Genomic DNA, 131,578 nt, shown 5'->3' with positions numbered 1-131,578 from the left:
CATTCTGGATCCAGGCACAGCCTGGCAGGACTTACCACAAGACAAGTTATCAGAGGTGCGTGTCATTCTTTCTGCAGCAGTAAAAGCAGCAGATATTTTTAGGCCAATGCCTGTTAGCATTTATGTTGGGCTCTTACTTAAATTCCACATCAGTTCACTTGGGTAGCTCATTTCCTCCAGGACTGCCTGAAGAAGTAGAACTTACCATTTTATTTAGGAGGGGACTGACCTCCATTATGCTAAAGCCCAAAGACAAATAATTAAAGAGTATCTAGCAAAAATATGGAAACGTTTATTTTTTGGGAGACCAAACTGAGATAGCCTAAAGAGCCCCAAAATTCAAGGGAATATGGGCAGCATGTTTTCAGGGACACATTCCCTGGCAGCAATCCTAAGTGTATTCCTACAGCCTGCAAACATCTTTTTGAATAGACGTCCTGGTGTACAGCCACCTGAACAAGAAGCAACAGTGCAACCTTGCAATAAAGCAAACCAACAGCACCCTGGGCAGTACAAGGTGCAGCACAGTGGATCAAGGCAGGGGACCCTTCCCCTTTGCACAGTGCTTTTGAGACTGTATCCCCAGTTTGGGGCTGCCCAGTGTAAGAGGGGCACTGAAAGTGCAGCAAGTCCAGCAGAAATCCACCAGGATGTTCAGGGGGCTGGAGCACACAATGTGGGGGAAGAGAGCAGGAGAGTTTGTCTGCTCAGCCAGGAGGGACACCTAATTGCACTCTCCCACTATCCAAAAAGTTCCAGAGCAGGTGGAGACAGGCTGTTCTTGAAGGTACGCAGCAGATGGGCAGAGGCAACAGGCACAAGGAGCAGCAAGGAAAATTACACGTGGCTGGAGACAAAAAAGATCTTCAGAGTGGCTCAGCCCAGGCACAGGTGCCCAGAGAGTCTGGAGCATCTCCACTATTAGAGATATTCATGTGTACAAGGATATAAGCAGCATCACCTAACTCAGAAATCAACCTGCTTTGAGCTGGAGTGAGACTCAAAGACCCAAGAAATTACCCTCTCCTTCTCAAGTTACCACAGCTTGCTCATGAGAAGAAAAGTTACTCTGCAGTGAATGGTCATGAAGCTTACGTTGGGAATTAACAGGAAAACTTACCAATCCATAGTTCTTTACTTATCCAAAGTAACCCTACAATCACCTGGGCTCAGGAATTTCCCCAGAACAAGACTTTCTCTTTGGTCTGCAGTCTCTTTGAACTGGGATGTTAACAGTTCACACAGCAGCTGGTTCCTAGGAGCTATGGGAGATGAGAACATAAAAGTGCTCATGAAAAAGACAGTTCATCTTCTTCATCAGTGTTTCCTATAGTTCTGTGGGTCTGAAAGCTGGGTACTGCACTCTGCCTGTTCATATTTAAGGGCTTTCACTCCCTCATGAGATCCCAGCATTTAACAAACTCTAATAGGAAATTCATCCATGTAAATGAGAGCAAAATCCGCCTCAGAGGGCAAAAACAGGTGCAGTTTTCCTTTAAGAGCTGTTTTCCATAACCACTACATAAATAAAAGCTGATTGCACCAGAAGCAGAGAGCAAAGATTTCCTTCATTGCAGAAAGGAGCTGTGAGGTGATAAATGCGGTAGCTGCGGGCTCATCTGCCAGCACGAGCGCTGTTAATCGCCTCCTCTCTGGGGAAGCGGCAGGTATATCCCCCTCCAGGTATGGTGATTCATTGTCTGGAACTGATATCTCTGCTTAAATGCTGGATTAACATGATTTAAGAAATATTCATTGCAAAGTTGATTAGAAAGCCCCATCACCAACCTGGCAGGAGATTTCAGTTATTGCAGTGTGAGCCTATTTTGAGATTGTCAGCTTTTCTGCAGAAGGCTGTATTGATGTGTCCATTTTCGCAGTGGCTCCAAGGAAACCCAGAAGGCTGAGGGATTTATGTGCAGTAATGAGCCTTGGGATTATTTGCTATCCTAAGTGTCTGTGGAAACCTCCAAGAAAAAATAAAAAAGAAAAAAAGGAGAAAAAAACCCAGAAGAATTTGAGTAAAAAGCACAGGGCTGTGCTTTGGGAGAGCAGGGGTGTTTTCTTCCAGTGGTACCCTATGAGATTGTGGGAAGTGTCAACAATTCCCCTGACTTAAAGTTTACTTTTCAGAGTAGGGATATGAATCCATCTCTAAGGCTAGATGTGAAGTCCTCATGAACAAAAGATGCTGAAGGATCACTGAAAAATCAAAACTGCTTCTGTGCTGTAAGTCACCACCTCAGGGCTGGTAAAGCCCAAATAAAGGAGGGCCCCTTTACTTAGGACCAACAGCTTCCCCTTTCACTGGGGGCTGGCACCAGAGGGCAAATACCAACAAGTGATGTTGAACCCAGGTTTTCTGTGAAGCCAACATGACTTGTGAGGCCTCACTCAGCTGGCACCACAGATTTTTGGAATTCAGTGAATCGTTATTCCTCTCTAACCTGGGATAAAAATACACAAAAAAATTGCACAACACAGGGGCTCTTTTAAAATAGATTTTAAACTAAACACATATATCTCCTCTTTGCCTGGCTTTCCTGGGGGTAGACTGTTGTTCTGGATGGATGTCATGGTCTAACTGCAGCTGCCAGTTCACTCACTCTCCCACCACCAGATCAGGAAGAGAAATGGAAGAGTAAAAATGAAAACACTCATGGGCTGCAGACAAGACACCTCAAAAGATGGAGCAAAAGCTGTGTACACAAGGAAAGCAAAACAAGGAATTAATTCCCTGCTTCCCATGGGCAGGCACGTAGGTGTTCAGCCATCTCCCAGAAAGGCTCCATCACACATAGCAGTTACTGGGGAAATCAGTAACTCCAAATGTACTCCCTTTCTCCTTGTTCCCCCAGCTTTATGAGCTGAACACGATGCCCTGTGGTGTGGAATGTCCCTTTGGTCAGTGGGGGTTCAGCTGTCCTGGCTCTGTCCCCTCCCAGCTCCTGGTGCACCCCCAGCCTGTTCACTGCTGGGTGGGGTGAGGAGCAGAAAAGGCCTTGGCTGTGTGCAAGCACTGATAAACAAAACCAAAAACATCTCTCTCTTATCAACACTGGTTTCAGCACAAATCCAAAATACCAGCCACTGTAAAGAAAATTAACTCTAAGGCAGTTAAAACCAGTGCAGTAGCAAGCAGCATGTCTGAAGCAGAGCGTTTTGCATCATCTTCCAAGGCTGCCTGGGGAGGAACTGCATAACTTTGCCCAAGTACTAGTGGAAGCCTTGGCCTTAAGAAAGGGAACTCTCCTCACTCCACCCACAGAGCTTCTGCACTGAAGTATTAAGACTGTTATTTTTTGCAACATTTCAGACATATGCCTTAATTTCTTACTGCTGCTGCTCTTACCCCTGTGAAGATCACACTCTTTTTAGCAGAAAGTCTCCTAATTTACACCATGGTAAATAAAAGAAACATGCTGGGAAATTTTCCAGGGTAGTGAACAAAAATAGGTTTCGTGTAAAAGAGGAATCATACTTCAATCATTGTCACATTTGCTGCAGTGATTGGGCATCCCACTGTTTTTGCATTATGGGACTAATGTAAGAATACTATCAATCCATTTCATTTCCTCATTCATAATTTTGTATATAGGTCAAGTGTTACCATTTATTTGCTTCTCTTACACAAGATGCAGGGAGCTATGATTAATATTAGTCATAAACAAGCTCCTTTGCTCTGTGTTTATGCACTCCTATTTCTGGCAGGACTTGCCCTTCTAAAACATAAACTTTTATGACTGTAAAAACTATCAGGCAAGTAACAAAGTCCTACTTCAGCATCTGTTTTTACCCAATCCTCACCCACGAGCTGCTCCTCAGTGCAAATTCACCACGAGCTGCAGCACTTTTGCCATATTCACATATGAATCATTTTGATCATAAATGAAGTACAACTGTTGCCGAAGTGAAATGTGGCAGCTGCTTAACAGTACATAATGAATCCACAGAGCTACATCCTACTGCCACTTGGGGGAGGGGGGATTTGGTTTGAAAAATATCTCTCTCCAGAGCCCTATTTTCAGAAGAAATATCCACCGACTTCAGAACCACAGTGGGAATTCTCCGAGAATAAAAATAAAAATAAAAAAAATAGGCAGCCTGCTCCTGACACCCATATTAGCACTAGAATTTCCCAGTGGAATATTTTTCCTTCAGAAAAATGCAATTCTGTCAAACATGAAAGACACTCACAATGAATTTTCACCATGAGAAAGACACAAACATTTCAATAATGCCATTGGGCTCCATTCTGATTTTGCAATAGTTGCAATTTTTGCTTATGAAAACCCCATCACTTCAGGCTTGTCTCTGCATTATCCAGAAGCTTTAACATTGCAATGTAAAAAAGATTTCAAGCGTTATTGCAATAGCTCTCCGCATCCAGTCTGACATTATTTTTAAGAATGTGATTTCCCAGGAAATTTTGGACTCTGTTTTTCATTTGAATGAGGAACAGAATATGACAGCAGTTTGAATACTGAATCTCTACAAAACTTCTACAAAAGTCTGGCCCCTTAGCAGCCAGCAGTGAAACTCTCCTAGAGAATAAGCCCATCCTATCATCAGGAGTAACATCAAAACATTTTTTAAACAGAGCCATCATGACATTGTCCTTGCAAGTGACATAGTCTCCCATCTGGTCATAGCACTGCTGTTGTGCTTTACCAAAACTTGCCAGCAACTGTTTGGAAAGGTAATGAAGGAGTACTTTTATTCCTCTCTCCTCGGTGTCCCTCATCTACCTCTTCATAAGCAGCTTTTGGGTCGCAGAGACAACCCTTTGTGGAAGGCACATCAAAATGAACCTCTTGTTTTCATCAGCATATTAGCCCTTATTTGGCATTTCTGCCTCCAGCCTCATTCAAGCCCTGTGGGTACGAGAAAATTTATTTCACGCTTTTTTGTTTTGTTTGTGTCTTGGTGTGAACAGATTGCGGCAGTTCTCACATTTGTTTGTTTTCCAGAAACATTCCCGCCATCCTCTGAAGGAGAATCCTTGGCCTGCAGATCTTTCTGACAGCTGACTGAAAACATCTGAGATTCCCAGTCCTTGCCTCAGTCTTTGCTGACTACTGACATTGCACAGCACAGCTTCCTCTTCCTTCACATCTCCCCATTTAGGTGCCCACAAGGGTGTCCTGCTGGCATTCCACCTTTCCTCCTTGCTGTCCACCTCTCCTCCTTGCTCCCACAAGACATCCAACACCCGGAGAAATTAAGGGCTGCAACTTCAAACAAGCCAGGTAGTTCCTCTGGGATTTCATGTCCTTCAGCACACACCCAAAACCTGAAAATGGGGTTAATTTCCAAATCAGTGCAGAGGGATCTGAAGCTAAATTATGGCAAACCCTAATACTGTCACAGGGGAAATAAGACCATGAGTTGGCTGGAAGTCACAGACATGACACCCTGGCCTTGTCCTCCAAGAAGTGCTGGTGGAGCTTCTCCCCCACTGTGCTGTATGCTGACAGCATTGGCCACTGCTTGAACATACTGATTCCACCAAACACAAATAATGGCACAGAAGGAGAAATTGAATTAATCTCTCAGAATAACAACTCCATTGCCAAATCCCTGCAAATTTAAAAGATTAGAAAAATACAGAAATCATGTGTTTTTGATGACTCTGGCTTAATCTTCCCTTGATCCAACAGAGGTGACCTCTCCTGGAGCAGTAGTACCCAAGCATACACACCTGCAAGGTACCTAGCAGTTCAAAAAAAGTCTTGAAAGAGGATGGTGAGATACCTACTGACCTGATGGTAATGTCAAAAAAATATTGTGTTCACCACAGTTACCATGTTAGGTAAGAGTGGTACAAATCTTTTCTGCCTTCTGGCCAGGACAGCAGGCAGCTCTCCTTGCAGCCCCAAGGGAGCATGGTACAAGGCTGCCAGGATCATGCTGTGTTTACATGGAATACACAGGGTACCTAAACCAGGTGCTTTTCCTCTGAAAAAAGAAATCCACATTTTGTAACCCACTCCCCAGAGACCCATTTGGTCTCTAAGAATTATTTTGGCCAAGAGAAGAGTCATATCACAGCTTTTATAATAGCATCAGCACTTGACAACATCACAGGGTTGGAGAGTAAAAATCCTCAAAGAACCGAAAACATCACCAGCCTGAGTTTTCTCATCCTGATGATTTTGTAGCCAGATGCATCTGAGCTTGCTCATCTGACTGACACAAGTAAAAAGCAGAGCCCTGCCCATGAAGAAGGCTTGTTCAGCTTAGTCTGGAGACTATATTTATTCAGCCCAAAACCAAAATATGACCTCTGATTAAAAAAGGCATAGGAAAGTTGGCAAATCCATGGAGAAAAGCTCCAGACAGGAGTGGTCTCCTCCAGTAATTGAGACAGTTGTACTGCTGAGGCCTGCTGTCAAGAGAGGAAGGAAAAAAAAAGTAACAAGAAGGTCTGGTATAGAAAGAGTTTAGGCGTTTACCAGGATGAACATTTAATAACTGTAGAGACTTGGAAGGAGAGAGTATTCATTCCTTTGCAGAATGGCTCTGGTGGGTGCTCTAGGACACATGAAAGACTTAATCCCATCCAAGCTGAAAGAGAAGCAAAGATCAAGTGGTGAAGTTGTAGAGCACAAGGGGAAAACCTGAGGCACAGAGCCCAGTGGTGCCGTCCCGGGGACAGTCATCCTGAGCATCACAGCATCAGGACTCAGCCTAGCCTCAAACACAAATCTCTGATGGAGAAGGCTGCCCTCCCCAAATTCTGCTTCCCAAGAGCTGTGGGGGGCCAGCTGTGACCTGCATGGACTAACAGAGCAGCACACCACTGCAGCTGCCTTGAAAGGAGAGGGTTTGTGTGTTCTGCTTTCCTTTTCCACCTGGTTGCCACACGCCTGTGGAGCACAGGCATGGCAGCAGCCACAACCTTTCCCAGGCTGATCCTGCACTATGACTTCTGTTCCCATACTGTGCTGGCAGCAGGCTCCCTTTTCCTGCCTCAGAGCAGCTCCAGCTCTAAGCTCTTTTGTCAGGATGAAAGGCTCCTCTCAGAGCTGCACGGTGTGCTTTGATAACAGGGCTGCTCTCTTTGCTCTGCTCTATCAGTACATGGAAAAATGAGGATTGGTACTCTATCTGAGGTATTAATTACATACCTTAAATAGCTAGATAAGGCATTTAGCTAGGGCTCAGAGAGAGATGCCAGTGCAGGGAACAGCATATGGTCCCTAGCGAGTGTTTCTGTCACTTCTCATTGACGTTTCAACTAATGTTCTTCACTGATTATCTATATTCTACAATGTATTAAGGAGGCACATCAGCCACTGTCTTTAACCTGTCCAGCCAAACTGCACTACACTTCTAAATGCTTCCTTCTTCTTGGGGGAGGAGGAAGAGAAGAACTAAACTCTCTAATTCCATGGTCAAACACAGGAGGCTATGAGTAACAGTCACAGGATAGAAACAGGATAGAAATATACAAGCCTGTAAAAAGAAGGGCAGAGTCTCAGATAATTTACAGAGGATGACTTCTGTGGACATTATTCCATCCAGTAAAAAAGTGTAAAATGCAAGGTAATGCCTGAAAGAGAAGAGGGACATTAGGAGAGGACAAGGTTCAAGTCTCAGCAAGACCAACCAGCCCTAGGGTGAGACAGACTTGGAAATTATTGCTTCCCACTGAGGTGAGAAGAACTGGAACAAGACCATGCTGGGAAGTGCTCAGGAGAGTAAAGATAGACTGGAAAACATTTTTAATTTTAACCTTTTCTGAAACAGAACTTGTTAACTTTAAATTTGGTGAACTTATTAAAAAATCCTAGACCAAATCACTAATCTCACTATATCAACACTAATATAAGAGAGGATTTAAGATGCAGCAAGAGCTGAATGAGAAGCAGCCATATCCCCCACTCAGCCCACCTGAGGAGAAAAGTCTTGTCCCTCTCCCAGACATCTGATTTCTTCCAGCTACTCTGATGCTGGTGAGCTGCAGGGAGAGGCAGAAAGGGAGTGAGAGTAGAGCAGAGCTGAATGAAGAAGCTCTCCTGACTCACTAACAGAAAAGGGAACACAAATCCAGTAACTCCCAGGAACTAATCAGGGACCTCAACTCTGCCACAGTAAACCATCAAAATTTTCTTCTCCAGAGCAAAAAGATGAGACACTTTGAACCTAAAAACAATCAGTGCTGGGATCTCTCTGTACTGTAATATTTTTTTTTACTAATATGGGATAAGACTTCGGGGCAATACTGAATCAAGCCCCTTATTTACTGCATCCAGGAAAAAACTCTGTATAAGCAAGTGGGTGATGTGCTAAAATAAAGACTAAGCCTTTTCTCTCCTGCAGCCTGAATTTCAATTACTGTGCTTGTTGCAGCGTGCTGAGACCAGGCCTCAGTAGCCATTAGCTGGAGAATCAAACTCTAATGTGTTTGACCCAATATATGCCCCAGTGAGTGACAGAGAATGGTATTGAGCAGGAAACACCGCCGACTGTGATGGATCGGATTCCTGGAACAAAGAATTACCTTCCTTTTCTCCACTCCCTTTATATCCTCCTGCCAAAGCACTGGGGATGGTCCTATTAGCTATGGGCTACACAGAGCATTGCAGCATCTCTGGAGGAAATCACAAAGATGGGTTTTGCACTTAATGACTGGATTGTCAGAGAAAGAGAGAGGGGAAAGACATCACTGCATTGCTGGGAGACGAAAACTGAAAAATAGCCCATCCTGCAGTTTCTTTGGGGCCACAGATTTATTGTGTGAGTACAGTGCCTCAGACAGTAAGACTTTGATCCTTTGACTGGATCTTCAAAGACCTCTGGAATCCAAACAGTAAGAACAAACAATAATTCCGTGTCAGGATGAGAAATGATAAAAATCATTTTACTGTGTTTCTGTGTTTTAACTGTTGGGTATATAAAAACACAAGGAAGTTTCAGAATAGTTAATCTTTAATTTTTTTTGTTTAATAAATTTCTGGGCGTTTTGTTAATGAGTATGGTTATGAGCTGTGGAAAAGTCAAGTGATTATAGTAAAAGTTATGTATTATGAAGATTTTTATGCCTTAGTTCTACCTGTTTTACCTGGTCAGCAACACAGGCCACAGAGCTCCAGTGCAGACAGAGTCACTTCTATTAACTCCCCCTACTTTTAAGTACATACCTTCACCTTTTTTCCCCCCTAGCTCTGGTGGCAGTTTAGAGGCAGCTTAGACTCTGTCCTCTTAATCAACAGGGAGCAGGAAGAACAAAAATTTTTCTGGTGAAACATTCACAGAAAGACAATCTAAAGTGAAATCAGAAACCATTTAGTTGGAAAATAAATTCCTATTTATAATTCAAGAGTCCCTCTAAGAAACACACCTGAAAAATCTTGTTTCTCTAACCAGGGATTAGCTCAAGTTTGGGATTTCTGATTAAAATCATGACCAAGTGCCTCTGGCCCCAGGATCTAACCCAAAGGCCATTGACTTTGACAGAATAATCCAATAACTTCAGTGTAGCTGAAGCACATCTTGAGACAAGGCAGAGGCACCCTTGCCCTGCCTGGGGTCAATGCCACATCAGGAACAAGCCACAAACACTGAGGTTTCATCCCTGCTGCTAAATACCACAGGAGATGCCAATGGCCTGAGTCTGCCCCTGAGGCCAAGAGCCATGTGCCCATACCACAAACTTCTTTTCTTCCCTAAAGAAGGCATCTGAGCCAGGCTGGAGGGGATGGGCATCTGCAAACTGCCATCTGGTAAATTAATAATAGTGCTGCTTTTCCAGCCAGCAAAAGCAGCCTTTGGGGGTTACTTTCAGACCTGAAGGAAAGCCCACATGCCTGAACATTTCCCTGTTTCCTTTCACTTGCATCTATGTTGATAGTTTTAACACAAGATGCTACGTCACACCTGCATCTGTGCAAGGCCATTTATTGAAATTCGTGTCAAAAGTGCATGAAAAGTAAATATTTACAATGACCAGGTCCACTGACTCTACCTGCTGACTATTACCTGGGGTTGGGCTCCTCAGGGGCAGCAAGCTGGGTGTCACCAAAACACAGGAACACAATCTGTTGACTCCTGCTGCAGTCACTGTGTGAGGGAGGTGCTGGAGATTCGACACACACTCATCTGTTTATTCTTGCTTGAGTAAAGCACTCACAAACACTCTCAACCAGCCCTGTGGCCAAGCCAGCAGGGAGGGCAGAGCCACAGGCAGCTCTGCCCCAGAGTCACACAGCAGCACCTTTGGTTTCACAGGAAGTCACACCAGGTATGAACTTCACCCTTGACCATAATCGGGCATCTCCCAGTGATTTTTCTCTCTCTTCCCCCAGTGACCCAGAGAACCCATCCCCAGGAGGTGACTGGGTGGTGGCAGTCAGAGAGTGCCTTTCACAATGGCAGGGTAGCTCAGGAAGGCTGTGTACATCCTTGTCTGAGGTCACCAGGCTTCCTCATTGGAAGAGGCTTATAATATCTCTGTTGTTTTTCTGAGGAAATATCTTTTCTCTTTTTAAAAGGCTTGTTTTCTTTTTTTTTTTTCTTTTTTTTTTTTTCTTTTTTTTTTTCTTCCAGGCTCCTGCTAACTTCATGTTACTTTTGTACAAATGCATTCTAAATAATTTTACTGGAAATAATATATTCAAAAGTAGTATTCTAAGAAAATATTTCAGTCGCAAAAAAATAGTCATAGAAAGCAGATTTCACATTGTGTAGCATAAGTCACTGAAAATAGATGGTGTTTCTACCATTTGGGTGAAAATTCACAAAATTTTCGCATCAACAGACTAGTGCAATGCCCAGCCTGTAGCTAATGAAATGCAGAAAGCTTTGCTAGGAGCAGTCCTTATTAGAGAAGGCATTCATACCAAAACAAATCATCCCCTTTCACCTGTGTCTTTTTCTGGTATAATGGAAGAAATAATAAAACAGATGCTGATAGCTTTACTCAGGGTTTTTCTGCAAGATACTCAGATATGGCAAGGAAATGTACACATCAAAAAGCCATCCTGTCCAAAGAAGCTGGGGGAAAGTTCACTACTATCATTTGTCAATAAGCAGCCCACAGCTGTTTCTTCCCAGCTCTGCATAATATTCTGAAGGCACAGGCCAACTACTAAGGATTTTAATGGCTTATTATTTTTAGTAGTACAAAACATTTTAAGGTCACACTCATTTTAGTCACAAAATAGAAACACATAAGTACCTCAATGCATTCAGACCAGATAATCAACACCACCAGCACAGCCAGGATTTTGAATCTCAAATACCTCACTTTGAGGTGCTCACAGACTGAAAAATTCACAAATCAGAAATGACTAATGGCTGCATTCAGCAAATAATTTCAGACAGCGACTGCATTTGGAAAGCCCTCAATCTGTCCATACAAAGATCAGAAATGATAAGAGGAGGTGACTTTGGCTGTCCTTCTCTGGCAAATATGTTACTCATAGGAAGCCCCAGTTGTTTGTCCCCCAAGAAATCATCCCTGAGGAGTTGGGCAGGCCTGTGTCCAGCTCAGGGTATGCTCTTGGCAGTAATAGCAGTTGCCCTGCGGGAACCCTCAGGAAAAAGTCCGCAGAAGTTACCATATTTATTAAAAAATAAATACAAATCTCTGTCACTCCAACCCTGTGGTTGGCTCAACCCCTCAGGAAAAGAAACATCTGCTCCTGCAGTGGCTGGCTGCTGTCTCCACTGAAATGCATGTGTGGCTGTAACAAAGCATTGTGAGGATATAAAATAAAATCTGCTACGAGATGGAAACTGGGCAGACCTGCAGGGTGGTCCCAAACCCTCTGTCCCACTTCTTGACCCCACAGAAAGGCTCCCATTTGGGTGTTCCCCCCACTCTTTCCCTACGTCAGGCTGGGATGTGCTGCAGGCACTAGAGCAAAAAAGCCCCTTCCCTTTCCTGTCTCCTCTGCTCCCTCAAATCACTCAACAGGGAGAAACTCAAACCACAAATATCACCAGCTCTTTTCCCTGGCTCTCTAGAAGGGGCTGCCAGGGAGGAAGGAAGGCCAGGGCACCTCTGGCCACAGGGCAGCTCAACACCTTGGAATCCTCCTTTTGGCTTTCCCTCCATCCAGGGCTGTCCCACCCTTGTGACAAAAGCAGCTTTTTGTTTTCCCACCCACGTCTGCCTCATGCAGGAGAGACCACACCTGAGCTAGAACACAGGTGACCATGCACATTTAAATCCTACACACACACAGAGCAAAGATGCCCATCCATGCCTATCCCAGGAATCCCATCCCTTTGTGTGAGGGAGACCTGTGCAAGGACACGGGAGGGCCAAAATGTGCAAAGGAAACCACAGAACAGCCACCAATGCTGAATGAGAACACCTTATGCCACGTTGAAGCACATGGCAGGTCCACTCATTCTTCCCTCCTTGCAGAGATCTAATTAAAATGAGAAGGAGCTGCTGCTCATGGCTGGTTGTGCTGTCGATGCTGGGCAGGGACTTGGGTGTCAGATACTCTCTAATCAGCTGAGCCATTTTTCAAGGAAAAAACTCAATTTTTTTTTTTTCCTTTTTTGGGGTTGTTTTGTTCAGAGCTTTGCTCCACTGGTAGAATTCTGCCTGGCTCCTGGGCAAATCACTCACACCACAGTCAGGGCACGCCAAAGACAGAGGGTTTTCACTGGAGTTCAATGTAATTGCTAGCATTTATCACTTTAATAGCCTAATGAAGGTGAGATGTAATTAGAAAGGGTGTCAATTGGAATATGGAGTTTGTTTTACAATTACCTATACAGTGGGTAACCACTGGCACAGAACAGTGCAGTTTATAAAGCTGCTAATATGTGGCATAAATGTTCATCACTGGGTGACTTAAAGTGACCTAAAGCCAAGTTCTGTAATTGCTGCCTTTCTTCCTAAGAGCTTGAAACAAACACGAGAAGGTTGAACTCCTCCCAAGGCAGCTTTTCCAGCCAATGAAGATGGTTTATGTCCATGAAGCTGAGCCCATATAACTGTCACCTCATCATCATTCCCACTTGCAGAGTGATCAGCAGTGATTTTGCTTGAGTGAGTTTTGTCTGTGTAAGCAAGCTCAAATGAATGCAACAATCATAAGAATCCCAGCAGGGGCATTGCCATTATCAAAAAAAAAAAAAAAAAAAAAAAAAGCTCCAAAAAAGCTCCAGAAGCGCACACAAAAACCTTTCCCATCACACTAAGAATTAAAATTATAAAGAATTGAAAGCAATTCAAGAAGTTAAATTTCTCTCAGTTTTACTCGAAATAAGTGTTTGGGTAAAGCGAGTTGTATGCATTTGGCAGGATGACTGACCCTTGTTTAAGGCAGAAGAATGTCTTAAGGCAGAAGAACACTTCTCCTGGATAAGAATCTCCTGCTGCTAAATAGATGCCAGGGGTTGTTTGGCGATGGATTTTGTGCAGTAATGACGGTGCTGTGAGCAGACAGTTTAAGGCTGAATGGGAGACCTGAGAGTCACACAGCCAGGAGCCTCCCGAGCCCAACAGCCACACTACAAAGCACGGCTCTCCTTAAAGAGCTAATCTTGCTTCTGAATAAGAAAACGCAGTTTTAATTTGTATAATCTCTCGAGGGTTGGTCGGGTTACTGGCAGAGCGATTACTTCTGGGAAATGAGCCCTTCCCCCTCTGCAGAATGGAAATACAGACTTCGGTACTTGTCTAATATCATAAGTGTATCACCCCATCCCCGGCAGCTTTTTGCAGGTGTTACAGCTGTAGGATTAACAAATAACCTGCTGCACTGCCACCCCTCTGACATTATCTCAAATGGATTTTAATTTAGTGCAGAAGACTGACAAGAAGCAATGTTGAAAATTTTACCTTGCAAAGTCAGAAACGGCAAAGATATGGCCTGGAGGTGTAAAAATTGTTGCTGTGGCCAGCCCTGCTGTAAGATGAAAACAGAGGGTCCCATGCCTGCCTGTGAGATAGCTCCATCTGGTTCATCCTGGCAGGCTTCCCTGAGGACTTACAAAGGCACACCTGGCTCTGCCCCCCACTGCAGGACAGGGGTGGGTGGGGGTAGGTCCCTAAAGCACTCACAGGTGACACTCCTGTCATTAGTCCACCGTTTAATATTTTCACCAGGCGGTAGGAAGTGCTCAGATCTTGCAGAAACATCACCCTAATAGCTATGAACTGAATCCCCTTCTGCATGAGGTGACCAGCTGCAGGGCTTTTGGAGAGTGTGGTCACACCCCCATCAGTCTGCCTCCTGACACACAGTCCCAGCCCAGTCTTCATTTTCTAAACAACGTGCCTATCACCTCCAGGTGGCATTTATTGTCCTGATGGCATACAAATTGAGTTTAGGAAGCTCCTTAAAATTCAGGTTGAGACCTTATTCTGTATTTCCTGTACTTTGTGTAGCCATCTGAAGCTACAGAAACAGGACATAAAATAGAGACATTTCAGAGAGGCACTATTTTGCAGGTCACCTTGCAGGGTTTCAGGTGCCTTCACAAAGAAGAGGTATTAGCTCAGACACTCCCTTTCTGGTGCTCAGGTGAGCACAGCTTCTTGATATTACATGGACACCCCATACATCAGCACACGGTGCCCCAACAGGTGGGATCCTGCTATAATGTGGAGGCCATATGATGGCAGAGATGGCTCAGAGAAAGTGATGCTGCTAATTGCGGCAATTAAACAGTAATGACATAATTAATGCAAAAATTATGCATGGCTCGAATCCAAGCTATTGCAGTGCAAGAGGTATTCATCACACCTAGATGAAAATCATTCCTGTGGAGATAGTATCATATCTGCTTTTATGACTTGATCAGGGATAATGGTTATGGGGAATTCAGGGAACAGTGACAGCAGTACAAGCAGCTGATGGGAATGGCAATGAAACACAAAAGGACTTTAAATTTGAATGGACAAATTGAACACTGAAGGTGAAGAGAACTGAAAAAGTCTTGTTACAGCAAGACCCACCAGATCCATGCCCCAGGCCAAAATCTCACAAAAAGACTGGCTTCAGTTGCAGATAACATTCAAATGGACATTTGTTATTTCCTTTTCCAAGTGCAAGACAAGAACAAGGAACAGAAAAGTCAACTGGTTCATTTTTTTTACAAAGCAACTTTTGATGAGGAGCAGGTTTAAAGATCAGCATTTACTCTGCATAATCTGCATCCTGCATTTCTAGTCTAGTGTGTTCACAAATCCCTAATCTGAGACATTAAATAATTTCAAGTGACATTAAGAAATTTCTGTAATATTGCTTAAACATCAGAAATCAGGTATTCCCAGGTAACTGATAAAAATAGGTGAAAAAATTAGTCTGATGTATTTGCTCCATCCCAGATTCAGCTCTCAGTTCATTCCGCAGTTTAGCTTCTAAATTTAAAATCCACTTTGTCATATTTCAAGGTACCTCACAACAGGGCTATTGGGAGGACATGTTAAAAATATGGCTGATAAGGCCTCATAAATTGCAAAGAAAATATTCTTTTGGTGATGTTCAAAGCCAGTTGTGGCAGCCCACAGTCACAGACAGTCACATCACTCAGATGGCTGTGCCCAGGAACTCTTTCCCACATTAAGACCAGAAGATGGTTGCTGTGATTGTTGTTTGACTGTGCAGCAAGAGCTGAACTGCAAAATCTAAGAGTTCCTTGGCCATGCTACAGGTTGAGGGCATTGTATGTTTGTTGGTCCAGAAGTACTCTGGATTTGCAAAGTTAGACTGAAAACATGGCCAGCCCCAAGCCTTTCCCACAAATCTTGCTTGAAATATTACTACATTAAGTGGTAGTTTACTTGAACTGTATTATTTATGCTTCCATACTGGGTATCTTAATGTGGCGATAAATAAAACCAAAATGTTCACTGTGTATTACCAGACATTTTACTGATTGATCTTCTTATGGACAAAGGCATTGGGCTTCAGGAAAAGGGAAGGCCTGAGCAATCTCTGAGTTGAGAGTACACGGTGCATATTAGAAAGCAGAGTTGTTTGAGGCTTTTGTACCCTGGCCCATAAGCATCCACTTTTAACCAATCCTTCTGTGCTGAACCCAGAACTTTTTCTCTGGTTTCCTTCTTTCTTTACTGGAGTGAAGTCACCAGGGAGTTTTGGGAGTCAAAATTAGCATATGGTGTAGAGCTTTGTCCTCCAGTAGCTTCAAACACTTTGGTTTATTAGTCTGTAGCTAAACATCAAAAGCCCTGAGGTCCAGTAAAGCAGACTGTGTATTTGTGTTCAGGCAATACAATGTATTGGCCATTTGGCTTTATGAACATACCTTGTTTGGTGTCTAAGGACGAGTGATGGTTTTCCATTTAGACTGTGGAGTCTACTGCTTAATAATAAATACACTCCTGACATTGTTAAATGATAGGCTGCTTCTAATAAACCCCATGCTGATCCCTGTGTTGGTTAGAGTGGGTAATTCATCTTCCTGGGCTGTTAAAATTTTAGCTGAGATTATAGAGACAACATGAATCAGACACGATCAGCATGTCCCCTGCTGGTTTGCTCATTTTCTCCCCATAACAAAACGCTGGCTAGTTTTCTCTTCACATTGCAGATTTGTTATTAGTTGATTTCATTATTAATCGCTCCTAAGGGTTGGGAGGCCTTTTCCAGGCACATCCATAAGGGATCCACATGGTCTACAGCAGAATACACACCCCTGTACTTTCATGCTCACACTTCTCCCAGGCTACTTGATATCAAGTTGTAATCCCTTTGTGTTACTGAGTAGAGCCTGAAGCCACACTCTGAATATACAAGAATGAAACGAGAGCTCCAATTTTTCCCTTGATTTGCTACCAGAAAGAAAGAGGGGAGAAAAAAAGAAGGAAGAAAAAAAACCTTATTATCCTCAAATCTAATTACAGCCTCAATAGCTCCTGAGGATTTGGTTTCATGAAGTGGTTCATAAAACCTTCCTTGTCATTATGCCCACTAACACCCTTTGGTCTCATGCACTGATAAGGGCTTGTGTGAGTAATTTTAAATTAGCTGATAATATGCCAACAACTGCAGGATGCTCCAGGCACAGCCAGGTGTCCTAGAAAGTGAAGCCTCCAAGGAACAACCTGTGACTGCCTGAACACACCTGGCTTCTCACTCCGTGGGGTCCCAGTGGAGGTAACTCTGCTCCCCCTGGCTGTGCTGGGACTGGCATCAGGCCCCCAGGAGCAGGGATGTCCTACCAGGAAGGGAAGGGGCAGGATAACCAGGGGGGCACAGCACACCACATGGATCCCCCCACAGCCAGCACTGATGGAGCCTCCACAGCCTAGGGAGGGAGGGCTCCTGGGGGCCCAGCACAGCCCTGGAGCACACAGGACACCTGACAGAGCCAGCAGAGCTCTTAACTCTCCATTGCCTCACATTAAAGCAGCTCAGGGCTGACCTTTTCAGTCACAGACTGGAGAGCACACAGTCCCTTCCTGCACATCCACCCACCCACGGCTGCTGCCATCATTATTTGCCACAAAAAGTTCAAGTCAGGTTAAGAACATGTTCTTTTTCTTTCCCCAGTCCAATAATTTCTTACAAAATCCAGTTGAGGCACCAAAGATTTTTCTTTTTGCTTCTGAATGCTCATGTTCTCAGGCACCTTTTGACAACTGCCATTAATTACTGTGATACATGAACATAGCACCTTTCATTTCCACAGCTACATGCAGCCAAACCATCAAGATTTCCTTTCTGCCACCAAAGGCAACAAGCCCAGCTGTGAATGTCACCCTGTTCCCTGCAAAACAACCAGTGCTTGCCCCAGGCCTGGTCACTGCAATCTTTACCCCTGTAGTGTCATGGACAACCTGAGTTGGCATCTCTTGCTAGGAATCCATCTGCTCCTGTTTGGAGAAACTTCTCGGTGTCCCCAAGCCAACCTGACACTTGTGTATCGCAGGATCCACAAAACGTAGTCTTAGAACTGCAGCCGACAACCTTGTTCTTAGGGAAGAGAAGGGATGGCTCCAGCCCAGAGCTGGACTGCAATTCCACCTGTATCTTCAACACCACTGTAATTTCCCAAGTTCTGATACCTCTTACCCTACACCAGGGATACCTATTACAAAAGACCAAGAGACTGGGAGACAGGAAGGGAGGAAAAGTGGTGCATTTGTTGTGTTTGTTTTTTTTTCCCCTCACTGCTTTTCCCTTTAAAGCATACTTGCTGGTTTGCTTTCTGTTGGCTACCACACTACCTAAACAAACAGGAACCAACTCAGGAACAGACTGGAAGGACTGGATCAGACAGAAGATACAAGATACCAAATCTATCCAGAAAGAAAAGAAAGTCACATAGGTGACCCTCCAGAGCCACTACCTACTGGGTAGCAGCACAGGTAGAACTTCACAGACCAGCTTCTAGATCAGTGGGAGCAATTTAGCATTTTATTTATGAGGCTAGTCCATCAAAATAGATAAAGCTGCCTCACTTGCCATGGTTATATGCTCAGTGTTAACACCACCAGGCCTCCCTAGTCTCTGTAATATGATTGGGAAATATGATACACCTGTCCTGAATTAGAGGAGATAGGTTTATCTCATTTCAGAGCCAAATCACAGATGGGTGGAGATGAGATCAGCTGTAAGAAATTCTTTTTATTGTGCAACTTGTTATTCCCAGCAGGGTGAAAACGTCTTCAAAGGTGATCTTATGCACTCTGAGGGATATCTTCTTATCTCTAATGTAGTTTATACAAACCAAATTGGTTTTTGCTTCAAACAGCTTTCCGTAGAAGAAAATCAATTTCAAGATGCAATGACTGCAATCCTTCACGCTGAGGATCCATTGCAAACATACCAATGCATGCTCTGGCAATGCACAACTGCAAAGGCAGCACAAGCAATGCCTGTTATCAACACATGGACCGTGTCCAAATCAAGGTTTCACATCCAGAGCACTCACTGCCACACTAACAACAGTTCCATTAACAGAAATGAAAGTATGTTGTGACCAGATAAGCAAATCCCTTTTAACCCCTACAGCATCCTGGGGCAGCCATTTCAAGCACTGGATCAGTTACCAGTCAAAAGAAATCCCCCCTGAATCTGAGATCTGAGTGCTGATCTGAGATCCACCCAGGCTCTCTGCACCCCTGGGTGCAGGTGTTTTCATGCTCAAATCATCTGAATTGTCCTTGGTGACTCCCCAGCCTCAGACCTCCACATCTTCTGAACATATCCTTGCCCTCCATCAGCTGGTGTCAGGCAGTGCTTCCCACAATGCCAAACCTCCAGGAAACCTCCTTTTCACCTTGCCTTTTGCACAGCCCCTCAGATCAGTTTCTCAAGGACTGGGAAGGAGGTGATAGCAGCCTCAGTGTGAGGATTAGAAGTGCCCTCTCCCAACACAACACATTCCTCTGCTTCTGGTGAGATGATCACTGCTGCACATCCTTGTTGTTGGTGGCCTTAGGGAGCTGGAGTCCAGTAAAATTTGTAAAAGCCATCTAAATTGTGTGGGATTAGGCCAAGGGGGTCAGAGCTAATTTTAGTAATACCCTTGGATCTGGTTGTGACTACACATAGGCTTTGGGTCTGACTCTGTATTTAGAGAAAACAATCATCTCTGCTACACATCTGTCCATGGGGATGATCCAGGAATTGTCAGCAAGATCAGAATTCATGAAAACTGCTCAAAGTGCTTGTAACACTGATTCTTCTGAAAACATTTCAAATGCCAGAACACCATTACAGCACCAGGATGCCACTCTCCATCAGAAGAGGCTCACACCACTGCTCCAAAGCTGTGAAAAGGAGGCAGGGTTTTTATCTGTCTGCTGCAGAGACACAGACACATGGATCATCAGGTGGCTCCACAGCCAGAGTTAATTAGGACTACATAGTGCATGTTTAACACCTGACACAAGCACAGCTTGGGCCACAGGAGCAGTGCAGAGGCTTGTGATCTTTCAGAAAACTGAGGACTGGGGGGGACTTTTTTCGGGTGCTGCATTATAAACTTGGTGCAACTCAAAGTCACTAGGGCTCTTAAAAATTACTCTAAATACATTTCTACTGACTTGCAGACTCCCAAACCTCTCACCCTGGGAACAGTCCTAATTTCGCAATATCCTTCTTTTATTACATCTATCAGGTTACATATAAGCTTTCAGTGCTCCTCCTCCTTTTTTTCCTCTTTGGTTGGTTGGATGGCTGGTTGGTTTTACAACTGAATTTAACCCTGTGCAGTAGCAATACCCTGTCTGGACACTTTTTCATGTAAATCACAGGAAAATGAGAGACATCATTCGTTGTGATGGACAGTTTATAGATAATTATTACACAAGTGCTTATGCAAAACCCACCCTTGAAACCCAGTCATGACTTCTTTTGTACAACACACAGAACCAGTTGGGTTTCTTTAGTGCCCAAGCAGTACCAGAGAAGACAAAACAGGCTCCAGCACCACAAAAGGAGCATTCTTATCTGTAAATTTATGTGTTGCTTTTTGTCAGCTTTGCACTAAAATACAGCTCCATTTGAAACTTAGACTCAGTTGGAGAGGCAGTAGCTTGCAACAAGTATTTATTCTTACAGGGTTCTGAAGGCACTTCCAGTGAGAAACAGAACAGTGGACATTGGAAAAACATCCATGAATCTGGAAAAATGCCACTGGATTTCAGCATGTAAGTCTCAACATAAGCTGGACACCCATACCAGGCTTCTTTTAACTCTCCAGCCATCTAAAGCAGCTGCACATTAAAACTGGTGCTGGTCCTTCAAAATTAATTTAGTCAAAACATTAATGAGCAGCAGAAGTTTCTTCTGTTGCTTGTGTGAAACCTGCTTGACTTTGCTCCCCTTACCCCTTCTACAAACAATGGTAGACCCCAGCTTTTCATTGGAGCTTTAAAAATCTGAAATGTGAGCAGTGCAGATTGTACTGCAGAGTTGTGATCAGAGCCTGAGCCAGAAGGAACACCAGCCTGTTACACCTGGTTTGCTTAGGGCACTGAGGTGGGCTGACCCTGTCTGGCAGCTCAGCCCCTACTCCCTCCCTCCCTCCCTCCCTGCCCAACAGGATGGGAAAAAGAATCTGAAAGCAAAAGGGAGAAAAACTTGTGAGTCAAGATAAAGACAGCCATGAAGGAAAACGAAATGAAACAACCCCAAAAGCAATCAAGTGATGCGATGGCAGTCAGCCACCACTTACAGCCTGGTGCCCAGCCAGGCAGTATACCTCCTATGGCAGAATTCCCTCCAGTTTTACCTCTGAATGTCACATTATATGGTATGAGATGTGTCTTTGGTCAGTTTGGGGGAGCTGTCCCAGCTGTCCCCTCTCCCAACCCTCTCCTCCAGCCCCAGCCTGCTCACAGGGTAGCAGAGCAAGAGATGGAGAAGGCCTTGACACTGTGCAGGCACAGCAATAACTAAACCATTGTTGTGTGTTATCAACAGTGTTCTGGTCACCTGTCTAAACCCCAGGACCTTATAGGCTGTTATGAAGAAAATTAACTCCATCTGAACCAGACCCTGTACAGACAGATAAAAAGGGTCCATGGAGACTGCCAGCCCAGTACTGATAGCATTGCATGCAACAAAAATTAATCCTTGGCTTTCTCTCTTCAAGACAGTCTTCACTAAAATTTTGGGAAAACTGTGGCAGGGAAATGAAGTAAGCTATCCCAAGCCACTCCTAGAAGCAGAAGAAGGGATTAGCACTCAGGGCTGTGTTTGTCTTGGACCACCACCAGTTCTCCAGTCTTCATCCACCAGCCCCATTCTGCTGTTGCATTGCTGGATAAACAAAGATGTCTGAATTCAGTTTCCACATCTTTACCACTAAATCCCTACCTCAACATGAGGTTGCCTGCACAGATGATTTGTGTTGTTACCTTATGGTACTGCACTGCCCACAGAGAGAAGATGAGCACAAGGCACCCAGAAATCACATAAGCAGCAACATAAGGACTGCAAGACTTCTCCAGCCCAACTAAAACAGACAGATTTTTTCTCACTGGAACATGGATCTCCTTTGAGAGGGAGCAAAAGTGTTTTGGTGTTTTGGTTTGGTTTTTCTTACTTGTTCTGGTGTGATTTGTGTTTTTTTTTTTTTTTTTATTTTTTTTTTTTTTTTTTTTTTTTTTTTTTTTGTTTTTGTTTTTGTTTTGTTTTTTTGTTTTTTGTTTTTGATAACCTCGGCTCTTTCAGTAGTAGTTCTAGCCTTGAGTTTCCTGCTCTGAATCTAATTTTACCAAGGCACAAGACATGACTTACCTGGAGATCATAAAGGCTGTCACAAAGCTCAACAGCCAGGATTAGAATCATATTTTCTACTTTATCTTATGTTCTTTCAAGTCAGTGCAAAATGTTGCCAAAAAGCATTACTAGGAAATGACACTGGGGCTTAAGAAGCATTGGCATGGGAGCCCATCTAGATCCCAATCAGTCACATTGTACCTGTTCACAGCATGATAATAATTTGTCTAGGCATTGAAAAAACACAAAGCAAGAAAAGCTCATGTTTTCAGTGTATTTTAATAAATGAAACAAACCTGAAGGTATGAGTTGGATTTCAGCAGCAAGTTAACCTTTTCCCTGACACGATGTGAGGTCTCTCTGCAGGGGTGTCAAGCAGATTTGCTAAATGCCATATTTGGGCTAAAGCTGGAGACTGCCAGACCATTGCCAGCTTTATATAAAGCTCCCCAGGAGTCAGGCTGATACTCTCAGGGTTCTCTGAAAACACTGCTGATCCATAGGGATAATCTCATTTCCTGGACCATGAAATAACCTAAGGGTTACAGCTGATGGCTGTGTGAAACACAATCACCAGTTTGACAAGTGCTGCTGTTCTCCAGGTCTGTGAGGTACGTGGTGGCTTTTGGGCCTGCAAGAGACTTAGCTGAACTTGGCTGCTGCTCTCTGGTAAGGGACTCCATGCCTGATGCCTCCCTCTCCACTGCCTGTCTTCCATTGTCCCCAGACATGTTCACAGGGATCACTTAGAGCATGTTTTGGAATAGGAGGGGTTTGCTATAGCATTATTTCCCAACAGGCAAGAGAGCTGCAAAGCTGGTCAAACAATTCCTATCTAGAACACATCCCTGCAGGTCCCATGGGTCCATGTGCCCAAGCACACACATGTATGTAGTGAGGTAGCTGTTTCTGCTAAGGCAAAGAGCAGTTGAGGGAGCTTTGGCTGTTGGAGAATGGACATCTTCAGCTTTGGTGGAAAACAGTAAAGCTAGATAGGTCTGAGGTCCTGCTCAGACTGTACCTGCCAAGTGCTGACCTTCAAAACCCATGCCAAGTTGTTCAGCAATTTGAATTTTCAGAATCCAATTGCCAGCCCTGGGCAGCCCCAGGCTGCAGGCACAATACAGGTGTGAACGTGTTAAGCTTCAAGCTCTTGGGAGCTGCTTTCTCTTGTAAACACTAGACAGGGAATTAATACCCCTTGCCTGTCATCACCATTGTAAAAAGTAGAAGTGATATGTCCCTGTTCAATTAAAAAAGAAGCCCAATGTCACTGCCCTCCTTTGTGAAATGGGTCCATTCCATTTGAAGTGCTCCCGTTTGTTTCCTGCACAGAGTGGTGGCACGGAAACAATGCCACCTCCCACCATGAAATGACAGCTTGCTCCAGCCCTTTCATAACAGAAGCCCTTGAGGCTGGCACCAAGGGAGCTTGATGAGGTTAGTAATCACTGCAGCACATGAAAAGCATTTTGCACTGCGACCTTTTGCACATAAAGAGCTGTACTGGTTCTGCATCTAAAGCCAGGAAGATTTATACACATGGCTTTCTCCCAGCACTGAGGGAGGAGAAACTGAGGCAGTAAAATCCTGAAAGCCAGCAATTTATTCAAGAAGGGATGCTGAGAGCACTTGAAGGCTTAAAGCTTATGGTATTTCACCTGCAGTTTGTAGCACAGGAAACAAAGGATAGGATTTTCACTAAATCCTAGCATTTTTAGACAGAAACGATGTATTTTTTTCAAGTCACATTGACAATCCTGTGAAAGTTCTCTTTGAAAGTCATTACTGCACAAGAGCTGTGTGCACAGCTCTTGGTGATGCACAGCCTGTTACCTGTGGCTGTAGTGACAGCTGCCCTGAAAGACGGGCTGGAAATGACCTTTCAGTCTTCTATTCCTACAACCCCTCTGTCTGTCCTACTCTCTTCAGGCACTCCCACATAGTGGCAGCACCTGACACGATCTCTGGTAAAAGACTTATCTCCAAAAGCTGAGGAAATCATTTCTGCCTGGTCTGGCTATGCTAAGTGACTTTGGGAGAGAGGTACACCGTGGCCCAGGCTGCCCTGCAGGTGTGAATGGGCAATCCCAAACCTTTCCTTCAAGTACTTTACATTGTGGGCTGCAAGGGAACTGGGAAGCAAACCCAGGTAATATCCCTTTTCCTTTCTTGGAGCAGTCTCTAATTTTAATTAAAAATTAAACCTTCACCGTTCCATCAGTAGCAGCATTTTATGGGAGTCCTTTCGTCTGTAGTTTGGAAAGTGGGAAACAGAAATATGACACAATTACCTTCAATTACCAAAAATATTACTTTTATGGAAATGAAAATTTGAATTAGTCCAGATCTGAAGCAGAGCAGTGAGAGACACATAGCAAAATTTTAGGGGAGTTTTCAGTGATCCATGGCCTTCAGAGAGGAGAAATAATCATGTTACTGCCTTTCCTCCCAGCTAGACAGAAATTTATATCCTTTAATCTCTCACAGTGAATCCTCTGTTTGCTTGGGCTTTGGAGATTCAACAAGCACCGTGTGCAGTTAGCACAGGGCAGGATTCCCCCATCACTCGCTGTTCTGATCCTGGCCACAGTCATCAAGGACTGCTCTGCCTCTGTATACACAACATGGACGTGGATCACGTACCAATTCAAATGTGCAACACAGCTCCATCCATGCTGCCTGCAGAGGACAGAAGCATCCACAGCAAAGTGCAAAAATAATTCAGTCTTCCACTTCATCCCCCACGATGTTTTTTTGCATCCCCTGGCACATCCCATCTTGTGCACCCACCTCAACCCTCAAGAGCTACTGAGATGCTTATTTTGCTCAGTCCAGGTCTCCTTTAGGCATTAAAGGCTCTTCCACCTGTGTTTCCAAGCAGATTACTCAATGCTGTGCATGCTGAAGTTCCATACAGCCCACTGCAGGAGCCCCGGTACCCTCTAAAACATTTCAAACTTGTTTTTCTGCCATCCCTCCTCCTTGACCATCACCAAGCCAATACCAGCTGCATGCCTGGCGGTCAATCTCCGCTGTTCCACCTGCAGTGCCATGTCCCATTTTTATGTGAATGATTCTCCTCCTGTCCCACAGCACACAGGGACCCCCAGTGGGTTGGATTTGAACCCCATCTGGTGCATCCCAGCTGCGCGTAGCCGCGTCTCGGTGCCCGTCCCGCCGTGCACGTCCTCCAGCAGGTCAAGACATCACCATGTCCCAGCGCTGGCTCAGGGCTGTGCTCTCACAGGGGTTGATGACGAGCTCTTTGATGCTCTCGTTGGTGTCCCCGATGGTCTCGGTGTCCAGGCAGAAGCGGGAAGCTATGTGCTCAACGTGTGACCCGACCTTGCCCCAGCGCTGAGGGGAGACACACAACACGACAAACAGGTGAACGAGCCTCCTCCCCCCAATGCTTTTACTGCACTGCTCCAGCATCAAGAGGACAGCTGTCATCAAGCCCTTGTGGCCTGATGCTGGCAAGTACAAGGTCCCCAAACCCACACCAAGCAGAGCACACACTGAGCATTCTTCCCATCAGAAGCACACACATTTTACTTAGCCTCTGCCTGGCTTCAGGAAGATAATATTACTAACAGCTTTTTCCCCAGGTCACTGGTTCAAATGCCAACTCAGTGATTAACTGCAGGGAAATGTTAGCATCTGCTGCCTGACTGGCAGCCCATGTGAACTAAATTGCCAGTTTGGGTTTGACTTCTGCATTGAAGTATCCAGATCACCACCCTCACTAATAGACATCCTTATCAACACACTCATTTAAGAGGCAAAGGGCTGAACAGGCCAGAGCCTGTACTCCCAAATTGACTGTGCTTCCCAGATGAAGTCAGAGCACAGGCCATTTAATGTGCAGTAATACTGTGATGAAAGAAAGGAAACATCAAAGAAAATGGGGGATCAGTGAAAAGGGCTCACCTGCTTGTTGTCACCTTCTTTACAAGGTGACAGCAGCACCTGGGAACCAGGGAAGAGTGTGTACACAGACAAACACAGCTGCTGCTGGCGGATGTGGTGGTTGTATGTGTACGTCCATTCCTGCACACAGGAAGAAAAAGAAAGGTGGTGAGAGAGCAGTGTTGATTCTTGCTATTCTTTTACCTGGAAAACAAACACTTTGGCTTGGATCCTGCCCCTTACGAATCAAGCACAAACCTCACTGACTTTAAGAGACATCAGGAGAAGTCACTGGCATGCTTCAAGCCTCCCCAAAATTGCAGTTGTCATTGAGGGATTGCAGGTACCAAAGAAAATGTCTACAAAAGCTGCTGTAAGAATATTTTTCATGAGACAAAAGATTCCATAGCCAGAACTGGGCTGTGGTTGGAGAACAAAAGGATGGGAAAAAAGCAGAAGAGAAGCAGAAACGCTACTAACCACACAATGTGAAATCCTATTTTTTCAGGGAAGAGCAGCAGAGATGCTTTGCAGTTGTCAGTGGGAGACAAGAGGTGATACATAGCAAATGTCTGCAACTCCTGGGGTTCTGTTCCCAAATATCAGAAAAATAAGAGGTAAAGCTCTGCTTTCTATGAAGGCAATAGGATCAAATTTCAAAGGTTTGCTGTACTGGTTTGCTATAACCATTGCTATTCCTGTTCCTGTTCAGGATGTCTTGGAAGTTTTTTTCTTTTCCTGCTTTTTCATGTTCACCAGCTTTTTATCAGCTTCTCAGCCTCAGAAATAAACTTTGGAGGAGCAGACGCTTTGTCCTGTGTGATGCTTACCAAACAACAGCAGATCTCTGAGATTACCGTCTTTTTCACCACTGGATGTTTCTGGCAGAAAAAGAGGAGCAGCTGATAGTTCGATGAGGATTTCCAAATGTGCTGGACAAAGCATCATGGATGTACAGACACACTGCTTAACCCAGGAGTGTTTCACAGGAGTTTACTCCAACGTTTATTCCAGCTGAACATTTTCTATCACTTACCTGTGCTCGTATTACCCAAGTGCATCTCCTGAGAGGATCCTAGCCAAGGGATGTCTGTCTCCCTGTTATTCATGTGTCTGCACAAGCAGACGAGAGCTGGTTTGCCTGATGGGAAACCAAAACCACAGATCATGCTTTTCCATAACCCTGGAGAGGGACTTCTGGAACAGGTGTTTTGCTTGTAACTTTGTGTGAGCATGAACTTTGAAATTAGAAATAGTGGGGCTGGAAGGGTTGTCTGAGGGCTCCCAGCCAGCGTGCAAAGCAGGATCAACTACTGCTGTGTAAATGGCTCTGAGCAGCAGCAGTGGGAGCAGATGGAAAGCAGGTTTCTGAGGCATGGCAGGGCAGGTGAGCAGGGCTGGAGGACCAACAGCAGGCTGCCTTAACCATCAGAGTGCAATAACCCTGCCAGCGACACCAAGGCCAGGGAGCAAAAGGGTTCCCACATTGAGACCCCAGGAGCCACGGCAGATGCTTTGACAGGGTACAAGCTATGAAAACTCTGAGCCTGCTGTGAAAGAAAAGGTGCAAAGAGGAGGCAGAACAGTTGGGAGTTCAGTTATGGAGGAGTCAGAGCTCCGTGAGAGGTGATGTGAGCAGCAGTGTTGGCAGTGGAGGGGAAGGCAGTGCTCAAACATATGGCTGTTAGGCTGGGGCTGGAAAAATGGGGCTCCTGGGAGACTTCAACCCTTTCTGCATGCTGGAGGGGAATATGAAGAATGGCTGCCCTACTCTCAGAGCTGGGATGCCTGCAGCTCCCCCGTCTTTGAATGGTGGAGGTTTTGGGTTGCATTAGCATGAGTTATTAGAGCAGGGAAACACTTCCAGTCCTTTGGTATTTGTCACCGTCAGCAGCTCTAACTTCTCTCCTCAACTTCAAAACAGACAGCTACAGGCATTTAACTCCTGGGAATATAAATCCCACTTTCATTCAGGTTCTTAGCCACCTGGAAGGGAAAACACTCTTTTGCATAGCAGACCCAGCTCCACAAGGACTTCACACTGTGATCCTCATACTCTCTGCTTCTTAGCCCAGTATTCCCCACCAGCTCATGGAAATCAAACCTGGCTTTCTGAACAGCATGCCCACAGGCTCCTCAGCAAGAGCTGCCCAGGATCTGAGTATATAACAAGCATTCATTTTCAAAGCTGTAATCCACACCCAAAGGGGCTTCTGGCAACTACTTTCCTTTGTCATATGGAGCAGGGTTTACCTGATCCTACAGTGAACACGTTCCAGACATCCCAACCATGCACGCTGTCAGCTGCTGTGTAAACCACCAGCCTGGGAAATCAGGTGCCAAATTAGTCCAGCATCTGTGAAGAACCAAACCCTATGGGGTAAGCTCCAACATCTGTTCTTGGCACCCACGCTGCTACAAGCTGCTTTCAAAACCTGCTTTACATTTTTAACCAATTGTTTGTCATTTTAGTTCAGGATAGGGCTAAGCTGCACCCGTGAGGCTTCTCAGCAGCAGCCAGTTAATCCTGTAACTTGTGTATGTCTGTTAATTCTCCAACTCAGGCCATGGGACTTTTTTGTTTGTTTTGACATCTTAACCTTCTTGGTTCACTGGGGTTATATCATGGAAGACTGCTCCTACTAAAGGTACTCCATGATTTTTTTTCCAGACCAGGCTATTATCAAACTTTCACAATACTTACATGCTCTCAGGGCAGGGCCATCCTCTCATCCAGCAGTGGCCCATGGGATAGGAAGGGTAGTGGTAACCATTTTCCCTAAGCTGTTGTTCATCATAAGAAGTGAGGGCTCCAGAGCTGGATGTGTGCATCACTTCCACAGCTGACACTGGATCCTACCCTCCTGCCCCCAGGCTGTCCTTCCACTGTCTTTATCTCAGCTGACAGATTTTCACACAGCTCATCTATCTTGGCAGAATGGCTTTTTATGGAAGCCAGTCCTGTTAAAAATGTTTTATCCAGCTCTAATCATGTCTTCTTCCCTTTCAGCCTTAGATGAAAGCCAAAGAAAATTATGCAGAAAATGAAGAAATTTAAAGGGGGAGGAGGAGGGGAGTCAGTTGAACACCACAGAATCCATGAAGGACTTTGAGTTAAAATACATGCCCATGGCCACACAATTTTTTATCATACCCCTTCTTTTCCCATATTTTTATGAGTTGGGATTATTTTTTTTTTTTCCATGAGGAACTATTTTATCTCCTAATCCCTGGCACACTGACGTGGCCAGCACAGCAGTAACGGCAGCAGAGCTTTGCACCACAGAGAATGTAGTAGATGGGGCAGCCCATGGTACTCCTAAGGAGCCCTGCAAGGAGCTGGTATGGCTGCAGGGCTGCAGCCTCGCCTGAGGAGATGCCATCAGGGTATAGAGCTGACCCAGAACAAAAGAAAAACAGATATATGAGGTAAAACTGACATCAAGATTTCTTGCCTTTTCAAAGGCAAAGATGGAGGGGGGTGGAGCCAGGAGAAAGAGGGTGGACTTGGTGAAGAGAGTGACTAGCTGCACAGCACAACTAGCAACCCCCTTCCTCCAAAGCCTCAGGTAACACCAACCCCTCATCTGAGGCTTGTGACTGCTTCTCAAGGCTTTAGCATCATCTGAGCCGGCACCTGTCACTGTTACTCAGTGCTATTGTGAACTGAGGAAATCATTTTCCAGAGTGACCTTTGGCTTGGCATAGCCTGCCTGGCAGATGGAGCAAGGAGCCCCTCAGCCTGGGAAGGAGCAGTCCCATGGGAGCTCAGCATTCCGTGACAGCGAGGCCTCTGCTGCCCAGCGAGAGGCCAGCCGTGCCCTAAAGCAGGGGTAGAAGCTAAAGAAATGTGTTTCTGAAAAAGGTGGAACAATCTAATTATCCAATTATCTTCTTAAAAACCCAGGGAAGGACTTCCCAAGGCAGGTGACAGCACGAGTCACCTAAGGATACCAAAGTGCTGCCCTCACCAAAGACCCTGGGATACAACTGGCACTTCCACACATCTCAGGAGAGGGAAAGCAAAGGACACGAGGTACCCAGGACACCCTGGGTGCAGAGATGACACTGCTGCCCCTCTGCTCTGCTTGCTCAGCCTGGCTCCCACAGCTCCAGCCAGCCTACAGCCAAGGCAGGTCATGCCTATGGAGAAGAATGAAGACTTTTGAGGGGAGGAAGGTCAGAAAAGAATGTTTATGGCTGAGATGTCTCAGGAGGGTCACTCAGTTTGGATAGATGCTAAATGCTCTCCAAAAAAAGTGCAGATCTAGTCAGAACACAGAGGACCTCAAGCCAACTGAGCATCAAAGCCACACCAGGCAGATCATCACACTGCTTTTTTTTCCCAAGAAGAGTCAAGGTCATGCCATTCAAATGCAATGGCAGCCACTCAGTTGCAAACCCCAGGTATTTTGGGGTGCAGGCCCAGGAAATGGATGCTGCAGCCTTTCCCCGGTTTCCTTGCTTGTCTAAAAGATGCCTAAGCTTTACATTCCTCCTGCAGCAACCGCTTACACATGTGTTATATCCAGGTCAAAGCATCTTCAGATTTTTTATCTGAAGTATGTCAAGTTTCCTGAAGCTGCTAATGACTTAAATAAATCCCAGTCAGATGTCTTTTCCAAACTCTCTGAACTAATACCAACTGACACTTCGTTTGAAAAAAACCCCCTCCAACTACTCACATCTTCATTAGATAGATAAGGACAAAATTATGATCAATTATTTTCCCTCAGATGCATTTCTCTCGTGAAAAACTAAATCAATCTGTTCATTTAGCAAATGAGATGCAACAAGGCATGGAGTGCCGAGGCTCCAGTGGGCAGGAGCACAGGCAGAGCCTGCTGTGCCCTGGGGATGGGCACTGCACAAACATCTCTGCCCATCACTACCTCAGGAGCCCCCTGACAGGCACCCTGGTGTCCTCAACCACCTCAAGATCCCTCTGAGAGCCACCTCAGGGGACAGAGGCCACCCTGACCGCTGCCAGGCCTTCTGGAGAGGATGAGAAGACACAGCTCCCCTACACAAAGATGAGAAGTCTTCTTGTGCCTCAGTGCCCCTTTCAGTAATTCAGGACCAACACTAGACACCATCAGGGAGGTTTTTTGAGACCTGCCAAGGGTGTAAGTCTGATTTCACCACTGAGTACTTGTCTCAATTTACCCAAAGTATGGATGTAGCCAGAGGTCTCACAACACCCTTCCCCTATACTACAGGTAGAAAAACCTAAAATAAAGATCAATTGATCTCCATCTGACAGCTCCTGTGCCTCTCTCCTCAAACCATGACAGCTCAGATCTTCTCACAGCCAGTCCCAAGACTTCATGCATGTAATGTTGGTAAAGGGCTGGGGCAGCCCAGCAGGGAGACAGCTACAGAAAGGCAATCAAAGCAAGCAAATTACTGCTACTATAATAGTGATAATAAAGAATTTGGACAGCCAGGATATTTCCACGGTACTTACTGAATGCCAAGAAAGCACAGCTTTGATTTAGCTAAGCCTATTTTTCACAAAATGAAGCTTAGGGTAAACAAGACGTGACTTCAGTATGTTAAAAGTGAAGATTATTGCTCTATTCTGGTATATCAAATGCAAAACCAAGTAGCATTCAGGACTGCTGCATAATCAATCCTACACAGCCTGGTGACTGTAACACCCATGTCATCCACAAGTTCAGGTGGTCTTGTGGCAACTGAGTCATTAAAATTTAAGCTTCTATTCACAATAAAAGTTTAAATATCCTGCTTTAATCTGAACTATTCTCCATGGGTACAAGTAACAAAGAACTACCCTAGAAATACAGAAAAAGATAAAAAGGAAAGGCTTTTCTCTACTCCTGCTGTGTACTGAGTGCAGCCATTCTGCAATCTGTTTGTAATGCATTTTTCTGTTCCTTTGCAGAGTTAGTCCTGGATGTGCACAAGAAATGGAGCTGCCATCCAGTGGGAAGTGTTGACCTATTGCAAACTGCTGCAGAATCAGAACAGGAAGATGAAAAGTTTGTGGCGTGAAAAATTCCAAAAATTTACTGCACAGAAATGTCAAAACAAAATGTGTTTGGTGGGAATGAAACAATCCAACTTGTTGGCATGACATTTCTCGTTTTAAAATACCACATCAAATTGGTATTTCAGAAAGACCAATACCATTTCATTTTCAAGCACTAACTTGCAGCAGCATTTTTCATTCCGATTTTCCCAGATTTTTTTTAAAAAGCAGCCGATTCATTGGAAGTTGCTATTGTCGTTAGAACACTTTTCCTTTCTTCTGCAGAGCTAGCCCTGAAAAACATGATGATCTTCTCTCATCACCTTGCTTTCTCTGCTGTTTGTGTGAAAAGTCCATGTAGCAGTGGAAGAAAGAAAAACAATTCTGGAACATGGAAATCAGTGAAACCTTAAGAAGTGTTACTGTGTGACACTTGCAATTATATTAACTACATTTCCTGAACTGACTAATATTCAAGTAGTCATTGTTGATTTTGCCATGCTGAGAAACAGATATTAATTTCCTGCCTACAGACAGGCATGCAACTGCCTTTGAAAGAGATGCACATAATGACATGCTTTGTTTGCACACACAAATCAGGGATATTTTAAGCAGTCTCCCCAAGCTGAGCCTTTTATATGCACAGCTACCTGGTTTGAATATATAACCAAGAGGGTTAAGGATGTACAGTCTAGTGGAAGCAAGCACACCACACCATTTCCTACTGAATTATTTCATGGCCACCATGGAGAAGCAAGGGATTATTATCCTCCCTGTTTTATAGATGGGAACACAGAACTTACTGACATGCCCAAAATCACAAAGGGAGCCTGAAGCAAAGGTGAGTTTTGAAGCTGTGTGTATCTTCAGGGTCTTGCTCCAGAAACTCTGCTGCAAGGCACATGTGCCTGCTCTTGGCTCTAACATCTCCTAGGCTGTGCTTTTGAGGACATCAATTCATACAGCTTTTTCTTGTCTCAGTGAGATCATCATCATTAAATTCTCTCTATTTTAATGGGCAATCCAATAGTGAGAGAATGCAGACTATGGAGTTACAAATGGCACTGCGACTCAGTCCATTTTGAGAGAAAACACACTGAGAGATGAGAGGAAGTCACAATACTCTTTGTCTTTGATCTGTGCAGATGAGCAGCACATGTGGTCCTGGGCAGCAGGAAGAGCTCAGCACAGACTCCCACAGAGATGAGGGGGACACGCTGTCCTGTGGCTCCTGCACCAGTCCCTGCTGCTGCTCAGGGCCTCCACCAAGCTCAGGCGGAGTTGGTAGGGTTTAAGGACATGGTGCCTAAGGAAAGGCACTGGCAGAATGGGTAAATCCTCCAACACAGCTTTAGCAACCTTCAGAAATCATCTTGAAGCTGCCCCCACGGCTCCTTCCCATCCACCATCACGGGGATACACAACAACACATCTTACCTGTGCCTTTGGTACTATGCCTTTGCTGCTGTTACAAGGATTTAAGCTCAGGATGGGGAGCTCTTGGTCTTCAGACTTGTGTGACTCCAGGCAGGTCTGTCTTTGCCTGATTATCCCAGTCTGATAGAGTGACTCCTCGGGAATCCTGTGGGAACAGCATGAAAACAAGATGGTACTGCCCCATGCACAGGCAGGCTCAGTGGGGTAAGATTGCAACATTTCACCTTGAGAAAACGAGGGGTGGCAAGTTCTACCACAATACTGGAGCACTGAGAGCAGCATGTGGACAGGGACACTGCAGAAGCAGCGCTCTGAGATGGATGGCTGACCTTTTTAAGAGGAAAAAATAAATAACTGCACAAGGCAAAGAGAGGAGCCAGGAGTAGGCTGTGAGCAGGCTGAAGGTCAGCCTTCAGCTTACAGAAGAGGGGAACTTTATAACAAACTGTCACAGAGCCCTGGTATTGGCCATGAATGCTGCTGTGCAATGCCACATGGCAAAAAAAAAAAAAAAAAAAAAAAAAGGCTATAAATCATCATTTTCACACAGTGATTCTGCGCTCAGCTATTGCACCAGCAGGTCCCTGAAGGTATCTCTAGAACTCTACCATCCTTTCTGAGGATGGCTCCTGATAGGGACCAGGAGAATGAATGCAATGGTTTCTGGAGTAAATTGGTAACTAAAGGTATCCCTGCAAAAGCAACAATATTTAGCAAAGCATTGGGCTAGAAGCAAGACAGAGCCGTGTCAATACAAGTCATAAAATCCTAGAGTGAATGGTTTCACAACAGAGAAGACCTAAGTGCCACAGAACAGTGTCAAAGGAATAGAAATTAGGTACTTGTTTAGTAAGCAGCAGTCATTAAGTACCAAAACACCCCAGCAGAGGCTATATGGTGGATTTTCTGCCTTGGGATACTTTTTTAAGGAAAACTCTTATTTCCCTACACAACCTGTTCCACAGCATGGGCAGGATGATACCTAATGAATTCCCAAGAGCAAATGGGAATAACTGGTACTTTGTCCCTCACCAGCCCTGCAGCAGAGCCTAGAGGAAGCAGATATCACAGAATATCCTGAGTTGGAAAGGAACCCCAAGGATCTCCAAAGACCTGCAGTATGTCACACTGTCTTTAAAGCCGGCACAAAATTCACTCTGCCCTTCTGTGAAGCCCAAATGAGGGCGTGCTTATGTTTCTGGGGCAGAAGAAAGCTCTGTGGGGCAGGAGAGAGGGATGGAGCATCCCACTGGCTTGCTGGATGCAGGTGGAGATTGCACATCCATACCGAAGTTCGGGATAAACATTTTCCAGGTACCACTTGAAGCTGTGGCATTTCAACTTCTTCCTCAGCTCCACTCTGCTCTGGATGCTGTGGGAAGAAAATATCACAGAGATACGTCAATGGAAATGATGAAGGTGAGACCCAACACATCAAAAAGGGAGGCTGAGAGAAACCCATCAGAAATGCACAGACAGCAAGCACCAGAGCATCAGCAGCTCTGGTTTCTCTCTGCATGAGCTTGAGCACTTGTTTTGATCTCTGTCTCTTTGGAGGTCTCACTTGGTAAAATGGCATGATGTCATATTGTCATTTTAACAAGGAGTCTGGAGCTGAAATGGTTCATGGAAGAGCACAGTCATTTAAAAATGATTAGTAAAAAATGTATGCTGTCTACTATGCAATAACCCTTACCTGAATATATTAACATATTAGGAAATTAAAGTATGCTACTTGCTATTCTAAGTTACTCTTGGTTTACAGGACTACAGGAAGCATTGATTTGCAAGAGCACCTAAACACGCTGGTAAACCAGCAGAAGTTAATCACACAGTAAAATACTTTTTATTAATCAGGACGAAATTTCTGCTGAGGGATTGTGCTGTACAGTGACATATTCAAAACTCCAGGTCAGCCCAGGGTCCCTGGGTCAGCCTCCACCTGTGGAGCTGTTATGAGCTGGCTTTTATGGAATAGTCAGAAGCCTCCAGTACCTCCTTTTCACACAGGTCAACTCCTCTGTATCCACTAAGCAGAGGACAGAGTTGCTACTTCATTCTGTAGCTGATGGATAGGAGGAGCATATTAATTCAGTGGAAACAGGGGAGTCACCAGGACTTCAACTTATTTATCCTAGAGATTGAAGAGCGGTCACAAGGAATTCAAGTTTGGACTCAGAACCCCCTGGAGTCTGAAGGAAACTTTCTAAGGCAAATAGGTGCATGTGAAAATGAGAAATACAACACAAATATTTACAGTCCTCCTGACATGGAGGCATTTCTGACTCCTGACAGAATGAATGGCAAACTCCCTGCACACAAACACCTGCTGCTTTCCAATAAAGCATCAGCAGGCCAAAAATCTGATCATTTTCCTGCCTGTCAGCTGCCACCAACACCTCTGGACTCTCTCTGTCAAACTCCTCTCTGGGATCAGAAGCAGCTCTATGTAATGCGAAGGACAGGACAGAGGCAGAGGGGGTTTTCTCCCACCTGGGTTTGGTTCACTCCCTGGAATAAACCAGCACAGCATTTAAACTGGCTGTTTATCCACTGTTTATCCGCTGTAGGATGTGCCTATCATTAGTGTTTCATTGTCACTACAGAAACAATGCAGGTGGGATTCCACAGCAGGGGAGGTCTCAGTGAGCCCCCACTGCAGCGGGCAGGGCACAGACAAGGGCAGGCAGGGGAGGAAGAATCCTTACTTCCCAAAAGGCCTCCCCTGGGCAGCGGGGCGGGCGGCGTAGTAGTACTGCTTGAAGTCGTCCATCCACACCTCCGCCGTGCGCTTGGTGTTCCTGAGGGGGCAATGGGACACACTGAAACCAAGGCAGCCTGCAAGGGGACATCTTCCAAAATTCATCAACTGACCCATCCTGCCCTCCTCCCACTCAGCCTGGTCTTCACCCAAGCCCCCCGTGAGCCAGCCCATCCCTCACTACTAGAGAAGGTACTCCTTCCTCCTTCCTCCAGGGACCAAACACATCAGGCCAAATAAATAAAGCCTGGATGAAGAATTCACTGTTTCAAACTCAGCTGGATGCTTTGCATCCACCAGACCCAGAACTAAACGTTGCCTTGGGCATCATCTCCAAGGCAGGAGTGCCTGGGGTTTTATTTCATGGCTGGGATGGAGCTTTGAAAAGTTTGCCAAAGATTTGCAAATATTTCCTTTGTTTCAATCCTGAATGGACACTCCTGCTCTGTACTCCTGGATTTCACTGAGGCAAACTTCAGCATTCAAAACTTAAAGAGAAACCACCCCACCACAGTGCTGCAGCACGAATGCCAGTCTCCCACATCAGCCAGGTGTCTGCAAAAGGTTTCTGAATCTCAACAAATCTTCTGTTGACTTCAGATGGCTCTAACTCCTCCTGCAAATGGATTTCTTGCTCCATGCCTATCTTCCTATCCCTGCCCATATCAGGAGAGTCCTCCAAACTCCTACTCCAAAGCAGGCCAGTGCCTCCAAGCTATTGCTGCCACACCACCAAGCTGCAGGTGCTGTGGGCAGACTCTGGATCCAGCCAAGTCCCAGGTGCCCAGAAAAGGATTATTCTGTAAATGAAGCCAGCACTACACTGGAACCTGAGCTGTCTCTCACATTGAAGTAAGGGCTCTGTGGAAAAACGATCAGTGTCTGGCAGAAAGGTGGAGATATTTTTTGCTAACACCTCTATTTAAATACAAGTGCTACAGAGCATCAGGTTGCCAGCAGCTGCTTCTCCTCTCAGTCTATACACTATAACATTAAGGCTGATAGATACCCTAAGGTTAATAACATCCCAGTTCCTGATGCCTACAGGTACATTTCCCCAGACTGATTTTCAGTTCCTTGCTGATTCATAGGCTTCCTCCTCTCTCTCTAAGGCAATAGCCTAAGTGCTCTTGCTCAAGAGATGACTAAATCAGTGTCTACATCTGTACCTAGCCCTCCCCACGAACCTTTGTTTGGTTTCCTGATCTCATTTGAGTTTACAAGAAGCATGGGGATAAATACCAAGGCTCACACCCAGGCATGACACAAACACCCCCGAAGTCCCCAGAGGCTGTGCCTGACAGGGAGTCAGAAGAGCTGCACCCATTCCAGCTCCCCTTGCTCCTCCTGCAGGTGATGTAATGCAGGTGCCACCTTTTCACTCATGTTTGCAGCAACTCTGAGAATGGAGATTTTGCCACATCCCAGGCCCCTCTGAAGTAGTCTTGTTTCACTACTGAAAGCAAGAGCCCTCCTAGTGACTCTCAAATCTGTGCTCTGCTCCTTGATGCCAGCAATGCCCTGTGCCTGTCACTGCCATCCCCTTCCTGCTCCACACACTGTGTGGCTGGAAATCACACATTAGGTGTTAGTGAGAGGTGTAATTTGCACTCCCCCTTGACTCAAGCAAAGGCTGAGGAAGCTGCAGAAAACCTGGGTCAGCAGTAACCCTGTGGCAGACACCTGGGTCTTCACAAATGCTACTGGCTCTTTCTAACAGTGGGAAGCCCACACTAAAAGGAAAGCCTGGTGTGTAAGCACTCACAGCTGCAGGTTAGCTCAGAAACAACCCTGCATTTACTGTAAGTTCCTCCAGTGCTTTTCTCTGTCATTCACTTCAGCAACAATGTTCAGCCTCACACTCTAAAAATGGAGGAAATCCTTCCTGACCTCACTAGCTGCTCTGGTCATTTTTCCCATGCCTATTCTCATTTCTGGATTTTCTCCTTCTTTGCCTGATGTTTCCAGGATCTTAGTGCATTTCAGGCAGGCCCTTCAGTACCTGATTCAGTCTGTGTTCCTGTGTGTGAGGAGAGGTGCCCTTCAGCTGGGATGCCCTTGGCAGTCCCTTCAGTGTCCATGCCAGGGCAGCCCACTGCTGCCTCTGCTCAGGAGAGAGCACCAGCCACCCACTCCAGCTGTTTGGCCCCCATCCTGGAGAGGCACTGGGAACCAAATTTTCTGGTTCAGCTCAGCCACACTGAGCCCTCAGCTAAGGTCATTGGCTACTGACAGATGTTGCTGGCAGCCTGATTTCAGGTCATTATAAATGTGTTCTGATGACCCCAAGGTCTAAGCCATCTGATGTCCCAGCAGTCAGTGCTCAGGGATGTGCTGGGGCCATCTCTCCATTTCTGTGCTGATGAAAGCTACCATATAAATGTCCTATTTCTGTCATATTCTCAACACTGGAGAAATCCTATGGGACAGCTGTATTGACTTACATTTTCTTCATTTTCTTCAGAAATTCTTGCCCAAGGATATTTCAAAGTTTTCCAAAGAAACTCCCCTGCCTGTCTTTTCTGCTCCCCACTCCCTACAAGGTTGTTTCACAAAAAATACCAAAGCAAGTACAAATCACTTACTTAATGTATGTATTGGCATTTCCCTCTGGAAAGACGTACGGATGTTTCTTCCGAAAGACGTGCCCAACACGGCTACAGGGGATGATTTCCAGGCTCCCTCCGCACATCCACACACGGAAAGAGATTTCTGTAAGAGAAGCAGCTTCAGCACTTTGTCTTTCTATCCTGGAGCAGTCTGAATCCTGGTGTTAGTTCTTACTTCATCCTCTGCAACATTTAACTAGGGTAAATCAATTACCAGACGGGCTTTCCTAGGCACAACGGCCTTAAAAGCACATTTCAAAGCTTCTTTGCAAGCTGTTTGAAGTCAGTGCACTTGAAACCTGCCTCTAGCACAGCAGGTGCTACCACAATGGCAAGCGTGAGACTGTAAGCAGGTCCCTTTTCATACGCTGCAGAATCTTCTTGCCAGTTTTGTGCCTCCCTTATTACTTCTGCACTGCCTGCTTTAGAGTCACTTCCCTCCAAAGGGCTCTCAAGTTCACCAGGAGAGGCTATGAATTCTCTCCATTAATGACTACAACTGTCATTATCTTTATGAATCCACCGACTGCAAAGTGAGCTGTGCATCCATTGCCCGTCCCAAAATGGACAGGAGATTACCCTGCCCAGGTACTCTGGACCTTGAGTGCCAATGCTGCAGTCAAGGGAGGCACACACCTTCACACAAGCAAAGGTCAGTGATGGGAGGGATTGCCCCAAAAATCTGGATAAGCTGTCAGTATGGGAAATGTCTCCCAGTCATTCCAAGCCACTCTATGGCTGGCCCACAGGGCCCTTCTCAAGGAAAATGAGCCTGTGGCACAACTGACAGAAGTTATAAAGTGCTTGGCAGGGAGCTGGATGAGGTAGGAAGGGTAAGCAGAATGGCTGATCTAATGGGTCCATCTGGTCCTGATGCTTATGAAGCTATGAATCTGTAGCTCTATTGTCAGACAGTCATGCTCAGACAGAACCGCCGCAGAAAAGAAATGAAATTAAAATGAAAAGCCTTCTGCAGTTCTTTGAATCCTATTTTATCATCTGTTGACAGTGCAGAGCTGTATGTAGCATGGATCTACTTCAAAACTAGTAATTCCTTTTCACACACACCCCCCACCCCATTTCACTACAGAATTAAGACAGGAGAACATCCATTGGTTTTGTTAGTTTGTGCTCCCAGCAGTCCCCTCATATCTGCCAGCACAAGGAAGACTTGTCTCCAGGTCGGATGCTGGCAAGACAAGGACCTGTAGCAGAAAGGCCAATTGGACAGTGTAGACAGGACTCCTCCTCCTCCAAGGGCAGGCACTGCTGGCTTACAGAGCTTCCAGCCCTCCAAAAACAGTTCACAGCTTCAGGGAGCAAAGACCCATTGGAGCCTGGAACTCCAAAGCCCTCTGAGCACATACAGCTCAGCCCTAGTGGCTGCAGAGGTGGGAGCCAGGTTCATGTTACTCCCTTCCTGCTCCCAGCACCCACCTGCTCCTGAGCTGATGAAAATAGGAGGCTGACACAGCTGCAAAGCCTTCTTGCCTTGATGCCTGGGTCCAAAATCCAAGGCTTTGATCCCATCCCCAACAGCTGGCCCTGGCAGCAGGGACAAGCAATGGCAGGGGTGGGAAAGCACAGCAGGGAGCAGTATTCCTTTCCAGAAATTCCCTCCCCTTTCCTTCACTGCTGTGTTTACATGCAAGAGCTGCCAACAGCAGCTGGAGCCTTACCACTTTCCCCAGTGCTGGGTATTAAGAGGCCAATAAAACATGCCCTTGTGCCATGTCCTGGTGCTATATTGGGAACAGCTCTAATCACAGCTGCAGGGAAATGAGATTATGGCAGGATGTGGCCACTCTAAGCTGCTGCTCTCAGTTCCCCTCGCACGTGGCTGTTGCTGTCACTTGTCTGCGTGTCACAGCACTGGCCACTGCTGGCACTGCTGTGTCAGACACAAGGGCACACAATACAAGGGGACAACCAGCTGAGCAGCTGTGGAGCACAGCGTGGCCACTGCAAGCTGCCCTCCCCTCCTCTGGTCCTTCTGCTCAGCCTGGGAGAAGAGCAGCTCCCTGATGTGCTAAAAGGGAAAGACTCACACCATTCAGTCCTTGCCTGATCTTTTAAAAACCTAATGAAGAGGTCAACTCTGTGTGTTGTGAACTGGAATGAGGACACAGTGCACAGGAGATGCTGAGGAGTCTGAGCTCTCTGCTTCTGGCTAGTTGCACCCTGCAGAGCCTGCTCCAGGTACAACAGAAAAAATAAAAGAACAAGTTTCCACAAGGAGGGATCACACATGGAGCCATCCATGGCAGGTAACAGACAAAATCTCCAGACAGACAGCCAAGAGCTAAGTGCCCCAAGGGAAGATAAACTGAAGCACCATCTAAAGCATGGTACAGGGTCAGCTCAAAGGAGCCAGGGGAGCAGCATGCTCCCCTTGACCCTCAAGAGACGTTGCCAGTGCACATGGCCCCTGGAAGTGACTGCCATGAGGGGTGTGAGCATACATTGGGGTGTGCTGGACTTGGCCTTTATTCAGCAAAATACCTCTAGCACTTTTTGCTGGCCTCCAAGTCCTTCCTGCCATTACACATCTACAGGAAACTCAGTAAATTTGAGACACAAAACACCTATGGTGTCCTTGTGTCACTTTTGTTCTGCCTGAAGCCTCCAGGCCCCTCCACCTGCCCATCAATAACCTTAAAGGCAGCAGTGCTGCCCCTCAGGACCAGAGTCCTGCACTCCCTCAGGATGAAGCTACCAGGAAGAGCATGGTTCACTGCAAGTGCCCCAAACAAGCAGGTCAGCTCCTGCTGTCCATTCCCTGCCCAGAGCTGATCAGGGCCAGCAGGGTGCAAAGGAGAGATGGGACATGTTGCCCTCAACTGCTGCGCCCGCAGGAGATGGAGTTATGAGCCAGGCATGCTTCTGCTCCCAGGACAATGGGCAAGATGGGATCTGCCCTTCTGCTGTGCAGACCTGCACTTCATTGTTGCAATGTTAATCTTGGTTTTGCTTTTCTTTGTCACACAAGGCCCTAATACACCCTGCAGCACTGCCAGTGCATGTTTGGTCAGGACCAGCCTCCTGGGGCATAGCATTCCCAGTAAGGGAATCCTCTCCTCTGCAGGATGGACCATAACCAGGCCTAAGGAGCACAATGCCTGCTGCTACAGGACATGGGAGAAGCTGCCAGGATGGAGCTTCCCCCAGGAGCAGACTGCCCTGTCACTGCTCATCTCCCAGGAGCAGCTCTTGCTGGCTGCAGTCAGAGACAAACGACAAGTACAGACAGACAGCAGGTCAGGCACAGCATGGCAGTCCCTCTCCCGCTTGTCTAGTGCCCTTCTTGAATGCTTTGTTTGGGTTATTGATCCAGGAGGGGATGTGGGAGGACTGCCACTTCCTTCCCAGGTTTCCTCACAACCACCCCACTCAGATACCTCGGGTCAGTCCAGAGGCAAGATACTCGCCCACAGAGAGAAAGCATGAAAGAGTGAGATTCCTACTGCATAATAAGACATAAATAAATAAAATATATCTAGAGGGACAAGGCATGTGAAGGAAACACCAGTGCCAGGCAGCGGATGGATTACTGCAAGGCAGCAGCATCTGCTCCCTTGGATGACTGACAGCATTGCTGTGTGTGTTAGGACACAAGAGCCTTCCTGCCTGGCCAGCCCCACTCCCCAGAGGTGCAAGCTATTAAAGCCAGGTTCTGATCTGTCTGCCTGACATCGAGTGCCTCCCCCTTCTTTAGGAGGTACAATCCACTGTTCTGATCCACAGCATCACTGCAGCTTCAAAGGGAGCCATCCAGCTGGCCCCATCCAGCTCTGCTTGACAAGGGGACAAGGGACAGGCTGTTACCTCTTTCATGTGCCCTCTCAAATGTGCTTGCAGGAGATTTCTTTATGTCCATCTTGTCCCATGATAAGGGCCAGAGGGGACAGAATTTATGTCACTTCAACCCTTTTTTTTGGTGCAGGAAAAGTGATAGTATCACAAAGAGCTGGGCAGCACTCAAACACCCAGGGATATAGGAATGGATAAGCAGCTCTGGTACTTTGCCACCTGTTTGCTGCAAGCTGACGGAGCTACAGTTTCAGGTACTCTGCAAACTCAAGGAGGGACTGATACCTCAGTTCATAGCTTGGAAATGTCATTAATGGAATAAAACATATTCTTTGCTTTATAAAGGAGAAAATAACATCAGGAAGGAATAGGAGGGTGCATGTAGTGTTCTCTCATCTCTTGGTAACACCAGAGCTGAAAACCGTGCTTCTGAAGGTATTTACCTACAAAAAATCAAAGCAGCACAGAAGGCAGGCAGTCCCAAGTACCAACAATTGCTCACTTCCCATCATTGGTGGTTGCTGGATCTCTCACTCTCCTAAAACCACAACCAATGAATATAAATGAGGGAAACCACTCAGAACATTCAAAGGGAAGTGTGAAATGACCTTGTATCCAGCTGGCATGATTCAGAAAGGGAAGCCAACACAGCAAGGCATAGGAGGATGAAGAACAACTCACCAAAGTTCTCCCCACCCCAGATGTCCATGGCACTGTCGTACTTCCCCAGGTGGTTGAACCAGGCCTTGTCGATCACAAACAGCCCCCCAGCAATGATGGGTGTTCTGAAGAATGGACAAGGAGAAGAGGACACACTGTCATTAAGCACTGCTGCAGCACCTGGATGCACAGAAGCATCCCTATCCTTTGCCTCCTCTTCCATGACCAGGACATTACCTATGTAGCATCACCTTTTCACCAAGAAAAGGACCAAACACCTCAAAATGCATCTGAGCCCTTCTTTCAGCCACCTTGGTGTTTTGCTGTCAATCATAAATTGCCTGGCACTTAATGACTGGCTAATGCACCCGTCAGCACAACTCCTACAAGCCCAAAGTTCACAGCCCTGATTGTAGGCTTCAGCATCAAAAATGCACTTAGCACTTCGGGGTTATTCACTCAGACAGGCTTTTTGCCTGGAGCCAGCCTATTAAGAGCACCATTCCACTGGGGAGAGGAAGGCAGAGCCAATTCAGAAGGGCTTTTTAAAAGCCATCACTAGCTGTGTGATCTTTATTTCAAACCAGGGTTATTTTTCTTTCTTTGGATTAGCTAAGAAAACTGCACAGAGAAGGCCTGTGGGGGAGGGGAGGGCAGACCCAGAAGATAGCTTGAGGAGATTTGCTGTTTGCTGGCACAAGTCCCATCTCCATTCAATTGGAGAGAGTGTTGATGCCTCAGTATAGGCTTGGGAGGAGCTGGGGTGACTGCTGTGCCCAGGCTAATCTCCACAGTGCCCTGTATTGCAGAGTGATCAGGAATGCACAGCCAGCCTTTGGGAAGCCAGTGAGAGCTCCTGTTAACAGCAGCATCCTAAGGAGAAGCATTGCTTTTCTCCCCTGGGAGCCTTCTGAGACCCTGAGCTTCCCCCAACACTTGGTGTCCTCCACGCCTCACATCTGGCTGGGGCTGCAGACACCAGCACCAGGCTTCCTGCCAGCAGAGATTTCCAGCAGAATGAAGGACCCCTCCATCCCATGGCATGAGCACAGATGACACCTCCTCTCCTGTTCAGCTTTGCTTCCTCTCCTGCACATCCCTATTTCTGAGGAGTCTCCAGCGAGGTCCAGAAGAGCAGTGCTAATCTGGGAAGGCTGGACTAGTCACCAAGTTCATTATGTGGGCTGAGGACACTGCCTTGTTTTTAAGTGGCAGCTGAACTGAGAGAAGCAGTTGTCTACAGCATTGGGCTTTTCCACTAACCATAATCCTTAGCACTACCAAAACCCTAGTAACCATAAATACACCCCTTCTATCTTTGTGGCATTCTCAGGCTTCAGTGTTGGAAGGTGAAGCTGTACTGCAAAACCCAGGCTAGCCAGGAGCTCTCTAGAGGTACTAGAAGTTCAGAGCTGTCCTGGAAGAGATTGCACACTGCTCTGGTGCATGGGGACACACATGAGGTCACTCGAGAAGCCTGTCCTGCCCCACGTTACTCAGGTGCTTCCTTCCCCCCTCCTGACTTACTTAATGGGCTCGGTGGGATCAAGTCGTTTGGCTTTCTGCTCCGGGGAAAGCTGCTCCCACTTGAAATGCAGACTCCAGTCAAAACCTAAAACCAGAGTAGAGAAGTGTCATGGGGAAGTTAGAAATGGATATGGATTAGGAGGCAATGCAGGCTGCAGAAGCTGTTGGATGGAACATTCTCCCCACTTTTAAACGACTTAAGCCACAGAGATGCAGCTCTTGAGAGAAAAGTCCAATGCCTAACATATTTTACTACTACATATGAACAAGAAACAACACATTGCATTACAATTTCAAAGTCAAGTGCTCCAAAGGCAGGAAAAGTCAGAATTAAAGCTGCTGCTGAAACCTCGTCCCCCTGCGCACACAGAAGCACGCTCTGATGGACACTGTCTGCTACAAATAGCACAGGCATACTAATAAGCACTACACTTGCATCCTCCAGTTGTTGCCTAGACATCTCCCATCTCCTGCTGTCACTTCCAGTGCTGCCCAGGGTGGCTTTGATGTGACCCTTCTTTCCTGCTTGACCGCCTCATCCACTGTAGCGAGCACATTCCTCATGCCACACCTGCCTGTGTGTGGAGAAGCCTGGGAGCACTGAGCAGTGTTAATGTGCTCTTCTGTGAGGCAGCAGGAGACAGAGGTGTAGTGCAAAAGCCAGTGCACATTCCCAGCATGGAATGGATACCCACAGGACATGCATAAAGCTTGGACTTACCTCCTCTGAGGTCTGACGAAGCTGCCACGTAGGCAAAAGTGTCCAGGTTGATGATGTCAATAACAGGACTGACCACTCGGGTGGGATCCTGCAAAGCAGATGCAAAAACACCCATGACTTCAGATGACACCATTCAAACTGGACAAGGGACTCCAAACTCCTGGAAACACCAAGTGCCTGGAAACATTTGGGTTTGCCAGTGACAAGGGCCCCTCACTGTCCCCTCCTCCTCAGACTGTGCCTGTACTTGGCACCCAGCTGGGCTGGATGCAAAGCTCCTTCTGCCTTTTGCAAATTCACCAAAATATTCCCTTTTCACCTCCCTTAAATACTTTTAACTGGATTTCAGAAGTCAAGTGACAAACAGGCAATTGAAATGACAGAGGAAAAACATAGCCAAATAGCTTAAATATGGGTATTTTTTTAAATGCACCAACTGTGGCAGCAGTACAGTTAGTTTTGCCAAAGGTGTGAAAGGGTTAAAGAAAAAGACCTGATTTATTCAAAATAGTTGGTGGTGATTTAATTAACATCTTGTTATGGGCAAAGAGATTATACAAACAGTTATGAACAAAAATATCTACAGGAGGAAGAGACTCTGACAGCTTTGACTGGTCTCTTATCTCTCTTTTTCTTTTCAAAAATCCCAAACTCCAATTATAGCTCAAACTTCAAGGTTTTACCCTCACCAGATCAAATTGTTTTTCACAGCTATACAAAGGAAAGCATTTGAGCACACTCGGGCTTGCTCTCTCACTGGGGAAAGACTTTGTTTTAGAAATTAGTCCTGACAAAGACATATTCAAATGCAGCTGTAGGAAGAAGCAACCAAAGGCCATGAGCTAGGAGCTGGACTAGAGCTGATTTTCCAATTGAGCATGACAAATACTTTGTATTTCCATAACAGGGTCAAGCCAGGAGTCTCACCATCACTTTCTGTGAATCAAACATCTCACTGAAAGGGCAAGGTCTGCTGCACCTCTGTACTGCACGGGGAAACACAAGCCACATCCAAGCACGATGAGCCTTTCAAACCCACCAAATCCATCGTGGCTGCTGCACAGTGCCCCCCAAGCTGCCACAGCTCAGTAAAGCCAAGCATCCTTTAATTGCCTGAGGCTAGGGGGAAGGTTTTAAGCAAAGCATCTGCTTTGCATGCTGAGCATTGCAGGGAAAGGATTGTATCCATTCATTTAAAACCTGCCCCTCAAGCATGGTGAGCACTTCTAGCTAGCTGACACTCACCTCCAATTTCAATTCCACTGCTACTCACTGCGTGGCACAACTTCTCATAAGAAAATCCCCTTCACATCTAGGCTGAGTGCACTACTGCAAAATGCTAACCTTGAACAGTGCTGTCTTCCCCCTGCCTCACTTTCCCTGCCACGTCCTGGGAACATTTATATTTACTCAGCTTTCAGGAAGGTCTGCCTGACCCTCAAAAGAAAAGCACGGCATGCTCAAGAGCATAGCGCTGTTGCTATGATTTATTTTGGGCTGAGCACCAGATCTTATTATAAGCAGCTTCATCTTTCTGGGTTTTTTTTTGATACCCACTCATACCAGGGCATGTTAATATTAAAAACACCCAAACCTTCAATTCTCTCTCACAAACCTGAGAATTCATGCACTTCTCAAACACAGCAATGTATGGATCTAAACCAACAGGAAAAAACTCCGAAAATGACAGATAACAGATATATTTCAGCCTTGGGGAAGGACATTGGCTGCAGCATGGCTGAGCCTTTACATCTTGACCTTGTAATGGTCAACAAAAGGGCCACAGTTGCTCCTCTGGCCCCACAGCAGTATTAGGCAAAGATTTGGTAGGCTGCCCCTCGTGTCTCCTTTTTCACAGGAAAGCACCAGACTGGGGGTTATTTGAGCTGGGAGTAGGGGGTCACCATTCATTGGTTCATCCCAGTGCAGTATGCAAATCTAGTTTTGGGGCAAGCTTGTTGAGTCATACTGTAAAAATACCTCAGGATGGATAATTACATTTTTAGAGAAGTTACTTGGTTGAAATGCATCATTAATGGCTTTAGAGATATTTGTTCCATAAGTAAAAATAAGAGCCCAGGGCCACATTGTCAACCACTCATTTGCCAACATGCTGGTGTGAGACACTGACCATTACTGCTGCTCCCTGAGACAGGCACCCTCCCAGGCACAGGGCTGAGATCACCCAGACCTCTCTCTTCCTCCCACACTCCATCACTTGCTCTTCCTGCTTGTTTCCAAATCCATGTGCTGGTTATGTGCTGCCCACACCCACCAGTGAATATCAGCCTCGGGGAAAACCATCAGCTGCTGGGAAAGCTCGAGGTGGAGCATGAAGGGCACCTCCACAAGAGTGCTTGGTGGTACACATGGGCTCTGGCACTTCCCACCACGGAAAGTGGCAGAAACAGCTGCTGTGGCTGAGAAAACAAGAGAAGCAAAGGGCAGGGTGGTTGGGCTGTGGTGGCAAAAGTGATGGGTGTGCTTTGAGGCACTCACCGCTCATTTGCTTGGAACTTAAACCACATTAGCTCAAAACAGACTGTTCCTGGGAGCAACAGAGTGAGAAAATGCTCTTCCCGGGCAGCTGATCCTCATGGAGCAGTTGGACAGGGAACCCATCTCTTGAGCACAGCCTGAAGGTGGCAGCAGTAACATTTCATACACTTCACTGATCAATACCTTAACCCTGCTGGCAAGGATGGGTACGGTGGGCCTGGGAGGAGACTGAGGACTCTGCCCTCATCCCGCATCTTCTGTGAGCAGTTAAAAAGCAGGCAAGTGGGACTCCTCTGGCTTTGCAGGTTCGTCAACACTCTTTGTAGTACATGTTCCCTGCTGCCTGAGGCTGCAAGACACTGGGCAAGGTCAGGGCAGCATGAGCAGCACTGTGAGCTTACAGACTGCCTTACTTCCAGCTGGGGAGAGATTCAATCCAGAAGAGTTCATGGAGTTGATGTATGTGTTTGATGCTGCATTCAGATCACAAGGCATTGAAACTCCTTTGGTGATGCTGCACATGGCATTCACACTCACCTACAGGGCTGGACATGGGGCACCATCCTGGAGCTGTGTGGGAAAGCAGATTTGCCTGCCTCCTTCCTACTGCCTTCATTGCCCTTCTCCCGAAAAAACACATCAAAAGCCTTGCTTGGGAAAGAGGTAATTGCTCTGGATACTCCTCACTAAAGTACAAGCAGGGCTTTGGAAAAAAAGCAAGGAATGCCTGCCTTTAAAAAGCCCAGAGGAACAAGTGATGCTGTGAAGTTTAGCAGTGAATCCTACCCTGGACAGGCCAGGTATGAGGCCCCAGTGGGATACCACAACATGTGTTCTTATAACTCTACCAGAGCCACGATCAATGATACGAAAAGACCATTTTCATTACATTACCATCCATCAGCAGCTCTGTGGCCCAGCCTGCAAACCAAGGTTGGGACCTCTCCAGCACCAGCTGTGCTACGAGTGCCAGCAGCACCCACTGCCCTTGCCCATGTGGAGGGACCTGACCTGGAGCTGTGCCCCCCTTCTCCTCAGTCCCATTGCTGAGACACAGAGGGGATGCACAGCCCAGCCATCACAGCTATCACATCTGCAGGTGTGAAAACCAGGATGCCTTGGGTGAGGGGCACCACACCACCAGGCAGGTTTTTCAATGAGCCACCACCTCAGCCTGCCCTTGCTCCTCAGCTGCTCTTATGTCAATACAACTCACTAGTTATGAAATTGCTGAGTAATTAACACTAGCCATCAGGAGCCAGCGGTGTAGCAAGAGTGAAGGGAAAGGATGGTGCATCCACACTGGAGCTGAAGGGTTCAATCCCTGCACTCTGCTGCCAGCAGGTCATGGGCACAGAGCTCCCCTGACTCGAGTGACAAGGCGCCAGCAGCCTCTGTGTGCACGTCTGGCAAGAGAGCTGCCGCCAGAGAAAGGCAAGTGTCATTGTCTGCTCCAAAATCAGCAGAATTTAAATCCTATTAAATCAATTTATTAGCGCTTAATTTGCATGAAATTAAATTCGGCCCCTATTCAAGGAGCCGTCACTCCCTTAAATCATCATCACTGAGCATTCTACATGAGCCTAATTAAAATCTCTGCTGGAGCACTGCCCACGTATTCCCCTATCACCACTCAACCTGTGCTTGCCAGTTAGAGTCTCACTGCCCTAAGAGACACCTTGTCCCATCCACCCACATGTTCCCCCAGTCACACAGACACTTCACCTGCCTGCTGGGTGGAGGAAGACCAGAAAAGGCCACTTTGTGCCCCAAAAGACCTCTCTGTACCTCTTACTTGGATGCTTGCATGCACCGGGTTATGGTTGGATGGTCATGCCCACTGAGAGGAAGAGGAGGGGGACATCAGGGATGCATCCCCTGAGGGTGACTCAGGTCTCTCAGGAGCACTCACCTCTTTGATCCTCTGCAGCAGAGGGAGCAGCCAGTCCTTATTCACCTCGCAGTGACTATCCAGGAAGGTCAGGACACCTGCTTTTGCCACGTCTGCCCCTCGGATTCGGGACCGGATCAGACCTGTTCAGGGACGCACCATGTCAGCTGCTGCCCAGATGGCTGGGTAACATCCCCAGCTTCCTCCATTCGTGCTTCTCCTGGGTTCTAACCTGCCTAAATCCCACCCAGAAAAAACACGGCCCAAGTTCACTGTCTCCTTTTTCAGTGCTGCAAGGTATGCCAAGCATTTCCTAAAATCCCCAAAGAAATAAATGGCTCTACCAAGGTTACTGATTGATGGCATTTATGCCAATATGTCGTTTGCACAATTAGTTCTGCTCTCACCTTCTGGGACAAAACATGATTCAAAATGCTTTCATGACCCTCTCCAGGCAACAAATCTAACGCAGATGTGAGGCAGTGGGGAATGGGACAGAGGAGTTGAGGGTGGGAATGCCTTGTGCCAGAATTAAGCTTTTCTCAGACTACCTACTTTTTCCTACTGTGACCCCTTGTGTGTCTCAGTGACCCTCAGATCTCTCTCCCACCTCAGGAGCACTGCTGATCTGCAGCTCTATGGGAACACATTTTCCACCAAGGAAAGAGGGCTGACTTTTCAAGGTGCTTGACTTATCAGGGCCACGATGTTGAATTTGGAATAATTTGCAGATGGGAGTGGATTGCTTCATGCATTTGTGAGAAAGAAAAATGAAAAAAAGAGTGTGGTGATGGAAGGCAGCTGCACACATAGATTTCACTCTTCGGCAAGATCACTGCTCTTAAAGATGCCCTGTTCCTACTTATGCAGGTAAACCAGCTTTCCAGCAGTTCTTCTGCCTGCAGCAGATGCTCAAGGGAACCATGGCATAAGAAAGGAGATGGTTTGTTGGCAAACAAGGAGAGACACAGGTGACTCAAGGGGAGCAGAACTTCTTTAGGAAGGAGAAACAGTGGCAATACAAGGGGACATATGGGCAGATGAAGAGAGACAGGATTCAGGGAGCAGCCATACATCAGGTTCATGCAGGAGGTCACTGACTTTCATACTAAAATTCTGTAGGGGAAAGGGGTTAAGGAACAGCCTCTGAGCAGGAAAGGGAACAAAGCCTGGAGCATCCAGCATTTGCCAAGGTCTCCTCCTGCAATGCAGACTTGTCCCCAGACTCATATCTCTCTCTGTGACTCCTAAGATCTTGTGTGTAGGTATGTTCTTCATCATATATCCCTGGACTTCCCAAATCCAGGCAGCCCCTGGGGGATACAGTTTAAGTGACATACTCAGCAAGGTAAGGTTGAATTCTCACATTGTGACTGATTTATAGAGCACCAATAACTGCAGGTCTATCAACTGCTGGAGATGAGCCCACACATATCCCCATAATAGAGGGGAGAAAGGTGAGAAGGAGGTGCAGGTCTATGGAGATCTCCCTCAATCTCCTGTCAAAGCAGGAATGTCTCTTACACCCATGGGGCCTGATGCCACCCTGTCACCAGACCTGCAGAGCTGAAACCGTCTGCAGAAAGAGTCCACAGAGAAAAGAACTTTCTCCACTTCTCAGTCTCTTCAACCCAACACTGACCTGGACACCACCTTGGATTTGCAGCATCAAAAAACTTACTTGTTTTTAGTTATCCTAATACTGCAAAACCAGGATTTCAAACACACATTCAGGCTATGGGGAATGGGAAGATGTCTCAAAAGGTTGCCAGCACCAGCCCAGTAGGACATGCATTCATCCTCCATAGAGCCCTTCTTAATCTCTCAAATATAATTAATTATTAAAAAAAAAAAATCCCACAGAAGCAGCAGGAGCAGATCTTCTCTCTTTCATTAGAGCAAACATCTTTACAAATAAGACCCGGGGCTTTGTTTTGCCTGTTCTAATTTTCTGGCTAATAAGCTACAGCTGAGCCTCACTGGATATCTTAATAGTCCCATCTTTTTCAGTGAGAGAGGGGAGATCCATTTCAAATCCCAGCTCTTTATCACATTTTCTTTTATCAGGGCCCCCCATATTCCCAGGAGCGATTGATCTCCTTGTTGACCACTCCATGGAGGTTTCTCCTGGCTCCATCACTCTCACACCTCCCAAAGCCCATGTTTCCCACGTGGGCTGTGGGCAGGCAGCTCTTACCTTCCCGCCGTCCATTCCGCAGGCACTTCACCTTGGGGAGCTGGCCCAGCAGGCGACAGTCATCGGCTTGGGAGACACAAAGGGAGCACACATCACCCTCAGCCCCACCGTACCTCTGGCAGCAGAAATGGGGACTCCTAGGAGAGACTGGGGGCAGGTCTGACCCTGTCCTGGACTGGTTGATGGCTTGTTAGGGCAATGGCACTGCTGCATCACAACAGCCTTACCCCTCGGCTCACGAAGCATAAATTGGGGCTGGCAGAGCAGCAGTTTTCATAAAACTAGTGTAAATTCAGCAGATTTACACTGAGAGCAGCTGAATTATGCTCTAAAATCAGCATAGAAAAGTTGTGGTTCAGGTCAGAATCTAAATTTTTGCACATTAATGCAAATGACTATTTTTGGTAGCTGCAAAGCAACGCACAAGCTGTTGATGCGTGTCTGCCTGGCAGGGCAGGAGCTTCCTGTGGTGGCCTGGAGCCTTCAGCGAGGAGAAAGGGATGCTCAAAGAGAGCCCTGTGGAGCAACTGGGGGCTCCTCATGCCCTGGGCAAGAAGTCCATGGGGCAGGAAGGCCGCACAGCCACCTACATCTGAGCAAGGGAGGTCCTGCAACCCCACATGCAGCCCTAGGATCTCTCCTCACCTGGATTTCTCCCAGCAAAGTGGAGGGAGATGTCAAGTGTACCCACCACAGCCTCCTCCACCTCTACACACCCACACTATGACCTCCCCAAACCGTCTATGGCTCTCACCCCTCTGCCTCCTCTTCCTGAGCACTATAAACACAGAGGTGAGTGTCCCATTCCCCCTGCCCAATCCCTGAACCCACACACTCCCCATCAAGCACTTTCACCAGCTCCAGAAATCTCTTTCAGCAAGAAATCCCTGTACCCACACCCCTAAAAATTCAGGCACAGAGCTGAAACAGTGGAGCAGAAGTAGCAGGGCTTGGCTACGGACTCACTATGAAAATCTGCTGGGGATAGTGGGAACTCACATGCTGAAGAACTGCATCCCAGTGAATAACAAGTCAGCAGGCAGAGAGAGGTGAGAAATGAGACACAACTGGGCATGAGATAAAAGCACTAATTGCTTGGGGTGGGTTGCAGGGAAAAAACTGACCATGTGCGCGTAGTGCATTATGCAAATACATGTATTTTATGTAAATGCATGCAGAGCAGATGCCAGCAGGCTCAGACTATCACAGCAAAGATGTCAGATAGCTGAGAAGCACTGAGTAGCAGAGGGACTGCCCTAAGTTACACAGGAAACAGGCTCCCCTCTGGTGCCCTGGGATTTAAATCCAGCCCTGTTCCTCCTCCCTGGCTCACAGCACTTGGCATGCTGGGACAAGGGAGCTGTGTTCCTACAAGCCTGCCTCCTTCCAGGAATGCAAGTGCTTTGCTTATTTAGCCAAATACCTGGCATTTACTTCCTCCAGCCTCCAAAAATCCTGCTCTGCTGTTCTCCAGGGCAGCTCAAGTCCCTGCACCTGCTCCTCTTCCCCGTCACAGCCGCTCTGCCGGTTCCCAGACTCGCCCAGCCTGCCTGCCCCGTGTGCTGGAGCTGCTCCAGGGCTCACAATAATCACAGCAGCTCCTTCCCCTAGCTTCAGCAACTTCCCAGGGAGGTGTCCATGCCAAGAAGTGGGTCTTGTGTGAAATCTGTTCCTAATGCTCTTTGAGGCAGTGCCTATTTATAACATCCAAGAGCAAAGCCTAGATCCATTTTTTAAAAGAAACCTATCTGGCTTTGTTTTCACGTTTCCAAGTAAACAGCTTTATTTTGCAGCTCCTTGAAACATAAGTGCCACAGACCACTCAGCCAGTTTATCATCCTTTTTATGCCTGAGACAGTATTCTTGAGCACTTGGATCTTCAACTCTGCCACTGCACCAGGCAAGGTCTTTAGCTGGGGTGGTTCCCTGGGAGCCCCTGGGGTTTCAGCTACCTTCTGCTGGAGACCAGACCTATTGATTTCCCTTGAGTCATGCTATTAACTGGGAGGGAACAGCAGGAGGATGTGGGCTGTTTGTGTGGTGTACAACGCTATTTATGGTGCACCTCAGAAATGGGAAACCCATGCAGGGAATTCTCTTTCCATGGGTGAAAAAGAAGGTGAAAAAAAAAAAAAAGATTAGCTGGCCACCTACATAAACATATGCAGAACATATACATAGGGTCAAGAGGGTCAGACTGCCATTGTCTCGTGGAATTCCAGTGGTGTCAACCCAGAAGTGCTCCTGGCTGCAGCTGAAAGCCAGATCAAACACACCACGGCCGTGGTGTGGTACAGCTGTATAAGGATTGGATTCACATCTGCTGGGCATAAAAACGATTTGCCAAGCACTTTTCTTGCATTATTTTCGTGAGAAGAGGTTGGATCATCTGGAATTTGAATTCTAAACGTGGCAATGCAAACCCAGCACAGCAGGGTTTGCTCTTCACAGCTACAGAGCTTTAAATTTCCTTCCACTCCAGCAAACTCTCCCCATTCTCAGCGCTAATCCCAGTCTCTCACAGGCTCTTTGGCCCTTTGCTTTTAACAGGGAAAGGGTCACTTACGGTCATCACTGAAGTCATCCACGAGTATGATTTCATGGACGAGGTGCACTGGGGTGCGGTTCAGCACACTAAGGAATGAAGAGAGAAAATCCATGACAGTGCTTGACCAATTTAACAACCCAGCAAATGGAGCAGAAAAACCGAGGAACTGACCCCGTGCCAAAGCACAGAAGACCAGGCTTGGATTTCCAGAAAGGATATACTAGATAAGAACACAGAAAACACCCCCAGTAATCAACTGTGCCTGGCTATCAACTCCCTGTAGCCTGATGTAGAAGCTAAGTGCTCTGTATTCCTAGGAAATAGCTGAGATTCACCCTTCTCACCTTTGTGAGCAAAATCAGAGCCCCACATAAAGCCAGGAAAAAGTGGTGCTTTTTTCCCCCAAATTGCACCAAGATTCCTAACTGGGCTTGCAGCAAAGATGCTGTCACCTCTCCACCTCCTCTGAGGCTAATGATACGGTGTCCAGCAACAGCAGGGCCAACGCAGAGAAAATTACCCAGCTCAAACCCATCTTTACACAGCTCACAGCTGTGGCAGGACAACTCCTGTTTTTATCCATGAGCTGATTGTGTTTCTGAGGCTGCTGAGAGGATAAGAGCAGGGTTGGAGCCCACCTAGGTAATGAAAGAGAGAGGCTGGAGGATGTGGTTCACAGCTCCCCCCGTGTGGACAGACATTGTGAGACGTGGCACAAAGCTACAATTTCCCCTTAATTATGCCACCAAGGGTTATTATTGTTATTATTAAAAAATCTAGACCTGTACTTTCTCTCATGGTGCAGAGGTCATGGATTGGTTGCACTGGCTCCAGCAATTTCATCTCCAAACAAACAGCAGTGCAAAAGTCAGCCTGACATGTGAGACATGGAGTTGCAGTTGCTATTACACATGCTTAAAATCCTACCCCAACGAAGGGTCAATGCTGTCTGCTTAAAGCCCCAGAGCATCCTGAAAGCCTCCTAAGCGCTTGAGTTGGGCTTTGATAATGCTAGTCAGGTTCTACAGACTTTTACAGCACTTAAACCTCTCTGCCTTCATCCTGAGCATGATTCCTTTTCCACAAAGGATTTAAAATCCCCCCAAATTTCAGATCTTCAGACCTCCCACTGGCACAGGAGGGCAGTCACCCAACTACCTAACAATCTTGCAGTCCCAGTCTCTCAAGCTCCCAAAACTCTGGCAAAAAAATGCACCTGGAAGTCTGGAAAAAACCACATCCCTGGCCTGGACCACAGTAAGGAGAGCTACAAAGGGCAGAAGCCCAGAAGGGAACTTGGGAGACATCCAACCAGTTGGCAAAAAATGCCCACCCCACCCAGGGGGTTCCCCTTTGCCTGGTGCCTTCTGCCTGCACTGTGTACTCCCTTCTCTGCAGGTGCTGGAATTACAACCCTGCAGAGAGAAACAGTTGAACTAGGTTCTTTTGGAAGGCATACATCCCAAGGCAGATGCTTGACAGAATCATAAAATCAGAAAATGGTTTGGGTTGGAGGGGACCTTAAAGATCATCCAGTTCCAATCCCAGTGCCACAGGAAAGGGACAACTTCCACTAGACCAGGGTGTTCAGTGCCCTGTCCAACCTGGTCTTGAACACTTAAGTAAATGGACATATACAACTTCTCTGAGCAGCTCACAGAAAAGAATTTCTTCCATATATAATGAATTCTTTCCCATGCTGGTTTTTCTTTTCCCTGGGCAGAAACCCTCAAAAAAGGGGGTTTTCTATCAGACCAGAGTGGGTAAGCCTAGCACCTCCCTAGTGGAGCTCCTCAAAAATCACTTCCAAGAATTACTTTCTCTGGAAACAAAATCCCTGCCTCTTCCAGTTTCAGGATCTTGAGAAAAGCCATTCTTTTACCCCACTTCAGACGCCTTGCATGCTACAGTTTGAAGGAAGACAGAGCCACTGTCCCCTAAGCAACAGGCTGGAGCTGCTCTGGCCACCCCAACACTTTGGCTTGTACCAAACAGAGTTAAACAACACTCCTCCAATACCCATAGCCTGAATGAAGTACTGGGAAAAAGTGGCTCAGCGCCCCTCCTCCCACTGGGGCACACAGAACAATTTAGATGTGCTGTTTCCACCTGTCAAGTGTTTTTTAATTATTGTTATTAATAGGCTTGTTATTTTTTAGAAATCCCTGTATGCCAGAGCTGAGTTCAGCAAATTACCGTAGCCGAGCATCAGTAGACAGAGACAGGAGAGCAATATCACGCTCAGTGGAATATTTAACAAGTGCTGATTGCCTGGAAACCTAACTCTGTGCAACCTGCAGGAAAGAAGCAGGCTTGTAAAAAAGCCAGCAAAATAAATAAATAACCCACCGAGAGCGGGAGGGGAAGAGGCAGCGGGAAACTTGGAACATTCAAAGCCTGCCTCTGCCTGGTCTCCTCTGTAGATTTGGCTGCCAGAAATGCAGTGCAGGGCTTCACTCTGTGGGGAGGTGGCTGCAAAGAGGCTGATTCTGCTTTTTGCTGGTACCAGCCAGGATTACTCAACCAAAACCATGGCACTGGGCTGTGCAGGCTCAGGCCTGGGCTCTAAGCAGTACTCAGTGCCTTAGAGGATCTCCTGCCATGGCACATCTTAGGGAAGAAAATGGACTATTTCCAAGGCCCTGGGCTGGGGAGAGGTGCAGGCTCCCACTCTTCCCAAGTTAAGCAGCTTGCTGCCAACTCTGTGCCTGGGCTTGGCACTCTATAAATCAGAGCAGATCACCCCAGAATGCAAACAGTGGCCACCTGTGGGACTGACCAGAGCAAGAGGGAAAAGGCCAGCATGCTGACCCATGAGGGAGGGACGTCTCCAAGGACTCCTCTGGCTCCATAAACTGTCATCCTTCCATGGAGTTAATAACAGACACCACTGTGGGTGGCACAGCACACCCTCACCTGTACCACCACAGCCCTCTCCCATCAAATCCTATATGGGACTCACTCACCACACAACAGTTTTCCCAAATTTGAGTGAACAACTCACCCTGGTGAGGGCAGCCCTAAGTCTGGCTCTACAGGACCTGCTGTCCAGTGCTTTCAGCACACTTTCAGCTCATTATTGCCCCTGCAAGTCGGTGCACAGACCCCAGCAAGCCCCAAAACCGCTGCTAAACCAAGGGTCACTCGATGTAGGGACAGAGAGATACCCAGCAAAGCCAAATCTGTATCTCCAATGCTTTTTCTGCCTGGGGCTCTATTAACCACCTAATAGCACACACACATGATGCTGCAAACACAGAATATAAGCATGCCTCCTGCAGCACTCCTCAGGGAGGATGGGAAAAAGAGGCATTAAATCCTCCACGTTTTCAACATTACGGTTTTTGGGCTGGTATTATTTTTTTTTTTCAGATAGACCATAAAAGCACTTTTAAAAATTCAAAGCTGGCTTTTCTATTACTTCTGCCTCTGCTCAGCTTTGATTTTTTTTTTAATACTTTCCTTTCTTTATGTCTGTGCATGGCTTTTTTTTTTTTTTCCTTTTATATGGGTAAAATCAGAAGACAATATTATAGTGCTTTGAAGTCTCTCTGTTATTATAGATTTTTTTTCCCTGAAATCAAACATAGGTAGATATATACTGCAGTGATGGGCATATCTGAACAAATCAAAACAGTTTTCAAGTTCTGCTGAGCCAAAGATCACAACATTTTCTCCCTTAAATTGCCAAAAGACCTGTTACCATCAAAATGAAAGCTCATGCCTCCAGTCCAGAAAGCGCTTACTCAACCTAGTAAGAACAAGTTTGCTGCTGAATTATCTTGAAATGACGACACTCAAATTTTCTTTGTTCTGCTTTTTTTACCTTATGCCAACATAGCCATGGAGAATTTCACCTTAAATTTTCATTGGAAGGTCCCTCTTCCATCCTTCTCAAGAATTAGTTGGGATCCTTTTCCACCTATCCAGAAGTAAGCACTAGACCCAGCAATTTCATCTCCAAATAAACACTAGCGCAAATGTAAAACCCAGACCATGTAAGACATGGAAAATGCTTGTGGGAAGGAATTTAGATCTTCTAACCAAGTCACTGTGGTTTTGGTCATCACCCACTTGCTTTAGAGAGGTGACTGTGGACACCCATCCTTGAGAACTCATGAACCTGTTAATTCTCTCCATGGCAACATATTAGGACTTGTTGGGAGGGAAAAAAACACCTTTGGGAGGATAATGAAGTATGAAAAGGGCCAAGGGTCACAATTATCGAAATCAGACAGAGTATGGAAAGAAAATACCCACCAAAATGAACTGCTTCAACAACCCCAAATAGCTAATTATGTAGGAAGAAAGACATCACACCAAGAATAACCATAATGAGCTTTGATTACACTGCGGCTTTTGCATTTTATTCTTTCAAATACCCACCAAGCTCTTTGAAATTCAAGAGTTCTCTTATGTTAACATCAAAAGGTAAGAGCGCACAGAGGGCTGTGTACTCAGTCACCGCGAGAGATGATTAGCAAATTAAGAGGAAAAAAAAAGTCCAGGGTTTAAGCAAAAAGCAGAAAAGAAAAAAAGAAATGAAAAAATAGTCAGCATAAAGTGCTAATTATACAGTTTCTGTGCAACACCTGGCTTGTTTTTGCTTCTTTAATCAGGCTCATTTCAGTTATGGCACATACTCTATATGGTGCCTAAGCAAGGAGGCTTTGTCACCTCCCATCTCTCAGATGTGTCTGGATGCAGACAAGGCAGTGGCACAAGAGGAAGGTGAGAGGTGCTGGCTGCCCAGCACATCACTTCTCTCACCTATGAGCACTGGAAAATGAAAGGCATGATACTCTGCTAATTAATGATCTAAATATTTGATGTGGTATTCACAGCACTTGCATCAGGACTCCTGCCAAAGGATGTGTTTTGGTTTGTCAGCAAGAGGTAAATAATTTAAGTTTTCTTATTCCTGCCCTTAGCTCCCCAGATGCAAGTTTGAAGAATAAATAAATAAAATCCACTCAGCAGAGTAAATGGGACTGTCTCACCATCTGCCCAGCAGGTCATCTACATGACAGGATTAGGATTCCTTGCTAAATCCAGGCTTGGATAGAACAGAAAGACAGGAAAGAAGAAATGTTGTTTTGGTGGGGTTTTATTTTTTATTTTATATGCCTCTGTATTGCTTATTTTATCCCTTGCTCCTGCCTTCCCATCTTGGGTTTACTCACATGGTCCCACCTCAAGTACTGTTGCAGACTCTCACCTTTTTTTAGGCACTGAGCCCTGGAGTTTGAAATACATGAAACTGAACCCCACAGGGATAAAGAACTTGTTGAAAAGTCAGTGGTTGAAACAACCCAATGACACTTTCTTCAACATCTGCACAGTAAAAAATAACTTAAAAAATCTCCAGAGCTACTTTGCTGTTGACTATGTCCTCCTTTCTGGCCTCTTCTCCTATTTTCTATTTCCCCTTCTCATGACACCCATCCCCTACTCCCTGGACAGCTGCACATATTCACAAGCACGATTACACATGTATTTATAAATGCTGATCTTGCCATTTCCAGAGATGTTTTTACTCAATAAATTTACTTTTTCTTTTTTTTTCTCATGCTTTACTTCCAGCTGGCAAACGGTCAGAGAAAAGATCATGAAACTTTTAAATGAATTCATTATTCAACACAATCCACCACCTTCTCTCAATAACTCCAATAACGCAAAATGTCCATAAATGAACCATCCCAAGCACTCCCAACATGACCTGGATAAGTAAGGGATGCTGTGGAGGCCACGTGTTGCTGCTTCCTACCAAGAGCCTGAAACACATTGAGCCCGCAACAGAGCTCAGCTGCAGCACCTGGGGTGCATTGAGGCTCTCAAGAATCCAGGAAAACTGCAGGAATAGCAAAATCACCTCTGCTCATGAGGTACCTGGTCACTTCTGCAAGAGGTGATTCCCTCCCCCACTGCCCTCAGCAGCACTTCCCTCCGCCCCTTCTCTGTGTTGACATGGGGTCCTGTAGGAAGTGCTCCTTTTGCAGGGACAGTGCCCCATCACCCACGGCTTTGGACAAGCCATGAAATGTCCCTTTGTCCTATTTCTTGCTCCTGATAGGGTGATTAACTGAGAACATTGATTCTGCAACAAGGCTGGAAAATCCAACATACTTGGGAAATCTTCCACCAGCTACAGAGAAATCACCTCTTTCTTCTTCAGTCTGTCCATTTGTCACCTGGGTTATACAACTGTGGACATGTACTGGGGAGAGCAGGGTAGAAGAAGTGCCAAATTTACCCACCACGATGCTCAAAGCAGTTGGCCACAGACTGCCCCAAAAGGCACAAAGCACTGTCAGGAGGACAGAGTTGTTTTGAATGGCCATGGAAAATGATCCATGTTGTTATAGCCACTGTGGGATGGAGTGATCTGGAAGATCTAATTAAACTGAGTATTTGGCGAGCAAGAGGGAAAAAGCCCCAAGCAGTCAGAAGGCACAGCAAATTAACCTACAGAGGCTAAAGAGGCAGATGAGCCCTCAGCTGGGTCCAAAAAAGAGGCAGGGAGGTAGCAATATGTGCACAACCACATCTAGAGATGAACAGAGCAGGAGCCACGTCACCAGCTTGCCACCAAGGATTAGTATCCCTAGGCTTGGTTGCATCAATGCAAGCCTCTAGGCACCGCATCCAGGAAGAAAACAGTGAACCCTGGTACCAAAAGGTACCTCCAAACCATGGGGACCAAAAAAAAAAAAAAAGGGTCAGCTCAGAAGAGTTCAGGATCTCAGCCCAGGAGAGGGCAGGAGATGGGGACCCAAGGCTGTCATCTCAGTTCCTCACTACCTGGGCTTGCCTCTGGGGTGCAGCTCAACAGGATGCTCTGTGGGGTTCTGGAAGTGTTACAGGATGAACCTACAAGAAAGAGGGCTCATAAGGGTCCCCAGAGCTGGGGAAAGCTTCCTCACAGATAAAACATGAGCACTGGAATTGCCAGGGCCCATAAGGGAGGAGGAGCAGTTCAAAGGGGCAAAGCTGTGGTGAAAATCACACACAACCAGGTAAGAAAATAGTAAAGCCAATTAATCAAGTCAAGCAAATTAAAAAAAAAAAAAGAGAAACAAGGAAGAAAGTCTTTCCATGCTGGAATAAGAAACTTCAAAGGACAATCACCTAGAGGAAGAAGTAAAAATTCAATGTACCTGTATTTCTAACCTTGCCATCACTGCAATGAACAGTTCTCTAACAAAGGCAGATATGAGGGATCCAGGCCTAAGAGCTGTACCATGGGTCTAACATTTCCCATGTGACAACATCACTCATGATCACACCTGGGAGGACAGTCAGGCGCTGCGTTATGGGGAGAAATGAGATTAAAATGCACCCCTGCATTTCACATGCTATAAGCCCCCTATATCTCAGGGGCTAGAGAACTGCACTTGCCACCTCTGTTACAAATACAACTCGTTCTGGGGAATGGCAAACTTATGCAAGGCACTGTAAAGATGAAAGAGAAGGTCCAGGATCAAGGAGGTGGTACACAGCACCAAGCATCAGTGTCATCCAAAATCCACACACCCCAGAGAGAGAAAGCAGTGACAGATTACTGAGTGTGAAGCAAGGAGACAGGATTGGGCATGAAACCATAAAGCAGAGCAGGAATTCAATTTCAGGACTGTCAAACTCACTTGTGGCCCTGGATACGCTCACCTGAGGAAGGATGCTGAGGGAAAAGCTCAGCAAAGACATGACAGTGAACAGGGCACAGCTGAAGCCTCCCCCTACCCTAACCAGCAACCCAGTCTGACCAGCACCAGTGATAGCAAGGGGTCCCTGGGTATGCTAGGGTTTAGAAGACAAGACTTGCAGCAAGGCACAGACCTTCACTAAGCACACATGAGATGCAGCTGCAAAGCACTACTGGCACAGAGCACAGCACAACCAGGCTTGCTACAGAGGAACCCAACAGCCTAGACCTGGAGACATCTCACTAGATCTTCCCACAAGAGAACCTGCAGATTCAAGGCACACATTGGGATTAAACACAGATTTCAAAAGCCTGCAGTGAAAATGAAGCCTTCAGTCTATCCACAACAGCAAAACACAGCCAAGAACAAACCGACAAATGAAGGAATGGCCACATGCCCAGAGTGCTCCACCGTGTCGCTGCAGGAGTACAGAAACCATCCTTGAAAATCTGGTCTGCGTGTGTGTCATTAGGGCTTCTCAATTAGCAAGCCTTTCTGGCACTCAATGGGGCACTGGAGAAGCTCTAACAGCAGCACTGGAGCAGATATCCATAGAATGACAGCTGTCCTTAGAGGGCTGGGACAAAATACAGATGAGCACTCATACCCAGCTGGATATGAAAGCTCTTAGCCCAGACTCTGTCTAATCTGCTGACAATCCCTCAAGAGTTCCCCATGCTAGACCCTGCAAAGGGAGCACAGCTCCTCACTTTCCCAAGCATCCCACTTTAACACCTACTTCTCAGAGAGCAACTTTCAGGCTAATTTCTCTCAGTCACCACTTGAGACCACAGCTGGCAGGTCTGCTCCTGTTGGTGTGGTGAGTGCAAACAGATTCTGCCTTTATTAGTGATGACCACTGGCCCACTGACCCTCTTTTAAGAGATCCCCAGGAGCTCTTACCTCCGAATTGTCCTTAGCAGGGTAGACCTGGCCTCATTGTGGAAGGTGATGACCACGCTGGTGGGCGGGAGGTCCTGGCTGTAGTGCAAAGTTGTACATCTGGGGAGGGAGAAAGCAGAAAAGGCTGTTCAGGTGCTGGAATTCAAAGTGAGAGCTCACTTCATCAACACAGGCAGCAGAGTCCACCAGTAAATGGTCTCTGGCCGCTATTACAAATAAATAAATAAGACTTTTTCTGTGTGTATAATTTCTGAAGGAATCCAGAAACTGCCAAGCAAGTCACCGAGGATTAAAGCAGCAAAGAACTTAACTGTCATTAATGGGAAGGGATGAGTAGGGAGGCACCCAGCTGGTAGCCCTTTTCTCTAACCAGTGCTTCCCAGTTACCCACCAGTGTTTCTCTCATCCCCCTGGCTCATGGCACCAGCAGAGGTAAGAGCAGCCCTGCAGTTCCAGCTCCAATCCACCTCACTCCCACTTCCTGAGGAAGCAATTCCCACCAGCCAAGTGGGAAGTTGCAATGTAAGCCAAGCCTTATTTCTAAATTGATTGTTTCCTTATTAATTCTGCCTTAATTGCATAAGCAGACTAGAGGGAAAATTGGGATTTAAAACTTTCCAAGCCAGCCTTCAGAAGGTGAAAACCCACAGCTGTAACCAGAGCCCCTGCTGCCTCCTTCCCAGGGGGAAATGTCACAGACTCTGTAATTACTTTGACCTTTAGCTGATTAAATTTGCAGCTTTTATAGACCGACACCAATATATTCCCAGCTCAGAAAATCCAGATACCTCTCACATCCATGCTGCCCTTTTCAGGCCCCTATCAGTCCCTTAAGATGGTCTTAAGATGACACAACAGTAGCTCTCCATCACAGCCATCCTGTCCCTTCCCATCCATATGCTGCTTGCCTGCTCTGGTGTCACTGCCCAGGTGCTACCACCACCATCCTCAAACACAGCAGGAAAGAGCACTGAGCAACCACTCTTCCAACAAACCATCAGTCTGCTCCTGCAAAGTTCTGGACCACAGTACCTCAAAGGTGAAGTAAAAACAGATGGAAAAATTAATGTGGGTGTGGAGAGGAGAAAGAACATAAGAGCAGCCAGATATTGCTGGTTTATGCTATTCAGAACAGTATGTTGCACCTCTCAAATGCCAAAACGCTCCACATATTATTTTTAATGAGGTATTCCATACTTTAATTTTGAAATTGCATTTCTGATTATTTACAAAGTGAACATGATTGCACAACAGGAGAAAAAAATCCAAAGATAAGGAAAAAATGGCATCCTGGGTGAGACAAAATATTTGCAAGCTCACGCTAAATTAGTTATTGCTTTCTCTCATTGTTTCACTCAAAACCCTTTCCAAATCCTGCTTGAACTTGACCAAAAGCAGGTTTCTCATTACTCCCCTGTTCTTTCAGCACAGTCATCCACACCAGAAATTCACCTTCGAGCCAATTCTAATTCTGGGTCCATCCCCAAAGGACGCCAAAGTCGCACAGCTATTCCATATGCAGGAGAAAGTTCAGCAACATTGCCCTGTGCGACAACACCCTCATCCATCAAAACTGCATCTCAGGGATGCTGAAGACTGATGCTTTCTGAATTATGAAACAGCACCAGGTCATGCCCTGAGCTGCCCCTCTGGGTCACTGCAGCCCCTTGCATCACCCAGTATCCCACTTCAGCTGAGCCATCCCAAACTGCTGCTGCTCAGTTTTGCCATGCTCAGCTCAGCTCAGCTCAGCTCAGCTCCCGTTTGCTCCGTGGAGCTGACACACACAGGGACAGACTGTGGCAACTGCTCTCCCTGTGCTATTTATACACGGCTCCCAGATGCGTGTCCTTCCACCCACTTCCAGCAGGGCTCTGTGGAGCAAACAAGGGAAGCTATTTCTGGAAAAGAATGAGCGAGAGTGGAAAATACGAAGCCATCAATACTTTACTTACACTATTACAACAGCCAAGGAGCTGGTAAATAAAGCAGGAGCTGGGTGTGTCTGTGCCTCCCACGGCTGGGAGTGCTGGGGCTGCTGCAGACTGGCTGAGTGAGGCTTCTCCTGAGCAACAACTTGCTTTTAAAACTCCAGATGCCGACGCACCAGACTGGCCCAACCAGGCCATGTGCATCTGGGAAAAGCTGGAACGTCACACGTGGGCACCTCCAGAGCTGCAACTCACCCCTGGCTTCTGCCTAGTGAAGTTTGTCACATCCCAAGGACAGGAATTATGCTGCTATGGAGCTCCAGTCTTGCTTTGCCTCTGTGAACAGCACTTTCACCACAGCTGGGACTTGCCTCTCCAAAAACTGCCTGCAAAGGTTGAGGCAGAGCTGCTGTATCTTCCCGGGCTCCTCCTCCTGGGTGCTTTATGGCCCTGACTGTCCTTGCTCAGGATTTTATCCCTGGGTTCCTCTTTCAGGAGTCCTCCCAAAGTTTCCTCCACTTGGTCCCTTTTTTCACCCAAGCTTCCTTCCCCCCCAGTGTAACTGCAGCTAAACATCCTGGGTCCCCAGAAGGCAGATTTCAGTTTAAGTTGTTGACTACAAGTGTCTTTTTTTGGCACTTACTTGGGTAATAAAAACCACAGCTTGGAAAAGCATTAAATCCAGCATGTCCAGAATTATTTTGTGTGACAATTACATCTGGGGTAATTTCAATTTAATACCTCACTGCAAGTGAAAATTGCAGCATGCAGCCCTAAAATTGCTGTAATAATGAAAATAAACCCGCTAAAAGCTGCCTGTGCTACCTCAGGCTGTCACTGGATAAACGTTTTGTGCTGCTGATGGTATTTCACAGGTCACCCAATTGCCAACAACAACAAAAAAAACAGAATAAAACCAAAAACAACACCCACAACATTTTCACTAAACCAATGAAATTTTGAGAGTTTTTAGACAGTAAGAAAAAAAAAAAAAAAAAAAAAAAGGGAAAAAAGAAGTAATAACTGCACTGCTCGTACTTGCAGTGTGCTGAAACTCACTGGCTAAAGCCAATTAAAGTTTGATGCTTTGGAACCTTGCAGCAGGACTGGGGAGCAATCCTAGCACAGCAAGTGCAAGCAGGAATGCTGCCAGGCTGCTCTGCAGGTTCCCAGCATCTGGGTGGGGTGAAAGAAGACAGAAGCCAGACTGGCCTGTCCTAAAAACCCCAGGGAGAGCATCCAGATGGAGGACAATTCTTATTTCCTCATGCAAGAAGTCAAACTTCATTTGATGGGAAGAGTTACTTTTTGATTAAAGGGGGTTTTTCCATTCAAAATGGAAAGAATTTCAGAATCAGAAAGTTCTGAAAGGGGCAGTCTGGCTACAAACACCTTAGGAATCAGCCTTGGAAAATCCCAGCCTGGACTGGTTGCCTGTCATACTTACTTCAGGTTGGACAGAGCAGCACATCTCATTTCCATGTTCCCAATGTGCTGTTAACAGCTCAGGAATAAATTATCCATGTCCTGGGGACATGGAGCAGACAGCCAGTGCCCTGTACTCACTGCAGGAACTGCAAAGCTCTTCTGCAAAGTTCCAAACTTTGGATACTCCAGCATTGCCCCCAGGCCTCCAAAGTCCCTTTCTCAAGATAATTTTCTTGAGTTTTTTAAGCCCTTGTGCTGCTGGTGAGCAGAGTGGTATCACAGACTGGTGGCCTCTGCACACAGCTGCCCCTACATCCTTAAGAGATTCTCCTGACAGGGCAGTACGTGCCCATTCCCAGGGAATCTGAACCCATTTTACGTTCAGAATGGCAAACTTCACTCACAGTGCACCATACCACACCAAAGACCACCTTGCCACCACAGCTGCACAGCACAATGGTAAAGATTAACAGTGTAAACAGAGATGGACCCTGTTCCAGAGCCTCTTCTGGTGCCCCCAGGTTCATCCAAGGGCACATCACATGCCCACAGCACTGTGCTGTGTCTCTCAAAACCCACCTCTTCATTCACCCTTCCCTGTGCCTCATTAACTTCCTTCAATAAATGATCATCCTCACCCCACTCCCCTACATTCCCCCTGCCAGGCTTCTGCTCCTTCCTCTGCTCTGCTTCAACAGCCACCAGTTGCCAACAACTCTGCTTTCAATTTTTAATGTTTTCCATGAAGTCCAAACTTTCCCTCAACACAACTCATCACTTCCAAAGCACTCTCTCAATACTTATTTCAAACAGCCAGCTGCATCAGGCAGAGCTACACTATCTTTCACTTTCCTCCTTGGAAACACACAGGAGAGCAGTCTCATAACCACATATCCAACATAAGGATATTTGGGTTTGTCTGCACTCTGCAGTCACAGAGCTCTTCCATCAGCCCAGAGCTCAGGGACCTGCCATCACCAACAGGATGGGTTCACACCACCTCTGATGGACAAACCACGCTGATTTCAGACAACATTCCCCAAGGTGTGAAAAATTACTCCCATGGAGGCAAATGAAAATTACCACCCTAGAGAGAGAGGAAGCCACTACCCACCATAGGCAAGGAAAGAGCTGCCAGTGGAAAGGAAGAGATTAGAGCCCCAGCTGTCCTGGCCAACAGCAAACATATCCAGGCTCTGCACACCTGTAGGAATGGATGGCAGGACATGCAGGCACCTTGGTCATACCTCTCAGGACAACCTCTCAGGGTGGCATACACAACAGTGGAAAACTATTGTGCCTAAACCCTGTCTCTGAGGTGAAGCAAAATTCATAAATCTTAAACACATAGAATGATTTGGATTGGAAGGGACCTTAGGGATCATCTAGCTCCAACTCCCTGCCTTAGGAAGGGACACCTTGCTCCTCTAAATCCCATCCAACACTTGAACACCTCCAGGGATGTGGCATTCCAGCTTCTCTGGACAATCTGTTCCAGTGCCTCATCAGCCTCACAGTAAAGAATTTCCTCCCAATAACTAACCTAGGAGATTTCCATGCAAATACTCTAAAAATAGGAACCCTGGACATGGTTTGATTTAGAGCTATAAAACAATGTATGTGCCAACTCATATGGAATCTAGTAAGTTCATTGAGCTTACTGCTGGACAGGACCATGCACCACCTCACCTGACCTCTGGAGAACACATCCTCTGGCATTTCTCCCAGTTATTTCTGCATTTCTCAGTTATCCATGCATTAAGTCCAGTGACTAGTGCCTGACTGCAGAGTACCTTTCAAAAAAATCATTACTTGATGACCTCCAGAGATGAAAAATCCAAGAAGTGCTGTTCAAGCTAAAGTCAACACATCAGTCTCATACAACAGTATAAATGGGACACAACAATTCAGAATTTTCTTGACCAGAGCACATAGAGGGGTCAAGTGATCTTCATGTCATTCACCTCCCATCAACACCCTTGGTTCCTCTTGGCTCTCCCCAAGCCACCTCTCCTGCATGTTGCCTCAAAATATTTATTCACTCAGCTTTGAGAGACCTTCAAAATGCTCCTTTGCTGTCCCAAGTTATGCCAGCATCTTCTGATCCCTCTCTGGGTATGCTTTGCCCCTCCTTAGTCAGGAAGAAGCTGCCAAACAGAGAGCTGGCCATGGTCTGTGCATCTCCAGCACCACCACAGCACCCAGGGCCTCACCAGGGCACAGCAGTGAGCAGTGAGACAACTGCTGGCACATCCTGCACATGGGGTCAGGTCTGGCACAAAGACCTATTGAGAAAGTTCCGGGATTCCCTCTGGTGCTGGCTCTATGCTCCACCAGGACACACCACAATCTGAGCATGAACGTGGCAGCTCAGAGCACGGATGTGACTTTCACAGCACAACAGGAAAGGCAGTGGCTGCAGGAATTGCACCCAGCTACAGACCCTCTTGTGCCTAACCTGGTCCTGCAGGTCCACCTCAGGCTGGACATGGCTGTGGGCAGGTTGGTGCTACTGGAACACCAGAGCAAAGAGAGGCTGAAAACACAGCTGGAAGGCTCAACAGTCCGGAAAGCACAGCCGTGCCAGAGGGAAAGAAGAAAGGACGCGGAGTCAGATGTCAGCTGGCAGTGCCACGTGATTGCAGGGAATGCCGGCTCAAGTTTGGCTTGCCAAAGTGAAAAAATACCCTTGAGAAAGGTCAGTAGGATTTCTCTGTGCTGGACTGGCATTGTGCCTCAAGTTTGCATTCCCAAAAAGGGGCTGAAAAATCCCTAGGGTGGGATGCAACAGATGCTGCTGGGGCTGAGAGAAACACTGGTGGTCCAAAGAGAGGAATCCCTGGTTGAGCAAATGACTTCGGGGTGTCAAGGGCTTCAGCAAGGGTAAGGAGGCACATCTGCAACAAACACTCACTGATGGTTAGCACCAGAGCTAACAAGGAATTCTTCAGCATCCTTGAACTAGATGTAATTTGATAAAATTGTAAAGAAGGCCATCAGGAAAAATCTGCTGGGGCAGTGAACCAGTTCTGGCTGTAGATTAGTTGCCCAGAGGAACCTGTCCAAGTCTCCACCTTCCCCACAAAAATACTAGAAAATGCACAAAAGGGTAGAATTCTGCAAATTGGTGCTACTTAACCATTGGCTGACCTGAGATCAGTCTCCTTGTGTTAACCAAGAAGGACATTTTTCTACACAGCTTCTGGAACTTCAAGCAGTGCTGGATTTGTCTAGCATGCAATTAATATTTCCTCTAACTCACTGCCTCTTTCAGTCTCTTTCTTTTCCCTGCTAGATAGATATCTAAAAAATTAATCAAATGACTAAATTTGAAGAAAAGGGGAAATGCAAGAAGGCAAAAATAACCTTCTGTGCACATGATGTGCTGCTGCCTGTGAACCTCAAAACTGATGAGAAGATGCATTTATAATTCATTAAAAATTTGCTGGATTTTTGTCTTCAGAAAAGGGGATGGAAAAAAAAAGAGATTTTACTAAGAAGGAAGGGAAGAATAGCATGGCTGCCTTTAAAAACAAGTTAAACCAGATTGTGTGTCTTGATTTTCAAAGCAGCTCATGAATAATTTAGACTTCTAGGGCCCTCCACACAGACTCAGGGTCTGTCTTGCTTCTTGACTCCCTCCACCCTTCCCTCCTCAGAACTGAGGAAAAAAGAAAAATGGAGCCAACAAAAGTGAAAGAAGAAAACAAATCTAGTACAATTCAGTAGAATTTTAAACTGATGCCAGTTTTACTGGAATACCAGAGCTGATGGCAAAGTTTTTCACTTGGTGGAAGTAAAGCCAAAATCTGGTACCTCTTACCTTCATGGAAAACCACCAATCCATTATTAAAGATCTTTAGAAGTCAGGAAAACCTGAAATTACATTTCAGAATGTTGGAACCCTGGGTATCAAGATTCTTTAGGGAGGTGCTTTCTGATGAGAGCTTCCTGGCACCACGTGGCAAATCAAAGCAGAGAAAATCCCATCCTCACAACACCTCCGTGGTCACAGCTGAGGAAGCACAAACCCAGCCCCGTGCTGTGATAGCTCAAAAACGCTTCCAACGTGCAAGGATCTGCAGTGCCCACAGCAAAAATCCACCCAAATGGCCCCAAAACAAAATGCCCTTTTGCTGCAGCTGATGGATTGGGACTTTAAAGTACTAGCTAGCAGAAAAAAAAAAAAAAAACAAACAAGAGTTTGATGGAGAAAACTGTCTCATTGCCTTAATTATCAACAGGAGCAAGTCTCAGAGAATTAGTTCCATTATTTACTAATACTTGACTTTGATTTCAGCCTACATAAACATATTAGGTCAATAGAAATAGTGAGACAAGCACAGGAGTTAAACAAACAACTTCATTCTGTCAGAATTACTTGAAGCAAGTTATCAAAGTAATCGATGGCACATAATAACTATAAGACAAGTGGTCAATACATTACAGCAGTCAAAGGCAGAGGATGGTTCTAGCAGAGGGTGATCAATGGCACCCTGGGAATGCTGAAGCACTTGGTGATGAAGGGATGGCCACCACAAAATCATCACTGGGCCCTGGTGTGGTTCAGGTGGGTGCAACCTCTGAAGGCACTGAGACAGGCAAGGTTTTCTCTTCCCTATAAAATCCCCAGGATCTTCTCAGGCCGTTTTAGGGAAGGAAGCACCTGGAGTTGAAAAAGGAAATCCCGTGCCCCCATGGACTGACTGATGTTGGCACAACCACCCCAAGGGCCACAGGTGGGTCTGCAGTCAATCCTGGTCTGCCAGAGACCCCCATCCCTCCCTCCACTGGGAAGAAGCCTCTCCCTGGTGCAGTGAGTGCCTCCCACCACTGGTTCCTGAACCCGCCAATACACGTTGCAGCATCACTTCCACTCCAGCACATCGTTTGTTCCTCAGGAGCCCAATGTGCACTTTTCATCTGATACACAAAATCACTTGCTTTTAAATACAGCTTGTCATTTTTAGATGACTAAAGTGTCAAAAACATTTGAGATCTAAATGAAATTTTTCCCTTTTCAGGATGAGAAAAACAGATCCCTTTGGCTTTAAGTTTCCCTGCCTTTTTACTTTTAGATTCATCAACAGCTTTGCTTTTGGTTTATCTTGAAATTGTTATCTCTTGGCTTTTCTTTCTCTCAAATAACCAAAGAACTGAAACACTGTTATTCACTCAGCTCTACTGAGCCCTATCTACCCATGTAGCCCCCAAACTCAAGCTCCAGAGATGTGGCACTGACAACAAAGACACAGCCCAGGTGCAGAGAGAGAGGTGGATCCCACCACCCACTCTGTCTTTGTTTCCAGCTTCAGGCTCTTGAACAAAAGCAGCAGTGCCTGTACCCAGGCATTGCTCACCTTGAAATGGAGCAGTTTGTCCTCAGGGCACAGTGACTGGCAGGTCACTGTCTTTTATTAAATTCCCAGCTCTCACTCCTCTGTGTCCCCCATCGTGACAGGGACATGCAGAAAGATCATTGCTCCACAGACAGGTATCTGGGGAACGAGCTTTTATCTCTGGGTGAATGTGTCACAGAAGTGGAGCTAATTAACTGGGGCTCTGTTTTTGAAAAAGGTTAATATTTTATCACATGTCTTCTGTCTTGAGGAATAATTAGCCCTGGCAGTAGTAGCTCTGCCATTTCCCAAGGGACTGAGCAAGAGACTGGAGGCTGGAGACAGACACGAGGTATTGATGGAAAGACAGCGGCTCAACTCTGGGCTAACAGTGCATCTCACCAGCAGTTACTCCTCCACACAAACCAACCTGCCACAGAATATTAACAGAGGCAAACCCCTCTCTTCAAAGGCTGTGCACATTCTTCTTGTCCATTCCATGCCCTCTGGTGCTTTAAACCAAGGCACTGTGACTCTGCCAAGAGCACTGGCACTGGAGCACCAGTCCCAATCCCTTCTCCCCAGGCACTCTCTTCCACTACTGCTCCAGCGCCCCAGTATGCACAACAAAAGGGAAATCTCATGGGCTCTCCTAATTCTTCCATCTCAAAACCAAACCTGTTCTCATGGGGGAACCAACCACTGAAGCAAATTCCCATAGGGACTGCACAGAAGAAGGTTCCCCCAGTGCTTGCACAGAAGTCCTCAGTACAGTGCACAACATCTCTCTGCAGGGCTGGGATGCAAGCAGGGAAAATGGAGGGACTGAAAAAGGATGAGGGAAGGGTCATTTCAGATCGACCCAGAACTATTTTGTGCACGCATTTTTCTTGGCAAAATGCAGTGGATGGGTGAGTGGGGAATTTCCAAAATGAAATCAAAACTGTCTCATAGGGAAACAAAGCCAAAATGACTTAGGGGAAAGAAATACATCACTTGGAGGGGGGGGGGGAGTTTTCACTTTTTTTTCCTCTCTGAAACCGCAATTTTTGGCAAGCAACACAAAATAAAGGTTCTTCAGGGAAGGGATAGCTAGGATGGAAACTCTGCCTGCTCCCCTGTGAGCTCCTCAGATTCTCCTGGGGAGGATGCCTGTCCCATAGACGCTCTTCCCACCCAGCAAGGCACTAAGGGGCTGGGAGGAGGGACAAGTTGGACAAATAAAACTCAGCAGTAATAAATTTAGTATTATATCATGGTATTTTCTGGAACAGTCCAGTCATCCCCACTGCCAGCAGCCACATTCCAAGACACCAGGTCCCTACAGACTCTTCCAGTACCCATCCTGCCAATCCTCTTTGGCCTGCAGACATCTTTTAGCCAAGAATACACCTCAGGAATAGTTTCTGCTCGCTGTACAGACAAGTGCCATAACTCACACTCCTTGCACAGCCCATTCAGATGGCAGTAGCTTTGCCCTCCAGAAAAAAAATGAGTAACACAACCACTTTACTGGCACATCCTCCTGCATCCCAAACACCCGCCTATACACTTCCATCAGCTCCTCAGATGCTCCTCAGAGAGCCTAGCTCACTCCTCAGCTGCTTCTCAAGTTACTCTCATCCTTCTCATGCAAGAAAAAGAAGAGGGGAGGAATAGCACTGAAAATCCACCACTGCAGAATAAGCACTGTCACATCTGCCACCTCCCTACAGCAGCCACAATCAAAACACAGTCAACCCTGCTCCTGGAGAAACACCAGCCTCCCCTAGCCCCAGCATTCCTTCCCAGAACCATTTTTAATGAAATCTCCTCAGCCTGCCTTTCCTCTTAGGCAGCCCCTCAAGATACAAAACTGCAGCATCTCACTTCACCTCAGCTCCTGCCCCCTGGTGACAGCCAACATCCAGAGTCAGAGCCCACGACCCCAGGGCACAATTCGCAGCCTAGGATCAGTTAAGCTGTGCTCCAAAATCCTGAGTGGAGCCACTGTACTGCCAGGGTGAGGAAGACATAGCACCTCTGAAACCAAGAGCGTGGCAGGAGCTCCTTTTCCTGGGATGTAGTTACCCTGGTGGCAACAATGACCCCGTGTCCCTGCCAAGGAGGGAATGCTGAGTGACCCAACACACCATCTCCAGCTCCAGGGAGGGATCAGGCAGGGCTTGGAGGGCACAGAGCAGTACCATAGGCTGCCTCAGGCATCTGGGTTTGGATTGGGGTCTCAGTGCCTGAAAGTCTCTCTCCTTTCCACAGAAGTTTGTGCAAGTCGCACAGGGTGGTTTGGGTATCCATGATGCCCAGGGAGCACACCAACTCCCGGGAAAGGCACAGGAAGATCCAACGTGGGCAATGGCAGAAGCCCCATCACATCTAAGGAGGGAAGTATGGGCTCTTCAGGAAAAGTTAATGTTGGGATGATGGTCTAGCCAGGAGCGCTGGCCAAGGATAGATCCCAGCTCAGACATGGGCAGTCATCCCCAGGGAATGCAACTTCTCTCAGAGCTCAAACCCACTATAATCCCATTTCATGCAGACCCTTCTCAACTCCTCTTTCTTCCTCTACTACATTAAAAAAAAAAAACCCAAACCCAGAAAGCTTCAAAAGAGGACATTACATAGAAAGATATTTGAAAAAAGATCATTGCATTCATCAGTTTTCATCCCCTGAAGCCACCAGTCCCTGCCTCAGTGGCATCAGGTCAGCTGAGCTCTCCACCTCCACCAGACAAAAACATGGGGCAGCAAATGTCACAGACACTGGGGTGGCCACGGATACTTCCAGTATGGGGACTTGGACACTCACCACCTATTTGCCAGGATTGTATGTGTCCAGCTAAGTTCAGAGTTGGTGAGTACCCAGAGAGACTCATCACACTTTTGCATGAGCTCTCCAGGAAGAGAAGGTGCAGCTATCAGAAAGAGGCACGTTAACACAGGTATTCCCACACCTGTACCAGACACCAATCCAGCAGAAGCAGGAAAACATGAAATACTGGATTTCTGCAGTGCTAAAAAGGTCCAGTGAGTATTTTTCTCCACTTCTAGGCAACATAATGGAGTAGAGACTTCATGGGAGTTTTGTCTTTGACCAAGTTTTCTCAAGCCTGTCTCAACCCCACCACTGGCAAAACCTTGCAATGTTAATCCAGAGAAGATACATGAGTGTGGTAGTTTAGTGAGTCACCCAAAAGTGATGAACACCAAAAGAGGAGATGACAGCACCTCAAGCAACTTCAAAACTTGTTTCACAAATACAGGTAGCTGGGGAAAAAGAACTACAAACTGCATGTGCTGCAACCAGGGCTCTTAAATTATATCAGCTTTTACAAAATGCTGGGGTAAGCCTGAGAGACAGAAGTCCCAGTGGGCTCATTGCTTTTGCATTGAGACAAACCTGGGCTGATTAAAGAGTTGACCCAACTTGGAGCAGGAGGCTGGATCAGAGACCTCCTGTGGTCTCTTCCAGCCTAAATTATTCTTTGATTTTATGAAATGCCAGTTTCTGATTAATAGCTGTCTTGCTTTCCTTGCTTAGCTGCCAAGAATTGCCAATCTCAATACTCCTTGCTCTCTGTGCTATCTGAAAACAATCTCTCTGTGTTTTGATCACACAACAGTTCCTCAAAACCCCTCGCAGTTTCAAGTCCAAATTCACCCAAAAAAACAAGTGCAAATGCCACTATGTGAAGTGAGCACTCCACATCAGCATTAAAGTTTGAGATTTAGGCCACAAAAGCCATCTGATCAAGGGCAGAAACTGAGACCTTGACCAATGTGGGCAAAGAGATTGCTTGTCCCCAAAGAGACAAGCCAACTCCTACTCCACCTGAAATATTGTTCTCATATCTTCATCCCGAGAGATCTCAGCCTAAGGAGGTGATGGAATGAGAGCCAACCTCTTGGGGTCTGGTGCCCAAGTAAAAAAAGCTATCATGTTGTTTCCCAATGGAAATACTTCTGTGTAAAATGTTTTCCACCACTGATTTGTGTACCTGCTCACCTGCAGGGTTGTGTTCTGCTCTTGCTGTCTCTAGAAATAAGGAGACCAAGACCAAAGGCAAGGGTATCCCAGATCTCCTCTTACCAAGCTGTTTCAGCCCCAAAATGTTTTGCAGGCAAAAGATCCAGGGACAGCCCTTGCACGTACAGGAACTTGCCTAAATGTGATAAATCTTATTTTGCAATGAAATGACAAATATCCTGGCTCTACCCAGAAAACAGAGTAACAGCTGGAATAACAGATCAAGCGACAGAAAAACTCTTCAGGACATTGCTGACAGCCACCCAGCAGGTAATAATGATCCCCAAAGGCCAGAAGAAACCTGTATCCTTTTACACTCAGCCACCCTGAGATCACACAAGGTGCTGCCACCCTTCTCCCCTCAGACATCATGCACTTCTCATGGGGGAGCCCCCACACTAGAGGGTACAGGACAGAGCAAAGCCAGCAGCACAGACACCTGGTCACACGAGGACACCTCCTCCAGCTTTCACCAATTCCAGGTCCAGAGATGTGGCAGCATCTGAGCACTCCCTCTCCCCCATCCTCCTCACCTGGCTCCCTCCTTCATCCAGCCTCATGGGCAGGGGGTCCATCCATCTGCACTGCACTGAAGGCTCCTCTGCTCAGACCTGCCCCACCACCCCTCTGCCCCAAGCAGATGCACCCAGCAGCATCAGGCACAGGGAGACCACAAGCACATCCACCTCTGCCCACAGCACTTCTTGCCCCAGTCTACCACACAGCATACCCGAGTCAGCAACTCATGAGACACTGCTGGAATAAGCACATTTTAAAAATAATAATCCCTCAGGACTTAGTCTGCATTACACAGGAAAGTGGATTAGCCCAGCTACAGTCCAGAGGCCAAAGTAAGAAATGTATGGAGTCAGCAAAGTGAAAGATAACAGGAGACCTCAAAAATCTATAGGTTTGGTTCTGCTCTCAGTCGTGCAAGGTCCATCTAGGTCCCTACAAACCTTCTTTCAAATTCAAAGTGGTCTTGATCACCTGCTAGGGACCCTAGGGACTTACCTGCTTCTGCAGGTCTAATGTGCAGGTACCACTGAGGACAGCAGAGCAGAGCCCCCACTCTGTCCTGCCTGGGCTTTTCCATACACATTGTTCTCCAGACATTTAAGTTCCTCCTTTGGGGGCTCTCAAGAAACAAGGCAAGAAAGGTAAGATGTTTAAATCCCTACGTGGGGCAAAAAACACATTTCTGGCTGCTGAGACCCAACTTCCACCTGAAGAACAACCTTGAAGTGGTTTTAGTCTGGAGGGAAAAGAAGTCAGAAGAAGACAAAGCAATGTGAGAAGTCCAAGGGCACCATAAATATGCTAAACCAAAGGCAATGCTGTCAAAACCTATTTTTCTACCCTTCAACTCCTCATTCCCAAGAAGGTATTATGATATTCTCAGTGCCTGGGTGGCAATCATCAACTCACCCAAAACCAGAGCCACTCCAAAGCCTGCCACAGCTGCCCTCTTGTCATCTGCACAGGGATACCAACATGAGCTCCCATGTGCCATGTGCCAGTCATGTCCAAGTGGGACACAGGGAAGGGCAGAGAGCCAGGCTCAGCCCCAGGTGCCCATGTACACAGGTACCACATCCAGCAGAGGTGACCCTCAACACCACCTGTTCTTCCCAGTCAACCTCACACTCAGCACAACCAGGTATTTTTGCCTACCTCAACCACAGCTGCTCCACCACGATGTGGAATGTGCAAGCTCTGCACCCTCAGGATGCAAGCTGGAATTAATGGGTCAAAACAGCACTGCCGTGTGTAATGCATCTGCTCAAGGGCTGAAAGCCTGACATTTCTGGACCTTGAGAATACAAGACAGCAGCTCTCTGCCTTAGGGAAATCTCACAGGCACCACCTGCCTCTTCCTTCCCATCCCTCTGCAAACAGTCCATATGAGCAGAGCAACCAGTCCTAAGCAGCCTTCCTACCCAAGGGACACTCTCCAGCCAGCTTAGCACAGGGATTTAAGATAAGAAACCTGGAGGAAATCTTAAGAGTGTGTGCTGCTCTCCTCAAAGAGAATAGGACACAGTATAATAGCAGAGCTTTTCTAGGAGGCACAAATTGTCAGGATCTGGCTTCTGGGCTGCCAGGATGCTCTCACCTTCAGCAAACAATGCAGTGCCTGATCTTCATGCCTGCAGCATCCCTTGCCAGCCTCCTGTTTCAATCACAACTTGATCTCAGCAGCTGCTTTCTCTATCTCAGACACACACATACACAAACACACCCCTAAGCAGCTGCAAAATTAAACTTTAGCTGGGTAGGTAGGACCTCTTGCAAAGCACTTGCAACTCAGGGAAGGAGGGAACTTCAAAAATGCAGATTCTTATGTTAGAATTTGAGAGGGCTCCATCCTCAGCCTTCTTGCTTTATCAGCTCTTGAGACAGCACTACTAAACATGTAGCATCACTGCTGGAGTAAAAAGCAAGACAAATAGAGGAAAACAGACACTGAGAGATGCCTGAAGCTGGCTGATTTGCAGCTTTGCAATAGCTGGGGAAGTCTCCTGAAGGCTCTCACCTCTCCTCCAGCCTCTCCTCTCCTCGTCCCCGATTTCCCCTCTGTGCTTTGCCGCCCTAAGCCAGCGCAAGCCCCCGCTCCAGCCAGTGCCGCCCCAGCCGAGCCCGACAGCCACAACAGCATCAGCACATCCATCAAACCCAGCGGAGCACCGCGAGGCGGAGGTCAGCCCAAGCAGCATATGGAGCACTGGCGTGGTGAGCACCAGCCTCCCCAGGAGCTGTCTGCTACAGATGGAAAAAGCCCAGGAGCCATCACGGCAAATTCTTCTGGCTGGGGGCAACACATCCTCCCTGTCAGCTTTCCAAGCCGCTGAGCAATATTGGAAAACTCAGCTCCTCTCCCCCCCACCCCGTGCTCACGCCTGGCACTGACTCACTGTCGTTTTGGTCCCGCAGTTTGCCGGTGGGAGTTGTATGAGGTGGGATGTGGGGATGAGGTAATCCCAAGTGCATGTGGCTACCATGGTAGAGGGGGACTAGCCATCCACTCCGGAGGCATGAGCTGGCTGTGCACAGTCTGACCAAGTGCCACCAAGCTCCAGGTCCAGTCTGCTGATGCAGTAACAGGGATGTTTTAACCTTGACTTTTGGTTGGCATGGGATGCACCACCACAGGACCATCCAAGGTCTCCTTGGAGAAAGGCAGTCCTGTATGTGGTCCAAGGTCCAAGGATCCAAGCCAACGTGCAACCAGGAATGGAGTTAACGGCAGCGAAACACAAGGTCACCAGGAGCAATGCTCCAGCTGTGAGATCTCCCAGGCCAGGTGACACAAGGTAGTGCACAGAAAGCATGACAGTTCCCTGGCTGAAATCACCCACAAACCAAGCTGAAGCTCACAGCCCTGCACTAGCCAGAGGCAGACAGAGCCACCACGGTTTCTCCTGCTCTGATTTCTTGGAACACTGCAATTCCTCTCCATCTGAAACTATTCCACTGGCTGCAATTTAAAAACAAAATCAATCCAGCAAACATTGCTAAGCAACTGGCTGTCAGTGCCACATCCCATCCCATTGAAAGTATTTGCCCTCTCCATGACCTCCTGGCAAGGAGCTTGCTGCTCAGCCCTTGCCAGATTTTGTATATTCAGCTATCATTGGCAAGTCCAGATGCTTGGCTGGATTAGCAGGGAAAACACCAGGAAACTTTCTGCAACCATCCTAATGAAAAACACCCCACAGAGAAACTGTAAGGAGCAGCATTCCCACATCCCAGTCCCTAGGATTAGGACACAATGCACAGGTCTCTGGGCATCACCGTGGTCTGCAGGTCCATGCATCTCACAGGTCCTACAGAGGCAATGAAGGATGGAGAGTCAACACACTGGAAACCTAGCCACAGAGCAGAGTACAACATCTCACTGAGAGGCTGAAGGGGGAGCTGCAATGGCAACAAGCTGCAGTGATGGATGAGACCCTCTCCAAAGCCTCCTAAACACTCACCCAAGCTGGGCAGGAGCCTCTTGGCACAGTGATATCCCCTAGTGTGGGGTCCTGAATTGCCTCAAAGTCAGCTGGCGTAGAATTGAGGAACGACTCTCTGGGTTCACTCTGAGGAGCTTAATCCAGGTTTTCCATTGAAACCAAGCCTCTAAACAGAGCCTCCAGGAGGACACGCAGCACGAACACTGAGGGTGTCCTTTCTCCCACAACATCCTGGTCCACACAACCCTGCTCTCCCCTTCCCAGGAGGGCATCTGGGATCTGAGGTCATTCCATGCTGGATTCCCTTTATATGTTCTTGCACAGCCATCAGCAATTTCTCCCTGCTCTGAGAGCAGGCCATGCTTATTCCCGCTTTCCCACATATTTCTGCTGCACAGCTCAAGACCAGCTGCTTCCAGGTTGCATGGCAGGACCTGAGCATCACCTGCTGCAGCTCCCGGGACACCCATGCTGTAAGTAAGGATTATTTTTCCAGAGAGAGCTCAGCTCTGCACTTTCCTCTCTCCCTCAACCACCAATCCCAGGTCCTTCTCCCTCCTCCATCCTCCCCCAGATCTGCCGGCAGCCCCATTTCCTCCGTGGCCACTCTAATGCTTGGTTAATGGTGCATCATCCGCATCGTTCTTCAGGCATATTCAATAAATCAGAATCCAATTACCGGGTTAAGGAAATTGGAAACAAATTAAATTAGCCCCAGCCCCTCCCACGTGCTGTGCCCTCACTTCCTCCTTAATGAGAACTTCTCTTTCACAGGAGCACTCACTGCCACATCTGCCTGCCCAGGAACAAGGTGGCTGCCACCACACAGCGAGGGTAGGCAAGGGGCAACCGAGCCAATCTTCCCTTTTAATAGGGCAGATGGTTAATATCCCTGGCATTAATTCTCTCCAGGAATAGCACATTCGCTCTCTGCTCAGCTATAACAGGCGTCCGTCAGGGCTGACAGCTCCTCTCTGGAGAAAGGAGCATCTGGTCCTCACAACAAAAAGAAGCTAAATAAATAAATAAGCACATTGCTTTCTACAGGGCTGGGGAACTGGTGCTGTTTCAGCATTTCAGCCTAAGTGCTGAATTTGAACTGGAATAGGGGAAGTTCAGAGTTGGGTCAGATGCCAGGAGTGCAGTCACTGATCCGGGAGCAAGGTGCAGCAGGGGCAGCAGGGTACTGTGGATGAGGTCTAGCAGAGCTCCCACTAGAGCAGGACTTCCTCAAAGGGTTCCCAGGACAAGGCAGTGGAGACAGCTGCTGCCAGCAAGTTGGGACATAATGCCAGGCACAGCTCCATGGAAAGAGCTTGCACCAGCTATGGACTGGTGACTGACAGCAGGGGCCAGGCATACGCTGTGTCCTCAGATGACAAGGAGGAAAACTGCATTCAGGGGACCTTGGGAGCTCTTCCTTCACCACCAGGACATCCTCACATCACCTCATCCAGCAAATTAACAATTAACCCCAGTGACCTTCAGCAGGAAGGGCAGCTCTTCCCAGGGAGTTTGGAAAGACAACCAGAGGAAGACTACAGCTGAGACCTCAGCAAGCAAGGGTGCACCAAAACTCCCACCTCACCATTCTCACACTGACAAGGGAGTGCAGCTCCATCTACAAGGCAACTGCTGCTGCAACCCTCCCTGCCTTTCCCAAGAGCTCCTTTGGGCACCAAAGGATATTTTTGACCTCAGTGGTGCTGGAGCAGCTAGTAACCCAACAACTCCTTACCCTTCTCTCCTCCTCACTCAGCAATTACCCCTTATTTCCCACTCCTCTCTCTGCAGAGCAATTTCAACACTCAAGAGTTATTTTATCCCCCTTGCTTCACCTCACTACATCATCTTCAGAGCAAGAATTCCCAGGACCAGCAAAGACTATGTCCATCTCTGAGACTCACTCTTGCAAACCCATTACTTTTCTGAAGGGAAAATAAAGGCCTCTCCTTTCTTTCCCTACAGCCCTGGAATAACTTATACAGTTTCAATTAACAGGTTTAAGACTTCCAGACATGCCAAGAAAACAAGCAGAGGGAAAGACTCAATCCCAGAAACACAACCCCGGCAGACCCGATCCCAAGAGCACCCACCAGCAGCCCAAAAGCACGGCCCTGAAGGGGCACAGGCCCCATGCCATGAAGGTTGGTGAGGGAGCTCAGGAGGAGCCGGGGGAGGCAGAACCTGTGATGGCGGGTGTCGCGGACAGCGCGGTCACTGGGGATCCTCTCGCTCTCCCGCTGGTTAAAGGCATGGAGCCGGTACGGGTCCTCGCCGCCCTTCCACCTCCGGGCACTCAGGTACCTCCGCTCTTCAAACTGATCCCAAAGGTCGTCCCAGTCCGCGTCTGGTTCCTGCCGCACAAAGTCAGCCCCGTTAGAGAGAGCAGAGACCGCAGGACGCCTGACCCTGCTCCAGACGTCCGCCCAAGCCCCGCCGGAGGTCGGCCAGCCCTGCAGCTCACGCAAGCATGGCAAGAGCAGGATAACGAGGAGTCCCAAGAGGTCTTCAGGGTTTATTTCTCATCCTTAGGTCCTGAAACAATATGTCAAAGAGAGCCTGCCAATTCGAATTAAAATTAGTAATTTGAAGCCAAATTCAGGTCTCTGTTGGATTCCCCTCTCAAGCAGCACAGTCTTAAAAAACATAAGAGCACAAATGTTTTGTAAGGGTTTTAATTTCTCTCCAGCCAAAAAACAAAGGTATTCTACATCACATGACCCATTACCCCCATAACCTTTCAGGTATGAAAGAAGCAACCCCACATTTCCACAGCCAAATCCTAGCCCCAGCTCTTCCCACCCTGGAAGAAGGGGGCCATCATGCTCCCAGCCCAATTTCAGTCTATCTTTGTCACCACATGTCTCCCACTGAGGACTTCAGCCCCACCACAGGGAGAAGAGCAGGGAAGCATGTGCCTGTGTGGTCCTCCATTCCAGAAGGACGGAAGAACTGCATTTCAGGGTTACCCAGCAGCTTCAACAACCTTTGGGAGTTTAAGCCTTTCTTGGTGGCTTGGTGCTGTGAGGGTTTAAGCATCCCTGAGCAGCAGAAGCTGTCGGGGTTTTAACCATCCTTTGGCAGTGTCTGAGGCAGCCAGCACAAAACAGAGCCGATAAGATCTCATCACTACAGCAGCACAACCTCTTTGATCTCAGCCTACCTGTAACACTGAGAGATGCAAACATTTACAGACATCTCAGTCCTAAAGAAAATTGTGATCTTATCCAATAATTGATCTTTTCTTCTGCTTTTCTTTTTTTCCCCCCCTCCTCAGTTCACAGCATCTCAAAGCCGATTTTGCCTCCTAATAGCACAAAATGAAGCTTTTCAAAAGGGCGATTTTTATCCCATAATTGATTTTACTCGCATCTGGCAGTGCATTTTTTGTAGTCACAGGACGGGGAGGAGGGAGCACTGGCTCCTGCAAGTGAACCACTACAGGAGCAAGCCAGGCACTTCCAGCCACAGGATGCCTCACTTCGCTCCAGGTCACGGCAACATGAGCACTCCCAAAGAGCCAACAAATTCCAGGGATGCAGGCATTTCCAGATACAGGGCTGTATTCGTCCTCCCCTGGTGTGACCCCATGGCCTGCTCAGGACCTCCTCCAGACCTACTCCAGTGTGAGAAGATCAGAAGAAACCCCTGAGTCACCAGCAATACTGAGAGGAAGTTATTCGGGACTGGAATAAAGTTATTCAAGGCTGGGAGAAAGTTATGAAACCAGTAAGGTCCCTGCAGGAGTTTTACGAGGAGGACGCACATAAGCAGCCCGCGGACTTTCGGGAGGGCTGACGTGCACAGGCTGATAAATGCTGTTTATGTTGGTTTTTTTTCTAAGGCATCTTGCAAAACATGATTTAGCACCGCAGTAAAAGATCAGGGGAAAGTGAGGCGATTGCATCGCGGAGCCACCGACAGCCTGATGTTTACAAGATTTCACGATGACCCCAGGAGGCCCGGCGCTGCTGAAACAACCACTGGAGCTGCAGTCCCTAAATTTTAATGCTGTGAAGAAAAATAAAAGTTGGCTTTATCAAACCTAATAAGAAGAGAAATGGCTTTCAAAAGTGTCCACACAGCACTTAAGGCTGTAAGATGTGTGTATGTGTGTGTATATATGTTGTTTTGTTTTTTGTGATGCCTGTTACGCCCAACAGCCTTGGATCAGCCAGGAGGGTGCAGCTGGGCAAGAATCTGATGGCTCAGGTGGGAGGGCTGGTGGATTCCCTCAAGAAAACTGCAGAACCTGCTGCAAGGGCATCAATGCTCTGGCCAGGCAACAGAAGCTGAAGAAGGGTTTGGCACATGACAGGGTCCTCCAGGGTCTGGGATGGTGTTTTCCCAGCATCCATTTAACTCCACTACTGTCCTGTTACCAGGGGTGGGGTCCCAGCAGTAAATGGATACATGTGCCTTATGAAAATGGAAAATACCAGGGCCTTACCCCACACTATTCACCTCTCATCCTGCTCTCAATATACCTTGCATTCCAGGCTTGCATTCCTGGTTCACTCTGCAATAACTAATTAATACTCCTGTGCAATTTCCACCTGAAAGATATTAGCCCACCTTGATTCAGCCAGGTTCTCCTTTTTGGGCTGAGGAAACCTATCAGTGGGATGGATACTAAATATTGGGTAATTAAATACACACCTGAGATCAACAGTAACTAGATGCCAGAGATTAAAGAGTTATTTTAATCCCTATTTAGCCACAAAACAAGACCAGGGATTGGGTTCACTTTCTCAGCCAGAGGTAGGTACTGGGGGTTGGTTATTTGCTTTTGATCTACATCACCCATCCAAATCTTCTGGGTGTTCTGTCCATCCCAAGCTTCCCTAAAAGGGTAACTGAGGTTAAAGCAGAATGCCCAGCTCAGACACAGGTGCACTGACCTCTGCAAAACATACCTGCTCAAAGCAGAAGAGGAAAGCATGAAAAGCTCCCAGTTGTGCAAGCAGCAGGAGGCAGGAGACCTCACCAACCTGCACATAAGGACTCACCTGCTTCTCACCTGCACCTGATCTGAGACAGGGAATGAGAGTTAAAGCATCAGGAGAAATCCCCTTTGCTCACCCAGGGACAGCACATTGGTTACAGGTTATCAGATAAGGTCTTCATTATAATATTTCCGCAATGTATTATCACCTCTGCCTCACATCAGAATTCTGTCTTGGGAGTTATTTAACTGATGTGCAGAAATCTAAATTTAATTTATTATGATCTAACTCACTTTAGAGGCCAAATTACCCTGCACTAGAAAAGGATCAAGTCAATACTCCACTTGCCTTTCTATTTATCTTCTACAGGGCTCATCTCTCCAAGTTTCCTTATTCATTTTCTCTCACGTACTAGTAATAAATTTTCATTTTTTTTCTTCGAATTAGGTAATTTCTCTTTCAACACTGCAGTTTAATGACTGGTATTAATTATAGGAAACACAGTCAACGCTTAGAAGAGTTCCAGAGACTCAATGAGCCTGAAGGGAAGGGAAGAAAAATGTATCCAAGGGGTGGCTGGCTGCTCTTTGCAAACAAGTGTTGCCTCCTAGAACGCCACACTGGGGGGGTCCCCAGGGGTGGTCAACAAGAGGGACACCCACAAAAGGACACTGACAAAACTTCCTGTAGAGAGAAGCTTCCATCTCACACCAGCACTCAGCCAAGAGCAGGGCTCACCAAGAGCTTTCTCTGCCATTTCAGTAAAGCACCTCCCCAAAAATGACCCACTAAAGGCACCTCCTTCCAAAACTACCCATCACCCTCGTTGGCTTAGGGCACACAGCCCAGAGCAAGCACAGAGGCAACTTTTCACTGTAACTGTACATTAAAGATTAAAAGCCTCTCAGTGCAAAGATGTAATTCGTCATCTGCCTCCTAAATCACAGCTCAGAAACAAAACAAAGCAAAAAAAAAAAAAAAAAAAAAAAAAAAAAAAAAAAAAAAAAAAAAAAAAACAACAAAGCAAAGGAAAAAAAGAAAAAACAAAACAAAACAAAAAAAAACCCAAAGAAGTGAAAAAATAATATTTAAGAAAAAAAAAAGAGTGGTGCTGCGGGGGGAAAATGGGTCATTAGCAGTAAAACTACAATTTTCTGGCAACTGCTAATGCCTTGTTTATGTGGATTTCTGCGAATATGACATTTTAATGGCATAATAATTGTGTGATTACAGTACAGCAGGGATCGCTGGAGCGGGGAGGAGGAACAAGCAGCCCAGCCGGCTGCTGCTGCTGCTGCTGCTGCTGTCCCCGGCGCCCCTCCCGGCACGGCACGGCACGGCACTGGGGGCCAGGGAATGGGCAGCTGTGCCAGCACTTGGGCCACCCAGAGACAGCCCAGCACTGAAAGGGCATGTCAGGGGAAAAGCCTCCCCAGAGGAGCCAGCAGTGACTGGGGACAGGCAGGTCACACCGGTCCCCAGGGCCAGCCTCCAGCTGCCCAGCAAGACAAGGAGTGGGCAGTGCGAGCCAAAGGGTGATTCTGATTCACTTTCTTCTTTTGTCTTCACTTTTTTCTTCTGTCTCAACATAGAGAACTTAAGCCGTTGCTAAAAAAAAAGCCGTTTTACTTTGGGGGGTGCTGAGTTCTGCCTTCAGACCAGAGTGAATAGGACCAGTGCCATGAGCATCCTTGCAGGAGGCAGCAAACGCAAGCCAGCCCGGGATGGTGGCAGAGCTGGCAGAGTTTTCCAGGGAACCCATTAGGCCACAAAAAGGGTTTTGCCTGTGCAGGTGCAAAGATGACCCCAAAGGAGTCTGGCAGCAGCCAAATGTGCCTCTACCTTGCTTCCCCTCAAGCCCAGCTTTCCCTGGAAAATCTCATCCCTACATAATACCTGACTGAGCCCTTGCCACTGAGCCCATTCCCTGGGACTCGGGCATTAAAAAACAGGAGAGGAGGGGGAAATAAAAAATTACATCAGCCTATCAAAAGCTCCAATAAACACATGAAAGCTCTGGAAACTCAGATGCCATGCAGCACGCTGCTGCCCAGTCACGCTCTGCCACTCCTCTGCCAGCGAGGACATCTTTGTGCTCAGCAGGCTCGGGGGCATTGGAGGCAGAGGGCAATCTTTCAGCAGGAATTGCAACCAGGCATTATACAAATGAGATTTAGAAGTCTCACTGAAGCACGGGGCCCCTGCAAACAGGAGGTTCAATTATAGAGCTGCTGCTGGCCCAGGCGCTAATGCCATCTGAAAGGATTATAATACTTCAAACAGGATAGGGCTCATCCCTCCTTGTCCCCCGGTGCCAACGAGTGCACTTAAGAGGGTCAGCAGCGCCAGAGGGAAAAGAAGTGGGACAGCATCAGACTGCCTTCGTCCTCATCCCTGAATAACCCAGATGGAGCACTGAGGTACGAGATCCTTCAGTCAAGTTTTGGTGTAGTTTTGCCAATCCCAGAGCCCAGTGCCCCGGCTTAGCCCTGAGCGAGCAGTGCTATGCATCCCAATGGCCTCAGCCTCAGGATACACAGGGGAGAGAGACAGGCAGCCCCATGGCAAGTCTTTGCTCCATCCAAAGAGGATGTGGTGGTGCCAAAAGCAGGCTACGAGTCTTTGGAAAACAGGCTTTGTACTCATCCTGCATCACATCCTCCAGAACATCAGGTACCGTTCAGCACCAAACCCGTACCAAGCCTGGAAGTCACCTCCTTCCTCTTACCCTCTTTCCCCAAACTGCACAATCCCTAAGCCAATCCAGCACTTAAATACAAACTTAAGTGACTCCAGGCATTTGCTGGAATGGGGATAGAAACCCCTGTTTAAATGCTTGAAGTTAAGTACTTGCTTAAGTGCTTCACTGGCTCAGTGCCCCTGCTTTGTGCTGACACAAACCACACACTGGGAATGGAGGTAGCTCTGGGCCCCGGTCATGATCTGCTCTAATTATTTTTCTGACCCATGGAGATTTTAGCTCCAGTTCATTTATTTGAGGGCTGTGAAACTCCTCTTCCTCCTGCACTGGTACCTGGGCACAACATGCATGAGCACCTTGGTGGCAGCTCCTCTGGGACCCCATGGGGACACATAGCAGATCCAGGATCCCACCCTGCTCCAAGGAGGATGAGCACCTCCCCCTGCTCAGAGGAGATTTTTTTTGTCTCTCAAGGAAAAGCTTCAGATTTGAGTCTGTTCTGACCCCACTTTGGTAGAAGAAAGCACAAAACAAAAGAAAAATCAAATAAAATATTAATATAGATATCTAATTAAAGCAAAGCACTTCTGCAGCAAAGCCTGCCCTGCAGCTGGAGTCCCCAGAGAAGTTTTGAGCATTCACCACCATCAAGCTTCTCAATGTCACTGACCCTCTCCTGCTCATGCACATCCACAGGCATTTTTGCTCCATCTTCAAAGGATGGAGCATCTCCTCCTCCTCTGCTGGCTTGGCATGGAGCACAAATCCCTGAGGACCTTACAGTGTCCCACTTTCCCACTTGGCCCTGAGGCCAAGATCACACTGTCCCCATATTTTCTGTCCTTTCTGCTCACCACCCCTCTAACATCAGCCTCTGTGTGGGCAGCCTGGATCTCTCCCATGGTGCACACACACATTTACACAATCAAGGCACTTACTACATCAGGCAACAGGAGTGACAAAGGCTGGAAAGGGGCCATGGAAGAAGATGTGACCTTCAAGAACTGGAGGAAGACTCAACCCACACAAAGTACAGCTGCAACTTCACCCTGGATGGAAACATCCCCCTCAAGGCCTTGGAGAAGGCTTTTCAGCATCTTCCTCTTATTTTCCTTACACTCAACTGGCATCGGCTCAGGTTGTTGGCCACTGAATCAGTGCAAGCAGCTGACCCAGGGCTAAGGGATCTGGGCCACCATTAAGTCAATCACTGATAGAACCAGCAATTTGTATATCTTCTTGTCTGTATCTGTGGTAAACGATATACATGGTCTGAAACACCCTCCAGGGGCTTAAATCTGCTGAAGTCTCCAGCCAAATATAACAACATGAAAAGCCACTGGAGAATTACTGATGCTTTTTCCAGTAAGGGCACCAAAGCTTTAATTTTAAAATGGATGACCAGGGCAGCCACCAAAATGGGGAATTTATTCACAAATCAGGAGCAGGGGACTCTGAGCTGCACAGAGGGAAAGATGACAGATTCATTGCTTTGATGAAAAGCCAAATTTTGTTTCAAGGGCTTCCCTTAGGAGAAAACAAGTCAGCCCAGAGTTCACACCACACTTATCAGCAAGCAGCTGCTGCACTGGTAGCGGTGCCAGGTTAAAATATATCTACATCTCCCACAGGCAGCCAGAGCCAGAGCTCCATACATGGACAGTGCTCCTTTCCACTGGCTGTAGCACCACGCCACCATCCTGCCTCTACAGAGGGATAGACAAGCTAGCAGTCAGCATCACACGCCCCAGACAGAGCCCAGGAATTCCCATGGTGACCCTCACCATCCCCATCATCATGAAGAACCTCCTGTCTCTCTGTGACAATGGAAAGGAATGCAAGATCCAGGCCACTGAGCTCTAGAAACATCATCCAGCAACAAAATTCCTTGGATTTCCAGCTAGAAAGACACTCTTTCATCTTGGACCCAAAATCAGGTGTGTACATAAGAGTCTCACTACATAAAGAACACAGATCTTAACTCTTTAAAATTATGAATTAGCCCATAGGATAGCCTGACACATGGAGACAAATCCTGTATAATTAAAAAGGAAAGGAAGCCGATTATATCCTCCTGGAGAATATTGCTGCCTGCTTCTGTTTTATTTATACGTTGCAGTGTATAATGAGCTGAATATTTAGGAGGTCAGCACAAACCAAGCTGCTGACTGGACAAAAGAGAAGACCTAGCTCTGTCTGTGCTCAGAGTCAAGCAGAAGGATGGAAAGGATTTTTGGTCATTCCTCCTATCCCTGCCCACAGCTCTCCTGGGATACTGCAGGACTTCTCAGTTCAACTGCTTGTGCTTGGGCTGCATCAGTCTCCCCAAGTTTCTATCAAAAAATGGTCTTCTGGGTTTTCCCACAGCCCCAAGAAAAGGATGAGCAATGCCAGTCCAAGTCCACTGGCACCTGTGGACCCTTCTAATGGGTTTAAAAATGGTAATTCTGGATGGCAAACCAGATGAAATACATTTCAAGGATCTCTGCTTTCACTGAGATTTTTATTTTTTAAGATTTCATGTTTAAAAAAACAAAATAAACATCTGGACTGGCAGCATCCCCCCCAATGAGTTGAGCATCAATTCCCAAGCCTCCCCTGAGCTGATGTCCCCCAGCAGTACTCCCACTACCACTCCCATCAGCAGTGGGATACCCACAGCTCCCTTGGGCTCTCTCCATTGTTCTCTACCTGCTGATTCTCAGAAATGCCTTTTCCCCCTGCCAGAGGGGATCCCCTCAGCAACCCTCTCCAGGCTCACCAGAGTGCCAGGAGATGCCAAAGAGCATCTTTGGGGCCATGGTGCCATCTTAACTGGGGCACCACAGGCAGCCCTTCCCCAGCCCACTGCCACCACTCAGTGCCATCCTCTGCTGGCTGCAGGGCCTGTGTGTGGGTGAGTGCAAGAGCTGCTCCCCAAAGGTTGTCAGCAACTACAAAGGGTGGTAATTAGAAAAGAAACTAAGACAACATCCCATGTGTGCCCTCACACCAGCCAGGTTCAGCACATTCCCAGGACCACCAGGTCAAATATATTGAGAAGGGCCCAGAGCCATGGTGGGTAAATAAAGTGGCAAAAGGAAGTTCCTACATGGACAGACAGTGTTTTGTTTTCCTTCTGTGCCTTTCGGGACAGACATGAGCTGCTTCCCAGCCATGAAGGTCGAACCAGCCTTCCCAGGCTTCAGCAGGAATAGCAGATGATTTAGTACTTAGGAGCCCATAGCTGTACTCAGTCTCCAGCTGAGCTTTGCTCCTCCTCCTGCATAACAGCCAAAACTCCTACCAACCCATAGAGCTTGAGCATCTCAGAGGTCAGGGAAGGTCTTCCCCTTCCCCATGGAGCTGTGGTTCCCACGTGCCAGAGGACAGCCCAGGACGGGGCACATCAGGGGAAAGGAAAGGAAAAAGGGAACAGGGAGGGAAGAACAAAGGAGCCAGCCAGCCGGATTTCTGCTCTGAACGTCCAGCTTTGAACCCAGCCCTTTAAAAATCAGGAGGTTAATCCCAACCACTCCTCCCAAGAAGGAAGGGATCGTGCTGTTAATATAGTCAGCATCCTCGACCCAACATGGCCTTTTCACAGCAGCAAAGCCAGGGGTAATCCATCTGGTAATTGCTTCCATGAGGATCTTTACACAGCTTTAGAAACTAATGCTACTATCCTTCCCTGAGCAGCCACCCTTCCAAGCTAGGCAGCAATGAGGGGTGATGGGAACAGCAACATATGAATGTGAAGTGTGTCCAAGGGAGGGAAAGGTTATAAAAAATCACATATATTATAAAAATAAGTATTAAAGGAAAATGCAATAGTTGCAAACACGCAGGACAGTTACATGAGTGGCTTTAGCTGCCTTTAAGAAGCCACCAGCTTCGCCCTTCCCCCTCCCTCTGACAGCTAACTGCTTTGGGGAGCAGAGATGTACCAAGACAGCACCAAGGCACAACCTGCTCCAAGGAAGGAACTCAGCAAGGACAAGAAATGCTGTCAGACCGAACTCCCCGCTTCTGCACTTGATTTCTGGTTCTGCAAAAGCCCTGGACTCCCTCCAGCCATGCCTCAGCCTCCCTGCTCCTACAATTTAACTCACAAGGCTCCCACTGGGCAGGAGCATCACCTGTGCTGAGCAGCTCCAGTACAAGGGCTAGTTTTTTCCCTTTTCCCACTTCTCACCCTTAGCAGAGGGGGAAGGGCAGAGGAAAACCCTTCCTGGTGATCAACCAAAATGTCCCAAGCCCTCAAAAAGAGCCCTCCTGCCATATGCCCATGGTGCAGTGATGTACTGCAGCCCAGCCCAGTCCAAACCATACCAAGCAGCTATTGTAGCAGTGGAGAAATTCCTGGTTAAAGCACTACTTCTCCAATAGATTTAAAAGCATCACCAGGAAACATGACAGCTGCCCTAACTCACATGATTGTAGGAGGATGTTGGGGCAGCAGAGGCTGTGGGGCACTGAGCTATGGGGCAAACTCCCAGGGCTCAGCTGGAGCTCAGGATCTGCCAGTGCCTGCCTGTCAGACACCATCCCCCTGTCAAAATGCACTGCTGAGCCATGTCCTCATCTTGACACACACATTTTGCAGAGGAAGGTGTTTCTGTAGCCCAGAGCTGGTCCTCAACACACAGGCACAAGGAGATGAAGCTCAGGTCACAGTAACGATGCTCCCGGGTGCGTGTACTCCTCAGATGTACCAGCCCATCCTCCCCCTAACTCCCCTCAAGGAGAAACTAGATATAAAACATTTGTGACAGCAAGAACAGATCTAAACCTTTGATCCTTAGGTACCTGCTGCTGGGAGTGTCTGCAAGATCCTGGGCCTGGGTGCACCATGACTGACAGCACCAGAGATACAGCAGCATAATTTACAGCATATATGTCAGCCCAGCCTTCCTCTATCTCAGCTCAGTAATAGAAATAAAAAAACATCAGTGCCAGTTAGTGAGAAATGCACCCTAGGAAGGTATGGTGAGTTAGAAAATAATCAAGCCTGCTGGGGAAGGAGTGTGGGTTCCAGCCAGCCATGAGCACAGGCGCTGCAGGAGCCCCAAGTGCTGTCTGTGCCTTGGGTTGATGCAGGCTTGGCTGGGGATGGGGAAGAACAGAAGCAGGACATGGCTGGCATGGCCTGGCCAGGCAGATCCCAGGCGGATCTCCAGGATCTGGCCATCCTTCAGCAGCACAGCCCTGCTAATTGCATGGGAAAACCCTGAGCAGAGCCACGTCTGGGCATGGAAGCCACAGCACGGACATCATAAAAACCAAACCCATGCTAAGTCTCCTGATGCAGCAAACTCAAAACATGCAAGAGTATGGGGATCTGGATGGAAACCAGGAACCAGCACTGAGCTTTGCTGTTATTATCATAAAAAGAAAAATAAAAATAAATCTACGTTTGGCACCGATTCCCTCTCTCACATACAAACACACATTTTACTGCAATATGGAAAAGAGCATTTTTGGAGTCCTCAGTCACGAAAACACAGTATGAAAGTCTTGATGGGCAGCTCCTGCTTGGGCTTGGACCAGTCCCCTTGTCTGATGCAGGAAGAGATTTCTTCCACTCAGGCAATATGGCTCACAGCATGCACCTGTTAAGCTCCACAATTCGACACACTGTGGAGGCAGCAAGCCTTACTACATATCTCAGTGTCTCAAACCCCCAAACCTCATCCCCTTCCATGCAGGAACCAGGGCAGTCCTGTAGGTGACATTTTGTCCCAAGATGTACGTGGGAAAGCAGAGCAATCACAATACAAGCCAGCAGCAAAGCTCAAATGCAGGCAGAAATGAGCAGTCTAAATCTCTTGTGTCTTTATGCTTTGGCAGCATCAGGCTTGGACAGTGGCAATGGTTGGGGGCCCAGTACAGCTTCTTGCAGCAGGGCTGGGTGGCAGGACAACACATGTTCCACTTACCAGCCTAGGCAGCACAGAGGTGTCACCACACAAGGCTTGTCCACCCAACCACCAGAAACAAGTTGATAGGCAACACCTCCAGCACCTCTGAACCCAAAGAGTCAGCTCTGGAACAGCCCCATGCTCGCTTCCACAAAGAGCATCTTATGCTGGGTGGACACATCAGCTCCAGCAGGAGCTGTGCAGTATCTGCTGAAGGCAAAGCTCCCTGCCCTCAGACAGCTGTGGGAGGAGAGGGAAGTCTCCCATGTCATACAAGTATTGGAGAGCAGAGGCTGAACCGACGCTTAGGCAGCCCCACCGCCACATCCTAACTCACATACCTTTGATCCCTCTTGCACCAACAGCAACATGCTCCCCCTTGCCTGCTGAGCTGCATTAAGAATTAGGTGGGATCAGACATGGGATAAGACAAATGACATCGTGTTCACTGCCGGCAGTAGCTGCAAGGAAATGAGGAGCCAGTTATTCCAGCCGAAGGGAAACTGGAAAGATGCTGTCAACCTCTGGCCAGGCAGGCAAGAAAAGGAGGAATATGCCTGAGATCAGGCTAGCACAGCTTCTCTGCCCACAGGTTTGGATATACAGTGCCTGATGGGCCACAGCTGCAGGAGAAGGGAATCTCCTTGCTGAAGAGCCATGTCTCCAGCTAGCTTCCTGGTGGAAACCAGGGGAGTAGAAACTGCAAAGGAAGTTTATGCCACTGGAGGGAAGTGTCTGACACCACCCCTGCTGGGCCTGTGTAACCAGAGATGAAACACAACCTTCTGTTGTCTGGATGGTCCTGAAAGCACAAGGCAAGCCCCAAACTGGTCATGCTGCTTCTCTTAATGTTAGGCATCCACTGGGCTTGTTTCTTCTCATAGATCTTTCTCCATCCTTACCCCTCCTACACACTCCAGCTCTTCTCTTCTAGATCCAGGCCTGTCTTTATCTCCCCTCACTACCCCAACCCCTGGCACCAGTCACAGTGTGTCTTCAAACGTAAAGGAGAAGACGCTTGGGGGTACACTCAGGCTTTGAGGGGCATGCTGGAGCAAGCAAAAGCCACACCACCTCAGGGAAGAGCAGAAACCAGGTGGATAGAGAAGATGTGCTAAGCACCAGACATGCTACTCCATGATCTTTCCCAAAAACACAGCAGCCAGTGTAGAGGTCCTATCAGCTGTGTATAAGACATCTCAACCAGCACTGATGGCTGTAAAAAATCCCCACCTGACTGCTTTTATATTTGATTTACTGTTGTAAAGGCACCTTCAGAGCACAGGCTCCAGCTGAGAGCTTTCATAACCTTTATACCCTTACTACAGCCCAAAAGAGAAAAAAGTCTCATGAGATGTGAAGAGCTCTGGACACAGCACCACAAGCTCCCAGCTCTGAGGTGGATGACCTGCCCCTGGCTCATGCACAGCCCAGGGAAAGGCAGGGACACAGATCCCCAGCAGCAATGCTTGCCACTGCCCCAGCAAGGCTGCACACAGATGGTGACAGCACTGGTCTCTCCACAGCCGGCAGCATATGCTGCTGCTGCTGCTGCCCACATCAAGGCAGACGCCTGGAGAGATGCACCAGAAATAACTGGTTACACAAGCCAAGACTTTTCATCTATGCAGTCAAAAAGAGTTTTAGTCCCAAACTACTGGGTACAGCTCAGCATCTGAATGCATCCCTCTTTTTTTTTTTTTTTTTTTTTTTTTTTTTTTTTTTTTTTTCAGCAAAAGGAACAACATCTCAAGGGCAACAAAATAAACTTTAAAAAGCACTGAGACAAAAGAAGGCCAGCGGGATGTACTAGTGGCTACAGACATCCAGGCTGGTGAACATCTATATGGCAGAGAGTTTCTGCTCCTGGTCTGCCAGCGACCTTTATGTCTGCTTTAACATGGGGCAATAATGCTCACTTAAGAGTCTCATGCTGAATTAATCATCGCAAAGTGCTCTACGGTTCAGCCAGGAGAGATAGGAAGGCAGTGCTAAGCACAATCATAGCTGTACTCAGCAAGACTAATGGTCTGTGCTGTGCTCTGGCCCCGGGAAGCACCGCTTTAAGCTCCTGAGCAGGATGCACAGCATCCCAGCAGGGATGCAGCCTCCTCCCTGTCCTAGATAGGCACTAGAAACATCTGCCCAGCTTCCTGCACTGACAGGGGGCTCAGCTGGACTACCCAGCTCTAAAACTGCTGAGCTGAGGAAGGTGGTGTTCAGAGGAGCAGGGGAAAAGGAAGGTCTCATTTAACACCTGACCAGACCTTTTCCCCATGCATCCTGTCCAGTCACTGCTGAACCCAGCCAGGCTTTCAGCACCCAGGAGATGCAGTTGTATGGGAGTCCACAAGCAGCTTGTATTTGTATCCCAGCACACTGAACCTGCCCCCATCAGCTTTCTTTGACAATCCCAGATTTTCTCATGAAGAGATGGAAGCTATTTCCTATCCACCATTTGTCTGCCATTAATGACTTTCCACATCTGCAGCACAAGCCCACTCCTCCATCCCAGCCTAAGCAGCCCAAGGCTACTTCTTGCAGAGAAGCCATCACCTTATGTCCCCCCCCCCGCCCCCACCATTTCCACCTCTTCAAGATGGCAGGGTGCAAAAAGCAGCAAAAGCCTTTTTATTCTAAAACATGAATCCAGGCTGCTAAAAGGTACCAGGATCCTGGTACACCAGGACAAGATGGTTTTTCCCTCCACAGGGCTTTTGGCAGGGGCTCTGCTATTTCACATGTCACAGCTGAGCTCCAGCAGGCTCACTGTGGCTTATCCCTCACTCCTGCCCAGCTTCAGCAATGCCAAACAGGAATGGGCAGCCAGCACTACTGGAGCAGGGCTCAGCTGCCAGCACCAGACTAAGCCCACCAGCCAGTCCTTTATTTGCAAAGTGGTGAAGATGAGGAATAAAATTAAAAATTCTTCGTTGTGTTTTGATTCAACATTTTTATCTGTACTGGAAGCAGCAGGGGAAACTAGGGAAATGTGGAGCAAGTAACCACTCCATAGCAGAAGCAGACAGAAGAAACACTAGGGCATCTAGGGCAAGTTCTGAGAAGCTCATTTTAAAATGTTCCTTCCGCCAACACAGATAAATATTTGAGGAAAAAAAAAAACACCATGAAAATCCAGTTGACTCATGAAGAGCAAGCACATTAAATATAGAAAATAAATTAAATAATTAAAGGGCAAAAGAAATGGGATTTTAGCCCTGCTTTAAGCATAACTTTCATTACAGCCTTACCCAGGGAGCTGCTTTTCACCATAACACTGGTGAAGTAAGTAGCAAAGTGAGTCTTGCCATGGTCTGGCCACATTCCCAGGCCTCCCTTTGGGAAGCACAGAGCAGTGAGGTGAGTGCAGGGTGTGCTGCTCTGCACCTCCCTGGCACAGCACAGTCTAACCCAGGCCTCCCCATCCTTTCTCCATGTCCTGATGGGACAGCCAAAGTGTGGAACAGTGATTGCTTGGCCCACAGAGACCCTGAAATTCTCCATGGGATGTAAACCCACTGGGAATGTGCTGTAAGCTGTTAGCCCAGGTGCTGGGCTATCCCAGAGCTGCAGGTGTATGTGGCAGCTCTTTGGGTACAGTCCAATTCAAGCTAAAAAAAAATTAAATTAAATTAAATTTAAAAATCCAGCTCCAGCTAGTCTCAGAAGCCTTGAGACAGGATGAAATTTAGGCTAGAGATGTCACAGCCAAATCCTATCATTGCCAGGAGCCCCGCCCTACAATTTAAAGGTGCCCTGGCACAAACCCACACCAAACGTGGCTCCCAGCATCCGCTGCACTCAGAAATTACACATGTCAAAACGGGCAAGCTCAAAGCATCTGCAGCACTTTTGGGAGCTCAGAGCTGAGCTGGCTCACCATGAGTTTCACCAGCCCCGAGGCAGGGCAGCTGAGCTCCATGTTCACTCTGCCGGAGAAGCCCAAGGCTGCCCAGGGAGGAAAGAGCCATGTGCTCTTCCAACCCTAGACACCATTCCCCAACACTGAGGCAGGAAAACACTCCTGGCAAGGCTGTGCTGGGAAGTGCCTGCTGTGGGCAGGGGAACAGTGGGGATTTGGGGCACCAGTGTCCATCCTGACAGGTCTCTACTTCCACAGCCCACAAAATACAGAGGATAAAGGATGTAAGCAGTAGGCTAGCAGCCAGGGAGAGGATAAGCTCAGGGTCAGGTTCCTTTATTAACATCCTTCTCCTTTTATCTGACCCTCAAAAAGGTCCTTTTCTCTTTCTGAAGTGACATCCTCCAAGTCTCCACTGCAACAATAGCATCAATGCAGGGGTGACCTGGTCAGCCCACAGAGGTAAAGCAGGAGAAACAACTCTGAAGGACATTTTTGTACCTGTGATCAGATGGCTGAGAACCAGCAGCATCAACTCCCTAAAGAGCACAGGGCATCTGAGGCTACACCATCGAACTTGGCAACAACCCCTTCCCTCTCAGCTACAGAAAACTTATATATATAGGAAAATACACATATGGATATATACATATATGACTCTCACATCACTCTGCCTTTTCTAAACAGTCTGGTAAAGCATCAGAGATTTGCTTTGCCCAAGCAGGAGACTGGCATGGCCATGGTTAAGCAATGTCCCCCACTTGCTGTGCCACACAAAGTACCAGCCTTTTGCTTTTCCTGCCTCGCTTCAATGTGTGCAGCTCAGTTTTGGTTTTAATTGCAAAGTCCCCACATTCTGCAAACCAAATGTAACTGGAATTGAAATTGAGGAGTAAAACCACCCACCAACAGAAATCAAACCATCACACTGCCAAAAATCAAGTGGGGTGCACAAAGCAGGGAGCCAAAACAGGGAGGGGGGGAAATGGAAATTACACTAATAGCATGATTTCATTTGTAATAATCTGAGAGCTGGGTAATGATACTGGAAGGTGAACTACCCTTGGCCCAAAGAGAGGTGGCTGTTTATGAAACCATCTGGCTGTCAGCAGCTCAAACATCACGTGAAGGAAGAGTGTAAAATGGGCAGGTAGGGCTGGGCTGTCAGCAGCCCTCTGGGTTGGGAGAGGATGTCCTGTCCTCTACCTGACAGAGGGGGACAAAAAAAGATCTAGAAATTGTCTGCATTTTGGGGAAGAGTAGTAGTTTGTGGCTTATGGGGTGGGTTTTTTTTTCATTGCATTGAACTTGTTTATTTAAGAGGAGTTTTATAGATCATTCTTTTCTCAAAAGCAGCTCTAAGGAACAGCTCCAGGAGAGTATTCCTTTGCTTTTAAGAAAGCATTGCACAGAAATGATTAGATGCATTTAATGGGTTCTTGAAACAGTGTAAGGCCAGCCTCTTATGTTATCGTGGCTCCTAATGATTTTACTAAGCAAAGAGCTATAAGAGATCGACTTGGCACTGCTGGCCTCTGCCATTAAATTCTGCTCAGACACACATAGCACGGCTGAACAGCAACAGGTGGGATGATATTTAATGCCCACCTCTATATCTTGACATTGTCTGGTTTGAAATAGAGTCCTCATGCCATTTACTGGCAGTGAAACTAATAGGATTCTGTAAAAATCAATCCATAAATGCACAGACGCTAAAATGAATGGTTTCCTCTCTGTTCCATTTACAGGAGGGCTCTTTTATGGATATCTATATGCCAGCGTAAAAATTGCAGGAACAACTTTCTAAGTCTTCATTAAATTCAAGGGGACTTTCGTAGAGAAGATTGCTTTAAAAGAAACTGCTATTTCCCATGGCAGCTCGTTATTACCCACAAACCCAAAAGAACAGCACTGGCTTGTGAGAGCTGTCCCGGCTGCCCCATATTCCTGCTGGGCACACTGGAGCTGCAGGAGGAAAACTAAGATCAAGGTTAGGAGGGGACACCAGCCCCCCTGCCCAGCACAGGCACTGTTGAACTGAAACTGTGTCACATTCAGCCACATGCTGAACACTGCCAAACTCTCTGCCAGAGTCTGCCCAGCCAGCACAGGGACTGCTGTCAGTGGAGGGACTCCAGAGAGGAAAAATGAATTCCTAAACAAAACATTGGTTCCTGACAACATATTTAATGAAAGTGAATGAAACAGTGATCCATTTCTTCCTTGCCCTACCCACCACGTTAAATGGCACAGTGTTGGTTTTTGGGATTTAGGGGTTGTTTTTTTCCAGAGGAAGCACAAAAACTACACAACCTGGTTGTCACTCCTGAAGATATCAGTTTATCAGAACAGTCTGCAAACTGAGAGATTATTCAGATTTCTGCCTCTAAATATTTCTTCCAAGATCACTTCCCTGAAAACCTCACAGTAATTCCTGTCCCAGAAGCCAGTTAGGAATGCTGAGCAAACCCCTGCACTACTCTGCACAGCTCTGCATTCCCTTCTCACCTCCCAGGAGTGCAAGCTCTGGGATTCCCCTTAGGTCCCACTTTGTGGTTCCCAGCTCCCCTGCTGCAGGCAGGGCTGCTTCCCCTGGCACGTGCCCTCTTGATTCTGCACCACTTGGAAAAAATGACTTGGATAAAATGACTCTGCCAGCTCCAAGGGCTGAAAAAAGCTGGGCTGATAAGAGGCAGCTCAAGCAGGCACACACTGCAAAACCACAACTCCAGTCCCTCCTGATCCATAAGCTTAGTAGCTAATGGAGGAGTAGATGGGGACCCCATGGACTGGCTCCACTGCTGCTGGCCAGTAACACTGACACCCTTGGTTAGCCCACTGGAACTGTCTCTGGGAAAAGCCAAAGGCCAGAAAGCCACTAGCACACCACCATATCCTCTAGCAGGGATAATTTTCCATGGGGCTTACAACTATCTCGAACATAAATTGGGATAAAGGGAAAAATGTACATCCAAGCCCTTTGTACTTCTGCAACAATCCATCTTGTTTCTGTCAACTTAACATCTGCAGAAAGATGTAGCTCTGCTGGAGGAAAAATAGCTCCTAAGTGCTCCTGGTCATGACAGATCCCGAGGCACACAGAAGTTCACCACATCCTCCTGGCCAACAGCCAGGATCACAGAATTGGATTTCATCTTATCCTCTTTCACCTCCCCCTTCAGCCACTTCAGAGGCTTTTCTTCATCACTCCTTCCTCATATTTCACTTCCAAGGGCACGGGACTACAAGAGCCCTGCTTTTTCTCCATACCCAACCTCAGAAAACTGATCATTCCCAACTCATCCAACCAAGCACCTTGCCTCCAACACGAGGCAGGAAGGTGCAGAGCCCTCTGCACTGGCAGCTACACACAGCTCCCCTAGGAGTGATGCTCTGTCCCATTTTTCTTCCCTCAAGATATCATCCCAAGTCATGACACACTTTTTTCCCCCATCTCTTCTTTCTCTTCTTACAAAAGCTGTGGCTGAAGGTGACCATGAAGGCATTGAATTCTCCTGCTGCCAGCCATCAAGTGCTTCATGCCACAAAAGCCTGGCAGCAGTGAGGTCCACAAAGAAATTACTCTCATCTTCCTGCAAATAACTTCCCACCATCCACCTTAATTTCTTCCAATCCAGGACTTGTCCCAATAAGACACCCAAAACTTAGCAGCATAACCAAGGCAGGGGTACGTGCCTGAACTACCAAGTGGTGTTACAACTTGTTACTAACAATTCAGTTTCTCCTTCAATTTCTGCTTTCCCCCGTCCAGACTGACAGTTCTCCAATGATTTTAGCTGAATTTAGCCCATTTTTAGTTAATTTGGCTAAGATTTTGCTAAAGTTAGCGAAGTAGCTAATTATACAAAGTGTCTGCCATTAAATCTTCCCGTGCCTCAAAGTCTCTCTCTATAAAAAGAGACTCATTATCACTGATTTGTCTCTAAATGATGGAGACTTTAAATCACTGCCACACAACATCTGTTTTGTGGCCCATGGGGAGCTGCCAGGCTCTGATCAGCTGGATAACAACCCACTGCTGGAGATGCCACTGACTCAGCTCCAAACTCCCTTATACAGCCCCAAAGCACAGGCCAGGGCTGAGGGACAGAGTACAGGCAACTCACAGACCTAGAAACTGCTGAAATCAGAAGAAGGTTTAAGCCTTGGGGGCTTTCAGCCTTTCACCAGCAGGAAAGCATTTTAAAACTGAAAAAAAAAAAAAGGAAACCCAGCTAAGGCAGAAAGCAAATGAAGGGGTTGCAACCTTAAGAGCTGCAGAGACTTTCAAACAATAGTATCTCAAACCTTCCCTGCAGCTGTAGCCAGCAAGACTATAAATTGGCCTATGATTTAGCTCCATTTGGTGCCCTCTATCCAGCCCTGCAGCACAGCCCACGCGGCGGATACCAGCTTCCATCCTTATGCCCACCATCCATTAGCTGCTGTCAGCAAGTGTGAGGAGAAAGTGGGGTGCCAGCACAGCTCTGCTTCCACAGGAACCCCCTTTTCCTCCCCCAGCGGGTCCCCTTGCAGCATCTCCAGCCTTTGCTAGCCTAGGACCATGCTGCTGTGCTGAGAGGCCTTGGCTAAGGTAGATAATTCATTTCATAGCCCATCCATTGTTGAGTATGCTATTTTCTTCCCAATTTTTCCTTCTATTTCCCCCCTCCTTTTTTTTTTTTTCCCTCTTCTCCCCCTTGGTTCATTACATCCATCCTTTATATCCACAGCACCAGCCAGCTGATTTACTGCACCGATCAATGCAGCTCCAGCATGAAAAAGAGACACAGCAAGCTCAGCATGCAACAGGGACCCAGCTGCAGGAACCTGGAAGGACAAGAAGGAGAGACAGGGAACAAAATCATTCCACGAGCAAAAGCACCAGCAGCACAACTTTCTGCACTCCCTCTCTGTACAGCAAGTGTGCAAGGATAGGACAGTGCCAGGGCAGATGGACAGATCCTGCCAGACACTCCTGGAACACAGGAGGCTTGAGGCTGAAGACTCTACGAGCAGAGAAGACTTGGGCAAGAAATTTTTTTTGCCCCTAAACAGGCAGCGCAGAAACCTACACCATCAGGATCGACTTGTAGCACTTCTGCTGAGCACCTCGTTTGCTCTCCCTCTCCTAATGAAAAGCGTGACAAGCCTAGAAATCAATGGAGGCTCGGCGAACCCTGAGCGCAGCTCGTGCCGGTGCCCAGCCAGGCGTCCCCGGCACCTGCTCTACCTAACTCGAACCGACGGGGAGCGATTGCCCGACAGTTCTGCTAATGGCCACCCTGTCAGGGCTCCTCACCCACACCCCGGCAGGGCAGGCATGGAAACAAGTCATTTGTGGAGGTGCCAGCCTTTTCCCTGGCAATACTTGTGCAGAAAAGGGGGGCTGCTGCAGTGCTGCCAGGAGCCAGCCCTGGGGAAGTCCCCAGCACTTCCCTGCAGCCGAAGATGCTCGGCTCAGTACTTCTCTCCCAAACAACCACTGAAGTTTCTAGGCCTCTGGCCCCATAAGCAAAACCCAAGTCTTTATGGCTGGATGGACGCTGCATATTTTGGGCCAAAGAAGAAATGTGGGGACACCTCCAAAACAAGCCACCAGCTTGTGATACCTGAGGCTGGAAGGCACACAAGGAAGTGCAAATGCAACCCTGAGGGACATAGAGGGAGGCAGAGCAGACCAACAAGTGGAATAGGGTGCCAAGAATCTGCTTTTGGCTCTCTTCCCTAAAATACCTGGCATACTGAAGATTGTCTGAGGCAGCTGAGGCTGCACACAAGGGACAAGGCTTTGTTGGAGAAATAGCTACATCCCAATGCCAGACAAGGAAACACGGGAGCTATGGCAGTGGCACAGGCACGATGGGGAACAAACACTGTCCAAACACAACACCAAGTGGGAGCAGCTCCCCTGAGCACCCAGAAGAGGTTAGGATGCAACAGGGCTCTCTCACAACAAAGAGCTCCTAGATTCAGCTCCAAAAGCCTCCCCACACCACAATCACAACACCCCCTGCCACTCTCCACTCTGTTGCACCACCAAGTACCACTGTATGTACACAAATATGTATTACTCAGTTTGCTGTTTCTCTCATCTGTGCCTGAAAAGACAACGAGAAGAAGCATGCAAAGCACTGCTGCATCAAGCATGGGCTGCCCTGAGCCCTCACAGTGCCCTTGCCCTGTTCTCTTAACCTCTCTGCAAGGGGCTCATTTCCCATCTTGTTTCATGGCTCCAAACTGTTCCACTGGGCTTTGTTTGCTCAAAAAAAAAGCTGTTAAGAGACAGAAAAAAAAAAAAAAAAAAAAAAAAAAAAAAGAAGTGGACAAACAGAAGGGATTTAACTCTGTCTTTGCATCCCCTGGCTGGAGGGGCTTCACACACTACTCACTGCGGCATTGGTGATTTAATCATCAATGCAATGCTACTGCAAACAGCAGCAGACAGCAGAGCTGGCAGGAGTAATGCTCCCTCCAACAGTGTGAATATTAAGGACATTTAACAGCCCTTGTAATCACACTGTGGCTCCTTGCAAGAACACAGCCAGGCAGCACGAGGGAAGGTACTGAACCATGCTGCTGGGTTATCAAACCTCCCCATGCTCTTCATGGCACTGAAATCAGCCCTGCTCACAGAAAAGTGAGCGCTGGCTTCCCCATACGTTCTCTCCAAACAAAATGCCACATGGCAAAAGCCCTTAAGCACACATTGGGATGAACTGAGTGGCTTGAGAGCCTCCTTCAGTGAAAGCCAGCCTCTTGTGGAATTTGGGTCCCTTTTACATGGAGCAAACATTATGAGCTTGAGCAAATTAATCTCCTGTACCTGTCTGATGCACTGGGAAAGGATTACTGGGGAAGAAATCCTGAGCATGGCATGAGTTTAGCTGTGCCTCAGGACTTGAGATACATCATACTTTTTAGGTCAAGCATTACTTTGTTCTCAAAGAAGAAATGTTCCCAGCTTTTACACTTTGAAAGTTTTTACTCTTTCATTGGATTAATACAATTCTGAAAAGTTCTCTGTGATTCTGAGGAAGAAATAGCCAGTTATCTACAGCATCCTACTGTAATGAAACACCTGTGAAACACAGCCACTCCTGCTCTACAGACTTGAAACATAGCTTCCAGAAACAAGGAAAAAAAAGTGTGAATTTATCTGCTTTATCTCTCAGATGCAGTAATGGCTGCTGGTTCTGCTTGAGGATGAGGAGAGCATCTTGAGAGCCAAGCCTCATTCAGACAGAGAAATGCCGGGTTGCCCAAAGCTACACACACAGCTGGTGCCAATGCACAAACCAAGATCAATATGAGGAGATCAGCATCAAAAATTAGTTGATCCCAGTTGATATTTACATATAGAAACTCACAACTGTTTGGCTGTTTTGGCTGGAGTAGCATCTGCACTGCCAGGAGCTCCCTTTTCCAGGTTTTCTCAGTGCAGCCTGTTCACCAGAGGGAAGGGAATTAGCTACCTGGCCTTTCATTCACACCTTTAATTATTCAGCTTATATTGATATAAAATTAATTGAAGCAGAATAAGCTCTTCTCCTAAATACAGGTGCCCACACACAGGAATCACCGAGATTAAAAGGTGCAAATTACTTTATTTAATGAGTTAATTTTCAATATCACACGGGCAAATCCCCGTGCTGGGCCAGCACCTGCTGCTGCAGCAGCTCTGCCCCAGTGCCACGGCTGCTGTCCCAGCACGACGCTCTGGGTAAACAGAAGATGTGCAAAGGTTTGGTTACACACCATAGATGTGCTTCACTTCTGTGATTGAAACTTCTCTTTCATTCACAGAGTCAGGATTTGGCCATGATGATGGCAGCAGGAGCTGTGCTCCCAAGGATGCAGTAAGGCACCAAGAGCAAGGAAATCCCATTTTCCAGAACACCTCTCGTGCCTGTTGGGAAAGGCTGACCACCCTCCACCTCCCAGTGGCTGGTGCCCTAAAGCACCAACACGATATCCTGCTGTTCCCCTCATGTGAGCAGAGCTTCTGCCTGCAAAGGCCAAATTGAACCTGACTTTCCTTTGCTGACATTGCCTTCAGGAGGGAAGGTGTCCTCACCTTGCTGAATCCCGCAGTGCCTCTGGTGAAGAACAACATCTGAACAACCTTTCCTGGCATTCAGATGCCTGCTGGAGCTCGCTCTCACCTTGCAAGGTAGATTATGTTTATATTTTCTGTTTGATTTCTGGAAACACTGTGTTTCCTGAGTGTGCAGGTGCATCCAGGAGGTCCCTGCTGAGGAGACACATCCACGCTCAGGCGCAGTAACACAGGCCATGTCACCAAGCAACCTAACACTTCTCTCATCATTCCATTCCCTTCTTCATCACTTGCAAGTCTAATTTCAAATTTCAGATATTTCACTTTCTCACCGTTTCTAGTGCTCCTGACCAAACCCTTCACACATCACCTCTGCCAGGGGTCTCCACCCCAAAATCAGCTCCTCTCATGCCATGGCCAGCAGACATGGCTGCCAGCACACTGCTGGGCTGAGGGCACATCCCCAGGGGCTGCACAGAGGTCAGTTCTTTTTTTTCTGAAGACACTTAAACCAAAGATTATCCTGCAGAATGGGAGGGCAGGACAGGAGGTTCTTCTTCACAGAGTGTTTTGCTGTACCACCAAGAGCAAACCTACACATATGCAGCCTACACACTGTACATGGTTTAACTCCGAGCACTATGTGTATATTCATCCATTTGGATCCCAGTGGCAGCAGCAGATGGCTGGGTAATGCATGTCTGAGTCTGCCTCTCTCCAAATTACACTGTATTATGGCACCAGGAAAATGCAATGGGCATTATGAATGCCACAACTCCTCCCTGCTCCTTCTCCATCCAGCTCCACTCCTGTTGAAGGCAGGACCATGCTACAAAAGTCCCCTTCCCAGCTTGGCTCCCACACAAGAGCTCCAGCAGCTCCCAGTGTCTTCCCACTGTCCACCTCACTGGAAAAACCACCTGCTTTGCCCAACCAGACCCTGAGTTTCGCATTTCATCTAGGTAAGGTCAAAGTGCAAAGGCCTGCATCCCAAATATCCTCCCCCAAGGCAGATCCCAAAGGATATCAGAGGATATTATTCCATCCTGAATGATCCTGAATCAACCCACTGGGTAAAGCAGATTACCTAGACCCAGGTGAAAAAAATTCATTTAAATAAAAATACATTTTTTAAAAAACACCGTTTTGTAGGAAGAACTAAGCCAGCCACTGAAAGTGAGCCTGCTCACACCTGTAACTCCTCTCTCTCATCTTTTCTCCATCTCACCTAACAACAAGCAACTAAAAATTCAACACACAAGCAAGAAAAGACATGCACAAACTCCATCCAGCCCGGGGGGGCTGCAGTCAAGGCCCGCACCACTGAACATATTCATGTCTTATTTGCGAGCCGTGTGTCTCCATAATGGGTTATGAGGTGTGGTTGTAACTGGCGGATGCCGACGGTGGTCCTTGAGGAGGAAATGGTGTGTGTCTAAATGCAGGCAAAGCTATTTGGAAAGCCAGGACAAAGCAGCTTTTCTCTCCTGGCATGGGCCAAATCACATCCTTTGGACTTACTCCTTCAGTGGCTCCAAAAGAAAAAGAATCATCCGTCTCAATTTTCCTGGCTCTGTGAATAATGTTTAGAGAATAGAGGGTGATTTCATAGCTCATTTGTTTTTGCACCGCATGAACCCTGCTCTCCTTGCATCACTTTCCAATCAGGTTTATTGCTGGTGTTTCCACAAGAAAACCAAGGAGGGAAAGGCTAAGACCCTCGGTCTCACTTGAGATTGAGGGGAAAAAAAACAAAAGTTAAAAAAAAAAAAAGAAAACAAATACAGGAGAATCTCTCTTTCCCTTGTCTTTCAGCCTGATCTGAAAATGAACCTGTTTTGCTTCTGAATCAATTCTCTCCTGGCACTGCACTTCCCGCAGTACTTTCCGAGATGAGATGCAATCATTAGCTCACTTGCTCCTCCAAATAATATCACAAAGCTGAAGCTCGAGCTGTTTTGCAGTAAATCATCCCTAATTTCTGCCTGTGTGTGGCAAGGCAGGGTTTGGAGGGGGACACAAGCCCTGCCACACCCTCCCAGTGCCACCACCCATCTGCACACCTGGTGTCTGGGGACAGTCCCCCATCCAGCATGTCACCTTGTCCCCCATGGAGAAGTGACACTGGTACATTGTCCCTTCTTCCAACACCTCCCCAGTGACCCACAAAGGACCACCCACCTCTCACTCCCTCGGGCTGCAGGAAGGGTCAACCAAGGTTCATAAGGGGTTTCCAAACAGCAGGATTGAGGCAAACTATCAGTACAACTAATGTTGCCTCCATGAATAAAGGGGCGAACTTCTGCTGAACTTGTCACCACTGATCATTTTCCAAAGGCACATGTCAAGGACGAAAAACCACCCCCTGCTCCTCCCAGCAACTCTGTGCCACTGGCACCCAGAGCCCCAGCCACTCCCAGGACACCCAATGCCCATCCCACAGCAGGAGACTTTCCAGGTACCCTATAAACTGATCCAGCCTGACCTAGAGCTGCCCTTCCCACTCCAGCAGCAGCTATATGGGAAAACCTACACCTAGGCAGCCTCGCTTTCCCAGCTCCTCTGGAAATATATGTGAAGAGTGGAGCAATACTGATTTAGATGAGCAGAAGATGGGGCTGAAGATCTCCTCCTTGGCTTACTCTTCCTGTAACACTGATTCCTGCTGAGATCCTGGAACCAAAAGGGGTAAAGAGGGTGGGAAATCAATTTAATTGCAGCTTAGTAAGCAACTGCGCTAAGTGTCGCTGGCAAAATCCGAACATTTTGCTGTGAGAGAAAGGGGGAGAAATGGCTTTTTCATTGCATGGGAAAGTGGATTGAGAGCAAACTCCCCCCCATCATCTGCTCCTCACCCCTTCCTTCTTTAAACGGGAGGAAGCCAGCAAGAAACACACAGCTAACGCCAGCAATCTCCCGCTCCTGCTACTCCAATTAATAGTCAATCCGCTGCACCCTTTGTCATTAGGCTGCACGTAATTACTCCTTCACGCAAATGTCTTCCTTAAACAGATCCTACTTCTGCTTTCTCCGCAGATACGTTCCCCTTAATTGGTTTTATTGCACCAAATGCTGGCCTGCCCTCACAGATGAGGCTCTCCCAGGCAGAGTACGTTGCTTTTGCATTTCCACAACTTCTTCCAAGATTGCTTTTCCCACTGGCAAAGAGATCACAGCACAGAGAACACACCCAGAGGTAGCAAAGTGGCATCCCGTGAGCTGTGCACACAGAGCACACACATCCATGCACCCAAGAAAAACACTGGGCACACAAAACCCCAATATTCAGTTTCTCGGGGATTTGTCAGCATGGGACAATAATGCTGCACCTGCACTCATGAGGGATCACAAGACAGTGTTATTTGCAAGGCTGCATCTCCTGGCAGTGCCCTTCCCATCCTGGAGCTCACCCAGCTCACACCTGCAGAGCCACAGCAGTTTAGCAGAGTGTGACCTCCACACTCTGCCCTGATCTCTACACATACAACCAACCTCTCAGCTTCAGGAGGCACAGAAAATTTCTAGCCACAGAAACCATAAAATGCTCCCTGGATCTGCCTTCCCCAGGCACAGTATTCCCATTTATAGCTCTCACCCTGCAGCCATCCCATGTGCAGAGTCCCCTGCCCATGGGGAGGCACAGGTCACGTTGCAGAGCCAGGGACAAGAGATGTCTCAGCACAGCAAAAAGTAAACCCAGCCAAGACAGGCCCTGGGCCATGAGCCCATCAAAATAAATCAGGATGATGCTTTCTTATCAAGGAAAGGAAGAGCGAAAACAGTGAGTTTTTTAGTAAACAATTCAACTCCGTGCATATCTGAGGTGGTGAAAGGATAAACAGGACAAAACATCTTCTCTGACAGTCAACATCTTTCTCAAGCATGGAGACACTTCAACATATGTGCTGTGTCTCTGAAGCCTTGGCATCCAGACACAGAGCTGATTTTGGAGACTTCCCTGCTCAAAAGTAGGGAAAAAGTAGGGATCTCTTTTGTCAAGCCCACCCCTAAAGTTCATCAACGGTTCCAAGTTGTGAGCCAGAGCTGAGTGGCCCTAAACACCCAGCAGCAAGGGCTTGAGCCCTTCCCTGTTACCTAGGAGAAGATGACGCCACACCATGTCACACCAGCTGGAAAGGGATGCTGCAGCCTGGAGGAATTCCATGTGCAGCATGCTCCATAGTGACCTTGACAGAAGAAGCCATGACACTCCTGAACCCAACCCACCCTCAGAGTATCACCATCTCTAACACCCCTTCAGAGTGAAGCAGCAGGACTCTTCCAACTCTTTTTATCCTTCCAGAGCACAATAAAAAGTATTTTTCTTCTTCTGGTGCTTAACAGTTCTTGTCAACAAAACACATACCACCTGCACAGAAATTTATTTATACTCTTACCAGGAGAGAAGCAGAATCCTTGCCTCCTCTCCTTCTCTCCCTGATACTTCTTTTAAAAGCACCAAGCTAAAAAAGGCACCTGTACATTCCAATGCTCACTGTTTTGCAAAGCAAACAGGTCTTGTTCAATCAATATTTATACCCCCATCAGTCACAGCTGCGACACAGAGCTCCACCAGAACGTAATGGAGGCAAAATTCATTCATTGCAATTACCAGTGAAAAATTAGGAGGGTTTTCATTGACTGGTTATTGTTTCACAGGTATCCCAGGGAGCGCTGTAATGCACAGCAGGCAGGTTAATTAAATGAGGTGCACCAGGCAGGCTGCTCCATTTGTCCACAGCTGGTTTAGTCACCTAGGTGACTTCCTCACCTCATCCCTGCTCCACCAGACCCATCCTGCCTGACCCCACAGATTAGGGCAGCTTGGGCATGGTTTTCTGTTTTATCCAGCACTAAACACACAAGCAAGAGTGAGAGGAAGTGGATTCCATCACATCTCCTTCACAAGCAAAGCTCTGCACATCCTAGAAAGCTGGTCTTGCTCCTAGAGATTTCAGAGTGGGATTTCACCAACAAAGCATGAAATAAGTTTCCCCTTCTCTCACATCCTGGACCTATCCATGTCCCCAGCCAAGTCCCAAGTCACAGTCAATACAAGCTTCCTGGGTACCAAACACTCTGCCTTTTTTTTTTTTTTTTTTTCTTTTTTTTTTTTTTTTTTTTTTTTGTTCCCAACAGCCTTGCCACTTCAATCCCTTAATTGTCAAGATCTGAATTTTTGCAGGATACACAGTTATTTTAATCTGTTAAGTGGCTCTGCTGCTATAAAACTGACAGGAATTTAATATCTGGAGTCTGTCAGCTGAGCTCCAGGTGCTGAGGCTTTCTAGATGGCAATGATGCAGAAGGAAGCACAGACTGGTGCAAGGCACATAAGCATAAAGCTGCCAAGGGTCTCTTTGCACTGAGGTCCAACCCTGCAGGGTGCTGAGCACCCTGGAACACCTGGAGCAGGCAGTGAGGATGCTGAGCTTCTCCATATCTCCCAGGAGCCATTCCCCAGCTGCATTTGAGCACACTCAGAAAGGAGACATTGCACTGCAAACACTAGTACAAGTCAAGTAGAACAGGTCACTTTTTTAATAAAGGAAACTTTTCCTCTGTAGCTTTTCTCCTGCAGTCAAGCCTGTCACAGACCCGTGTTCCCTCCAGAGGCTGTCAGCTGTGCTACAGCCATTCATCAGAGGGAGCAAGCTAGCATGCAGGAAGGAATGAAGGGAAACAAAATCCCAAACCAAACAAAAACTATCTTCCTGCCCCTCCTGCACATGCTGCTGGCCCAAAGCATAGGAGCCCAGACCCCTGAAAACCCCTCCCTGCTGCAGGGCTCAGCCATACAGCCACTGTGGTCTGATACAGGTGTAGAAGTGAGATGACCAAAGGCTCATCTCCTGCCCCTTCATTAGCATCCCCCAGGGCCACACAGCCACAGCCTGGCACAGAACACAGGAGCCAGCACACCAGCAAAGCATTGCTGCAGAGCCAGCTACAAGTACTCCTCACAATTAATTTGGGATTTTGCTTGTAATTAATCCTGCATATCAGCTCCCCTCATTATTCCTTAATGTAATTAAGTTATTAGTTTATATGTAACCCCCCCCTTAAAGCAGAGCAGTGGGATGGATCAGAGAGAGGCAGGGAAGATGCCAGGCAGTAGCATGGAGCACATGCTTCCCTGGGTGACTTCAGGTGGGGTCACTAGCAAGCCTGATTTTCCAAGAGGATAAAACGATTCTAATTCCTCCAGAGTCCACCGGAGACAGAAGGATACAAAGTTCAATTAGCCTCTCCGGGTCCCGGTTTATCCAGCTGGAAAACTGCCGGGACAAGGAGACAGGCTGGAACTAATTAAAGCTTGCAAAGTGTTTCGAAACCCTCCTCCAAAAGGCAGGGAAGGAAGGAAAGAGGCATCGACGAGTCCCAGCCGCTCCATGACCCCAGGCAGCCCCGTGTTCTTACAGCCCCATCCATCAGGCTGGGCTTCCCTGCAGGCTGAGCCCAGGGCTGCTAACCAGGCACCCGGGCGGGCAAAGCTCCCTGGCAGGGGCAGGCACACGCTGCTACGGCTCCTCTTCCCAGCCAAGTCACAGGACTCGCTGCATAAAGGGCAGCGAAAGGGCGAGCGTTACTTACGCCACTAAATAGGGCTTGATCTGCCCCTTGGGAAAGAGAGAAAAAACAACCTCCAAACCCCAAGCAACAGCGGTAAAAACAGCACCGGAGGGACGGATGAAGTTGTCCCGGGAACAACTTCGTGGTCCTAAACACGGCCACTTTTTTTCTTTCATGCCCTACCAGCCCTGCAAGGTTCCTACACCTCACGGCCAGGAGAGAGTCCCACACCCTAAAATCCAGCCCCAACCTGCTCCTGCCGCCCTGGCATGTACCACCAGCGGCTGCAGGCAGCAGGGAGGAGGAGGAGGAGGGAAAGGAGGTGACAGGGATTGAGGGAAGAAAGGGCTGTCAAGAAGGGGGGCTCTCTGCCTGCCTGCCACTGGGCAGCAGTGAGAGATCCATAGAGATGGACTGCAGAGGAATACAGGGGAAAAAATTACAGGGGGAGGTGAAGCCAAGTAAATTATAACAGACTGCTGCACCCACCTCTGTGGGCATGAGCAGCTCAGGAAAGCTTAGCTACTGCTGCAGGACCTGCCCCGAATGACTGCCTTCACCAGGTCCTTGAGATGCCAAGCCAGCAGCATGTTTTGGGCAAAGAAGGGACTCAAAGACTGCATCGGACCCCTCACACCAAGGTCCTGCCTTGGAGACCCTGCCCACCCCAACACAGGATCCTCTGGCTGCAATACAAACATCACCAGCCTTCCTTTGGGAAGCTGAGGCCTGGAGCTGGCTCAGGATTCGGGGTAAAGCAGGGGGTGGGGTGCAGACCAAAATAACAGTGACTGATGGGCATCCCTGGAGCCAAGGGCAGCAGCTCCATGAGCAGCAGCTCTGCTAGTGGCTCTTACCAGGGCACCAATGTGGCACAGGCAGCCAGGGAGCTCGGGTACCACAGCCTGCCAGCATCCTTGTGTGCCAGGAGCCCTGCTGGGGCAGCAGCTGGAGCCTACCTGGAAAGGTCTAAAGGTTAAACCCACACGGTGTGCCCATACCCACAGAAATACAGCTCAGCTGGGAGAGAAGGGGAGAGGGAACAGGTTGGAAAATGCTGCCAGGAAAGTTTATGTGGATTTTGCTCCATTTCTGCTCGGTAGCTCTCTTACAATGTTTGAGCTGCTGTTAGCAGTCCACCACCTCCTCTTGTTTCTCAAGAAATTTGGGAGGACAAGCCTTAACTGCTCAAGTTTTCATCAGTTGCAGCCAGTTCGACTGGCCAGGGCAACAGGACACAGCACCAGGCTCCTCCCTGGCCCAGAGCATTCCTGTCTCTGGTACCCCAGTCAGCTCTGGAGCCCTTCAGAAGTGCTAACTGAAGTGACACCACATCCCCACGCTCATAAGCAGCTTATAAGTCATACTGCTCCAAAGCAGTTTCCAAAGCCAAAAAATGCAATGCATTAAAAAATAAGAAACAATCTGCACTCTATGGATCTCAAGGGGATGCAACTGTTTGGATGGAAAATTCGGAAGAAATGAAGGAGAGGCAATTTAAGCAGTCAGATGGCTGGAGTTATGGCAAGTTGGCAGTGGTAGTTTAGAAACATGGAGACAGATCCTGTGTGGCAGAAGTTCCCTTCACCTGCTGAGGGAGCCAAGCAGCATCAGCAACCGACACCCAGAGGTGGGGAGCAGAAAGCAGAATGTCAGGAGCAGAAAGTCAAAATGGGCTGCAAAATGGCAGGAATTCAGCGGCAGCTGGTGCTAAGCAAGAAGCAAGGTTCATTTCGAGGAGATTATAGTAGCCCCTGTCAAACAGCAAAGGCCTTTTTTTGCAATTTTTACAAACACAGTTCCGACACCAAAGCACAGTTCTGGTTAAGAAAGCTCTTGTCTTCTAACTCTGCTTTCAGTGACTTTTTTATTGCCTTCCCCTGCTTAAATAAATAAATAAATGTATAGATAATTCTTTTGTTTTGGGGCCTGAAGTCACACAGATTCATTCCCTTCTTCTAGGATTGAAAGATTTAAGAAAGCCTGAAGAAACCTCCTCAATCATTTTTATTTAAAAAAACATGGAAAACCAATAATTCCTCAGGGTGAAAAAAAATCAAAGTAAGCTTTATGAGTTCTGACTTTCTATTTTTCCAATCAGGCCGTTAATTCAGTTGCTGAGGTGACAGACACATATATGAGACTCTGCAAAGACGTGGCAAACATGTAAAGCTGTCATATAATTGTGGCCCAAACACTGCTGGGTATCACTGATACAAAAAAAAAAAAAAAAGGGGCTGAGGGCTTCTCTGCCACAGTAACCCTAATCTCGGTGTATTTTCAGGAGCTGCGCGCTAACCCGGCTTAATTAATTCAAGATTTACAACAGTACAACTAAGCAGCATCTAATCCATGTCCTCTGGAAAGTTAACCCTGGGCTAAGCCCCGGCTGTCAGTGAGGAGGAGAGGACAGGGGACCCGGAGAGGACAGGGGACACGGAGAGGACAGGGGACACGGAGAGGACAGGGGACACGGAGAGGACAGGGGACACGGAGGGGACACGAGTCCCCGTTCAGCCGAAGCCTCTCGCAGCTCCCATGCTTTTCGTTTGGGCAGTGAAACTCCTCGGATTCACTCCGTGTGTGGAGCGAGATGCTGCTCACATCTCTGCCGGAGTGCTGTCACTCCGGGGACTCGGACGCGACACAGAAAGTGGCGAATGCACGGGTACCCTCCTCCTCCCAGCCTGGCTGGGGCTGCCAGGGCAGCAGCATCCTGCCCGTGCCTGCCCTTCCACCACAACCAGCCGCGAAAAGCCCCGCCGCTTGAACCGGGCTCGCCCACCCATCCAAGTCTGCTCCCCTCCGCTTTCAGGCCGGGCGGGATGGAGCCCTTCTCCTTGCGGGCAGAGCTCGGGAGCACGGCGTGCCCCACGGGGAAAGGAGTCCCCCACCCGTGAAACGAACCAGGCGTCTCGTTTCCCTGGGGCGCAGCGCTCCCCCCGCTCCCAGGGAGCCCGGGATGCTCCGAGTTGGCGGCGGGACGAAGGGCCGGTACAGCCCCGACGGCCGGGACACCCCGACGGCCCCCGGGAAGCGAGGCGAGGGGGCGGCTGGAGCTGTCCGAGACCCAGCGGAGAGAGGGCAGGGGGGACACCAAGACCGAGGGGTACGGAAAGGGCCCCAGTGTCCCCCCCGGTCCGGTACCAAACTTGAAGGGGAACGCGATGGGGTTGGGGGTCCCGAAAACCGCCGGGAACTTCTTCCCGCCCAAGTCCCGCCGGAGCATCCGCGGCCCCGCCGCCCCTTCCTCACCTCGGGCGTGTGTCCCTCGGGCTCCGCCGCCTCCAACTTCCTCCGCGCCCCGAAGAAGAAGAGGAGGAGGGCGGCGAGCCAGAGCACCCCCAGCAGAGACAGCGCCAGCCGCCGCGTCGGCCGCCTCATCCTCGGGAGGAGGGAAAAGTCCGGCGGGGACAGCGGGAGGCGGTGCGGGGGAGCCCGGCAAGGCTCGGGGGGCAGCGGGAGCGGGGCCGGCGGGGAGGAGGGTCTCGCCCGCCCGCCTCGGAGCCGGCGATGCGAGTCCCGGGCTGTGCATGCTCTGCAGGGGAGGGGAGGGGAGGAGGAACGGGAGGAGGAGGAGGAGGCGCCGGGAGGAGGGGGGCTGGAGCCGGAGCCGCTCGCCGGGGGAAGGTGCGGCGCGCCGGCAGCCGGGCTGGTCCCCTGGGAGCCGCTGCCCTGCCCAGCGCTGATGGGGACACAGCCCGGGAAACGGGGACACCGAGCGGTGCGGGGGTGTCTGTGTGTAACCGGGGACGCCCATCCCTCTGCCCTGCCTCCGTCAGGGAGTCCGGGCCACTTGCAGGCGAAGGGATGCTCGGGGCTGGGCAGCGCCGCCGCGAGTTCGGCCCGGGTCAGTCCCGGTCCCGTCCCCGCCCGAGAGCGGGGCGAGGGGAGGCCACCGCTCAACAACACACAGAGGAGGCTCAGACATGATGGGAAGATTAATTTAACCAATTGAAACAGCAGGGGGAATTCAGGTAGGTGGAATTTAATTACTGGATTTGGAAGAGAAGATGTGTGTCTCCAGAGCTGTCAAGAACACTTAAAAAATAAAATCATAATCATCAAGCTGTTGGTATTCCGGCAGCAGCTCAGTGCCGGCCCGTGGTCTTGGCCCTCAGCCGTCATCACTGTCCCCTGGGGTGCTCCTTGCTGGCTCCATATACAGCCCCAGCACAGCAAGCCTGTCCACAAAGGGCAGCCAAAGTGGGAATTAAAGCCCTTGCTGAGGGGAAAAAAAAAAAAAAAAAATCCTAACACAAGTACAGAGCAGGACTCCAGAAAAGAGCTGTCTCACCCAGCCACTCCTGCTCACCTGCCTGACGCTGCTCTCCCGATCTCACCGCTGACAAGTATTACATGAGCTGAGCAAACCTTTGCAGAAGACATTAGAGAATAAATTAAGTATTGGAGCAGATGTGAGTCATTCATGTTAGTACAAAAACTATAGAACAAACCCCATAAAAACAGGAATCCATGCATAAAGTAACATATGGAATGAAATAGAGATAAGATGTCAAATGCTGGGAAGTCCAATGCACATGTTGTAAACAACCTCTCCTATGCATTTCCCACACACTCCTCCTGGCTTTATTATTTCCTGCAGTTGTTTTCTGTCACTTGCTAATTTATCATTTGCAATCTTCATCCTCTGTCCTCCTCTGATTTATTTGCAGGGCTCAATAAGCCCTTCTCCCTAACATAATCCATGCCTCTCAGGCCCAACATTCACAGAAAGATGCCCAGATAAAAATTTCATTAGCATCCACAAAAAGGGACATTCCTCTTTCTTTGTTTTAAAGCTGTGTGACTTTGAAACACCTTTACCAGAATGAGGAAATCCAGGTCCAGCAGGCAGTTGGTTTGAACTTTGTTTTACAGCCAGGCAGGAGCAGAACTAACCAGGTGGGAAGAGGGCAGAAAGCCCTCATGTCCTGGTGAGCCACCAACCTGCTGTCACCTGGGAAGCCCACAATAACCCATTCCCATGGCGTGCATCATTTGTCATCCCAATTAACTTTCCTCAACCCTTATGTTCAGGGTAGCTGGACCATCACACTTTCACCTCTGCCACCATGAGCCATCACTGCCCAACCTAGTTGGGACCTACAGGGGCTGCTCTCTCCCCCAAACTGTTGCCTTATGCTTTTTCCTGACAGCCAAGGTAAAATACCTGAGCAGCTTTCAGCAGCTGAGGCACATCAGTGGTAGTTTTTACTAGGGCTTATAGTTGTCTTCTTGCCTCATGCTCATCCCTGCTACTGGGACAGACTGGTTGCTACCTCTCACATACCTCCTTTGGATCAGGAATGGCTTTCTTTCAAAAAGATCACCTTGCCACAAGTAGAAAATAGCCACGGGTGTTTTCCTGCCTAGGACAAAGTGACCTTGGCTGCTGTGAAAGTGTTCCCTCAACACATTTGCAGAGGGTGCTGAGTTTTTCCTACCAGACCTCCCTCTGTGCTAGGAGAGTTTTTCAAGATAAAGGCACCTGGAGGGTGTTATCATTCAAAGCTGGATTAAAAACCTTGTCTTTTTTTGTAGGTCAGACTTCCAGGGGAAGCTATTACAAAATACAGAGGGGAAGTATAGAAAATATCAAGGAAATACATTACAAATTAGATTACAGGTAAGGTAATAAATAGGACATACCTGACAAAAATGCAATCAGATAATGCTTTCTTATTACCTTGAGAAACAACTCCCTCTGCTGAGGGAAAGCTTCACTGGCAGGGCTCGGTGCCGTGATGGATAACTCGCTGTGCCCGGCAGAGAACAGGCAAAGGCCCGGTGCTTCCCTGCTGGCACTGGCACCACTCCAGCCAGGAGGGACACTGCAAATCCCTGCTCCGTGCAGGTGTCCCGTGTGGAGGCAGGAGAGTCGAGGAGCTCTAGCAATGCGTCGTTCCCAAGGAAGTATATTCATCCTGACGGTGTGCCTGTGTGCTGGGACAGATAATAAATCAAGCAGATGATGGTAACAGCTATTTAAACGAGAATAAGGCAAGAATACAAATCTGGAGGTTCAGAGTTATTTGAAGTCGTAGGCTTTCAGAGACTTGTATAAAAATCCTACTGCAATTCTATTAAAAACATGGCAATAAAAAAAAATCTTCTGTTATTGACACATATCTTTCCTATCTTTCTAATTTTTCATCTGCCAATCTCAGCTGCTTCACGAGTGAGGTCCATAACATATCACCTGCTTCCAACACAGTAAAATTTACAGGCAGTACAGCCAGAGAGAGAAAAACAGTCTAGGAAATGGGTGGCTGGTATCAGCATTGAAAAACTGATGAAAATAATTGTTTTATGAAAGCAAAAATAGGACATGATTTCTGAGTGGGAGGGAGACTCTTCACAATCACAGCCTCAGATGATGGCCCTTCAGGGTCCTGTGAGGAATGGGTGGAAAGGGAAAGTAGCTCTCCTTCCTGTTTCAAGGGCATCTATAAAGCACATTTCAGGCGAATATTATCTCACTTTGTCTACAAACCAGCTGGACACTGCTTCAGTGCAGTTTTTACTAGGAATACTCCTGGGTTTGAGTTCAGTTCACATCTGAGAGTGTTTCTTTTCCAAAAGGACCACAAATACTTTGCAGTTTTTTGTCAGAAAGTTAAAAGGGGCTTAAACAGATACAGTCAAGAAGTGATCAGAGGAAAGGATCAAAATGCCCAACTTTGGGATACTGAGGAGTCTCAACTGAACATGGGAGGTAATTGTAAGATGGAGGAGCCCCACTGAGCTCTGAATTGAAAAGGACTTTTAGGACAGAGAGCTCCACTGCCAGGGGAAGATCTGGTTCAGTCAGGGGCATGAGTGGCTCAGCACTTGATGCTGTTCATGGCAGGGCAGCATCCCCATGAAGAGGTGCTGCTTGCAATAGCCCATATATCAGAAAGACTGTGTTTGTTTGCAAAAAATAAGAGATCAGCGTTTGAAAGGGTCAGCATGGTAACAGGTGGTTATACAGGATACTGGATTTCATTCAGTGGTACCAGGCTGGGCAGAAGAAGCTCATTCAGAAGCTTCTCTCCCACCTCTGGCAGAGGATATGCTACCCTCACTGAATTTAAGCACACTAAGAGCCAGGAGAGGAGGGTGAGCACAACAAGCTGCTCCCAAATAGCTGTTTTGGCAAGTGCTGAGCACTGGCGTGTTTCAGCAGGAGCCCAGCTGTCCCTCGTCACCAGCAGCAGAGGTGCCAGCCTGGGTGCAGAGGCTCCAGGACAGCAAGCCAGCACATGCCCCTGGCCCAGCACCACCCCACAGCCCCAGCCTGCTCCCAGAGATGACTCAGAACCATCTGATACCCCTCTACGGGTGGAGCTGTGCTTCAAATGTAAACAGTCCTGTCAGTGATTTCCAGGCTTATATTTAACACTGGAGCAAAGCTCCCTTTTCTGACCTGTAGCTGTTCAAAAAGCCTTCAGATCACTTGGTCAGTGCAAGGAGTGGAAGGGCAGAAGTTCTTTGCACGGGAGCAAGGAGGTTATTGCTCTGCCATGAGGGTCCTCAGCTCTGCAGCACTTGACACCACTGTGCTGTGGTCCCATGGAAAGCTGCTGGAGGGGTACAAGTGTGATGTGCTGGTGGTCTCTACCCACAGCTGCCATCTCACACAGCCCTCAGCGTTGTGAGGGCAGTAAAGGCTCTCTGCCACCTCAGGCAGTACCCTGCCCTCTCAAAAAACAGCTTCCATGGTGGCTGTTGAAGATAATGTGAACGATATTCCACATTTTTGTGGCAGGTAAGATCTGCCTTTGTTTTTGTGATATAATGGAAGCCAAAAAAAATCAGACCAGTGCTTATATGAAAAATGTTCTCCCTGTGTTTCCTTGGAGAAGGCCAAAAATGTTAGACAGAGCTCTGACCTAATACCAGCAGAATTGTAAGTTAAAGTATTAAAAAGAAACAAACCCAAAACTTTATACTTGCTGTCTCCTCTCCCTTGCTGAGGTAACAGAACTGTACCTTGTCCTACCTCTGCAGCTCAAATGGGAGGGTCAAACATGAAGCTGTGTAGCACTCACCTTCTCTGCTCGGGTGATGATATTGCTGTGCACCTCCTCACCTACTGCTGCACTCAGAAGGGAAAATGCAGGAGTTCCTGCAGGCTTTTTGCCACTATCAGTGTTGCAAGCAGATCTCTTCCAGTACCTCCAAAGGATTTTTTTTCTTTTTAATTAAACCACAAGCATTCTTCTCTAGCAAACTTCCCGCGATGGCATCTCCAGTTAATTAAACGTTTAAGCTGTCAGGAAATGCTGTGCATTAAAAAAAAGAAAATAAAGAGGAGAGCTACTTTAATAGCATTTGTTAATTGAAGCTCTCATCAAGTCAGCTGCAGCAACAGAAGCTGCTTCCCGAGTCGATGGGCAGGAGCACACACCCAGACATTTGCCTGCAGTTCCTACAAGTCAGACTCCCACCTCCAAGCTAGTGTCTGTGGCACTGATGGATGAGGCAGCACTGAGCTCCCTCACCATTAGAACAACTGCAAAGACTTCTCTGTAGTAAAGCTGGAGGAATGCTGGAGGGAATTCTTGCTTACCTCAAGGTATTTTCCATCTCCAGCAACTGCAATCAAATGCAGTTGTGCACCTACTTGCACTTGTGTTTAATTCACATGCTCCCCAGTCCTTGTCTCCATTTGCTGGAGCACAGGTTTTTTGGACTAGATGCAGCCTTTAGTCACAGCATTTCCAGGTGCCAATGATGCCAATCCAAGCAGGTGTGGGAACAAGGGGAAAAGCAATGGGAGATTTGAGGGAGACACATTGACTTCAGTGTGTGACTAAGGCACATTTTAGCAAAGAACAGTGCCTTTGGGCAATGCTCTTTCACTGAAACCACCTTCAATACCGTTCACTGGTTGCTCTTGACCAACCCTGCCTCTGGGCTTTATTGCTACAATAAAGTCTTCTGGATCCTGTCTGTCCCCAGATATCTCTGGTGTTTGTTAGTCTCTCCTGATGCTCCCCTTTTCTGGAAAAAGCTCCTGGATGAGCATTGCTGATCCCACAGCCTGGTTTTTTCAGTGTTTTGGTGGGGTAAGCTGCCTAGCTCCAGGTCACTGCACAAGCAACCAGTGGCAGGCACTGTAAATGGCCACAAAAGATCATTTGAGACCAGAGGGAGCAGAGAGTTTTATGGGCCAAGTTGCAGCAAACAATCAATAAACAGAGCACAGGGCAGGTGAATCTTTACCAGCAGCAGCTGAGCCTGAGGTCCTGGGCCGCCTGCAGTTCTCAGCACAGCTCTGGTAAGACATGTGCTCCCGGGGGACCCCAGTGCTGCTGGGACTTCAAGGGGAAGCAAAGCTGCTCACCTGCCTCCCAAGGAGCTGTGCTCCTGTGTGCATTCACTCCCCCTTTCCCCCCTACGTCTCTAAAAGCAGAGAACCCTGCCAGAATTCAGACCAAACCCTTTTGTTGCTTTGAATATGCTAAATCAGTCCCTTTCAGCCAGCTGCAGGACTGTGTCTCTCAGACACATTGAAGCCCATAATTATGGTTTGGACAGGTGACACTTAACAGAATAAAGAACAAGTCATGTGATGGGTGAGAGCACACATTAGCTAAAATAAAGCTTTGTCCTTAAAGCACCTTTAATGCCTCTGTCCTTTTGTGTGCAGGTGTTAAGCAGACTTCAGAATTAAATCTCTATTTCTGGGATATGTAAGTGTGGCCCAATGCCAACTGGGATCTAGGCATCTATTAACACAGCTGGCAATATGTAATATTGCACTAGGCACTTTTGGGGAAGGAGGGTTTTCACAGCTGGGTGGAAAGTTTTACCCTCATCTTCCTCCTATAAAATTTTATAGAAAAAATTCCTGACTCTTTATCTCTCCCTTCTCCTGAGAGATACAAAAACTGGAGACAGGGAGCCACACATCACCTTACTTCTTAAGATTTTAATCCCATTATTTAGGCGAAGCGTCTAGGAATAGATATTTCTTCATCTACAATCCAATGCATTAAGCATAAAGACAGTGATTTCTATTTGATCAGGCAACCTCCCTCTCTCACTACAAAAGCTCCAAGGGGCTAACAACTAACCCCACAGCTTCCTGAAAAATAGTTAACAATCAGTTACTCTGTACAAAAAGAGTGAGTAAAGTCAGTGTCTGTGCTTGCTCCACGTTGATCTTTTCCTAGGATCCACTGTGATCTCCTACACAAAAACACACACGTGCTAGAAATCCTGCCTACCCACAAGGGAATGGCATTCCACCCTGAACGTGCTCAGGTGGATGAACATCTTTCCCATCACCAAATCATTGCTGTTAGTTAGACAGCAAAGCAGCAGCTTGATTCCCCCACTAGCAGGACAAAATTTCAAGGCTGCTGTTTAGAAAACAAAGTAATGTTTAATTGCACACATTTGTTTTGCTGTTATTGAGCAAGAACAAGTCAGAAGCCCAACAGCATTATTTTTCTTTCCCCGCATAGAACCTCATGAATGCATTCAAACCTGTTAGAGTTTGTTAGTCCCAGAGGGTCTTGTTGAACCAGAACGATCAATAGATGCAAACAGAGTGGGTAAAGAGGCAATCAGGGCCCTAGAAACTTGAAATATTTTCCATTAGGACACCTTTATAACTTCCCTGAACAAGTATTTCAACGGCTGGTGCTACAAGCAAGGAGACATCCCAGGTAGGAGCAGCCTGGGCAAGACATGTGAGGGGTGAAACACATCTTGATTTTACCACCTGGAGCAAAATGAGGTCTGGACAGCAAGATGTTCTCCAAATAGCTTGGGCCATCCCATGCAGGAGAGGTATTTCACAGGAACTTCTGCATATGGAAGATAATTGGAGGGAACTGCTCCAGCGTTCAGGGTTCTGATCTCCTTGCAGTAATGAGCACACAAGCAGGGGATGCATATGCATGAGAACATAATTAAGAGTGGTAAAACCTGGAAGATTTTCAAACTCTGTGGCAATTACCAACTTAAACACACAAAAAATTAAGATAGCCTTATACCCAAAGGAAAGTTATTATTCAAAGTGCCTTGCCTCATTATGGTTAGCTGGAGCTCAAACAGCAGGCTGGTGAGCAGGGGAGAGCTGCCTTCCATTAGCAGCAGGTGCTCTCCCTGGGATGGAGGCAGGATGCTGGCATCCTTCTGCTCTTGCCCAGACATCTCAAACGGTCCCAGAATGCTTCATGGGAACAAAAATAGAAAGCACAGGGCACACATGACTGGCAGCTTGGCCTCCCTTGTTGCTCTTTGGGCCTCTCTGGTGAAGAGCGTTCATGGACAGAGAGCTATCCTGTGTAAATAGATTCACTAAATAAATGTGGTAATTATACTGAATATTATTCTCAGTAGAAATAGCAGCAGGGAAATGATTTGCATAAGAAATGTGGATTATTCATGTAAATGAATGTGTTATTTGTTTGTAAAAAAGATTAAGTCTTGTCTAAAGACCTAGAACTCAGCTATACATAAAAGTGAACACTTAACCAGCCTTTCATGTCTCCACTGTGCTCTGCCCACCTCTATCAAATTCATCTTTGCAGTACTACCTATGTTTTTCTCATCAGTCCATTTTGCTAAAGTTCAAACTCCCCTCAGTGCAGGGGATAGTTAATCTTCTCTAGGGAGCCTGTTTGGGCTGCCACTGAAGAATCTTTAGTGGAATCCAGGCTTTTAATCTTTGTTTCAGCCAGCTGAGCCTAGTGCCGGGAGAAAAAGGAGTGGTTTCTAGGTTTGAAGAGCTGTACAAAAAACCCGATTTGGAAGGATGACTCCTTTAATTTCCTTCCTCCATGTGCTGAATGCAAGGAGGGGCTTAGTTCCCAGGCTGGCTATCCCTGCACAGTCCAGAAGCAGCCAGGAGTAGTCTCAGTTTGGGGGCAATAGGACAGGTAAGCATGTCCTTGGCAGCCCCCAAGAGTTGGGCTACTGATGGAGGCACTGTGTGCCCACCTCCCACCAACTGTGCCACCCCATGGCCTGCTCATCCATGGAGTACTTTCCCTCTGCTACCCAAGCAATGCAGAAGGGCTTGATCCCACTGCAACCACCGCCTTTTAACTTCAGAACAGCCTCATCCCTCACCACAGCAATCCCCAGGCCAGGGTTATTCACCAAAGGAAAAACACTGACTTAACACAACGAGCAGAAAGGCAGCCTCAGCTGACGCTGCAGGACCTTCACCCTGCTGTTCAGCCCTGCAAAACAGCCAGCTCAGCTCCTGGACCCAGCCTGGGAAGGGCACAACCACCAAGCATAGCCTCTTAGGAAAGCAACTTTACCAACAATCAGGAGATCTTCTCTCTGGGCTTAACTAAAGGCAGCTCTTCATATATTGCCAACCGCATTCTGGGCTACATCAAAGGAAACAAAAGCCAGCAAGTCCAGGGAGGGGATTCTGTCCCTCTACTCGTGAGACTGTGCTCTCATGAGATTCCACTTGGAGTACTGAACTACCCTTGGGACTCCCAACAGAAGAAGGATGTGGACCTGTCAGAGTGAGTCTAGAGGAGGGGATGAAGATGCTCAGAGAGCTGGAGCACCTCTCCTACAAAGACAGACTGAGAGAGCCGGGGTTGTTCAGCCCAGAGGACAGAAGGCTTCATGGAGAGCTTAGGGCACCTTCCAGTACCTTAAGGGAGCACACAAGAAAGCTGGAAAGGGATTTTTTACATGAGCAGGGGGGATGGCTTTTAACTGAATGGGAGGAAGATTTAGACTAGATATAAGGAAGACATTTTTTCCACTGAAGATGGTGAATCACTGGAACATGTTGTTCAGAGAGGTGGCAGATGACCTGTCCCTGGAAACATGCAAAGCCAGGTTGGATGAGGCACTGAGTAATCTGGTCTAGTTGAAGATATCCTTGCTTACTGCAGAAGAGTTGAGCTGGATGACCTTGAAAAGTTCTTTCTGACACAAATTATTCCAGGTCATTGAGGAGAAACATTCTCAGCTGATCCTAACTTCCAGGCATATGTAGCAGCATGGGCCACCGAGGGATCTGTTGCCTCTAGCTGTTCTAAATAATTTGAGAAAGGAAGAATGTCTCCCTCACAGCAGGAAGGCTTATTTCCTGTCATAGTAAGCTCTCCAGTGACAGCTGTGTCTAACTCAGGTTCTGGCACCTTAATTCAGCAAAGTAATGTGGACTTCTCAGCTTCCTTCAGCTCCATCAGGTGGTCAGAACTGATAGAAGTTCTTTGATGTTCTACAGATTTATTGCAACATTTTTCATAATCTAAAGAGTAGTGTTGAGGAATGGCATCTCCACATGGCCTTTCCACCAAACTTCTCTTGCCATTTTGTATTTCCAAGTACTTGTAAACTATAAAAATAAAAATGAAGAAAAAATGGGAGTTCCTTCTACTGGACTCAGCAGTTTATTCTTGCAGCATATGAATTATTTTCTGTTAATTCATCTCTTTATTCTTTATGTGCTTAGCTATGCGTTGGTTTGATAGAGTATCCCTTTCTTTTTTGCATTTGATACAATTAAAGTTCTGCAAAACTCAGCGGTTTAAACTCCTGGAAACTTGTGCACATTGGAAAATATTGATCCATACGGAGGAGGCTGTGAAGTGCCCAAGCCTTGCTCCCACACTCTGCCCTGCACAAGTAGAAAAGCAAGCTGAAATGGAAATTGAGTTTTCAGTAATGTTCAACTCAGCTGTTCAAAAATAATGACCCCTTCAGATCAAAGTACTTTGGAGATGCTCAGGGTTATTTCTCTTGTCCATATTTGCCTGGTGACTGTTGGGAGGCCAGAAGTCAGAGCCCCTGAGGATGAGCATCTTAACATTAGGCTGACATTTCCCCAGCCTCACTGAAAGGTAGAAGATGTGCACAAGGGATGTATTCCGCATGGACACTACCCGGCTTTCAGAAGAGGGCTCTGAGACAAGGCATGGCTCCAAGTTAAAAAAATATTTCCAATGGTCTGTGCCACACCTGTCCTGGCTGCAGTCATGCCCTGGTGGTGGGACATGTGGTCCAACATGAGCTAGTTCCTGCAGGACTGCAGACATCAGTTTGCAGAGCTGGAGCTAATGAACAGCTGGAGTTAATGTTGGCCAGAGGATCAGGGGAAACACCTCGGCCTTCTGCGTTAGCCTTTTGCTACATGTTTACCTATGCCCTAAGAGTAGGAGACAGTTTTTAAGACTAGGATTATGACTCTGCTGAGATATGAGATCAAGGAACAGCTAGGAAGAGTAGGTGGTATTGTATTGTTTTCTTTTTTTCCTTTTAAAAGGAAACACAGTGAATGACAATAAACACCCAAGTTGCAGAGAAGGGTCAACAAGGGTGGGTACTCCAAAGGAGGACAAAAAACACCTACTCCATTAACAGGGGGGCTGTACCCAAAGAGTTACAGAGCAAGCATGACTCCAGTTTCTGGACCAGTATCCAAACTAACTCTTTGGTTTTGAAGAGGGCTGTGGAAAAGGAGAGGCTGTGGTAACAGGACAATCACAGACATAATCCCACTCCTGCATCCTCTGTAAGATCAGCATTTAGGTGCAGAGGCAGGAGCCCTCAGCAGCCTCAGCCCAGACAAAAAGCTGCCAGCAGCCAGGCTCAAAGCACCCACTCAAGGTAGCTTAAGACCAAATTTCTCACTCTTATGCTCCAGCTCTTCAGCAGTGCAGAGCTGCTTTCAAGCAATAAGTCATTTATGTCTAGCTGCAGCATATTTATGAGAAAGAAATCCTGCTTTTACCTGAAGAAAAAAAAAAGCTACTTTAGAGCAACTACCTTTTTCATTTCACCTCGCTTAATGAGCACCAGCTATAGACATCCTTCTTGTAGCCACATTTCCAGGAGCGTGAAGAGCTCTGCATGGTTCTGCAGGGTGCTTAGCTTTTAACCCTTCCCTCCATATTTGATGTGTGCATGACAAGTTAGGGGGGAAAAAAAAGGGTCTTTTAAAATTGTGACACTTCATAGCAATCACATTTTGGGTCTTTTGAATCTGAAAATACAATTCCCATATTTGCATGTGGTTCATTGCAAATATTCCATCAAAATGTGCTGCAAGAGAAAACTGGATTTATAATTGCTGGTCTCTTAATGGAAATCCCCTGTGCTAGATTATGAGTGAAAATTTTCCTCCTCAACAGCAGTAGCAAAGTCCATTTTTCTTGTCTCACACAACAGCTGAAAATTTGTACAGAATCCAAGTTAGTTTTCAACTTGACTCTTCCTGTGAATTTGAGTTCCAAGGATCAGCACAGTGGTCCAGCTATAACACTAACAGTGATAATGGGGACATGTAATTCACCCAAGAATAATTTTCTAGGACACTTATGGCATTAAATACTTATTCAATAACAAAAAAGTGGCAGATAAGCCCAGGTAGAGAGCACTTCTACCTGGTATCTGCAGACACCACAATGCCAAGTGTGTCCTTTGCAAGTGGCATCACTCTGGCACTGCCAGGCTGGGTAGAATTAGTCAGGATTTTGTAGGTTTTTTCCTTTATCTGTGGAATGTCAGCTTCCTACATTACATGGCTGATGTGAGCAAAACAAAGGTCTGCCTGCACTGGAAGGGAGCGCGATGGAGACATTCATTTCCCCAGAATAGGTAGTGTAACAAATCAATCCTGACTGCACTGATAAATTGAACTTCAAGCTTGGTGATACTGCTTTTCAGGTCTAATTCAGTGTAAGACACAGCAGGAAGGAAAGGCAAAGGCGCTCGTTAGCATTTCATTCTGCAAGGAGCTGCTCCCTGAGCAGTGGAGGAAAAAAAAAATATTTTTTTGCCTTCTCTCTCAGCACAGCATTGCAACAGTTTTAAGGAAGGTGACATGAGGTTCATAGGAATATGTGGGGGTGAATGTGCAGAGAGAGAGGTGCAGAAAAACTACTCAGAGATCAATGGCCTCCTGCCAAGCCCCAAACCTTGGGATGGGATCATAACTTGAGCTCCTGGATGCCAACAGGAAAGAAATGTTGCTTATGGGAAAAAATTCAGTTCCCAGCAGTAGGAGGATTACAGAGCAGCAATGCTGTGGTATGCAAAGGGAGGAGGACCTCAGGACGCTGAGGTCGGGTCAAATCTTATCTCTTAACAGAGCCCCAGGCTGAACCACATCACTCCCCCGGGAAGTGGAGGAGTACTTCTTTTCTAAGTAAACAGCAGGTCCTGCTCTTCTGTCTGGCTCTAGTAGCCATCACCCAGGGGACCTGATCTTTCTCCCCTCAGCACTGTGGCACTGTAAATAATAACAAAGGGGATTTTTGCATTTCAATTTTCTAAATCTGGATGTAAACATCATACCTTTGTATCACACTCCAGCTTTTCACCTTCTTCAACACTGGACCACAGGTTTGCATTGAACCAGAGTCTAGTAGGACTAACTTTAGGAGAAAAGTCTCCACAGCCCGTTGTGAAAGACTGACCTGAACAGCTCACAGAGGAAACAAAGTAAGACTTTAGGTTTGCAAATTTTGAAATTCCATTGTCTGAATTGACTCTGCTGGTGGGGTTGTAGAACTGGAGAGGGATGATTGAGGACTGGTGGACACTTGGATTTAGGAGTGGCTTTGACTCCACATCCCCAGGTTGTCTCTTCACTCCCATCACTGCCCTGCACTAGTGGGAGACTTTGCACCCTCTCTGCTCAGTGGACAGTGTTTAGGTGCCACCTGTCCCTGGAAACAGGCTTTTCCTTCCAAAAACTTCAAAAGTTCTCATTTTTATGGTGCCAGTCCAATGACAACTTGCCCTTTAGAGGTCCATTGGTGGGTCATGGAGTTAGGATTACATGTACTGCTTAATAATCAAAACCAAAGCACCATTATTCATTCCACACAGAGCATCTTGTGGTGTGATCAAAGTCTGCTGACACAGCTTGGACAGCTATGATAGTGTAGTAGCCACTTGCATGAACAGAATATCTCTCAGCAAAGGATTGCAATATGCCTTTAGGTAAGGCAGAAGTCCTGGTGGCCCCACTGTAAAACTGGTAAAAGGCAAGATTCTCAAACAGAGAATTACACTGCAGTGTCAACAGCATTTAATTGATTACCCAGAAAGAAACACACAGATTGAGTATTTCTGCCTATCTCAAACCTGGGCCAAGCTTGGTATCTCTAAGGTGGTCATCCTTACCTGCCTAAGGGAAAGAGCCCCATGATCTTGGTGTGATTTGCCTTGTGGTTACTTAGTCCCAGAGGACAGCTCTTCCCCTTTTGCCTGAAACTGCCACAGCTCTTCACTGCAGCCATGACCTCTCCTGCTATGCTTGTCATTCCTCTAAGTCTTAGATCTTTTGGAATCCTGTTAGGCTTGAGAGTGAAGCCTGTCCTGTTGCCATCTAGACAGAAGCCCTGATCATGCAGAATGCATGTGAGCAGTGAGGCTGACTGGTATCTGCTGTACCCCAACTGCACCCTCAACATGCACACCAACTATATCCAGGACACATGAAATACTTCCAGTTGTGTGTGCGTATTTGCAGCAATAAGCTCTAGCTGAAGACTTTGTTTGCAAAGGGTTGATTAGTTCCTTTCAATTTCATCTCAGCCTTATTGTTACAGTATACCTCACCATCCATCTCCTCTTCCCACTCCAGACATTATTTGTTATTCTCACACCTGCCTTTTTCAAAAAGGACTTTTATTAGCAATACTAGTCTCAAGCCGCAGTCCCACTTTTCTTTCATTTCTGCTAGAGCAATACCACCCACTGCAAAGCTCAGCATCCCTGTAAATGCTGTGGTTACAAACGAATGCATCCTTCAGCAGCATTTCAGACCATTTTTTCACAATGCCCGTTGTAAATGAGGAGTAATATATCTTCAGAATGGCCCAGAAAACATTATTCTGTTAGCAATATAAAAGCTTCACAGTGTCCAAGTAGGTGACCTTGCCAAAAACATTTTATTGTGAGCCAGATAATTCAGTTTGAATTGTACATGGTTTGGTATAATCATTCCAGTAAAGCATTCTTTACAATTCTGTAACAGCAAGTCACATGGCTCAATAAAGTTTATTGCTGCAAATGCTTAGTGATTCATGGCATGGATGAATTCTGTTTCTTTCCTGGATCAAGTAATCAATAGCAAAATAATCTCCCTGCAATTACATTGCTCTGCATTAAAGAGGTGTGAAGTAAATAAGTACAAAATCTGATAGAAAAAAACAATGTGTACAACATTAAAATGAACTGCAATTTGAAACTGGGTGTCCTGCACCAGTTTTGCACACAGCCTGTGGCGGAGCTACGTCCAGCACACTCCCAGCCTTAAATCTGCAACAAACCCACCTGAGGCTGACAGATTTCCCTCCCATCATGTCCAACAGAGCCTGCTGTGAACACTCTGCACCCACACAGATCCCCCTGGACATTCCCATGGGTGCCAGGGACCATCCTTCTCAAAACACACTGAGAAAAGCGAGACCTACGCTCCCTCAATCAACGTTTTTGGTTCTTCCAGCACTGCTCCTGCACACAGTAAATCATTGTTTATAACATCCCCTGCTGAGTTGAGTGCAAATTAAATCAGGCTAATTTAGTTTGCACCATCATGTTCAGCTGCGAGTCACAAAAGGAAACAGAGACATGCATTGAGAGGGGAGCTGCTGATGGAGCCTCCTCAGGAGCCTGGCAGGACAAGGAGCCCTTGGCTGCTCCAGGGGCCCCGGGTGTCCCTGCTCCCTCCAACCTGCTCTGCTTTACAGACCTCAACCCTGTGACTCCACAGTAGGTCGCTCCCAATAGATGATAGATATATCATCTGTATTAAACAAGTACCAACACAGCCATCTATTTATCTGTTCTAACAGTTTTCTCATAAAAACAGGATGAAAATGATAGGGCTTAAAAACAGACTGTTCTGGGGAATAAAGTGCATGCTGTTGTTTTTACTGTTTAATGCCTCCTGACTGGGAACATTATATGCAAAGGAGTTCCTCTATAAATATGCTTATGCTATTGCTCAGGCCTCAGTGCAGTGGTGAGCACATCCCTGAGCTCAGTCATGCCCATGTTTACTTTCTTATCCACAGTCCACCTCATTCCTGAATCTCACATGCACTCTGAAAAAATATTTATGAGATTAAGCACCTAAAAAGTCACAAAAAGCCAGAGGGAAGGCTGTCTATGCAAGCTTAATATAACTCCTTCCTACAAAGGTATTAAGAGTATGGGCTGTCATTATTTGTTCATTTCCATTGGAGCTCTGTTTCATTTAGCACCCAGACTCAGACTAGGCTGTGCACTGTAAAAGAGCTTCAATTGAGCTGTCTGCAGGAATGCAAAAAAGAAAAAAAGAAAAAAAGAAAAAAAAAAAATCAAAGCAGCAACCTGTAAAGGCACTTAGCACTATTAGAAATTTCCAGCCCAAATAAATGAATGGTAAGAAAGTGCAAAAGTATCCTATAGATAGACGTATCTATGTATGAATTTTGACGTGACTAATCTCACTTATACCATGTTCTCTAACACTGTTCACAGCCACGCACCCAGGTCGCACTATTTAATTAGCTACAACCTACATTTACCTA

The 131,578-nt window shown here is 47.2% G+C and overlaps 1 protein-coding gene across 1 annotated transcript; it reads right to left on the bottom strand.

Moving 5' to 3' along the window:
* Positions 1-21,954: 21,954 nt before the first annotated feature.
* GALNT14 (polypeptide N-acetylgalactosaminyltransferase 14) lies at positions 21,955-115,483 on the bottom strand. The gene is made up of 15 exons (XM_083856964.1): positions 115,326-115,483; positions 82,214-82,383; positions 63,343-63,441; positions 54,755-54,822; positions 52,189-52,254; positions 50,013-50,134; positions 45,602-45,689; positions 44,881-44,965; positions 43,375-43,478; positions 38,860-38,986; positions 36,222-36,314; positions 34,802-34,885; positions 33,514-33,658; positions 26,106-26,225; positions 21,955-25,532 (listed from the first exon to the last, which is right to left on the bottom strand). The coding sequence occupies exons 1-15, from the start codon at positions 115,452-115,454 to the stop codon at positions 25,374-25,376; spliced, it is 1,659 nt and encodes a 552-aa protein (XP_083713090.1). The 5' UTR covers positions 115,455-115,483; the 3' UTR covers positions 21,955-25,373.
* Positions 115,484-131,578: the final 16,095 nt, after the last annotated feature.

The sequence above is a fragment of the Zosterops lateralis genome, assembly GCF_965231275.1.
Source record: "Zosterops lateralis genome assembly, chromosome: 3".
In the NCBI taxonomy this organism is placed as follows: domain Eukaryota; kingdom Metazoa; phylum Chordata; class Aves; order Passeriformes; family Zosteropidae; genus Zosterops; species Zosterops lateralis.
Note: the sequence above shows the minus strand (reverse complement) of the source record. Positions and strands in the feature narration are given on the sequence as shown.

Coding starts and splice junctions, on each gene's coding strand:
- GALNT14 (XM_083856964.1), bottom strand. CDS start 115,454: ATGAGGCGGCCGACGCGGCGGCTGGCGCTGTCTCTGCTGGGGGTGCTC. Junction 43,479..44,880: donor GATCCCACCGAGCCCATTAA/GTAAGTCAGGAG, acceptor TCCATTCTTCAG/AACACCCATCATTGCTGGGG. Junction 34,886..36,221: donor CAGGGGAGGCCTTTTGGGAA/GTAAGGATTCTT, acceptor TTCTTCCCACAG/CATCCAGAGCAGAGTGGAGC.